Consider the following 144,179-nt stretch of genomic DNA (forward strand, 5'->3'; position numbering starts at 1 on the left):
GCTTCTAGTACTTGCATATATCACTCACAAAACACACACACAGGTACGTCACAACTATACAGAGTTTTTTATGGCTAAATAATTAATAACTCATTATGCTTATATATTATATACAAATATTATAACTTTATAACTTATGTTTATATATTATACTATATCATATACTAAAAATATATACCATATATGTATCCATCCATCCATTATCCGAACCGCTTATCCTACCCTCGGGGTCACGGGGATGTTGGAGCCTATCCCAGCAGTCACGGGTGGCAGGTGGGGAGACACCCTGGAGAGGCCGCCAGGCCATCACAGGGCCCACATACACACACACTCACACCTTGGGACAATTCAGTATGCCCAATTCACCTGACTTACATGTCTTTGGACTGTGGGAGGAAACCGGAGCACCCGGAGGAAACCCACACAGACACGGGAAGAACATGCAAACTCCACACAGAGGACGACCCGGGACGACCCCCCAAGGTTGGACTACCCTGGGGCTCAAACCCAGGGTAGTCTTGCTGTGCGGCGACTGCGCTAACCACTGCGCCACCAAGCCAAGTAGTTCATTCTATTACATAATTATATACATTATATACTTATAATTACAGCAATAATTTGTAAACAGTATACAGCGGTTGTATGTATATTTATTTATAATAACAAAACACTTGATGTTAGGAGGTTGCACGTCATCAATCAATGAAGAGGGTACAGTGATGATGAAGAACATCCACCCCCCTTAACCTGCTCACTCTTCAGATTCCCCACATTCCCTGGGGTGAGGAGCTGTGACCCTGTCAGATTCCTAATCCTCGTCCCACCCTGCCCAACTAACTCAAGCAAACCATACTGCTACTTGTCTGAGCCACAGAGACCTTACCCTACACTACCCTTGGAGCCCTAAGGCATTTAAAAGTAAATAGATACAGCAAACAATATGGTTTCAATTTCACTGAAATAATAAAGTAAATGAGTGAAAAATCAAACAGACTTTTCAGATTAACATTAAATGCCACAAAACAAGGGCTGCTAATTGCACTCTCAAGTAAGATACCAAGTTACACCAAAAACTCCCCAATCACAACTGTGAATCAGTTCAGACACACCAAAGGCCTGCAGGTGAACTTAACTGTTATAGTAGGCAAATCTGTTTCATTTATCTACAGATTGACAGAATTTCTATCTGCAATTTGACTGGAAAGAAAAGACAATAAAAGATTCAAGCTTAAGCAATGCCAGAATTCAGGTAAGAGACAGCTGGAGATGAAGAGAGACCCTATTCACTCACCTTGTGGAGCTCGATGGACTCAATCCACTGGAGTCTGTGCTCAGGGTCTTCAGCTCGGAGGTACCAAACGCTGTCATTCACACTGACGTCAAAACGACACTCGTCAAACTCATGAGGCTGCAAAGGGGGAAGACAGGGCTAATGAATAGTAACTCAATCTCAAGCAGAATGCAGACATGTCAGTGTAGCATATGGATGGTAACAATTTGTCGAGGTAAATATCTGTACTCAGGAAAGCAAAATAAAATGAAGCTCCATGTGTTTTCCTCCATTTCAGAATGAAATCTCTCCAGAATCACAGAGTAACATGCCTGTTACAGCCCCCCTATAATACCCTGTCTATTCATGACACTGGCTGAACTAATAATGACATATTCTTGACACACATGGACATCATCAGTCAGAGAAGAGCCTCTTCCCCACACTAAACAGGAATTTTAATTAGAAGTTGATGTCTATATGTCTCCAGGCACAATCTCTGGCAGCTCTAACAGTGTGCCTTCCTCTTAAACTGGTCACTTCAACCTTTCTTCCAACTATCAGGTCAAACCCTTAACCCCCCCCCCCCCCCACACACACACACACACAAACACACACACGTTCTGTTCTGCACTCATCCCCACCCTACGCCGACCTCTGACCACCTCAGGAATCCAAGCACGTGCACCAAGTATTCTACAGTTTTCTCTCAGATTGGAATTTGACCATGGCAGTGAGCAGAGAAAGAGCCACTATGTGGCGGACTCCAACAGAAAGCAAGAGGAGAGCTAACTTTCCTTATCATGTTCCTCTTGAGTAACGCACTACAGCTGCTCTGTCAGCTGACATAACCTCATGGTGCCCAAGTTTAATTAGATTTGCTTAAGGACACTCACGCGCTGTTGTATTTGTTGCCATTGGCAACAGGGTGACACACAACAGCTCTAAACACTGTCAGCCTCCCAGATTTAACGCAACATTTATTTTGCAGACAAACACAAGTGTTCTGTTGAAGTTGCAAAACATCTAGGATGCTGGTAAGACCAAATTATTTTCTCCGTTATTCTACTGATTTCTCTCAGAGTTCCTGACAGCCTGAAATTTTGTTTCTTTTCCTCATGAACAAGAATAAGATTAGTAATGTTCTCTCTCTCAAATTTCAAATTTTTGCCATAAGGACATGCAAAGCTAATCGCAAACCCAACTGATCATGATAACTTTCAGACGCACTGTTCACACAGGCAAAGCTAGCTGAGCGAACCGTACTGATATCAGGCACGGCCCATAAAATCTGTGCTTTACAGTCTCGTTCATAATTCTCTCTCTCCTCCTGCAGCATACCTCTTCTCCTTGACAGAGCACTACATTGTATACCAATGCAGCAGCTCCTATGTCTGTGCATAAAACTACATCATCTTTAATAGTACACTGAAATAAGAATCATCATGGACTCTTTTAGCCAAACATCCAGATCAAATAACCAAAATCTTGCAGTCTGTCTCAATATTTGGACATGTGTGTGTGTGTGTGTGTGTGTGTGTGTGTGTGTGTGTGTGTGTGTGTGTGTGTGTGTGTGTGTGTGTGTATGTGTCGTTTTTAGCAGAAATATCAAAACAACACATAGTTCTTCTCTACAATAGATCAGTTTTTACTGTTGTAGCAAATAGGCTAATGGAAACAGTTATTTGGCTAATCTTACAGTCAACAGAAAAGAATTCAAATCAATAAACGAACTCTGTACAGAAATATAACTAAACACATTTGTCAGCAGCACTGCAAAGTAGGGCTGTCTAGTACAAAGCCTAGACAGAGGTTTGCACTGACGTGACAGCTTGATACTGGACCATAGCCCAAGGAAGAAATGGTCAGACAGATGCATTTCCTCTTTCTTTAACAAACACGAGAGGATAGTAAGATATGCGTCTGGAACCCAGTGATGAATAACAGATTGGTGTTAAGCAAGAAGCACATTCCTCCGTCACTGTACAGTGGCCGCTACTAATCCTACTCTGATTCTTACTTAGTAAAGGGAATGCAATCAACCTGGATGCACCTTTAGTGTGACTACTGCAAATATCATGATGTTTTTTTGGTGAGGGAGAGCTTTAAAAAAAAAAAACTTTTGTTCGGGTTCTGTAACACAACTGCAAAACACCCTCTTTCCTGAAGTCGTATTTAGGGCTGCACAATCACAGGAACTGGCGTAATGCTCTGTCAAAAGGTCATAAAAAAGGTTTCACTTCAGGAAACTAACTTCGACTAACCTTCCATGTTGTGATTTTAATCCAATTCTGACCCATTTAATCCTGTTGTATGAATCACAGTAAAGGCATTTCATTGCCCTCTGTACTGGGTGGCGGCATGCTCAGAGAGAACAGTGAATATTTAACCAGGGTGTGATTTCAGCTTATCTGCCCAACAGGAGGCCTACTTGGGGAGAATATAGTGTCCAATGGCAAGAAACAGAAGCACAGAACAAAAAGCTAACAGTATGCGGCCTAAGCTTAAATTACAAGGGGAAACAAGGATTTAGAGCAGTCTGGGAAATAATTATCATGGTGCGAGAGTACAGGTGTGTACTCATAAGAACACATGAGATGCAAGAATGCATTTAGGTTTGTCTGCTAAGCTACAGGTCTCTATACTTGCTGTCATCTTAACAGCCTCAATACTGGTTAATGGTTGCCTTTCTAACTGAGAAACATAGATTCAAGGAATGGCAAGTTCTGCTTCAAACCAATAATAGGGAAAGGGATGATCAAAACCTTGTGTTAGCTGCAGGGTAGGCAATTTGACTCCCAAACCAGTGACGCAATAACATTAAAAAGGTTTTAATGGTAGCTTTTTTATTTTCTAATACCCAGTGAAGTGCTGGAAAGTGGTTCAACTCACTACATATTCTCTAAGAGCAGTAGGCAAAAGAAGAGTGATATTTTCTTTACTTACAGTGATGACAGCCTTGCTAAGGCAGAGAGAGCCCCTGCAGCCATACTCCCTTTCATCCTCTGACTTGTAATAGCTCAAAGTGTTGTTCTTCAATACAACCCACCGGTCCTGCCATCCATGTATGTAGTTAGTCCACTGGAAACACAGGTGATAATAAATTACACTCACGCTTAGCTGGCTGGGACAACTTTTGACTGTTTAAATGGATAACAATGAAGAAAAGAGTTGTTCCTCTGCACTGAGCAGGGTGGTGCAAACCTCTATGAATTATTTCTGTTTGCAGCGCGTGAATTCAAGAAACTAATGCAACAAAACGACGACACTGGGCCGGCCAGCACAACATGCAGACAAGCAAAGCAGCCGCCATAAATCAATGGTGGTGGGTTGGCTGTTTTTAGGGTTACAGCATCATACAACCTCTAAAAATATCCAAATTAGTCCACATACCTTACTGAGAACACCCCCGAGCTCGACAGGCTGCCCGGATTCCGGGTCTACATCCTCATCGGACCCCGACGAAGAACTCTTCTCCGACATGTTGCGTTAACTCGGAGGAAAAGGCTGGTAAGCAAACTCCAGTAAGCTCCAATCAATAAAGCGGTCAGCTGTCGGGGCTACGTGACGCGTGCAAAACCGCTGATCGCCTACGTCGCTTTAGCCAAGTGTCTTGTCAAAACATTGGGTGGACAGCACTTATTACTGACTACCTCTGGCCGCTCAATCAAGTCCGCCTTATTATTATTATCCTTTATTATTAGTAGTATTATTATCTGCGACCTCGCGACTTCTTCGGGTGCCCAGATGAGGCCAAACTTCTCGATCTGGGGGGTTTTGTTTTGAAACTGATGGCGAATGCTAATGGCGCTAGTTAGCGTTAGCTGTCAAACGACGCAGCTATCGTTAGCTGATTTAAGAAACGTGCGGCTGTAACATGTTTCCCCTTGCTTAAATCACCTGCAGCCTGCTGAGCAGAAGAGTCGGCAGAACACGAAAGACGGAAAGTGGGCAGAAAACGACGCTTTCCGTAAACACTCAGCCCCCAGCGGCGAGCCGAGAGCGGCGAGAGCAGGACACCAGCGCGGCTGGGCTAGCGTAGCGAATGAGCGGATAGCGCGTCCCGGTCCACGTCGGGGGAGGAGCCACGGCCACGCGCCCAGCGCGTATTCCGCCAGGGAATGCCGCCTGTTAAGGGAACGAACGAAAATAGAATTAAAAGAAACGAAAAAAACGGAAACAAAACAAACCCAAACAATATAAAATGACACTTCACAAAATAAGACATAGGGGAGGGGTTAGGCGAACGCATTCTGGTCATCCTACAATAACCCTGTTATCAGTGAAGTTCGAATCTCTTGCCGTAGAAGAAGAACCTTGCAGAATCTTTACAACCACGTCGAAAACAAGTTGATTCCGAAAAGAACTCGCAAAGCCAACTTTTCACCAGAGGAAGCAGAACTACGTACAGACATTACTATTACTTTGTAAATTCAGATTAAAGCTTTTTAATAGCGAATAGAGTAACAAATCAACACAATATGAATTTCCAGATATGCTTTAAAACATTTAAAATGAGGTGATAGCCACTTTATCTGGCTTTTTAACGTACATTCCAGAAACAAATAACTGAAATATGAATGCTAGTTTTCGAACAAAATATCAAACTGTTCAACCTCAACCACAATTTGCAGTGCAGGATATCTGATAGCTTTGGAAATGCGTAGCCAAAAATGGGTAAAAAGGAAAATAGTTGGTTTTATTAGTGTCTTAAAGGGAACAGTTAAAACGATTTAATCAATTGATATTTTGTAATGGCTTGTCTTCTATGAAAAACACCAGGTCACTTTTGGCCTTGCAGGACGATAGAGGGTTCTGCGTTTGACAGAGGCAATGAAATTCTCTCTACTACTACTTTCGGCTGCTCCCGTTAGGGGGCGCCACAGCGGATCATCCGTTTCCATTTCTTCCTGTCTTCTGCGTCTTCCTCTGTCACACCAGCCACCTGCATGTCCTCCCTCACCACATCCATAAACCTCCTCATTGGCCTTCCTCTTCTCCTCTTCCCTGGCAGCTCCATATTCAGCATCCTTCTCCCAGTATACTCAGCATCTCTCCTCCACACATGTCCAAGCCATCTCAATCTTGCCTCTCTTGCTTTGTCTCCAAACCGTCCAACCTGAGCGGTCCCTCTAATATAATCGTTCCTAATCCTGTCCTTCTTCGTTACTCCCAGTGAAAATCTTAGCATCTTCAACTCTGCCACCTCCAGCTCCGCCTCCTGTCTTTTCGTCAGTGCCACTGTCTCCAAACCATATAACATAGCTGGTCTCACAACCATCTTGTAAACTTTCCCTTTAACTCTTGCTGATACCCTTCTGTCGCAAATCACTCCTGACACACTTCTCCACCCACTCCAACCTGCCTGCACTCTCTTTTTCACCTCTCTACTGCACTCCCCGTTACTTTGGACAGTTGACCCCAAGTATTTAAACTCAAATGCCTTTGTCACCTCCACTCCTTGCATCCTGACCATTCCACTGTCCTCTCTCTCATTCACGCATAGGTATTCCGTCTTGCTCCTACTGACTTTCATTCCTCTTCTCTCCAGTGCATACCTCCACCTCTCCAGGCTCTCCTCCACCTGCACCCTACTCTCGCTACAGATCACAATGTCATCCGCGAACATCATCGTCCATGGAGACTCCTGCCTGATCTTGTCCGTCAACCTGTCCATCACCATTGCAAACAAGAAAGGGCTAAGAGCCGATCCTTGATGTAATCCCACCTCCACCTTGAACCCATCTGTCATTCCAACCGCACACCTCACCATTGTCACACTTCCCTCATACGTATCCTGCACCACTCCTACATACTTCTCTGCAACTCCTGACTTCCTCATACAATACCACACCTCCTCTCTCGGCACTCTGTCATAAGCTTTCTCTAAATCTACAAAGACACAATGCAACTCTTTCTGGCCTTCTCTATACTTCTCAATCAACATTCTCAAAGCAAACATCGCATCTGTGGTGCTCTTTCGTGGCATGAAACCATACTGCTGTTCGCTGATTGTCACCTCTCCTCTTAACCTAGCTTCTATTACTCTTTCCCAAATCTTCATGCTGTGGCTGATCAACTTTATACCTCTGTAGTTGTTACAGTTCTGCACATCGCCCTTGTTCTTGAAAATCGGTACCAGTATGCTTCTTCTCCACTCCTCAGGCATCCTCTCACTTTCCAGGATTGTGTTAAACAATCTAGTTAAAAACCCCACTGCCATCTCTCCTAAACATCTCCATGCCTCCACAGGTATGTCATCAGGACCAACTGCCTTTCCACTCTTCATCCTCTTCATAGCTGCCCTCACTTCCTCCTTGCTAATCCACTGAACTTCCTGATTCACTATCCCTACATCATCCAACCTTCTCTCTCTCTCATTTTCTTCATTCATCAGCCCCTCAAAGTATTCCTTCCACCTTCTCAGCACACTCTCCTCGCTTGTCAGCACATTTCCATCTCTATCCTTGATCGCCCTAACTTGCTGCACATCCTTTGCAGCTTGGTCCCTCTGTCTAGCCAATCAGTACAAGTCCTTTTCTCCTTCCTTAGTGTCTAATCTGTCATACAACTCACCATACGCCTTTGACTTTGCCTTTGCCACCTCTCTCTTTGCTTTACGCTGCATCTCCTTGTACTCCTGTCTACTTTCTTCATCTCTCTTACTATCCCACTTCTTCTTTGCCAACCTTTTCCTCTGTATAATTTGCTGTACTTCCTCATTCCACCACCAAGTCTCCTTGTCTTCCTTCCTCTGTCCTGATGACACACCAAGTACCTAGATGTCTCCCTCACTATTTCTGCAGTGGTTTTCCAGCCATCTGGCAACTCTTCACTACCACCCAGTGCCTGTCTTAACTCCTGCCTGAACTCCACACAACAGTCTTCCTTCTTCAACTTCCACCATTTGATCTTCGGCTGTGTCTTCACTCGCTTCCTCTTCTTGGTCTCCAAAGTCATCCTACAGACCACCATCCGATGCTGCCTAGCTACGTTCTCCCCTGTCACCACCTTGCAGTCTCCAATCCCTTTTAGATGGCGCCTTCTACATAAGATATAGTCCACCTGTGTGCACTTTCCTCCACTCTTGTACGTCACCCTGTGTTCCTCCCTCTTCTTGAAATATGTATTCACCACAGCCATTTCCATCCTTTTCGCAAAATCGACCACCATCTGTCCTTCCACATTTCTCTTCTTGACTCCATACCTTCCCATCACCTCCTCATCACCTCTGTTCCCTTCACCAACATGTCCATTGAAGTCGGCTCCAATCACCACTCTCTCCTCCTTGGGTACCCTCTCCACCATGTCATCCAACTCACTCCAGAATTCTTCTTTCTCTTCCACCTCACACCCAACTTGCGGGGCATATGCGCTGATAACATTCAGCAATAAACCTTCAATTTCCAGCTTCATACTCATCACTCTGTCTGACACTCTCTTCCCCTCCAGCACGCTCTTGACATACTCTTCCTTCAGAATTACCCCTACCCCATTACTCCTCCCATTCACACCATGGTAGAAGAGTTTGAACCCACCTCCGATACTCCTGGCCTTACTCCCCTTCCACCTGGTCTCTTGCACACACAGTATGCCTACCTTTCTTCTTTCCATCATGTCAGCCAGCTCTCTCCCTTTACCAGTCATAGTGCCAACATTCAAAGTTCTGACTCTCACCTCCACATGCTTACCCTTCCTCCTCTCTAGCTGCCTCTGGACATGCTTTCCCCCTCTCCTTCTCCTTCGCCCAACAGTAGCATAGTTTCCACCGACACCCTGCTGGTTAACAGTACCGGTGGCGGTCGTTGGTAACCCGGGCCTCGACCGATCCGGTATGTAAGTCTTATTTATGATCCGCATATTTGATTTGGCAAAGATTTTACGCCGGATGCCCTTCCTGACGCAACCCTCCCCATTTGTCCGGGCTTGGGACCGGCACTAAGGATGCACTGGCTTGTGCATCCTCAGTGGCTGGGTTAGAGGCAATGAAATTCAATGAGGCATATTCATGATACGGGACCACGAAACTGGATGAAATGTATTGATAACCTCTCTTTAGAATGCTCCGAGTCTTTCATTCTTCCATTTCTTTCAGGCTTACAACCATTTGCATTTGGCTTCTTATACGTACATGAAGTTTGGCTACTGCTACTACTACTACTACTACTAATAATAATGTAACCGGTTATTTTCTTGCTCGGTGCGGGATTCGATACTGCATGTACTGCTCCACAAGGCGACATCACTAACCGCTCGACTAAAGGATCAGACCCGTTAGCTAGGGGCTAATGTGTCTTATTAGTAGTTTACAATAATAATAATAATAATAATAACAATAATAACAATACTAATAATTGTACTGTTCTCTTTATGTGTTTAACTTCCAAAGTGTTAACATAAATAAACAGCCAGCCAAACTCCTTTCGAAGAGCCGGGAGAGTGAGCATCCTCGCTCCTTAATTGACTTCGTACATCAGGTAAGTCAAGATGGCACACTGAATTAGAGTAAAACTAGAAAAAGAAAGATTCAAAAATAGACTTAAAGGACTGCTATGTAAACAACAGGTAGGCTAAATATGAACAGCCTAGCAGGAACATTGTAGACAATTTTCCTTTAAGAAGACCAGACTAGACATTTCTAGACAACGTCTATTTTCCATACAGAATGGAAACAGATCCAGCATCAAACAGCACTTTCGGGTAAGTATACAACAGCTTAAGTATGAAGACTGACATTAATAGACGACTAGGACTAGGTAAGTATGGTATTGCATAGGTTACAACGTATTAAACTATTATTTGCGTACAAACTTAAACAATACGCACAATAATAATTAATATCAATTCTCTTACATGTAAGGAATGTTTTAAACTTAGAGCCATTGCTTTCTGAAGGATATTCACTGCAGAGTCCTTTTGATTACACTTGACAAACTTTAGTGTTCTCGTAAGGGCGCAAGAACCGCAGTCTAAACACGAAGCTAAACTCCACTCAAGATGAAGAAGAAAGGAGTCGTCGTAGTAGTTGAAGAAATGTTTACTGGTAACTCCTTCACAATGACGTGGTGTGAAAACTGCAGAATAATAAAAACATAGAAAAGCAAACTAAGCCTTGTGTTGTTTTTTTTACTAACTTAGAACTGTACTGAATTAGCCTAGCAAAGGCATGAGCTAGCTTGTATATTCTTGTAAATACGTTTTATAATCTTAACTTATTGTTACATTTTTCATCAAATAACCCTTAATATATGAGCTTTAACATGTAAATGATTAAATACAACAACTTACAACATTGAATTATCAGTCCTTGAGTGTAGATGCGAATGGATCCACGTGCTGAACAACAAGTGTGGCTTTCCATGCATTTCTGGCTCTGACTAACAGGAAGTAATGCGATGACTAACTCGAAGTTGCCTGTTTGAACTAACTTTATTGAACATTTTAAACAAACAATTCAATTCAATACGAAGGCATAGTAAATCATTACAAAAACATTAAAAAAATACTAATGTCTTGTAGACATCACAAAAACCATAAAGATTCGACTATGCCCTTTCACAGTTTACAGCTAACAGCTACTTCCTACTTCCTGATTTCCTCCATTGTGCGGTTTCAAAAATAAAAGCTTTACTTTCAAAATAAAAGTTCTCCAATCATTTGTGCATAAAACAATACTTGAACTGTCAACTTAATGTCTCTTCAGCACACAAAAATATTCGGGGCAGAACACTCCCCGTCTGGCATTTACCGATGCCACTTAAGACTTAACTGTCATTACTTGACCTCTAACTTTCTTTTGGCAGGAGCAAGACAACCTCAGAGATAGGCCTTAAGAATGTCTTTACTTTGTCTTGTGATGTCATCCAGACCTCGATTTTGCCGACCTTCCCATCCCTGCTTGGAAGGGTAGAAGTGACCAGAGCCATAGGCCACTCGTTGCGAGGTGATTGGTTCTCTTTAAGTAGCACGACATCTCCAACTTGCAGGTTTCGACAAGCTGTGTGCCACTTACGCCTTGGTTGAAGAGTGTGGAGATATTAATTTCTCCATCTGGTCCAGAACTCATCTGCCAGCGCCTGGACTTGCCTCCATTGACACTTGAAAAGATTCTTTTCATTGAAACTTCCAACTGGAGCAGACACACCTGGTTTTTGGGTTAAAAGCATAGCAGGAGTCAGCAGCATTGGTGAAGAGGGATCGGAGGAGACAGGGACTAATGGTCTCACATTGACTATGGCAGACACCTCCGCCGTCAAAGTACAGAAGACTTCGTGAGTCAGGTGAGTATGTTTGGTTTGCAGCAAGATGGAGCCCAGTATCTTCCGGGTTACACCAATCATGCGCTCCCACACGCCCCCCATGTGAGATGCATGTGGCGGGTTGAACTCCCATGTACAACCATTCTCATGAAGATACTTTAGAGTGTTAGCTTGGCTTGGATCCTCCCGTCCCATGCCCAGTTCAGAACTGGCTCCAACAAAGTTTGTACCTCAATCTGATCTCAGCTGTTTCACTGGCCCTCTTAAAGCAAAAAACCTTCGCAGGACATTGATACAGCTTGCTGAGTCCATGGACTCTATAACTTCTACATGCACAGCCCTGGTACTCATGCATGTAAAAAGTATAGCCCACCGCTTGCTGTGAGCCATACCACCTCTGGTGTGTCGGGTGACCACATTCCACGGACCAAAAACATCTAATCCTACATAAGTGAATGGTGGGGATGAGCTCAGACGTTCTGGAGGGAGGTTGACCATCTTTTGGACTTCCAGCTTCCCTCTCAGCTTGCAGCAGGTGACACAGTGATGGAGGACTGAACTTATCTGCCTCTTGCCACCAACAATCCACAGGCCAGCAGCCCTGACTGCTCCCTGTGTGAATTGTCGCCCTTGGTGTTCCACTTTCCTGTGGTACTGACTCACCAGTAATTTTGTGACATGACTTTGTTTGGGAGAATGATTGGATTTTTCACCTCAGAATTAATAGATGCATGTCTCGCCAGTCTGTAAGAGACCATCACACATGAAAGGATCCAGATCCAGAATTGCACTAGATCTTGAGATCTCTCTGTTCTCTTGTAGTGCAGCATACTCCTCTGGATAAGCATCCCTTTGAACAGCCTTGAGTATGACCAGCCTTGCTGTGGCTAGCTCCTCTGGAGTATGTGTTTTGTTGCACTGATGCCATCCTTTACACGTATCCGACAAGTTTGACCTGTATGAACGAATTTGGTGACTCAATAAGAAAGATGCTCTCAGCAAAGACTCCCAAGTGGAGAAGCGCTGGAATCGTTCTGAGTTAAGTTTACCTTCGCTTATGTGAGTAGCAAGGGTGGTGTTGTGGTTACACCGCTCCGCGCTGCCTCCCCGGCACGTTCAAGCCACTCCCCCAGCTCGGACGTGCCGGAAATATCCGAGCGCTTGGTTCGCGCTCGCTGTGAGGAGGCGAGCGCTGCGCTGCACCAGGTGTTTGCCATCATCTATCAGGCACACCTGCGGCAATCAGGCAGCTCTCTACAAGAAGCCTCCCAGAACACCTCTCTGTGCTTCGACATACTGAACCCTTCGGTAAAGCTCTGACAAGTCTATTCTAGTGATTTCCTGCTTACCCCTTTTCTCGTGCCTATTCCAAAGCTGTGGTTTTGTTCTTCAGTATCTAACTTCTGTGTTTCTGTTTTTTTTTCTTTTGTTTTTGTTTTGTCTCCCTGTTTTTGTTTCCCTCAAGAGCCTCCATGTGCGACTTCCACGGCTCCCCGCGTCTCCCTCGCTCCTCGTCCCCAGCGACCATCACGTTTTCCCCAGACCCCTCCAGCGATCTCCTGCCGTGTCTCTCTCCCTGGACCCCTCCCTTCGGACTTGACCTCCTGGATCTCGGACCCGGACTTCCTCGGACAACCCCTCGCTCTACGGATTCAGACTTTGGTGGCCAGGCACACGCACATCGTCACAACAACCCCCACCTGAGATTCCCCTGTTATCATCCCTGTGGCAGTGTTATTTATTTTCCTGCATTAAAATTGCCTTCGGGTTTTCTCGGTGCTCTGTGTCTGTCTGTCTGTCCTTTGGCTTTCGCTACATTGGTCTCTGGTCTTCATTCGTGATACGGAACAGAACGTCGAAGCCAGAATGAGCCAAAGCAAACCCGAGGGCCAGGCGGTCGCTCAGGAAGCTATAGCCCCTAAGCCCCAGAAACCAATAGCTCTCGAGGCAGTGGTAAAGGACCGCAGCACTCAACTCGCCCAACTCCATTCTGAGTTTAGAAGTGCCTTCTCCCAGATCACTGGAGAAATCAGCGGGCTCCAGGCTAACTCGCGTACCTCGGCAAGCACCCTTGCTTCACTCTCTGCGCAGATCGCTGCTCTGACAGTGGCAGTGTCCAAGATCAGCGATCATCCTGCTCTGACCCCAGTCTCTGGCCCCAGCCCAGCTCCAGCTCCCAGTCCCTCCGAGCCTCCCTCTGGTCAACCATATCATGATCCCTGTGTTGAACCTAACCTCCCCTGTCCTAAAGCCTTCAGTGGGGAGTTCGAGCAGTGCAGAGGTTTTCTCGGTGAGTGTGAGCTCCTGTTCAAACACCAGCCAGCCAGGTATAGCACTGGGTAGGCTAAGGTAGCCCTGATGGTATCCCTGTTGATGGGCAGAGCCCTCAGTTGGGCAATGGTGGCGGTTGGCCATCACGAACCATTTTCCACCAACTATGATGCCTTCCGCCGCGAATTTCGTTTAGTGTTCGATCACCCAGCGGACGGGGAAGACACAGCTGACCGCCTCCACTCTATCCAGCAGGGAGCTAGGTCAGTGGCAGACTACACCCTGGAGGTTAGGATACTGGCGGCTAACAGTGGGTGGGACGACACAGCTCTTAAGAGTGTGTACAGGAGGGGGCTCAGCGATTCCATCAAGGGTCTCATTGTTAGAGATCGGCCCTCTTCCTTCAACGAGCTCGTCAATCTCGCTCTCCGGATGGACAAACGGTTGCGGGAGCAGCGTCCAGAGAACGCTCAACGCGCCGGAGTCTCCCATAGACCTACACCTGCCCGAACTACCAGCGGGTCCCCTGTTCCAGCGTCCCACAGCCACTCTCCGCCCTCTCAGTACCCCATGCTACCCCCGGCATCATCTGCACCCAGATCGGAGGAGGAGCCTATGCAGTTGGGTCGGTCACGGCTTCCACTGGAGGAGCGGGAGCAGAGGATGCGTGACCGACTCTGCCTACTGTGGGAAGTCGGGCCTTTACATCCGAGCCTGCCGACTCGCCCAAAAAGACCAGACTCACTAGTGGGGGATATCCTAATGAACTTGACCACCCTGCCCCAGTCCAAAAAAGAGCACAACCGGTTGTTTCCTGTCACTCTCACCTGGGATAAGGAATCACTTTCTATCAGCGCACTGTTAGATTCGGGGGCGGACGGGTCTTTAATTGACATGTCACTGGCCCGGCATGCCAGCATTCCACTCGTCCCCCTTGACACTCCCCTCACAGCCCAAGCCTTAGACGGTTGTTCTCTCGGTAGGATTACACACAGCACAGCTTCTCTCACGCTCACTCTTTCGGGTAATCATGTAAAGTCTACGCGTTTTTTGGTCTTGCACATCCCGGCAGTGCCCCTAGTGTTAGGTAGACCATGGTTGGAGAGGCAGGATCCCCACATCTCATGGTCCACATGGCGGATATTGGGTTGGAGTGTTGCCTGTCATGCCAACTGCCTTCGCTCCGCTCTCTCTCCGACCAGTGGCCTCAACCCCGTGCTCTCTCCCCCTGATCTCACTGGTGTACCCTCTGTCTATCACGATTTAGCTCCCGTGTTAAGCAAAGACAGTGCACTTTCCCTTCTCCCTCACCGTCCCTATGATTGTGCCATAGATCTCCTTCCTGGGGCCGCCCTTCCCACCAGTCGGTTGTATAATCTCTCGGTCCCGGATAAGGAGTCTATGCGCAATTATATCACAGAGTCCCTGTCCTCAGGAATCATAAGGCCCTCGTTGTCCCCGGTTGCAGCGGGCTTCTTTTTTGTGGTGAAGAAGGAAAGCAGCCTGAGGAACTGTATAGATTATTGTCAGTTAAATGACATCACTGTTAAAAATAAGTATCCGCTTCCCCTTATGAGTTCCACTTTCTCGGCCTTGAAGGGACTGTTTATGACAGCTCCAGTGCTCACTCACCCTGACCCGTCCAAGCAGTTCATTGTGGAGTTAGACACATTGGACACAGGCATAGGAGCCATCCTTTCCCAACGGTCGCAGGAGGACCAAAGAGTCCACCCATGTGCCTTCCTCTCCCAGCGTTTCAGCCCAGCAGAGAGGAATTATGACATTGGCGACAGGGAATTGCTGGCGGTGCATGCCGCCCTGGAGGAGTGGAGACACTGGTTGGAGGGAGCGAAGCAGCCGTTCGTTGTGTGGTCAGACAACAAGAATCTGACCTACATGCGAACGGCGAAGAGACTTAACCCCCCGCAGGCGCGCTGGGCTCTCCTCTTTAGCTGGTTCGACTTCACCCTCACCTACCGCCCTGGTTCCAAGAACGTCAGGGCAGACGCCCTCTCCCGCCTGTTTCCAGAGGGGTCCCCTGATGCAGCGGACAGCCCTGACACCATCCTTCCTCCAGCCCAGGTGGTGGGTGCTGTCACCTGGGCTATCGAATCGGTGGTGAGAAGAGCTCAGCGTGCCCGGCCCGACCCAGGCAACAGACCCCGGAATCGCCTATTTGTGCCATCCACCACCAGTCCAAGGTGCTGGAGTGGGGGCACTCTAGCCGGTTCGCCTGTCATCCCGGTATCCACCGGACGGTGGCCCTCATCTGCAGACGCTTCTGGTGGCCCACTATGGAGGCAAACACGAAAGAGTTCGTGGCCGCCTGCCCCACGTGTGCCCGCAGTAAGGCTACCCATCGCCTGCCATCGGGTCTCCTGCGCCCCCTCCCTGTCCCCGGTTGACCTTGGTCACACATTGCCTTGGACTTTGTGACTGGCCTCCCCGTGTCCCAAGGTAATCATACTATCTTGACCATTGTTGACTGGTTCTCTAAGGCTGTCCATTTTGTCGCCCTTCCGAAGTTCCCCTCTGCGGCTGAGACAGCGGACCTCCTTGTCTCCCATGTTTTCCGTCTCCATGGGATCCCTCAGGACATTGTCTCTGACCGTGGTCCCCAGTTCACTTCTAAGGTGTGGCAGGCCTTCTGTAAGGGGATTGGGGCCATGGTCAGTCTCTCCTCCGGATACCACCCTCAGACCAATGGGCAGGCGGCGCGGGCAAACCAAGCCCTGGAGGCGGCCTTGCGTTGCGTCACCACCAGCAACCCTGCCTCCTGGAGCAAGCACCTACCCTGGGGGGAGTATTCCCTGAACACCATGGAGAGTTCTGCTACCTGTTTGTCCCCCTTTGATTCAAGATTCAAGATTCAAGAGTTTTATTTGTCACGTACACACAAGTACAAGTCCTGAGTGCAGTGAAAGGAAAAAAGGTACGAGCTCCGAAATGGGCAAACAACTAAGTACAACAGGTACACACACATTCCAACTTGCAATATACAATTTACAATCAACAGTTAAGAATTCTCTGTAAAAAGAAAACAGACAGCACAATATATACAGTAAAAGCACTTAAAAATAGAAATCTGAAGTATATGTACCTAATATGAGGTATGTATGTACATAATATGAGTTATGTATAGTCGGTTACCTTACTGTGTGTGCGTGTTTGTACGTGTGCGTGTGCGTGTGTGTGTGTGTGCTTGCATGCTTGAGCATGAGGGGGGCAGTATGGGTCAGCGAGAGGGCCCCGGTAAGGTCAGAGTTCCCAGTCCTGATGGCCTGAGGAAAGAAACTGTCTCTGTCTCTCTGTATTTGCAGCATGACTGTGGAGGTGCTATCCTGACCGCAGCAGCTGGAACAGTCCGTTGGGGTGGTGAGGGTCCTTCATAATTCTGTAGGCTCTGGTTCAGCACCTCTTGGCGTATAAGTCCTTCAGGGTGGGGAATGGGTTACCAATAGTGAGCTCAGCGGAACGCACAACCCATTGCAGAGCCTTCCTATCCTGGGCGGGGCTGTTGCCAAACCAGGCAGAGATGCATTCTGTCAGGATGCTCTCCACTGCTCCAGAGTAGAAGGACTGGAGGATCTTCCGGGAGACTTTGAATTTCCTCAGCTGCCTGAGGTGATAGAGGCGCTGCCTTGCTCACCAAAGTGTCTGTTTGTGAGTGCCATGTGAGGTTCTCTGTAATGTGGACTCTCAGGTATTTATACCTGCTCACCCTCTCCACAGTAGTCCCATTAATTCTAAATGGTGAGTACATCTTCTGTTGTTTTTGGGCCCTCCTAAAGTCCATAATCATCTCCTTAGTTTTGGAGACATTCAAGAGGAGGCTGTTGTCCTGGCACCAAAGTGATAGAGCAGCAACTTCTTCCTGGTAGGCTTTCCCATCATCATCGGAGATCTGACTCACCACCACTGTGTCGTCCGCAAACTTGATGATGGAGTTGGAGCTGAGCCTGGCCACATAGTCATGTGTGTACAGGGAGTACAGTAGGGGGCTGAGGACGCAGCCCTGGGGGGATCCTGTATTCAGAGTAAGGGAGCTGGAGGTGTGACTACCCACCCTAACTACCTGGGGCCTAGCGGTTAGGAAGTCCAAGATCCAGGCACACAGGGGGGTCCAGTCCCAGTTCGATCAGCTTGCCAGCCAGTCTGGTGGGGACTATGGTATTGAAAGCTGAACTAAAGTCAATGAACAGCAGTCTCACGTAGCCTCCCTTCCAACTTTGGGTTTCGCTACACTTGGTCTCTGGTCTTCATTCGTGATACGTAACAGGTGGTCAGCTGAGGTCTCACATCTACATCTTTTTCAGGATCCACCAGCTCAAAAGACTTGTGCGTTTCAAATTGAAGTGGCTTGTGAAGGAACTCTGGTCCTGTAAACCACATGGTGTTGGTGAGCTGTGATGCCAGCACAGACCTGGTGGCCAAATCAGCTGGATTTTGATCCATAGGCACGTAGTGTCACTGTTGAGAAGTTGTCTGGCGTATACGGTGAACACGATTATGCACGTATACAAAGAATCGCTTTGAGTCATTGTGTATATAGCTGAGGACGATTTTGCTGTCACAATAAAACTTCACAGTGTCTGGCTTGTGGTCAAGCATGTCGAGAATCAATTCAGCCATTTCAACGGCCAGCACAGCTCTGCACAGTTAGAGGCGAGGGATTGTGGGCTCTGGTTGGGGAGCTAGCTTTGCCTTTCCGAGCACAAAGCCAACTCTACACTGCCCATCTGTCATGATAACCCTCATGTAAGCCACCGCTGCTGTGGCCCAGCTGGAAGCATCGGAGAAGAGGCACAACTCAGTGCAAGTAGCACTGGAGCACTGTTGTATGTATGAGCGGGGGAGATGGAGGCTACTCAAATCCAGTAGAGAATTTTCCCATGTCTCCCACTTCTTTAACTTGTCTGCAGGAAGCTCGGTGTCCAAGTCATGAACATCAGCAGACAGTTCTCTGAGCAGTGCTTGTCCCCAGATGGTCACTGGTGCAACCAAGCCCAACGGATCGAAGAGGCTATTGACTGAGGATAGCACTCCATGGTGGGTGAACGGCTTGTGGCTCGCTGCTACTCTGAATGTAAAGGTGTCAGAGACTATGTTCCATCACAAACACAGGCTTCTTTGGACAGGCAGAGTTTCTTTGTCAAGGCCTAAGTCTTTTAGGCCAGCAGCCAGGTCTCCAGGTGTGAAAGCTTGCATCACTGTGACGCTATTTGAGGCTATTTTATGCTATTTTAAGGTTTGATTCGGCCAGTGATGCTTGAGTGCGCTTAAGCAGATCGATGGCCTCGGCTTCAGTCGAGAGGGAGATGAGTCCGTCATCCACATAAAAGTGTCTCTCGACGAAGCAGCATGAATCGGATCCATACTTCTTTTCACCTTCTTGGGCGGCTCTTCGAAGACAATATATTGCCACTGCAGGTGAAGGGTTATTCCCAAATACATGCACTCGCATGCGGTACTCTGCTACCTCCTTAGTCAGGTCATTAACTTTGTGCCAGAGGAATCTTAAGTAATTTCTGTGGTCCTCTCTCACCAAGAAGCCGTAAAACGTGTTGTATGTCGGCTGTTAGTGCAACAAGTTCTTTTCTGAACCTGAGCAGTACTCCTAGGAGGGAATTATTTAAGTCAGGGCCTGAGAGTAGGACCTTGTTCAGAGAGATGCCACCTTCTTGTGCGCTCGAGTCAAACACAACTCGTATTTGGCCCAGTTTTTGGGGGTGATGTAGAATGACTCACATGGAGGCAGTGTTAGCATCTAGGGTTAACATTTAATAATCATTGCAAGGGAACTCACGTACAGTGTACAGGCATGTAGCTGTGTGTAAAATGCCGCCACTAGGCTGCATGATCACGTGACTATTCTGTACGTATGGAATGCAGGTCAGTACAAATATAACGCTACAAGGTTATCTACATCCTCCTTCTTTAGTTCAGAGCTGTAATTATGTTTTCAAAATGTTCACTGTGTTTCAAAGTAGCTTATATTTAGTAAAGCAGTACTGGCTATCTTGTGCTGGTCTTACACTAACTATGCCTGACAAGTAACTCTGCAAAAGAAGCAAATCTGTGTTAATGTAACATTAAACATTTCAACAACATTTCAACAACAAGAGAAGTATACCTAGAACTGTAGGTAGAATTTACCATTTAACATTTCAACCAACAAGGCAAGTCAGTTCTTGTGTCCATGCACTCTTGATTCAGTGTATTTTGGGTTGGGCTTTGAAATCCTCCCACATCTTGTGATATAGGGGGATTGAGATTGTCCAGGTGGCTCCACGACTGGTGGTGACTCTTCAGTGGTCGCTTGGGTGCCATGGTCTGGCTCTCTAGTGAGTACTGATGGAATGCGCTCCACTTGAGTGCCATCCTTGTCTTGCTCTCTGGTAAGTACTGATGGAACGTGTTCATTTTGGTCGAGGATATGTTGAGTTTCGGATACTGGCAGAATGTGCCTTCGGTTTCTCCTGCATTCCTTTCCTTCCCATTCAACGATGTAAGATCTAGGTTCGTTGCACTTCCTTTTGATCATTCCGAGTTTGTCATGTCCCTTTGTAGTTTGAAGACGGACCATTTGGGACAGTTCCAGTGCAGGCAGTGGTCTGCTTGACTTGTCATAGTGTGCTTTCTGCATTCCCCGTTTCTTTGACAGCTGAGCCCGGACTATTACAGGGTCCTTTTTGTGTGTGGCAACCATTGCAGAAACCCATTCTGTGGGCTCTGTCATTGGTGTGATTACTCCCAATGTCACCATCCGATCCAGCTCTTTTTTGACTTTGTCCTTCATCGCTATGGGGATGCGCCTTGGTGGCCTCACGACAGGTGTGACATTTGGATCGACTTTCATTGGGTATGTTACTGGTAGTAAGCCAGTCTCGTCATTGAACAGGTCAGCATATTCAGAGAATATTTTGTGTGAGAATGTTGAATCCTCGCTGACGTCAACTTGATGTACGTCATTGTTTAGCGTGATTAAGTCCATGTTTAGGTAGTCTGGTAGGCCAAGTAGCGGTTGGACATTGTTTTTCACCACATGGAACTGCAGTGTGTGTGTCTGTGTCCACGTTTGACAGTTTAGCAGCACAGTGCCTTCTGTGTGGATCACGGTTCTACCGTATGCGACTACTTTGGCTGTCTGTGTATTGTCGATTTTCTCTACCTGTTTCACGAAGTTGTAAGTGTCTGCGGAGATGACATTACACTTGGCCCCAGTGTCTACTTTTAGTTCCAATGGTTTGCCATTCACTGTGACGGAGCAATAGATCTCCTTTTTGACTGTGCTGATTTCTCTAGTGTCTAGTGATAGTCCATCTGCTGTCTTAGTCCTCTGCTGTGACCAGATGATTGACAGGTTTGTATGCACGGGCTTGTCTAGCGGATCTGCAGTACCTTTTGAAATGGTTATATTTGCTGCAGTTGTGGTACTGCTGCCCGTATGCCGGACACTCCCTTGGTGGGCGATTTCCATCACAATTTCTGCAGTTGGTGATCCCTGTTGTTGAAATTTGTTCACTCTGTGACATTGATCTGACTCCCTTCTGCTTTTTTCTAAAGGCTTTGGGATATTGGACAGCATCCACGCTGACTGGGGCATGCATTGGAGTGGTCAGATTGTTGCTGTGTTGCTCAGCTAGTTCACTTACTTGACACATACGAATAGCCTTAGCTAGAGTTAGCTCACTTTCCTTGAGTAGCGCTTTTCTGACACTATTACTGGTAATGCCGCACACTAAACCGTCTCTGATCAGCTCCTGCTGGAGAACTCCGGAATTACAGCTTTTAGATTTGATCCTGAGGGTACTCACATGCTGACACTGTTTCCCCAGGTTTCTGGTTTCTGGAGTTGAAGGAACGCCTCTCCATGGGGATGTTTGTCTGAGGGTTGCAAATTTCCCTGAATTTTCTTTTCAAACATTCCGGGTCTCCTCGTGTCTCTGCCCGCCTCATGATGGACCCCGTCTTCTGCGAGCACCGCTGGTGAGTACGTGGATGAGCGTTCACCTTCGCTCGCCTCTGCTCCTGCTAAGGTTGGCAGTATGGACGCTTGCCTTCTGGCCGGTTTGTCCCTGTGCGCTGCGGCGATGAATATGTCATATTCCTGCTCGAATATGCGCCAGTTCTCTGCTACATTACCATGGAAGGGAAGAGGGTCTGGCCGCTGAAATCCGTCTGCCATTGTCGTCCTTCTGGCGAGCTTTTCTTCTTCTGTCGTCTCTGTGGAGTTGCTCCCGTGCAGAGGGACCGGCTACGTTAGTTAGCCAGCGCCGCTAACTAGACTCACTTTGCCGAACAAGGCGTCGGATCTGACTATGGACCTTCCGAGTCGGGAAAGTATCAGGTTTCACTTCTGACACCATGTAGGATGACTCGCATGGAGGCGGTGTTAGCGTCTAGGCTTAACATTTGGTAATCATTGCAGGGGAACTCAGGTACAGTGTACAGCATGTAGCTGTGTGTATAATGCCGCCACTAGGCTGCATGATCACGTGACTACTCTGTAAGTACGGAGTGCAGGCCAGTACAAACATAACGCTACAAGGTTATCTACAGGTGGTGCACCCGAAAAATGGGTAAGTATCAGCACTCTTCATTTTCGTGGAGAGGGGGTGCTTCTTCTGCATGTCCGTTTTCAAAGAGCTTCTCCGTAAAGGCAACACCTGTTCTTTCTTTTCCGGATTTTAGTGTGCGTTGCAACGAGTGGAGGCGGGAGAGGGCTTTATTATGGTTATTTGGAAGGCACGGTCTGGGTGACCTGAATGGTAGCGGAGCAATCCAGCTGTCTTGCTCATCTCGTTGGAACTCTTCCTGCATGGTCCTCAGAAAGGTCTCATCCTCAAAAGACAAAGCGGGTTTGTCATCGTTTTCTGTTTTCATGAACACGCTTATTCCAAGTTTGTCTTCAGCAGGCACACTGACAGCAGAATGACTGGACAGATGGGTGGGGATACTGTGCCTGTGCTCCCCGCCATAGCTGGCCTTTTCTTTAACGCAGATGTGATTCTGACATGGCGTCAGAAAAGACGAGCGTCCATTCTGTAAGACATTGGTCTTAAAGACGGCTATAGTGGGCTTGTGGGCACTGTCGATGCAAACTTCTCCCACTATCACCCACCCTAAATCCAAACGCTGGGTGAAAGATGCATTGTGGGGCCCGTTTATTTGCTGTCTCACTTTGTGAACGCGTATGAGGTCTCTTCCCAGTAAGATTGGGATCTGCACTTCATGATGGATCAGACCTCAGTGCAACTTGAAGTTACCTCTGGAAGTGAGTTGTTTTGCTGCTCCGTGTCTGGCTCCGCCACGGGGAACACCGCTGGTGGGGTGGTAGTGTCTGGATGCATGGCTGTGCAGTGTCGGTCACTCCCGCACTTGTTGCATTTCAGGTCGACCGGACATTCACTGGCCACATGAGTAGCAGAGCAGCACCGGAAACATCGTCTGTGTTCTTTTAGTAATGTTTTGCGTTCTGTCAGTGGCTTCGTTTTAAAGGCTCTACATTTTTCCAGAGGATGTGACTTATTATGAAGTGGACAGTACTTAGCTTGATTGCTACCACTTTTCTTGTCTGTCTCTGTTCTATGTGTCGAGCTTGGATCCGCTGTTGTGGACACGTCCACAGACAGATATCGCATTGTGGACAGATATAGCATTCCTCACACCATCATGCTTTGCTATGGGCCTTTCATTGCGGTAATGAGTGCAGCTGCTGTTTGTCAAGACAAAGCTAGGGTCGTTTCTGGCCTTTGCCTGACTGCTGACAAAGTCAACAAAGAAAGAGAATGGGGGGAAGATAACCTGGCATTGTTCTTTATATCTTAAACCCACAGAAAGCCATATGTCCTGTAAGTTCGGTGGCAGCTTTTCAACAATGGGGTTAATGCCTTGAGGTGTGTCCAGGTAGCTGAGTCCAGATAAGTACCCATCCTTTTTAGCTGAGAGTAGTTCCATGAGCAGGTCACTAAGTTCTCTTAGTTTAATGTTTTCTCTCGGAGCGAGGCGAGGAAAGCTGTTCAGCCGCTTAAATAGAGCACTCTCAATCACTTTGCAGCTCGAGGGTTAGTGACATAGATGGCTCGAATTCTTTTAACGTGTTCAGCTGATTCCTTTCGTAGCCATTTACCAGCAGCTCTAACTCTTCACTGGTTGTTAGCTCTAAGTCTTTAGTGGCATTAAAGAAGGAGGAATGCCATGCTCTGAAGCGAACAGGCTGATCATCAAATTTAGTGAGTCCTGTGGTTACTAACTCCCTGTGGGCCAGATACTTAGCAAAGTCTATCATGTTAGCAGCTGGAGTAGTAGGAAAGTCCTGTGCGTTGTTCCTAGGAACCTGGTCTGGATGGCTCGTATGCCTGAATGAAGTGGAGCCCTGCCCCTGAGAGGCCTTATAGGAGGAGTGAGGATGTGAACTGGGGTGGTGAGGCAGGAGTGCCTGGTGCTTTGATGCTGGTAAGAACTCACTCTGCTGTGTGTGCGTAGACATTTTGGGCAAGACATCATGGTGGTATGTAGGGCTTAACTCCTGTCTCATTAATGGCAGTGACTCTTTGATATGGAGAACTGGTGTGGTAGGATTGAAGCTGGCTTGAGCCTGATGTTCCAGGTACGCCTCTGTTCGCTGTCTATCTGTGGTGAGACGCCACTCCTGGCGCTGCAAATATCCTTTCCTATTCCTGCTGCAGCCCCTAAAACTTCAGCCTCTGTATTAGCAACAGCAGCTGCTTTTTCAAGTTCTAGTGCTTCTAGGTCTGCTTCTAGTGTAGCCTTTTCCGAATCTAATTTGGCTCTTTGTTTTTTCAATTCTAGCTTCTTTGAGCGAATGTGACACTGGTGCGGGCGGCTTCAGCTGCGGCTCTGGCTCTGGTAGCAGCGCTGGCTACTGAACCTTTGGAGGAAGATGTGTGCTTAGAGCTGGGTACTGATAATGCTTTTTCATCTTTCTTTGTTGCCTGGTCTTCCATAACTGCAGTGGATGAATCCTTCTTATGTTACTGGCTTTTTACTGTATGGTTCTCTTTATGTGTTAAACTTCAGAAGTGTTAATGTCACAATTTGGAACACCTTTCTCTCCCCATGCAGGAACCTTAGATCTCCCCGAATCAATGCCTCCACACAGAAAACCACAGACAGGGTTACTTAATAGAAAAAGATACTTTATTGTAATAAATTCATAAAATACAATAAACAAGTCACTCCCCAGTCCTCCACTCCAATACTACCCCAGCCCCACGACCAGTCTTCGCTACGCTCTGTAACCCACTTTTACCCCCCCAACAGTCCTCACTTATGCACTACTGGTAAGCAGCTACCTGGCACTGCAACCCACACTTTCATGGTAACTTCCCACCACTGCACCCTTAATGTCTGCATGCTATCACCAACACACCACTGCATCCGTGACTGACAATAAAAAGAGACACTGCAAAGCATGCGTGACACTGAGTCCTGGGGGGGGGGTTCTGAACGTATGAGGCAGCCTATTTCTTCCAACTGTCAATCTACAAGGGCACACACTATACTGACCATAGGCTAAGGACAGCAAAATAAGGGGGGAATGGAAGCGAGTTTGACTATTTTAGACATAAATAAAGCAATAAGTTTAAGGTGGGGATGTATAGGTCTTGACTCCTCCCCTTACAAGACCTAAATCCCCACAAAAAACCCCCAAAAACGTTAAAATTTAAACCCAATAGCCCAGTCCCGCGGTCTCTGGCAGTAGGCTGTCTCCTCTGCGGTGGCAGGTAGTGGGCTACTCAGCAGTCTCAGTCCTGGTCGGGGCAAGGCCAGGCTCCCTCTCCCTCTTCCTGCTGGGTAGACTACAGGAAACCCTGGGTCTAGCCGGCGGCACACCTTCCCCCTCGGTCCCATCGGTGGTGGGAAAGAACACAGTGGATTTGGTTTAATGAGGGGTTGGACGTCTATTTTCCATACAGAATGGAAACAGATCCAGCATCAAACAGCACTTTCGGGTAAGTATACAACAGCTTAAGTATGAAGACTGACATTAATAGACGACTAGGACTAGGTAAGTATGGTATTGCATAGGTTACAACGTATTAAACTATTATTTACGTACAAACTTAAACAATACGAACAATAATCATTAATATCAATTCTCTTACATGTAAGGAATATTTTAAACTTACAGCCATTGCTTTCTGAAGGATATTCACTGCAGAGTCCTTTTGATTACACTTGACAAACCACGAAGATTTGACTATGCCCTTTCACAGTTTACAGCTGACAGCTACTGCCTACTTCCTGTTTTTCATCTATTGTGCTGTTTAAAAAAATAAAAGCTCTACTTTCAAAATAAAAGTTCCCCAACCATTTGTGTATATAACAATGCAAAACATACTTGAACAGTCAACTTAACGTCTCTTCAGCACACAAAAATATTTGGGGCAGAACAATAATAATAATAATAATAATACTTTCGGCTGCTCCCGTTAGGGGGCGCCACAGCGGATCATCCGTTTCCATCTCTTCCTGTCCTCTGCATCTTCCTCTGTCACACCAGCCACCTGCATGTCCTCCCTCACCACATCCATAAACCTCCTCTTTGGCCTTCCTCTTCTCCTCTTCCCTGGCAGCTCCATATTCAGCATCCTTCTCCCAGTATACCCAGCATCTCTCCTCCACACATGTCCAAGCCATCTCAATCTTTTCTCTCTTGCTTTGTCTCCAAACCGTCCAACCTGAGCGGTCCCTCTAATATACTTGGTCCTAATCCTGTCCTTCTTCATCCCTTCCAATGAAAATCTTATCATCTTCATCTCTGCCACCTCCAGCTCCGCCTCCTGTCTTTTCACCAGTGCCACTGTCTCCAAACCATACAACATAGCTGGTCTCACAACCATCTTGTAAACCTTCCCTTTAACTCTTGCTGGTACCCTTCTGTCACAAATCACTCCTGACACTCTTCTCCACCCACTCCACCCTGCCTGCACTCCCCTCTTCACCTCTCTCCTGCCTCCCCGTTACTTTGGACAGTTGACCCCAAGTATTTAAATTCCACAGTCTACACCATATACAGGTCAGTGCCAATGTTTCAGGGATGAGAATGTGCACATCCTTGATAGAGAGGAACGCTGGTTTGAACGGGGAGTCAAAGAGGCCACCTATGTGAAGGGGGAACGACCATTCCTGAACGGGGGGGGGGGGGGGGGCTAAGAGTACATCTGTCACCATCTTACAATGCTGTGATTGCAATTATTCCCCAATCCTCTGTGAACAGTACACATGGCCATTGAAACTCACGGCAGTTTGCATATGAAACCGGTCGTTGGTTTGGGTTGTTATGCCACTGTATTGTTTATAAGGGTGGGGATACCTTCAGTCGGCTGAGTTTGAAGAGGTCACTTAGATGAGTGATGAAACATTTCTCTCAATAAACGTTGTGTCCAGATGAACTGATTCAATTTTCTGTGATCACTCCAGAATTCTTGTTTCTCTTCCATCTCACACCCAACTTGCTGGGCATATGCGCCGATAACATTCATCATTACACCTTTGATTTCCAGCTTCATACTCATCACTCTGTCCGACACTGTCTTCACCTCCAGCACACTCTTGACATACTCTTCCTTCAGAATGACCCCTACCCCATTTCTCCTCCCATTCGCACCATGGCAGAAGGGTTTGAACCCTCCTCTGATGCTCCTGGCCTTACTCCCCTTCCACCTGGTCTCTTGCACACACAGTATGCCTACCTTTCTTCTCTCCATCATGTCAGCCAGCTCTCTCCCTTTACCAGTCATAGTGCCAACATTCAAAGTTCCGACTCTCACCTCCACATTCCTACCTTTCCCCCTCTCCCACTGCCCCTTGGCATTGCCTCCCCCTTCTCCTTCCTCTTCTCCTTCCCCTTCGCCCAACAGTAGTGTAACGGGGGCAGTCCTATGCTGTTCTTTGCTGGTCAGCCTGCTGCACGCCCGTCACTTCCATCATCAGCTCTGCGTTGTGTTCTATTTTCGGTGGGGTCCCAGATGTTGTGGGGGGCCCTCAGTCTCTCATCATCATCATCATCATCATGATCAAGGAAGGAGGGGGGACACACAGGACTCTATTTGGCTCACCTTGCCATTTATTTTGGTTTCAAACCCTTCGACAAACGTCCAGTCCTCCAGCGGGAGCGGTGTTTCTTACGGACGTGGGGGTCAAAGTTCAACCACTGCCCGGACTTCACTCGTGTGCGTTAGAAGGAGAAACCGTCCACGGGACTCCGATGTAAGAAAGGATAAACAAGTATTTTATCCCACAGCTTGCAGTATCTTCTTACAGGGATACTCAAGGTTACGTTCTCCTCAACCAGCAAAACTGTCCTACGGTAAGAAACACGCGTGGCTCGGCTCGATCGCTGCTTGAGACTCCTCCCACAAAACAAAAATGGCCTCTCCCGCGTTCCCTCTTCCGTGTACCCATAAGACCTCTCTCTTAAAGCGACAGTACACGTATATGACGGTCGTTGTAAAACACATAAAAGTAAATGACATGAAATAAAATGTAGTAAACACAAATAACAGCACACAGACAGGATTTGGTGATATTTCATACTCAAACAAAATAAAATAAAAACAATTTTAACCTGGTTACATTCACCCCTCCTGAAATTCACCAACATCCTGACAGCAGGATAAAAAGAGAAAGAGGAAAGGAAAAGCCCATCACTGACTACTGGCACAAGTGAAAAGAAGGACCTAGTCCTCCAGTCAACTTAGGAGCTACCTCGGTTACGAGGTCCAGAAAATAATGAGGTTGATCAAGTCTCAGAATTCCCTTAGATCAATGTGACGCCTGATACGCCACACCATGCACTTGGCCCAAAACAACCCTGTCTGATAGACACCTAATAACTCACATTAAACTAGTTTGAATGACTCCAACCTCCATCAAAGTTCAAACCCTCACACTCCGTAGAAATGGCATCTGAGCCATAGATTCTATTAGCCTGTTCACTGACCTCACCACCCTCCCTGTGCGTGTCCTAACCCGACCATCGCTCTCTACTTGTGTGCGTGAGACAGTGCGAGCTGCAACATCTGTATCGAGTGAGGGTGGTGCCCCTGTGTGCGAATCAGTGTGAGATATAACACCTACATCGAGTGAGTGTGATGCCTCTATGTGTGGTGCATGTGTGTTGTGTGGTGCATGTGTGTTGGGTGGAGACTGAGCAGTGGCCCCCACAGGACTGACTACTAGACTAGACGGAATGAACTCTTCCGCTTCTGCCCACTCCGATCTAGGTGAGTCTCCAAGTGATGAGACTGCTAGCCCCACTGCATCCCCTGAGACCGTCAGGCCATCTGCACTGTCCTCCTCATCGGACCCTGCGCAGTCAAGCAACTGACTGGTTGTACTGGACTCCTCACCCTGATCTAACTCAGGAAGGGGCAAGAAGTTGACCTCCAACAAACGGTTCCTGTGCACCACCCTGATGTGCCCCTCTGCATCCTGAATCTTGTAGACGTGGATATTGGGGTTGACACCGACAACCGTGTACACTCCGTTCTCCCATTTGTCAGCCAACTTTCTCTTCCCTCGCTCACTCTGGTTCGCAACCAAAACACGATCCCCGACAGACAGGACAGTGCCCTTGGCATGTCTGTTGTACTGTCGCGCCTGATGCTGCTGCTCAGCCGTGGAGTGCTTCTGAGCGATCTCCATTGCACTCCTTAGACAGGAAAGCAGAGACTGAGCATAAGAGTCATAGTCAACAACGTGAGGGTCATGCAAAACCTGCCTGAACATAACATCCACCGGCAGTCTTGGGACACGCCCGTACATCAGGAAGAAAGGCGCGTAACCCGTGGTCTCGTGAACTGTGGCATTGTACGCGAGCGTGAGAGAATGGATCTGCTGAGGCCACTGTTGCTTCTGCTGAAGCGGAAGGGAACGGAGCATATTCCCCATCGTGCGATTAAACCGCTCTGTCCCGCCATTACCCATAGGATGGTAGGCCGTCGTGTGGGACTTCGCTACACCCGCCAACCTGAGAAGCTCTGCAATCAGGTTGCTCTCAAAGTTTGTGCCCTGGTCAGAATGTATTCTCTCCGGAAACCCGTAAACACAGAATACATGATCCCAGAGTTTCTTGGCGACCTGCTTCGCTGTCTGATTGGCGCAGGGGAACGCGTGAGCAAGCTTAGTGAAGTGGTCAGTAACCACTAGGACATCGACCGACCGCTGCTTACTGTCCTCAGCGGACCAGAAATCCATACACACAAGCTGCATCGGTGCGGAGGTTTTAATGCTCTCCAGGGGCGCGCAAGCAGCTGGCTCTGGGGTCTTCCCAAACACACATCTCCGACAGCATCTGACATATGCTCTGATATCCCTCTCCATGTCAGGCCAATAAAAACGCTGCCTTGCAAGAGAGAGAGTACGGTCCTGGCCCTGATGACCAGCGTGATCGTGGATGCCAGACAGTGCCTTGTCTTTCAGACTCAGAGGTAAAACATACTGAGACCTCCTCTGCTTGGACACTGGGTCCTTTGTCACCCTGTACAAGACACCATCATTGACTTCCAACTTCTCCCACTGTTTCAGCAGCCTGAGGACCTTCTGGTCAGCACCATGCCTCTCACGTCTCGATGGCCGCTTCCGAACAGCGACAAAGGGCAACACCTTGGAGATGCAGGGGTCCTGCTCCTGACTCAACCTGAGCTCCTCGGTGGATAACATTGGCAGTGTATCCTGACCACCCGACAGATGCTGAACGTGCTGGACCAAACTGAGTGCTGTGAATACTGATGCATCAGGCCAGTCACATTTGGCTTGACAAAAAGCCCTGACCTCAGCTGCATCACCAGCAAACCCAGATCGCGCACTACTCACTGTTTGGGACTGGCAACTGAGTCTGAAAACATCCTGCACAGAGTCCCCCTCAACCCCGTCGGCTTCCTGAACAAGGGCCGGGTAGGGCTCCCTAAGTAGCCTCTGACTGACGGGCTTGGAAAAAGGGTCGCGACTCAAGGCATCCGCCACCACGTTTTTCTTCCCTGGCAGGTGTTTGAGATCGAAAGTATAAGACGCCAACTTAGACACCCAGCGGATCTCACACGCGTCAAGCTTCGGCTTCGTTAGGAGATAAGTCAGCGGATTATTATCTGTCCAAACGGTGAAGCTTTGACCCTTCAGCCAGTGGCTGAACTTTTCACAAACACTCCACTTCAGCGCCATGAACTCCAGTCTATGAGCTGGATACTTCCGCTGTGAGGCACTGAGGGACTTGCTGACAAAACCAACAGGTCTGGCCTTGGACTCTCCTCGGGGCACTTGAGACAGCACCGCGCCCGTCCAAAGACGCATCGACCGACAAAATGAAAGGCACCTCAAAGTCTGGATGGGCAAGCACCACACACTCCAGTAACATCGTCTTCAACAGATCAAATGCTTCCCCACATTCCACCGTCCAGTCTGCGGAGGTAAGCTTACGGAAGCTGCCATGGGGCTTCTTATCCTTAGCTGACCTCCCCCTCCTCTTTTGTCCAGCTGTAAGGGCGAACAGGGGCTTAGCCACGGAGGAGCAGTTCTGGAGGAAATGCTGGTAGTAAAATACCATACCAAGGAAAGATTTGATCCTACGAACAGAAGGCGTGCACCCATCACCTTCCATGAGATCCTGCACTGTCATGTTGGAGATGACCTCTACTTTGGAGGGATCGACAGACACACCTCCGCCATCAACCACGTGGCCCAAAAACCGCACCCGCTTCTGCAGCAGATGACACTTTTTCGGAGCCAGTTTCAAGTTGTTCTCCCTCAACCTCTGAAACACAGTGCGGAGCCTCGACAGAGCCTCAACCTCTGACGGCGCGAAGACAAGAAGATCATCAAGATAGCACAAAAGCTTCGTGAAGTTCAGATCCCCAAAGATCCCAATCATCATTCTCATGAAGGCTGCAGGGCTATTACAAAGGCCCTGTGGCATGCGATTGTATTCATGCAACCCAAGGGGAGTCGTGAAAGCAGTGTATTTCTTGTCATCTTCATGCATTGGGATGTTGAAGAAGCCAGAGGTGAGGTCCATCGTACTAAAGAGGCAGTTACCACCCAGCGCGGCAAGACAGTCCGACTGGTGTGGCAAGGGATGAGCGTCTTTCAAGGTCCGAGCATTCAGCCATCTGAAATCAGTGCAGATCCGAAGCCCGCCATCCTTCTTCCACACCATAACCAGCGGTGAAGCGTATGCGCTCGAGGACTTCCGGATAATCCCTTTCTCCTCCATATCAGTGAGAACCTGTCTCAACTTCTGATAGTGGGCTGGGGGAACCCTCCTGTAGGGCAAGCGAAAGGGGCGCTCATCCACCAGATGGATGCGATGTGTGTATCCTGTGACCTCGCCACAGTCCAGAGAGTCCCTGGAGAAGATGTCATGGTACTCGGTGAGCAGCTGAGTGAGCTGGGACTTGCATGCCTCACTAACCTGACAGGAGCTGAGGTCAATGTCACTGAGTCCGAGCTCTGACAAACTCCTAGCCGGCTGGACAGGCGGACAGGCACTATCTGTGGCGTTGGACTCATGCCTCCCTGCAACTGATTGCAGTCCCTGGAAAACATTAAAGTCCTCAATCGCCAAGCATGGAAACACATCAGCCAACTTGCAGTTCCTTTTCAGCGTGATGGCTTTGTCAGATGGATTGACAACAGTCATGGGTACCCACCTATCACCCCAGAGCGGTGTGACAAGTCGACCTACGAGTACACTGCGTGGCATGGCCTTGGAGTCTGTCGGCTCCACAACAACAGTGCTTCCAGCTGACATAGGCACCTTAGCAGGAAGTCTGCCCCAGACTAAGTGCTCGTGCCTCGGTAAGAGTGTCACGGCCTGGGTGAGCTTAACAGTACCTATCTTCTCAGGAACTGCACCACCCCTCCAGCGCTCTACATTCGTGAACATGGACAGGAACTGTTCAACGTCAGGACTAGACGGATGTTCCTGTCTGGACGTGATGTCCCAGTACTCAGTACCACTCTTGAGTACATGGGCCACATGTTTAATGACGTTTGTGCCGACTATCAGATCATCATGCTGACCGGGCACGACCAGAGTGGGTATGACAAAGGAAACACCATAAAGCTGCATGTTGAGGTCATAAAAACCATCAGGCCTAGTCTCCAGACCACCGCAGCCAATCAAGACAATGTTCTCTTCAGGCTGCTGCTTCTCAGGTAAAACACCCCCAGAGCGGAGCTTCTCTACTGCATTTTCACTGATACTGCATGACATAGAGCCAGTATCCAACATGCCATTAAGCTGCACACTCTGGTTGACAAGAACAGGAGCATAGAACAAGTCACTGAAAGCCTGAATCCTCTTTGTCGCCTGAATGACCATACGTGAACCCTGAGGTGCTTTGGCAAACTTGTCTTCATACAAGTGAGCCAGGTCGGAGACATCAGTGAGGGATACATCTACTTTACCCACACCATCCCTCTCTAGGTGTGGGTTTAGTAGTTTAACGGACGAGACTGACGACCAGCTCTTCCACCAGGCTGAGAACGGAGCTGGTTGGGCGGCTGAGGGTGAGGACAGTCCCTCTTCCAATGACCAGGAGACAAACAGTTTATACATCGGTTCTCCCGGCTGCAGTGGGAAAATGTGGAGTGATCCGGAGACTTACAAATCCTGCACAACCTCTGTGGTGCGTCTGGCACCCGCCCTACGGCGTTAGCTGGCGGTTGAGTCAGCGTCGGTGTCCGGACTGCAGCGCTAACTGGAACCTGAGTCTGCATTGTGACTAAATGGTCTAGCAAGCTCACCAAACTCCTCATATAGTCATCACCGCCAGAGACAGGTGCGGGAGACGGTGTAGGAGACCTTGCAAAAAATGGTATAGGAGATGACGCATGAGCCGGGACGGGAGATGGTACCACCGGCACGGTCGTGTTCAAGTCGGGAGCCATGTCGACTACAGGGACATGAACCTGTGAATGGAACCTATGCTCTACCGCGCCTGCTTCACGTTGTCCACCTGCAGCAACACGGGACTTCCTCTCCAGCATGTGCTCATCAAGCCTCTCCTGGATCTCGCTAGCAGACCATTTCCCTGCGGACTTGAACTTAAAAACATTGGCAAGAGACTGATCTGGACAGTGTTTGATAAACATCATGCTTACCTCGTGGCTTGGCTCTTCAATACTACGGCCCTGCCACTTCAAGCATTCGTCAGCCACCTCCACTGTCTTATTAAGCCTAATCCAATACTCCATAGCGTCCTCACCTGGCTTGGGCAGCGTACTGTAAAAGTCCGCCAGGGGCAAGCTCGAGTATGTGAAGTCACTAAAGTGTTGCTTCAGTACATCAAAAATAATGTGGGGGTTCGCTATGTGGTCGACAGATGTGTTGCGCAGCTTTGTCCTCACCACGTCCCTTGCTTTCCCCATAAGCTTAGCTAGAATCTCATGTGACTGCTCACTAACTGGAATGGCTCGCTTCCTCAAATACAAAGTCATAAGGCTCTCCCACTCATGAACTGTAAACTTATCAGAGCTATCGCCCCTGAAAATAGGAGGCTCCCTAGCATCTGTCTGCATTACTACTCTAACAGTAGGCACTGTCTCCGAACACTGTTCAGCAGACCTAGCACTGTCTGTGTGTGTGTTTCTAAGCATTTGTGTTTCCTGCAGCTTAGCAGTGATTGACTCTCTTATCTTCTCTGCTAACTGAGTAATGAGCATTGCTAACTCACCCACTGGCTGCTCGCTGTTACCTAGCACAGCCCCTTCGCTGATACCTGGCCTGGCCCGTTCTACGTAGCGTGTGGAGGTGAACTGAGGAGTGCCAAATGTGGTCGGGTCTCTAGGTCCTGGTGCTCTGGTGTCTGGTTCCCCGCCCTCTAAGAGCTGCCCGAAACTCCTACCTACACCTAGCCGTAAACCCCCACCCACATCTAACTGGTACCCCCTCTCCATAGCACACTGGCGATCCAAAAGATCCTGATCAGCAATGTTACCCCCACCTACGTACGAACCACCCTCTGCCATGTTCCTACCTCTAACACTCAGATAAAATAAAAAATAAAATAAAAAAGTGGAAAGCTCAATTCATTTAAATAATTGAATCTAGAAATCACTAAGCGATTGAAACAATCACACACAATCAACAAATTCACCAATAGATTAATCACATATGCACATATCCAGTAGTTTACATCAATAGATTATTCACACGAGTCCTTCAATCACATCAACATTAACCTTTTTTCCTTTTTTTTTCGTGTGTTTTTCTTCCTTCAGTATATACAAATGACCTGTTCACAAGCCCAGTCCATGGTAACCACAGCTATGACTGTCCAGTGTCCACACAGCTCAACTCCAGTCCACTGTAACATGAGCGTACAGTCTATAGAAATACCTGAGGACGTCTGGGGCTCGATGACGACAGCAGCCTCCCGCGGCGAGCAACTGACGTCACTCTCAGGATCCAGGAGGGTCACGGCACCAATGTAACGGGGGCAGTCCTATGCTGTTCTTTGCTGGTCAGCCTGCTGCACGCCCGTCACTTCCATCATCAGCTCTGCGTTGTGTTCTATTTTCGGTGGGGTCCCAGATGTTGTGGGGGGCCCTCAGTCTCTCATCATCATCATCATCATCATGATCAAGGAAGGAGGGGGGACACACAGGACTCTATTTGGCTCACCTTGCCATTTATTTTGGTTTCAAACCCTTCGACAAACGTCCAGTCCTCCAGCGGGAGCGGTGTTTCTTACGGACGTGGGGGTCAAAGTTCAACCACTGCCCGGACTTCACTCGTGTGCGTTAGAAGGAGAAACCGTCCACGGGACTCCGATGTAAGAAAGGATAAACAAGTATTTTATCCCACAACTTGCAGTATCTTCTTACAGGGATACTCAAGGTTACGTTCTCCTCAACCAGCAAAACTGTCCTACGGTAAGAAACACGCGTGGCTCGGCTCGATCGCTGCTTGAGACTCCTCCCACAAAACAAAAATGGCCTCTCCCGCGTTCCCTCTTCCGTGTACCCATAAGACCTCTCTCTTAAAGCGACAGTACACGTATACGGTCGTTGTAAAACACATAAAAGTAAATAATGACATAAAATAAAATGTAGTAAACACAAATAACAGCACACAGACAGGATTTGGTGATATTTCATACTCAAACAAAATAAAATAAAAACATTAATTTTAACCTGGTTACAGTAGCATAGTTTCCGCGGGCACCTTGCTTGCCAACAGTACCGGTGGCGGTCGTTGGTAACCTTGGTCTCAACCGATCCGTATGGAAATCTGATATATGATCCGCATATTTGATTTGGCAAGATTGAGATGGCTTAGCAAGATTGAGATGGCTTGGACATGTGTGGAGGAGAGATGCTGAGTATATTGGGAGAAGGATGCTGAATATGGAGCTGCCAGGGAAGAGGAGAAGAGGAAGGCCAAAGAGGAGGTTTATGGATGTGGTGAGGGAAGACATGCAGGTGGCTGGTGTGACAGAGGAAGACGCAGAAGACAGGAAGAAATGGAAACGGATGATCCGCTGTGGTGACCCCTAACGGGAGCAGCCGAAAGTAGTAGTAGATATTTGATTTGGCAAAGATTTTACGCCGGATGCCCTTCCCGACGCAACCCTCCCCATTTATCCCGGCTTGGGACCGGCACTAAGGATGCACTGGCTTGTGCATCCTCAGTGGCTGGGTTACAAGAGTAACAGGAATAACAGAGAGAAGACTTTGATTTGTTTTCTTCTGCCAATCTACTGCGCCACAATCCGTGCCAGTAGGTGGCGGTAATGCAGCTATAAACTGGTTTGCGCCGCTATTAAATCTCAAAGACGAGGGAGAAAAGCGACCATACGATGGCCGTTGTACTGTTGTTGTGCGGAGTTTAAACGTGGAGAAGGTAGGTTATCTTCTTTCTCTCTCTCTCTCTCTCTCTCTCTCTCTCTCTCTCTCTCTCTCTCTCTCTCTCTGTCTCTGTAAGGGTTACGGTCACTTCTGTTAAAGAAGACCACTAAAAGGGTACACTGATGTTCTGGTTTTGGTATGAAGTTGGACATCTGAATCCGTAGTTAAGCTGCCTCGCAAATTGTTCGCTAACTTCTAAGTGGGTATGTGACAGTACATAATCTACAATAGAGCAGTATAAAGTGGTACACAGTTAGCTTGCTAAACCGAGAAGCCAACCGAGAAGCTAACCGAGACGCTAACCGAGAAGCTAAACCGAGACGCTAACCGAGACGCTAACCGAGAAGCTAACCGAGAAGCTAACCGAGGGTAACTGGTGGAAGCGCCAAGGACTCTGCTGTTAACGTAGCTTACTGTTGTGTGACTCCTCTTTGTTGTTTTACTCGTGTTTCTTATCTTGTACTGCGGTTTTATTTCTTGCCTTGTTTTATGTGGTTTGCCCAGGTCTGTGTTTTATTACTTTTAACTTGTTTTATCTGTATTTTTGTTGTTTTGTTGTTTCCTTTGTTTTTAATGTAAAGCAATTTGAGCTGCATTGTACGTATGAAAGGTGCTATACAAATAAAGTGTATTATTATTATTATTACAGGTTAGAGAGTGTGAACACAGGGCTAACTATAAAAGATGGACAGCGGAATTGCATCTGGCAGTGATGAGGGCTGTCTCTCCAGAATGGCCCTCAATGACAACAAAGCTGGAATGGAGGGACTTGACAGGGACAAGATCAACAAGATCATTATGGAGTCATCGAAGGTAGAGACTAATATACAGTTCTTCACGTTGCGTGGAGCAGTGCAGTAACTTCTTGCACAAATTCACCCTGGTGCAGTGGTGTGTCACACAACCCTGTAGACCGCAGATCTAAAAACGACAGAGACGTGAACCACTGGCTTGACTAACCAGTGAGTCTTTACAAAGTTAAAGGGTGTGTTGGCAAGCATAGATCATATTTACTGGACCATAGAAAATGTGTGGCATTTTTAATAGAAATTACATTTTCTGTGTAGTCTTGTGTGAATGCCTGATGGTCCCCAGGTTAACGCCTACATTTGAACAATCCAGAAAAGACTCATCCTTTCTCATGTGCTGTGTCGTCAGTCTCTGTCTTCTTATTCTTGCTCCTGCAGGGTTCCAGATTCTATGAAAACGAACTGAAGAAAGACCGTCAGGTAAACCAGCGCATTGAGAGGATGATGCAACAGAAGGCACAGATTACTGAGCAGCAGTTGAGGAAAGCACAAACACAGGTAAAAAAAAAGAAGGTTTTAAACAACCATTCAGTTGAGGTTGGCTTTAGGTGTTTTATGAGATCACTTGCAAACACTTAGGGGAACATAAAGTGAGTTTGGTGGCCTTGAATAAATAAGCTACAATCCCTTTCAAACATCATCTAAGTTGATCCTGGACTTTTTGTTGAGGCATTTAACTCATAATCTCTCTGAAGGTGGACAAACTGGCCTTTGAGCTGGAGAGGAGTCGTGATTTAAGCCGTGTGATTGTACATGTGGACATGGATGCTTTCTATGCTGCTGTTGAGATGAGGGACTGCCCTGAACTTAAGGACAAACCAATGGCTGTAGGATCCATGAGTATGCTAGTGAGTCAAAACATTACCTGGCAGATTTATGCAAAATCATTGCAAATCATTAGATGTTCTCTTCAGTGAAACGTTCAAAATTAAAAAGTCAGTTGATATTTATCATATCCCAGAAGTTGCTCATTCTGTTTATTAACACAGGCATAACTTTTCTTAACAACCAATTTCTTTGTGTAATTTCTAACTGAATATATTCATTATTCAATTGTTTACACCCGTGTTTTAACAGTCAACATCTAACTACCATGCAAGGAAGTTTGGGGTTCGAGCTGCCATGCCAGGGTTCATTGCGAAGAAACTCTGTCCTGCTTTGGTCATTGTTCCACCCAACTTTGAAAAGTACAGAGCTATTAGTGATGAGGTGAGAGTATCAAAACAGCAAAGCGGCACAGAAATGCACAAACATAGACACATGGACACTAAAACGAAGCAAACGTAAAACACATGATATATGTAATTGCTGTTGCTTGTAAAATTGAAAGTTCCAGGGCGGCACAGTAGCTTAGTTATTAAAACTGTTGCCTCACAGTAGCAGGTCCCTGATTTTACTCTGGCTCATCTGTTAGGTCTTTGCATGTTCTCTCTGTGTTTGCAATGGGGGGGTTTCTCCCTGCAGTTTGCATGCTCTAAATTATCCGGAGGTGTGAATGGTATTTGAGTGACTCTGAGTGTGGGCAATGGGATGGACTGATGACCTGTCTTGTGTGTCTCCTCGCCATCTGTCCAATGCGTGCCTTGAGAGACGTCAGCCCCCTACAACCTTGAATTGGATTACATGGGTATAAATGATAAAGGAAGGATAGTTTCTCCCAATTACCAGGACTCTACCATGTTGTGATGGCAAACAGAGGTACATGAGAATTCTAGATATTTGTAAACCATTGCCTAGTTCGTGTTTTGACACAATCTATTTTTACATTTTGATACACTTTTTTTTACAAGAATTACATTATTATTATAAAAGTTAACGATTGCTCAAATATTTATACAACATTTAAAAAACATTTTCCATCCATCCATTATCTGAACCGCCTATCCTGCTCTCAGGGTCGCAGGATGCTGGAGCCTATCCCAGCAGTCATTGGGCGGCAGGCGGGGAGACACCCTGGACAGGCTGCCAGGCCATCACAGCCCCCCCCCCCGACACACACACACACACACACACACACACACACACACACACATTCACACCTAGGGACAATTTAGTACGGCCAATTCACCTGACCTACATGTCTTTGGACTGTGGGAGGAAAGTGGAGCCCCTGGAGGAAACCCACGCAGACACGGGGAGAACATGCAAACTCCACACAGAGGACAACCCGGGATGACCCACCAAGGTTGGACTACCCAGGGGCTCGACCCCAGGACCTTCTTGCTGTGAGGCGACCGCGCTAACCATGACGCCACCGTGCTGCCCTAAATAAATAACATGTTATTAGAAATAAACATGCACACCTGCATTTGTATCAGTTAAATCCTAACTCACTCATTACAATGATTTAAGAATTAACACCATGTAATTGGCCACCTTACACGTGGTACTGGTGAACACAGCGACAAGATTTTTTTCTATATTATGTATCTCCAAATGACACACACAGAAAGCCTATGAACACAAGTAAAGCTTGTGTTATTCTGATGAGCTCAGAGTGCAGGGCAGACTGAAATGTTGGCACCCCGGAGCAATTTTAGGTTCAGTGGGTTCAAAAATAGAGAAAAATGCACCACTCACCCAGTAACAGACTTAGCTGAGGTGCTGGAGCTAAAAAAATCAGACTGAATGAAGAAAGCATCTGCATACTCTTGAAAAGATTCTTACACATTTAAGTGTGCAGATGGTCTTTTCATTCAGGTTCAGTGAGTTGCTCAACTGCACTTAATCAGTAATGGCAGGTGGTAGCTTGTAGTCGTATATGCAAGTGCCAGCCTAGCAAAGAATTGTGGAATTGGTAGTTTCTTTCTTTTCGTTGGCATCTCTGAGGCACCGATGGTGAAGTCTGTAGATGTAAATGCCGCTGTACCGACGGCAGACGAAGTAGTAATTTTTTTTCCTCTTGCCTGTCTGTTTGGTGTCAGGACTGCAAACCCACAGTCTTTATACATAGGTCTGGGTTTCTACCTTTAGGTTTTACTGCTGCCCGATTTATGAAAGCAATAAGCCACCCAAGGGTATGTTTTGAAGTGGGTGTAGTACTGCTCAGAGATCTGAAGTGCTTTTAAACAAACATTAGATCATAACATTCTTACCTCCCTATGTTAGATACAGGAGATCTTTGCAGACTATGACCCCAACTTTCAGCCACTGAGCCTGGATGAGGCATATCTGGATTTCACAGACCACTTGGAACAGAGAAGGAGTTGGCCGGAATCGTTGCGCACGCATCACCTATACACCAACAGCTCTGGAGCGGGTAAGATGTAGTTGCACTGCAGAGTGATTTATGTGTTATGTTATGTTTGATATTATCCTTTTCTTCTAGATAACTGAAGGGTTTGTTTCATAAACTATACATTAAAACAGCATTAAGTTATAATTTAGATATTTACAGTGGGGGCGTCCGGGTGGTGTGGTGGTGTATTCCGTTGCCTACCAACATGGGGCTTGCCGGTTCGAATTCCTGTGTTGCCTCCGGCTTGGTCAGACGTCCCTGCAGATACGATTGGCTTTATCTGAGGGTGGGAAGCCGGATGTGGGTATGTGTCCTGGTCACTGCATTAGTGCCTCCTCTGGTAGGTCGGGGCGCCTGTTCGGAGGGGAGGGGGAACTGGGGGGAATAGCATGATCCTCCCCCATGCTACGTCCCCCTGGTGAAACTCCTCACTGTCAGGTGAAAAGAAGTGGCTGGTGACTCCACATGTATCGGGGGAGGCATGTGGTAGTCTGCACCCCTCCCCCGGGTCGGCAGACGGGGTGGAGCAGTGACTGAGACAGCTCGGAGAATGGGGTAATTGGCCAAATGCAACTGGGGAGAAAAAGGGGGGGGCATTAACAGTGAATAAAAGGCCTCCCTATAATTTGAAATGATTGCTCATACTGCTTTTAGTTTTGCTCAACACTGTGGTCTTGTTTTCCCTAACCAGAGGTAGGCTTTACTTTCACTTTCAGCTCATTGTTTGCATTATCCGGCTCAAGCATGGCACCGCTCTGCTCAGTTTTAAAATCATGCTCACAATTCAGAAGTTGTCGAACACTTCATCTCCTCTCTGTGAGCTTCACCCTAGACCATGTTCTCAGCTTAGGAATTGTGCAAGCAGTTTATCCACGGTTTTATAGGAGGGAGAGGGAGGGGCCATATTGGGGCCAGGTCAGTTAATAATGAGCTGAAAGTGAAGGTGAAGCCTGTCTCTGGTTTAGGAAAACTGTTGACTGTGGTCTTGATTCTCAGTGCCGTGGCAGTACAGGGAGTCATTGGATTCACTGTTGATAACAAAAATATCACTTAATTCAGCTTTAAGTAATGCTTCCTACTGTTGGACTTAACATTGTTCACTTGTAACCCACCATCAGGTTAACGGTAAATATTCCTACCTTCCTGTGTCATGCGGTACTAGTTGCATACACTAGAAATTCTGTCTTTTTGCCGTTTGTTTTATGCATTACTTGTGAAGACAAGTATGTGAGAGAGAAAACAAATGGTTTACCGGGTTTAATATCAACGCTATAAAAACAATGAAGAATAAGAAAATTATTGAAGAATTATTACTTTAATCTGTTGCTCTTCTAGAGGTTTCTTCCATTTTTTTTCCTGATGTGGTTTTTCTTGTGGAATTTTTCCTCATTCAGGTCTGGGGTCCAAGGACAGAGGGTGTTATGTATTGTATATTTGTACTGATTGTAAAGCTCTTGGGGACTACTTTGTGATTTTGAGCTATACAAATAAACTTGACTTACTGTCTGTCTCCGTTATCTGTCATGTATTTTCACTTTTCGAATGACATGGCCAGCATAAGGTTAAATACATACGTGTGTTGTCCTCCCCCTTTGTACAAATCCCTTTTACCCTCACCTATCACTCTGTCTTCACTTACTATGGCTCTCCGCCTCTTTGTTCAAAACCTGTCTCACTTTGTATGTGAAGGTGAAGCACAAACTGAGCTCCCCCAGGGGACAACAAGGGAGGCTGAAGACCTTTCTCCAGTTCTGTTTGAGGACAGCCCCAGCAGCTCTCCCTGGCTGTTGGGCTCCAAAGGATCAGATGTGGCTGGGGGGTTGGAAGTGTTTGGAACCTCTGCAGAGGAAGCTGTGAGAGAGATGCGCTTCCGCATCGAGCAGAAGACGATGCTGACTGCCAGTGCAGGCAAGGCGGGATGGGTGAGGGTCGGGTAAGGGGCATTCATGCTTGGATACTTATTTCAGGTGTGCTATGTTCACACCTAGTTTTTGCTGCGGGGGCTTCTGAGCTTTGCTGTAAGAAAATGATAAAATGTGCACAGAGGTAGAGTAGTTGAGTCCCCATGTCCTCTGAAACCATGTGGACTGTCATTGTTTATAAGATCAAAATCCCTCCAGAGACCAGCAGAATTCTGTCTCCTGTGTCTCCTCCCCTCTCTGTCTCCCTTGCTACCCTTGTCTTGTATTGATAAAGAATAAAATACAAAAAAAACTACTGTAGCCAATATAATTTTTTTTCAATTCTCATGAATATTGAATGTCTGCAGAATATTTCCTGAACATTTTGCTTTTATGTATGACTAAGCTTATGAATGTGCTTTAACAGCCGTTAGTTTACAGAAACTGTTCCCTGTTCTAGGCATTGCTCCAAATATGAGGCTTGCCAAAGTGTGCAGTGACAAGAACAAGCCCAACGGCCAGTACAGACTTCCCTCCGACAGAGAGGCAGTCATGGACTTCACCCAGAATCTACCAGTTCGCAAAGTACGAGACACATTGCTCCAACTAAAACATAAAGAGCCTTCAGGTCTTGTCAGTGAATAACTGCAGAAATGTAAATGGGAATGTAGATGTGAGAGGTGAGGGTAGTGCCCTGAGGATGTGAGTAAGCGCTCATGTTCTGGGCTACTCAGTCTCCACAAATAAAAATAGTGAAACTGTCTTCTGTTCTTTTCTCAGGTGTCTGGCATAGGGAAAGTGAGCGAGAAGATGCTCAGTGCGTTGGGTATCTGCAGCTGTGCCCATCTTGGCCAGGAGATGGCGCTGCTGTCCTTGTTGGTCTCTGAGACAGCATGGCATCACTTTATGCACATTTCTCTGGGTTTAGGCGCCACACACATAGAAAGGTGCTCAACTACATGTTGCATCACTCAGTTAGTGAGACTTAGCCATTCAAAATGTTATGAAATTGGTGCGAGGGAGCGTTTATTTTCTCTTATGCAGCAACTGTGACAAACCACAAGAGATCAGTTCCATCCAGAGATCTAGGCAATGCTGTGAAAATGTTCATATGAGACCTTTCTTGATATTTTAAAACAAGTGCATTTATATTCTTTATGTTCTATATGTAGTACGCTCTGTATTTATCGATGTTTTTTATGCAGGGATGGTGAAAGAAAAAGTATGAGCACAGAAAGGTATAGTCTTCATCATAATATAAGAGAAAGGAATGCGTTTTCTTCTTAATTGCTCCAAATTACACAATTGTGCACTAATTTTCTTTTATGCTGTTGCGTTCTCACATGGCTCCCCTACACCCGTGTCCTGTACAGGACATTTAGGGAGTTGAGTGCAGTTGAGGAGCAGTTGTCTTTATGCAGACAGCTGTGTGAAGACCTCGCCAAGGACATGAAGAAAGAAGGACTGAAGGTACAGAACATTACAGTGGCTTATTTTACTGCTCAGCTGTTCCACACAATCATGGCTGGTTACAGTTAAAACACACTCACACCATACCCCCCCCCCCCCCCCCGTGAATGTGTAGTGTGTTGTAAATATGGTACTGGCTAACGTAATTCAACATTATGGGCTTTACTTCTGTGCGGGTGCAGAGCCAGCAGAGGTGCAAATGCAGGCTAATTGGCAGTTCCTTGACCCCAAGGTTTTTTTTCCCCTGCCTGCATCTGTTTAGTAATTTTGTGGCTCGAAAGGAACTCACCTTAGCAGAGATGGGTGTGGTGGCACAGCTGGGGGAATGTTAATGCAGATCTGCTGGTGTAATACAATTTTGGTGTCAATTTCAGCTTGAAATTGCACTTACGCCAGCTCAGACCACTTCTAACCGCAAATGCAGGGGCATTGAGCTATTTTCATTCGGCAGTCTAAGCCTAAGCACACTGGAACATTTTACACCAATGAAATAAATCGTTAAACCAATTGCAGCATAATTGAACAGAACATTTTGAATAGCTAAAACGAAAAAAAAACATGTGGCTTTTGAATTTGATGTGAATCAAAGAATTTGCGCTCATCATGACGCATGGAAAATGCAGCCTAACACGACAAAGTAAATGTCTGTCTGGTCCAGACAGAAGTATCCACCACTATAAACTGTCTATAGCCTGACCTCTGGAATATTTTTCTGTCATAATCTATAGGGAAAGAAAGTACTGCTGCCGGATTTCATTCATCCAAGTTAATCAGTGTAGAGCAGTTCCTACAGACTCCCCTGTTCATCCATCTTGAAAACGACTACGCTGCACCGTGGCACATTTAAAGAGATGGAGAGGAGCTGATTTCATTGACTAAGTCGAAGCCTGCCCCAACTCCACCTGTTTAAAATATATTCATTCTGGGTGTCCGGGTAGCATAGCAGTCTAGTCCGTTGCTTACCAACACGGGGAACGCCAGTTTGAATCCCCGTGTTACCTCTGACTTGGTTGGGCGTCCCAGGGAAGCCGGATGTGGGTATGTGTCCTGGTTGCTACACTAGCACCTCCTCTGGTTGGTCAGGGCGCCGGTTCCGGGGAGAGAGGAAACTGGGGGGAATAGCGTGATCCTCCCACGTGCTACATCCCCCTGGTGAAACTCCTCACTGTCAGGTGAAAAAAAGTGGCTGGTGACTCCACATGTATCGGAGAAGACATGTGGTAGTCTGCAGCCCTCCCCAGATTGGCAGAGGGGAGTGGAGCAGTGACCGGGACGGCTGGGAAGACACAGCTGGGGAGAAAAAAAGGGGGGAAATATAATATTATATACACTACCGTTCAAAAGTTTGGGATCACATTGAAATGTCCATATTTTTGAAGGAAAAGCACTGTACTTTTCAATGAAGATAACTTTAAACTAGTCTTAACTTTAAAGAAATACACTCTATACATTGCTAATGTGGTAAATGACTATTCTAGCTGCAAATGTCTGGTTTTTGGTGCAATATCTACATAGGTGTATAGAGGCCCATTTCAAGCAACTATCACTCCAGTGTTCTAATGGTACAATGTGTTTGCTCATTGGCTCAGAAGGCTAATTGATGATTAGAAAACCCTTGTGCAATCATGTTCACACATCTGAAAACAGTTTAGCTCGTTACAGAAGCTACAAAACTGACCTTCCTTTGAGCAGATTGAGTTTCTGGAGCATCACATTTGTGGGGTCAATTAAACGCTCAAAATGGCCAGAAAAAGAGAACTTTCATCTGAAACTCGACAGTCTATTCTTGTTCTTAGAAATGAAGGCTATTCCATGCGAGAAATTGCTAAGAAATTGAAGATTTCCTACACCGGTGTGTACTACTCCCTTCAGAGGACAGCACAAACAGGCTCTAACCAGAGTAGAAAAAGAAGTGGGAGGCCGCGTTGCACAACTGAGCAAGAAGATAAGTACATTAGAGTCTCTAGTTTGAGAAACAGACGCCTCACAGGTCCCCAACTGGCATCTTCATTAAATAGTACCCGCAAAACACCAGTGTCAACATCTACAGTGAAGAGGTGGCTGCGGGATTCTGGGCTTCAGGGCAGAGTGGCAAAGAAAAAGCCATATCTGAGACTGACCAATAAAAGAAAAAGATTAAGATGGGCAAAAGAACACAGACATTGGACGGAGGAAGACTGGAAAAAAGTGTTGTGGACGGATGAATCCAAGTTTGAGGTGTTTGGATCACAAAGAAGAACGTTTGTGAGACGCAGAACAAATGAAAAGATGCTGGAAGAATGCCTGACGCCATCTGTTAAGCATGGTGGAGGTAATGTGATGGTCTGGGGTTGCTTTGGTGCTGGTAAGGTGGGAGATTTGTACAGGGTAAAAGGGATTCTGAATAAGGAAGGCTATCACTCCATTTTGCAACGCCATGCCATACCCAGTGGACAGCGCTTGATTGGAGCCAATTTCATCCTACAACAGGACAGTGACCCTAAACACACCTCCAAATTGTGCAAGAACTATTTAGAGCAGAAGCAGGCAGCTGGTATTCTATCGGTAATGGAGTGGCCAGCGCAGTCACCAGATCTGAACCCCATTGAGCTGTTGTGGGAGCAGCTTGACCGTATGGTACGCAAGAAGTGCCCATCCAACCAATCCAACTTGTGGGAGCTGCTTCTGGAAGCGTGGGGTGCAATTTCTCCAGATTACCTCAACAAATTAACAGCTAGAATGCCAAAGGTCTGCAATGCTGTAATTGCTGCAAATGGAGGATTCTTTGACGAAAGCAAAGTTTGATGTAAAAAAAATCTTATTTCAAATACAAATCATTATTTCTAACCTTGTCAATGTCTTGACTCTATTTTCTATTCATCTCACAACATATGGTGGTGAATAAGTGTGACTTTTCATGGAAAACACAAAATTGTTTGGGTGATCCCAAACTTTTGAACGGTAGTGTATATATACACTCACCGGCCACTTTATTAGGCACACCTGTCCAACTGCTCGTTAACGCAAATTTCTAATCAGCCAATCACATGGCAGCAACTCAATGCATTTAGGCATGTAGACACAGTCAAGATGACCCGCTGCAGTTCAAACCGAGCATCAGAATGGGGAAGAAAGGTGATTTAAGTGACTTTGAACGTGGCATGGTTGTTGGTGCCAGACGGGCTGGTCTGAGTATTTCAGAAACTGCTGATCTACTGGGATTTTCACGCACAACCATCTCTAGGGTTTACAGAGAATGGTCCAAAAAAGAGAAAATATCCAGTGAGCGGCAGTTCTGTGGGCGAAAATGCCTTGTTGATGCCAGAGGTCAGAGGAGAATGGCCAGACTGGTTCGAGCTGATAGAAAGGCAACAGTAACTCAAATAACCACTAATTACAACCGAGGTATGCAGAAGAGCATCTCTGAACGCACAACACGTCGAACCTTGAGGCAGATGGGCTACAGCAGCAGAAGACCACACCGGGTGCCACTCCTGTCAGCTAAGAACAGGAGACTGAGGCTACAATTCGCACAGGCTCACCAAAATTGGACAATAGAAGATTGGAAAAACGTTGCCTGGTCTGATGAGTCTCGATTTCTGCTGCGACATTCGGATGGTAGGGTCAGAATTTGGCGTCAACAACATGAAAGCATGGATCCATCCTGCCTTGTATCAACCGTTCAGTCTGGTGGTGGTGGTGTAATGGTGTGGGGGATATTTTCTTGGCACACTTTGGGCCCCTTAGTACCAATTGAGCATCGTGTCAACGCCACAGCCTACCTGAGTATTGTTGCTGACCATGTCCATCCCTTTATGACCACAGTGTTCCCATCTTCTGATGGCTACTTCCAGCAGGATAACGCGCCATGTCATAAAGCTCGAATCATCTCAGACTGGTTTCTTGAACATGACAATGAGTTCACTGTACTCAAATGGCCTCCACAGTCACCAGATCTCAATCCAATAGAGCACCTTTGGGATGTGGTGGACCGGGAGATTCGCATCATGGATGTGCAGCCGACAAATCTGCAGCAACTGCGTGATGCTATCATGTCAATATGGACCAAACTCTCTGAGGAATGTTTCCAGTACCTTGTTGAATCTATGCCACGAAGGATTCAGGCAGTTCTGAAGGCAAAAGGGGGTCCAACCCAGTACTAGCAAGGTGTACCTAATAAAGTGGCCAGTGAGTGTATATATTTATATACGTATATATATTCATTCATCCTAATCCAACCTCTCTATCAACTGTGCGATCCTGTGGCAGGGCTGCGCTGGTCAACAAATGACCAAAAATATATTTGCCACAGCTGTTCTTGTCTGTGCTTGTGGCCAGTTTCATGAAAATAGAGCCCTTTGATTTACAAAGACTTTGTGAACTTGTGTAACGTTACCTTTGCTTACATCAGCTTTCGGCGGGTTTATTCCCTAGTCACAGCTGAAGTTTGTACAGTGGCTTTGAGCAGTCATCATGAGACTGGGTTGTGCATCGGAGTGCCAAGAGATTGCTTCACCTTTGCTATTTGTTTTCTTGGGGGTGAGACAAAGAAGTTAGAAAGGGTATTTGAGCAGAAAAGGATGATACTGCAATGATGGATTAAGGAAAGGGGTTGTTATTGGTTTGTTGAATTCACAAATGCTATTTTTGGCCTTCCTAGAATTGCTTTGTCTCCAGGCAGAATCTCATACAATTACCTCAAGCTGTTTGTTCCTCTCGCAGTCAGTGGAGAGAAGACTGCATGGTTTGGCTTGGCCATCACCTCTCTGGCTGGGTCCTGATGTGTCCTTGATAGCTGAAGGAAATGAAGGGCCATTAAGGAGACAGCAGGGGACTACTGTCAGCCTTGGAGATGTCTGCCTAGGAGATGATTACATTACTGGCAGAGCGCTTTGTGACTGGCTCCTCACCAAAATGCACGACAAATCAATCGGAAATATGAGTTGTCACAGTTAAATGTCTATATTCTATTTATGGTCCTCCCATAAGTGTGTGTGTGTGTGTGTGTGTGTGTGATAACCATTGATTATTTCTGCGAATAAGTTTGTCAAGTAGCCACGTTGATTTTAGAGTTTATGTTATGGAAAGAAATGTTCTTTCCCACTTTCTTATAGTTGTATGAATTCTTTCTCCCATTGTTTCTCTTTTACACTCCTCAAGGGTAAAACAATAACACTGAAGCTGAAGAATGTGAATTTTGAGGTGAAGAACAGAGGATCGACGCTGCCATGTGCTGTTGCTACGGTGGAGGAGATCTTTGCTGTCGCTAAGGAACTACTGAAAACTGAAATAGAAAATGTCAGTCCACAGCTGCTCAGACTGAGGCTCATGGGTAATTGGACTGCTGATTATGACTAACATATTTATTGGAGTAATAACTTCCCCTGATGACTTTTATTTTGATAATGGATTTTTTTTTCAAAATAAGGACTCACACTCTGCATGCTCGAATAATTTGTAGTTACTTATGCTATCACTTTTACATTCTGATGTGCCTCTGTTTTCAATTTTGTGTTTGTAGGGGTTCGAATCTCTAATTTTGTCAGCTCAGATGACAAGAAGCCTTTACAGAAGAGCATCGTGAGCTTCCTTCAGCAAGGTAGAACAGAGGGTTCTGGTGGCCTTTCCCATGGCTTCCCCCAAAAGTCTGGGAAAGAGGATCCCATCTATCTGTCCACTCAGAGCCAGTCCTCTTCTTGCTTTCCCCTGGCCCAGCCACAGCACCAGAAGAATAGACAGGATGGAGTGCCCTGGTTTGCTAGGCAGATGGAATTAGAGGTGGATAGGATTGGTGAACAACAGCAACAGTCTTTTTTCCGTAGGGCCCATGCCCAAAGATTGCAACTCCAGACTTTGAACACATACATAAAAGAGGAAAACCACAAGAATTGTTCCTCTGGGATTATGGCCTTTGGCACCCACACTCAAAACAGCAAGGAATCGCCAACACATTGTCAACAGAGTAACGTTTTGGTCTCAAGTAGAACATCAGCTGTCCCTCACACAACAGATGTCACTGTCTTCCCCATAGAATCCAATGCATCCACTTCAGGCTGGGTTACCACAGTCTCAGAAAGCCTCGTGTGTCCCGTGTGTTTTAGAGAAGTGGAGACCACCGACCTGAATATCTTCAACCAACACATAGACCAGTGTCTCAGCTGTGCCTGTATAAAGCCAAACCAAGATACTGACTCCGATTCAGATTTGGAACTAGAGCAAGTCCAAAACAAACGGGACAAGATGGATCCTAAGGGGGAGAGGGAAAACCAAAATAAAGGCTCCCATGTGATTGAAATGTCTGAGCAATTGCATAGAATGCCATACTCAAATCTAAGTACCGAAAAAAATACAAATATAAATCTCTGTGACACCTCAGATCCTTCACCAGACCATCACAACTTGAAAAATTATGAAGTTCACTCTTTTCCAAGGGTATCTTTAACACACAAAGGCAGCACTGGAGGAGTGAGCTTAAAGCAGCCCGAGATGTGTCATGATCACAAAGAGTCAGCCCTCATCTGCCCAGTGTGTCAGGTGACCCAGGATACTAATGACCTCACCATTTTCAACCATCATGTTGACCTCTGTCTGAACCAGCAAGTGCTGCTTGAGCTAGAAGGACAGCCATCCACTACGGGCCAACCTTCAGTTACTGTTAGGAAAAGTAAGGTCAGAGGTGAGTGTGATAAACCTGCAAATAGAAACCCCATGCTTTGCACTGGGATGAATCGTACATCGTTTTGTCTCTGCTCTTTATGGGGATGCCTGTTTAATTTACATTATTCACCACATTTATTTCATGGAAATTTGGTTGTTTGGATCAATACCGGCGCCCCAGTGGCTCACCTGGTAGAGCGCGTACCACATAAGGCTGAGTCCTTACCACAGTGGCCTGGGTTCGAATCCGGCTCAGGCCCTTTAGGAGCAGCATGGTGGCGCAGTGGTTAGCACGGTCACCTCACAGCAAGAAGGTCCTGGGCTCGAACCCCGGGGTAGTCCAACCTTGGGGGGTCATCCCAGGTCGTCCTTTGTGTGGAGTTTGCATGTTCTCCCAGTGTCTGCGTGGGTTTCCTCCGGGGGCTCTGGTTTCCTCCCACAGTCAAGACATGTAGGTCAGGTGAATCAGCTGTACTAAATTGTCCCTTGGTGTGAATGTGTGGGCCCTGTGATGGACCTTTGGCTTGTTCAGGCTGTCTCCCCACCTACCGCCCAATGACTGCTGGGATAGGCACCAGCATCCCATGACCCCAGTTGGGATAAGCAGCTTGGATAATGGAATGGACCACATTTATTTATGATCTGAGAATATTTTCATTACGATTGAATTAATCTGTAATTCAGAAATCCTCCAGTTTGACTTGTAAAGTCTGTGGGGGTAAATAAATTGTGGGTGTAAACGGATGGGTGCATGTGCCCTATGACCTTGTTATTCACCGACAGTGGCATTGTGTGGGATGTGTGTGTTGATTCTCATGGGTAGTAGACATCTCCTTTCACCCAGTGAGGCTTCTGTTGCTCTGCTCTCAGAAATGGCTAAATCAAGCATCGACTTTGTGTCGATGCAGTTGCCCACTGGGAACCGGGGTTTGCGCCTCGGTCTCAACAGATCCGAATATGGCCAGACTCGATGAAGCATCAACATTTGGCAATGCTGTCTTCGGGGGGTCGGCTTGTGTTCGTCACATGAATGCGTCTGTGGGTGTGTCGGAAAAAGCAGTGGTTTGGCCTGGATTCACCTTGTCATGGAAGTGGCGAGGCGTCTCCTTCGAGATTGCCGGCCGGAGAGACGCAGTTGGTGAATGCATGCAGTACGAGGGTGGGTGTTTGAACTAAAATAGGGATCGATTGCCCACTAAATTGGGAGAAAAAGGGAAAAATCAGAAATAAATTTAAAAAAGACATGGCTAATGCACTTTCTTACCTATTCACTGTCCACAATAGAGTGTGTTTCCATCCCAGGCTCTTCTTAGCAGCCTGCCTCACAAATGACTCCTTTCATGTCTGTGACGAAGTGATCCAGTTGTCCCTCCTAGATAGTTGTCATTTTGTGTCAGGGAGGAGATTTAGCAGGGATTTTTTTTCTCAACAAGTGTCCATTTCTGTTCACAGAGGGAGACCAGCTTTTGCTGAGGCCAGTAAACAAAGGCAAAAGTAAAAGGTGAGTTTGTTGAGTTATAATTGATGGTGATACAGAAATACAGGTTGTTGCATCACATGAGGTCAGAGTAGACATTTGCATTTGTGTCTGCATACTCTGTTCAGGGAAAATGGCATACATTTCATTAACAGTTTTTAATAAAAAAAAAAAAGAAGAGGGATAAATGGATATATTCTCTTTTGAAGTGTATTTTTCTTTGTGTTCTAGGCAGAATTCACCTTCCTCTCCACCTTCTAAGAGGGCTAAAGGTCTTGGCCAGCTAGTTACTATCGACAAGTTTTTCCGTTGAGTAGAAAGTCTGATATCTTCTAAAAAGGCTTAGAAAATGCTCTAAATGAGATGGAGATGCACCACCAGAGGTCACAGCCACAAAGGTAAATGGTGAAAAAAGAAAAGTCTCTTTTGCAAAGAGGTCAGAGAAGCAAAAAAAAAGGGGCATTTTATTAAATGGAAAGAAGGTTAACACTGCTTAATGTGCGCTTCAAAAGTAAATACTGACTGTAGGGCCAAGAGTCAAGTCAAGTCCATTTTATTTGTATAGCCCACTAATATCTGCTCATTTATGTTTTGTTATGCTCGTTATCCAGATTTGCTAGCTCTTTGGCTAGCTGGATAGTAGAGACACAACTGAGCCCTGCTAGGCTGAGAGGCGGTAGAGCAGAGGCATTGTGACCACATGGTATTGTACCTGCTAGCATAGCAGTATTGTTTACTGCTACATTTACCTGTGTTGGTCATTGATAAGCCTTTGCAGTCCTGTTTGGGGACAATTATAATCTAAAATGGCCCTACAGTACAAAAAATTGTTAATTGTATTAAAATTACAAAACTGTTGAAACACAAGAAAACAAAAAATATTGGCAAATGTCAAGCAAGGACATGTACCTCAGTTTTGTCATCATGGTTTGTTAGGGTAATGGGGGAAGTTGTTCTTCAATCATTCATTGAAGGACAACTTCAAAGAATGATAATCCTATATTATTTAATGCCAAAAAATACAAAAGATCCATTTCTTTGTATTTTTATATCAAAATCCAATCACGTTTTCTTACTGTAAAACAAAATATAACGTGTGCTTACGTTGGCTTGAACCAACCAATGACATCATGACATCCGCCCGCCAATCAATCTTCAGCTTTTAGCGGCACCGAGCTCAGATTCATTAGTTAGCTAGCTAGCAACATGCCCGCTTTTCAAACGTTCAAATCCAATTCCTCCTGAAATTACGTCACGATATGGACATCAAAATTTCCAAATGCCATTTCAGCTGGGCTTAAACCCTTCATTACAAACCAGTTTAGTCTCTTTTCCATTTCAGCTGGGCTTAAACCCCTCATTATAAACCAGTTTAGTCTCTTTTCCATTTCAGCTGGGCTTAAACCCTTCATTACAAACTAGTTTAGTCTCTTTTCCATTTCAGCTGGGCTTAAACCCTTCATTACAAATCAATTTTGTCTCTTTTCCGTTCAGCTGGGTTTAAACCCTTCATTACAAACCAGTTTAGTCTCTTTTCCGTTTCAGCTGGGTTTAAATCCTTCATTACAAACCAGTTTAGTCTCTTTTCTGCTTCAGCTGGGCTTAAACCCTTCATTACTAACCAGTTTAGTCTCTTTTCTGCTTCAGCCGGGCTTAAACCCTTCATTTCAAACCAATTTAGTCTCTCTTCCGCTTCAGCTCGGTTTAAACCCTTCATTACAAACCAGTTTAGTCTCTTTTCCATTTCAGCTAGGCTTAAACCCTTCATTATAAACCAGTTTAGTCTCTTTTCCATTTCAGCTGGGCTTAAACCCTTCATTACAAACTAGTTTAGTCTCTTTTCCATTTCAGCTGGGCTTAAACCCTTCATTACAAACCAATTTTGTCTCTTTTCCGTTCAGCTGGGTTTAAACCCTTCATTACAAACCAGTTTAGTCTCTTTTCCGTTCAGCTGGGTTTAAACCCTTCATTACAAACCAGTTTAGTCTCTTTTCCGCTTCAGCTGGGTTTAAACCCTTCATCACAAACCAGTTTAGTCTCTTTTCCCGCTTCAGCCGGGCTTAAACCCTTCATCACAAACTAGTTTAGTCTCTTTTCCATTTCAGCTAGGCTTAAACCCTTCATTACAAACCAGTTTAGCTCTTTTCCACTTCAGCTGGGCTTAAAACCTTCATTCCAAATCAGTTTAGCTCTTTTCCACTTCAGCTGGGCTTAAACCCTTCATTACAAACCAGTTTAGTCGCTTTTCCATTTCAGCTGGGTTTAAACCCTTCATTACACACCAGTTTAGTCTCTTTTCCGTACAGCTGGGCTTAAACCCTTCATCACAAACCAGTTTAGTCTCTTTTCCGTTCAGCTGGGCTTAAATCCTTCATCACAAACTAGTTTAGTCTCTTTTCCATTTCAGCTAGGCTTAAACCCTTCATTACAAACCAGTTTAGTCTCTTTTCCGCTTCAGCCGGGCTTAAACCCTTCATTACAAACCAATTTAGTCTCTTTTCCGCTTCAGCTGGGTTTAAACCCTTCATTACAAATCAGTTTAGTCTCTTTTCCATTTCAGCTGGGCTTAAACCCTTCATTACAAACCAGTTTAGTCTCTTTTCCATTTCAGCTGGGCTTAAACCCTTCATTACAAACCAGTTTAGTCTCTTTTCCATTTCAGCCGGGCTTAACCCCTTCATTACAAACCAGTTTAGTCTCTTTTCCATTTCAGCTGGGCTTAAACCCTTCATACAAACCAGTTTAGTCTCTTTTCCGCTTCAGCCGGGCTTAAACCCTTCATTACAAACCAATTTAGTTTCTTTTCCGCTTCAGCTGGGTTTAAACCCTTCATTACAAACCAGTATAGTGTCTTTTCTGCTTCAGCTAGGCTTAAACCCTTCATTACAAACCAGTTTAGCTCTTTTCCGCTTCAGCTGGGCTTAAACCCTTCATTACAAACCAGTTTAGCTCTTTTCCATTTCAGCTAGGCTTAAACCCTTCATTACAAACCAGTTTAGTCTCTTTTCTACTTCAGCCGGGCTTAAACCCTTCATTACAAACCAGTTTAGTCTGTTTTACGCGTCAGCTAGGCTTAAACCCTTCATTACAAACCAGTTTAGTCTCTTTTCCACTTCAGCTGGGTTTAAACCCTTCATTCCAAACCAGTTTAGCTCTTTTCCACTTCAGCTGGGCTTAAACCCTTCATTCCAAATCAGTTTAGCTCTTTTCTGCTTCAGCTGGGCTTAAACCCTTCATTACAAACCCGTTTAGTCTCTTTTCCATTTTAGCTGGGTTTAAACCCTTCATTACAAACCAGTTTAGTCTCTTTTCCGTACAGCTGGGCTTAAACCCTTCATCACAAACCAGTTTAGTCTCTTTTCCGTTCAGCTGGGCTTAAACCCTTCATCACAAACTAGTTTAGTCTATTTTCCCGCTTCAGCCGGGCTTAAACCCTTCATCATAAACTAGTTTAGTCTCTTTTCCATTTCAGCTAGGCTTAAACCCTTCATTACAAACCAGTTTAGTCTCTTTTACGCGTCAGCTGGGCTTAAACCCTTCATTACAAACCAGTTTAGTCTCTTTTCCGCTTCAGCTGGGTTTAAACCCTTCATTACAAACCAGTTTAGCTCTTTTCCACTTCAGCTGGGCTTAAACCCTTCATTACAAACCAGTTTAGTCTCTTTTCCATTTCAGCCGGGCTTAAACCCTTCATTACAAGCCAGTTTAGTCTCTTTTCCGCTCAGCTGGGTTTAAACCCTTCATTACAAACCAGTTTAGTCTCTTTTCCGCTTCAGCTGGGCTTAAACCCTTCATTACAAACCAGTTTAGTTTCTTTTCTGCTTCAGCTGGGTTTAAACCCTTCATCACAAACCAGTTTAGTCTCTTTTCCGCTTCAGCCGGGCTTCAACGCTTCATCACAAACTAGTTTAGTCTCTTTTCCATTTCAGCTAGGCTTAAACCCTTCATTACAAACCAGTTTAGTCTCTTTTCCGTTTCAGCTGGGTTTAAATCCTTCATTACAAACCAGTTTAGTCTCTTTTCTGCTTCAGCTGGGCTTAAACCCTTCATTACTAACCAGTTTAGTCTCTTTTCTGCTTCAGCTGGGTTTAAACCCTTCATTACTAACCAGTTTAGTCTCTTTTCTGCTTCAGCCGGGCTTAAACCCTTCATTTCAAACCAATTTAGTCTCTCTTCCGCTTCAGCTCGGTTTAAACCCTCCATTACAACCAGTTTAGTCTCTTTTCCATTTCAGCTAGGTTTAAACCCTTCATTATAAACCAGTTTAGTCTCTTTTCCATTTCAGCTGGGCTTAAACCCTTCATTACAAACTAGTTTAGTCTCTTTTCCATTTCAGCTGGGCTTAAACCCTTCATTACAAACCCGTTTAGTCTCTTTTCCATTTCAGCTGGGTTTAAACCCTTCATTACAAACCAGTTTAGTCTCTTTTCCGTACAGCTGGGCTTAAACCCTTCATCACAAACCAGTTTAGTCTCTTTTCCGTTCAGCTGGGCTTAAACCCTTCATCACAAACTAGTTTAGTCTATTTTCCCGCTTCAGCCGGGCTTAAACCCTTCATCATAAACTAGTTTAGTCTCTTTTCCATTTCAGCTAGGCTTAAACCCTTCATTACAAACCAGTTTAGTCTCTTTTACGCGTCAGCTGGGCTTAAACCCTTCATTACAAACCAGTTTAGTCTCTTTTCCGCTTCAGCTGGGTTTAAACCCTTCATTACAAACCAGTTTAGCTCTTTTCCACTTCAGCTGGGCTTAAACCCTTCATTACAAACCAGTTTAGTCTCTTTTCCATTTCAGCCGGGCTTAAACCCTTCATTACAAGCCAGTTTAGTCTCTTTTCCGCTCAGCTGGGTTTAAACCCTTCATTACAAACCAGTTTAGTCTCTTTTCCGCTTCAGCTGGGCTTAAACCCTTCATTACAAACCAGTTTAGTTTCTTTTCTGCTTCAGCTGGGTTTAAACCCTTCATCACAAACCAGTTTAGTCTCTTTTCCGCTTCAGCCGGGCTTCAACGCTTCATCACAAACTAGTTTAGTCTCTTTTCCATTTCAGCTAGGCTTAAACCCTTCATTACAAACCAGTTTAGTCTCTTTTCCGTTTCAGCTGGGTTTAAATCCTTCATTACAAACCAGTTTAGTCTTTTTTCTGCTTCAGCTGGGCTTAAACCCTTCATTACTAACCAGTTTAGTCTCTTTTCTGCTTCAGCTGGGTTTAAACCCTTCATTACTAACCAGTTTAGTCTCTTTTCTGCTTCAGCCGGGCTTAAACCCTTCATTTCAAACCAATTTAGTCTCTCTTCCGCTTCAGCTCGGTTTAAACCCTCCATTACAACCAGTTTAGTCTCTTTTCCATTTCAGCTAGGTTTAAACCCTCCATTACAAACCAGTTTATTCTCTTTTCCATTTCAGCTGGGCTTAAACCCTTCATTACAAACCAGTTTAGTCTCTTTTCCATTTCAGCTGGGCTTAAACCCTTCATTACAAACCAGTTTAGTCTCTTTTACACGTCAGCTAGGCTTAAACCCTTCATTACAAACCAGTTTAGTCTCTTTTCCGCTTCAGCTGGGTTTAAACCCTTCATTACAAACAAGTATAGTGTCTTTTCTGCTTCAGCTAGGCTTAAACCCTTCATTACAAACCAGTTTAGCTCTTTTCCGCTTCAGCTGGGCTTAAACCCTTCATTACAAACCAGTTTAGCTCTTTTCCATTTCAGCTAGGCTTAAACCCTTCATTACAAACCAGTTTAGTCTGTTTTCCATTTCAGCTGGGTTTAAACCCTTCATTACAAACCAGTTTAGTCTCTTTTCCGTACAGCTGGGCTTAAACCCTTCATCACAAACCAGTTTATTCTCTTTTCCGTTCAGCTGGGCTTAAACCCTTCATCACAAACTAGTTTAGTCTCTATTCCATTTCAGCTAGGCTTAAACCCTTCATTACAAACCAGTTTAGTCTCTTTTCCGCTTCAGCCGGGCTTAAACCCTTCATTACAAACCAATTTAGTCTCTTTTCCGCTTCAGCTGGGTTTAAACGCTTCATTACAAACCAGTTTAGCTCTTTTCCACTTCAGCTGGGCTTAAACCCTTCATTACAAATCAGTTTAGTCTCTTTTCCATTTCAGCTGGGCTTCAACCCTTCATTACAAACCAGTTTAGTCTCTTTTCCATTTCAGCTAGGTTTAAACCCTCCATTACAAACCAGTTTAGTCTCTTTTCCATTTCAGCCGGGCTTAAACCCTTCATTACAAACCAGTTTAGTCTCTTTTACACGTCAGCTAGGCTTAAACCCTTCATTACAAACCAGTTTAGTCTCTTTTCCGCTTCAGCTGGGTTTAAACCCTTCATTACAAACCAATATAGTGTCTTTTCTGCTTCAGCTAGGCTTAAACCCTTCATTACAAACCAGTTTAGCTCTTTTCCGCTTCAGCTGGGCTTAAACCCTTCATTACAAACCAGTTTAGCTCTTTTCCATTTCAGCTAGGCTTAAACCCCTCATTACAAACCAGTTTAGTCTCTTTTCCATTTCAGCTAGGCTTAAACCCTTCATTATCAACCAGTTTAGTCTCTTTTCCATTTCAGCTAGGCTTAAACCCTTCATTATAAACCAGTTTAGTCTCTTTTCCATTTCAGCTGGGCTTAAACCCTTCATTACAAACTAGTTTAGTCTCTTTTCCATTTCAGCTGGGCTTAAACCCTTCATTACAAACCAATTTTGTCTCTTTTCCGTTCAGCTGGGTTTAAACCCTTCATTACAAACCAGTTTAGTTTTTTTTCCGCTTCAGCTGGGCTTAAACCCTTCATTACAAACCAGTTTAGTCTCTTTTCCGCTTCAGCTGGGCTTAAACCCTTCATTACAAACCAGTTTAGTCTCTTTTCCGCTTCAGCTGGGTTTAAACCCTTCATCACAAACCAGTTTAGTCTCTTTTCCGCTTCAGCCGGACTTCAACCCTTCATCACAAACTAGTTTAGTCTCTTTTCCATTTCAGCTGGGCTTAAACCCTTCATTACAAACCAGTTTAGTCTCTTTTCCGTTTCAGCTGGGTTTAAATCCTTCATTACAAACCAGTTTAGTCTCTTTTCTGCTTCAGCTGGGCTTAAACCATTCATTACTAACCAGTTTAGTCTTTTCTGCTTCAGCCGGGCTTAAACCCTTCATTTCAAACCAATTTAGTCTCTCTTCCGCTTCAGCTCGGTTTAAACCCTCCATTACAAACCGTCTCTTTTCCATTTCAGCTGGGCTTAAACCCTTCATTACAAACCAGTTTAGTCTCTTTTAAGCGTCAGCTGGGCTTAAACCCTTCATTACAAACCAGTTTAGTCTCTTTTCCGCTTCAGCTGGGTTTAAACCCATCATTACAAACCAGTATAGTGTCTTTTCTGCTTCAGCTAGGCTTAAACCCTTCATTACAAACCAGTTTAGCTCTTTTCCGCTTCAGCTGGGCTTAAACCCTTCATTACGAACCAGTTTAGCTCTTTTCCATTTCAGCTAGGCTTAAACCCTTCATTACAAACCAGTTTAGTCTCTTTTCTACTTCAGCCGGGCTTAAACCCTTCATTACAAACCAGTTTAGTCTGTTTTACGCGTCAACTAGGCTTACACCCTTCATTACAAACCAGTTTAGTCTCTTTTCCACTTCAGCTGGGTTTAAACCCTTCATTACAAACCAGTTTAGCTCTTTTCCACTTCAGCTGGGCTTAAACCCTTCATTCCAAATCAGTTTAGCTCTTTTCCACTTCAGCTGGGCTTAAACCGTTCATTACAAACCAGTTTAGTCTCTTTTCCATTTCAGCTGGGTTTAAACCCTTCATTACAAACCAGTTTAGTCTCTTTTCCGTACAGCTGGGCTTAAACCCTTCATCACAAACCAGTTTAGTCTCTTTTCCGTTCAGCTGGGCTTAAACCCTTCATCACAAACTAGTTTAGTCTCTTTTCCATTTCAGCTAGGCTTAAACCCTTCATTACAAACCAGTTTAGTCTCTTTTCCGCTTCAGCCGGGCTTAAACCCTTCATTACAAACCAATTTAGTCTCTTTTCCGCTTCAGCTGGGTTTAAACCCTTCATTACAAACCAGTTTAGCTCTTTTCCACTTCAGCTGGGCTTAAACCCTTCATTACAAATCAGTTTAGTCTCTTTTCCGCTTCAGCCGGGCTTAAACCCTTCATTACAAACCAATTTAGTCTCTTTTCCGCTTCAGCTGGGTTTAAACCCTTCATTACAAACCAGTTTAGTCTCTTTTCTGCTTCAGCTAGGCTTAAACCCTTCCTTACAAACCAGTTTAGTCTCTTTTCCGCTTCAACTGGGCTTAAACCCTTCATTACAAACCAGTTTAGTCTCTTTTCCGCTTCAACTGGGCTTAAACCCTTCATTACAAACCAGTTTAGTCTCTTTTCCATTTCAGCAGGGCTTAAACCCTTCATTACAAATCAGTTTAGTCTCTTTTCCATGGATGTGGCACCCCTGATCTCTGTTCTCCATATACTTGCTCGCCAAAACTTTGCTGTGTGCTCCGTAAGAGAAGTGACCACGGATATGATCTGGATTGTGATATCAAAGCTTTGCTGTGTGCTCCGTAAGAGAAGTGACCACGGATATGATCTGGATTGTGATATTAAAACTTTGCTGTGTGCTCCGTAAGAGAAGTTACCACGGATATGATCTGGATTGTGATATCAAAACTTTGCTGTTCGTTCCATAAGAGAAGTGATCATGGATGTGATCTGGATTGTGATATTAAAACTTTGCAGTGCCCTCTATAAGAGAAGTGACCACGGATATTGGACATTTCCTGTTTGAAGTATGAGGCAAATTCATTACATTTCTCTGACGAGTGGCGCTCAGCAGGGCATTTGTCTGAGAAGATTAACTCATTTATCAAGTGTTCAAAACAGAAACTTGTAGAATCATTCATATTTTCTGTAGTAATTTGAGAAAAGTAGTGCTGTCTCCATTTCTTCATTACTTCATTATACGTATTTACTGAGCAGGTCCTTATGGATATAATCAACCTGCAATCTGGTTACGCCACTGGTGATCAGATTTGCGGCTGGTTCTTTTTAGTGCCCTCACTCTTTCCACATCCCTCCAACGTGCTTTTGCTTTGCCAGAAAAAAACTTACGTTTTATAGGCGCCATGTCATCCATAATTTGTGTCACTGAAATGTTAAAATTATTGACCCTAATTGTCATACAAAGACAAGGAAGGCAAATTAATATCAGAATGTGACCTGGTACCCCTAAGTGAATTAGTAGAGCTAGCAATAAACCCATCAGACGTGTCTGCACAAGTGGAGCTTCTTTTGACAAATTGTAAGCCAGCTTCACGTCGGGGCATTCGAGCAATGTTGAACAAAGAACAAGCGTGATCTGAAATCCCAACAGCTAGACTAGACGTGATCTGAAATCCCAACAGCTAGACTAGACGTGATCTGAAATCCCAACAGCTAGACTAGATGTGATCTGAAATCCCAGCAGCTTTGACTAGACGTGACCTGAAATCCCAACCGCTAGACTAGATGTGATCTGAAATCCCAACAGCTTTGACTAGACGTGATCTGAAATCCCAACAGCTAGACTAGATGTGATCTGAAATCCCAGCAGCTTTGACTAGACGTGATCTGAAATCCCAACCGCTAGACTAGATGTGATCTGAAATCCCAACAGCTTTGACTAGACGTGACCTGAAATCCCAACAGCTAGACTAGATGTGATCTGAAATCCCAACAGCTAGACTAGATGTGATCTGAAATCCCAACAGCTAGACTAGATGTGATCTGAAATCCCAACAGCTAGACTAGATGTGATCTGAAATCCCAACAGCTAGACTAGACGTGACCTGAAATCCCAACAGCTAGACTAGACGTGATCTGAAATCCCAACAGCTAGACTAGACGGGATCTGAAATCCCAACAGCTAGACTAGACGGGATCTGAAATCCCAACAGCTAGACTAGACGTGACCTGAAATCCCAACAGCTAGACTGCGCTGGGGCGTTCTTTCAAGGCCTGTACACATAATCTGGTCAGGAGGGTGGCCTTGAGTAGGCCCGACAGTGTGCTGTATGAACTCAAAAGTTGATACATGGGGCATCCGGGTAGCATAGTGGTCTATTCCGTTGCCTACCAACACAGGGATTAGTCGTTGCAAGACTGAAGGCTTAGCAGTCAACTTTTCACTGCTTGCGCTGCACGTTTTGTGTGACACCTGGAAACATGTTACAGAGATAATAATCAGTTCCCTGCAACATCTGAATAAGATTTGTGCATTACGACTGCTGATGACAACAACAAAAAAAGATTTCGGCACTGACAGAAGTACATGTCTTTTCATTTGGATGAGCCATACAATACAAGTTAAAGATTATGCAAAGCTGGTGTGTTTGGATTGTTTGACATTGCAGGGCTTAGTTTGTGCAGTTTTGGAAAGTTCAAGTATTCTCTATCGATACCAATCTTTTCTGCTTTCTGCATGAAGACTGAGGCTAACGTGTGTGGGTATGTTCATTCAGTTCTACCAAGCTGCTCTGAAGTTTTAATATTTTCATGTTGACATAATCAAGATAAATTCTATATAAAATAATATATGAAGTGATAATATTGTATATTTATGACATTGTGAATTATTTGTTTGGAATACAGAAATGGTTCTGTCATTATTTATACATAAGTATCACGATGTTGGAGAAATAAAAACAAATTATTTTGAAATTCAAATCCATGCCTAGTTTCTTGACTGTCTAAATCTTGTCAATTAATCTTCCTCTTGTCGTTATGAAGGAAACAGGTGGCAGGAGTCCAGACCTTTGTAGGAGCAGGCCTGGGATCAGGAGACCTAGTTTGAATCTTGGACCGACTAGGAATATCTGAGCTGGTGCTCTCTCCGCCCTCAGAAATCATGGTTAAGGTCCATCCATCCATCCATTTTCCAAACCGCTTATCCTGCTCTCAGGGTCACGAGGATGCTGGAGCCTATCCCAGCAGTCATTGAGCGACAGGCAGGGAGACACCCTGGACAGGCTGCCAGACTGTCACACAGGGCCGACACCCACACACACACACACCCACACACTTTCACACCTAGGGACAATTTAGTATGGACGGTTCACCTGACCTACATGTCTTTGGACTGTGGGAGGAAACTGGAAGAAACCCACACAGACACCGGGAGAACATGCAAACTCCACACAGGACGACCCCCAAGGTTGGACTACCCCGGGGCTCGAACCCAGGACCTTCTTACTGTGAGGCGACCGCACCAACCACTGCGCCACCGTGCCGCCATGATTAAGGTCTTACTGAGAAAAGCTCAAAACTGTTAGGCAACCTGCAGTGGGAAACCTGTGGTGACACGGGACAGTTCCCAGTACTGGTTTGGGTTGAATGTACACAACTGTATGTGAAAAAGAGATGGTGGCTGAGAGTGAGCGTTCAGCCAGTCTTAAAAAAAAACTAAGAGTCCCGTGTTACCTCCGGCTTGGTCGAGTGTCCCTACTGACACAAGTGGCCATGTCTGGAGGTGGGAAGCCGGATGTGGGTATGTGTCCTGGTCGCTGCACTAGTGCCTCCTCTGGTTGGTCAGGGCGCCTGTTCAGGGGGGAGGGGGAATGGGGGAGGGGGTAGCGTGATCCTCCCACACGTTACCTCTCCCTGGTGAAACTCTTCACTGTCAGGTGAAAAGAACCGGCTGGTGACTCCACATGTATCGGAGGAGGCATGTGGTAGTCTGCAGCCCTCCCCGGATCAGCAGAGAGGGTGGAGCAGAGACCGGACAGCTCAGAAGAGTGGGACAATTGGCCAAGGACAATTGGGCGGGAGAGTTTTAAAGATGTCGTCTCATGTTAAAGATGGCCCAATAAACAAATTATTCAGTACTCGTACAACTTGCTCTACAGTACAAGTATGACGTGTTAAATGTACTCAAGCAGTCGGTTTCTCAAGGGTGTGGTCTGCCAGAGCAAACAAGCGTCAGTACCTCAGTCATTTGAATGCTAGGGCAGCACAGCGCTTCCCCATGTGAAGGCCTGCTGCTTGTCGACTACTTGGGGATCAGAACTTCGCAGTAGTCGTCTAAGGAAAGTTGAGCAGTCTACACGGTGGAGGGTTTTTCTTCATCTCAGAACACAGGAGTCTGAACTAGTTATTTCTGAGCTATTTGTTCAAGTGCTTAGTATTTGGTTTTAGTCTGCTATTGTGTGTCATAGGTACAGTTTGTTGACATTATTTGCTCGTGAGCAAATTTAAACACTCCAGTAACACAAATTTACAGACTTTTGGATAAAGATATCCACATAGCCCAAGCCCAACACTGATGGTCAGCCCCTGCGGTGCACTCCAATGGACAGAAGAACCACAACTCGGACAGTGAAGAGGAAAAAGCATGTCTTGAAGGAGAAACTTGACCCAAGGACATGGGTGAGACCTGAGATGGTAGAGGGTTTCACTGACTTCATATTCAGCCATCTGGCAGACAAAGAGACAGACAACACCTTCGACAACACAGAGATGTGTGAGTACACAAGCCTGGGAAGACCCCAGCAACAGCAACTGTGTATTTTTGCATGTGTGTGTACATGTAAGTGAGAGGACCCAAGTATGTGTGGCAAGACATCGTGAGAAAAAAAAAGCAATGCTTCACTGAGTGAATAATTTCAAATTTAAAGATCAAGGCTAATAGCCCGAAGCAACAAGTTTCCCTTGTTAAACAAGCTTTTAGAGCTCCTGGGAACCATTACAGCTCTGTAACATGGCTGATGGTGAAGTGAAGTGTGTAAATACTGCAATCAAAACTTGAGCTGTGTAGGCCTTTCTTAGTATGTTATTGGTTACTGGTGGATGCAGATAGAGCTCATGTCTGCAGCAAGAATAAAAGAAAACAGACCCCAAGTCTCTCCTCTGAGGCACACCGACTTTTTGATCCCAACAGTGTTATTAACGCCTCATGGATCAGCTGCAAGAATTGCACACCGTGCGTTCGGTGGTGAGGTTGGAACACAAAGCGCTGAAGTCCCTTCAGCTTAGATGTGATGGTTTGAGCATGCATTTGGATAATAATGAATGATCGGGCCGTGTAAGTAAAGCACTTCTGACTACTGTGTTGTGTAGTGCTGGAGACAGAGAAGCAGTATATTGAAGCAGCTAAGAAGAATGATGTGGAGACCATGAAGATTCTCGCAAAAGGGGTCAACGCCAATGCAAAAAATGTGGTGGGTCTATAAAGTGAAAAAAAAAAAACTCCCTCACACGCATTTTGGAGTATGTGACAAACAGATGGATGGAAAGTCATATCTGTACAAAAGATAGATTTAGACACGTCCTTGTTTTCTGGAATTTTGCTGCAAGCCTGAGTGAATGGCTAAATCTGACATGGTGCCCTTTTTCCCACCAGGACAACAGGACTGCCCTTCACTATGCGGTGGCAGGCCAAAACAAGGAAGCGGTTGAGTTTCTTCTCCTGCGCAGGGTCAAAGTGGATCAAAAGGACAAGGTAGTGAAACAGCTGTTGCCTTACAATACAGACACTGTTTCCATCACTCCCCTGCTCTCTTTTCCTTCTCATTTCCTGTTTTTTCTTTCTTTTCTTTTCTTTTTGCATTGTTGACAGCATGGTGTGGCGCCCGTTCACTTGGCCGCCTGGTTTGGCAATTTGAACATCTTGAAACTTTTAATACAGGCTGGAGCTGAGCAGAAGATAGAAAATGAGGTAAAGTGCTCCCAGAAATGTGTCTCTACTATCTCAGCAACTGAAAAAAGTCTGTTTGCCCAGCATTTCAACCAAACCTGGTGTTATTCAGACATATATTGATATTTTTCCATATTGTAGTGGTTTTAAGCCAGCATCCACATTGTACTTGTACTCCTAATTTGAAAGTGTCGCAGATACACCATTACTGCATGCTGTTCAAGGATATTGACTCTCCTGTCACTTTGAAACCAAAGCTCATTCACAGTGCAAATAATACTAAATATATATATTTCATATAGTACATGTATGTTTCACCTCTCGGTTAGTCAGCAATAACATTTTGAGTTTTCTTCTCCCTGAGGACGGGTTGAACATCATGCACTGTGCTGCTGTCAACAACCATACTGACGTTGTGGAGTACATTGTTGATGACCTACAGATGAAGGAGCTAGACAAGGAGGACAAGGTATCAAGCGCATTCTTCAACCCTTTTCAAATCATGCGATCTACTGCATTCTTCAGTCTATGAGGACTCAACAACACCTTAATTTAGCATGCGTGCTCACGCTGCAGACACAGGGCACATGAACAGCCCAGTGTGGCTGGAGGACTTCACTGCTTTTATTTTTAGTAGTTTCTCTTTCCAGTTAGGAAACAGGATGTTTGCGCTGGCTGCAGAGCATGGCTGTGCCGAGGTGCTTGAAAAGCTAACCTCTTACAACATGGCCACCATGGAGCCCAACAAGGTGTGTGTGTGTGTGTGTATGTGTACTCGTGCATACATTTAAGTGTTTTTGACTGTGTGTTTTTATCCTCTATGCTAATGTCTGGGCTTGCACGTCACTATAGAGGCGTTGCGCCAGCCAGAAAGCCCAAAGTCCAACATTCTTTGCTGCAAGTTTTTCCCCCTCCCTTCCTTTTGTTAGAGTGGGAACACACCCCTGCACTTAGCTGCCAAACACGGCCACTTGGATGCTGTCCAACTGCTGCTGCAGAGCTTTGATACCCGGGATGAAGTCAATATGGTAGACGATCAATGTAAACACGTGTCTCTATAACAGTTTGGTTAATATGCTCTGTGACAGCTCAGTCGCTGATCCATTGCTGGATGCTGGGTCCTCGTTGGCTTAATTAAGGTGCGAAAAAACAAGATACTGGTTACTATTATGTAAAGCTAAATGTGTGCTGATTACACTGTTAATTCTTTAGTAACACCGACATGACATAGTGCTTCAGACAGAGGGGACAGATTTAGGGCTCCTATTATGTGGATTGTAATGCAAGCGTTATCAAGAGGTTTTAGTTAATCCATGTTACTGACCCCTTTCCAGATCCTCTCATGTAAGGCTGGCTGAGTTGTAGCTAAATACAAATAGATCAGAGAACAAAATGCAAGCTACAGTCATCAACACGATAAAGATTGAAAATATGGGCCCCTTTAAAAAAAAAGTTTTTGAAACTAAGCTCTCTGTTGAAAGGTACTAGCCACTGCTTATTTGTAATACAGCTTTTTCTCTGTGTTGTAGGCTGGGGAAACGGCATTGTACCAGGCGGCAGACAATGCACATGAGGACTGTGTTCTTGCACTGCTGGAGGCTGGTTGTGACCCCAATATCCTCACCATGGTACAGTTAAGGCTCTACTTACTCATTTCAATCACAATACCTTTGCCATATCTGCTCTTGTAATGTCTAAAGCAGTGGTGGCTAACCATGTGCCACGGAGAGCCATGTGTATGCAGGTTTTCATTCCAATCCGACTCCACACCAGGTGATTTCACTGATACATTCTTCCTCTTTGGTTGAAGGGTTGCTGCTAATCAGTGAAATCAGCTAGTGTGGAGTCTGGCTGGAATGAAAACCTGCATACACATGGCTCTCCATGGCACATGGTTAGCCATCCCGGGTCTAAAGCATGTATGGAGGCAGTCCTTTAGACAGAATCAAATGTTGATACAATCACAAAATTTCTCTTGATCTGGAGCACATTTGAACAACGTCCTCTCTTTGGTGGCGCGAACTCATGTTTGCAGCAACCTCACCTAGTACCGGTGTGGGACAATGGCGGCACGAACTTACATGTGTGACGGCCTCACCCACTACCGTCCACGCAGTGTCTTTGTCCACGTCTGCGTCTAAGCTTGTGTTTTCGTTTAATGGCTGGGAGAGCTGGCGCTGGATCAGCTGGGAGAGCTTAGTCTGCTGCGTCCTGTGAGCCCAGGGACCACGGCCCTGCCTGGAGCTGCGCCCGAAGAGGAAACACCAAGGGTGGACTGACGGACGCAGAAGCAGGGCAGTCTAAGCTAACTGCTAGCCCATGCAGAGCCGCAGTTCTGATAACACCGAGGGCAGTCTGGCAGCGGCTTTGCCTAGCCTTGACTGTGTTTTTGGTGTCAGAGTGCGGGGAGGTGTGTCGAGGGTGTCTGGCTGGGAGAGCTGGCGCTGGATTGGCTGGGAGAGCTTGGTCTGCTTGCGTCCTGTGGGCCCAGGGACCATGGCCCTGCCTGGATCTGCACCTGAAGAGGATGGTCTGACAGGACGCAGAAGCTGGGCAAGCTAAGCTAACTGCTAGCCCATGCAGACCAGAAGTTCCAACAGTCATTCTGGCTGGCGTTTGTTACATTCCATTCCATTACAATACATGACATTACAGTCATTTAGCCGACGCTTTTATCCAAAGCGACTTACAATAAGTGCATCATTTAACGTAGGAAATCAGGAGAACTACTAGTCATCAGAGGTCATAAGTGCCTCTAAACAAGCATCTAAGCGCAAAACCAGTGCTAAAGTAAAAGCGCAAGAAAGAGGTTTTTTTTGTTTTTAAATGAGTGAATACAATAAGTGCTAAGAACAAGTAACAGGGTAGTAGTTCTTGAAGGGGTGAGTTTTCAACCTGCGCTGAAAGATGGGCAGCGACTCCGCTGTCCTGACATCAGTGGGGAGTTCATTCCACCACTGTGGGGCCAGGACAGAAAAGAGCCGTGACCGGGTCAATCGGCAGCAAGGGCCTCTGAGCGACGGGGCAACCAGGCGTCCCGAGGCAGCAGAGCGAAGTGGTCGGGCGGGGGTGTAGGGCTTGACCATGGCCTGGAGATAGGAAGGAGCTGTTCCTTTCACTGCCCTGTAGGCTAGCACCAGGGTCTTAAACTGGATGCGAGCAGCTACTGGGAGCCAATATAGGGACATGAGAAGGGCAGTTGTATGGGAGAACTTAGGGCAGTTGAACACCAGACGAGCTGCAGCTTTCTGAACAAGCTCCAGAGGTCTGATGGCCGACGCCGGGACGCCAGCAAGGAGGGAGTTGCCGTAGTCCAGCCGGAAGATGACCAGAGCCTGGATGAGCACCTGTGCCATCTCGTCGGTGAGGAATGGATGAATCCTCCTGATGTTATAGAGGAGAAATCTGCAGGAGCAAGCAACCGATGCAACGTTTGCAGCAAATGACAGTTGGTCGTCCAGGATCACACCCAGATTTTTATTTATTCAACCTTTATTTAACCAGGAGGATCCTGTTGAGATTACAAACCTCTTTTTCAAGGGAGACCTGGCCAAGATAGGCAGCAGCAATTAGAAAGCACAGTTACAAAATCACACAGTTGCAAAATTACACATTTGAAAACACAAACAAAACACAAAAAATTTAGAAAAAAGTAAATTACAAGCAGATTAAAAAAACAAGTACATGTTTTGAAATCAGCTTCAAGTACTCTCAATTTGGATTTAAAACAGCTCAGTGAGATTAACTCTGTAAGTTTCCAGTCATTCTGCAACATATTCCAGGTTAAAGGTGCAGAATGAACAAAAGCCTTTTTACCCAATTCAGTGCGGGCATATGGAACAGAAAGCAACACATAGTCAAGAGAACGAAAGAAGTAAGGGCCAGCACTTCTCAGTGCAATTAAGTCACAAATGTAGGAAGGCAGTAGACCGAGGATTGCCTATATAAAAGTATACCAATGACTGAGCCTTCGGGTGGCCAGAGCAGGCCATCTCACCCGAACATACAACTCACAGTGATGTGTCAATGATTTGCAATTAGCAATAAATCTCACAGAAGAATGGTAGGCAGTGACTAACACGCGGAGACATTGAGCAGAAGCATTCATATACAAAAGATCTCCATAATCCAACACAGGTAAAAAGGTGGCAGCAACAAGTCGCTTTTTTACATTTTAAGAAAAACACAAACTTATTTAAAAAATAAAAACCCAGTTTCAGCCTTAGCTTTTTCACAAGATTCTCCACATGTGGCTTGAAAGTGGGGGAGTTATCAATCAGAACACCCAAGTATTTGTACACATTGACCACCTCTATTTCATTTCCCTCTAAAGTGGTTACTGAAGGGATAATTTGTGACATTTTCCTAGAATTGGAAAACAGCATAAGCTTAGTCTTATCAGCGTTTAGAACAAGTTTCATCTGAAATAATGAGTGCTGGACATCTACAAAGGCTTTCTGCAGGGATTCAATGGCCTGAACAAGAGTAGATCCACAGCAATAAATAACTGTATCATCGGCATAAAAATGCAAATTAGCATCTGACACATGTAGACCCAAATCATTGATGTAAATAATGAATAAAAGGGGACCTAATACAGGGCCCTGCGGCACCCCCTTGTGAAAATTAACAAAATCAGAACACAGACCCTCATGTTTAGTGCACTGAGTTCTGTTACTAAGGTAATTTGAGAACCAAGCGACTGCTTGCTCTGAAAATCCTGAAAGACAGAGTCTACATTTTAAAATATTCCTCACAGTCCGAGTTGGCGTCACCATGGTGTTGTCAGTGGTGATGGCCAGGTCTCGGTGCAGGCAACCTTTCCCCGGGAGGAACATCAGCTCTGTCTTGTCCAGATTGAGCTTCAGGTGGTGTGTCGCCATCCACTCCGAGATGTCAGTCAAGCATGCAGCAATGTGTGTCTCTACTTGTGTGTCAGAGGGAGGAAAGGATAAGATCAGCTGGGTGTCCTCGGCATAACAATGGTAAGAGAAGTCATGCGAGCGAATAACGGAACCCAGGGATGTCATGTACAGGGAGAAAAGGAGAGGACCCAGAACTGAACCCTGTGGAACGCCTGTAGTCAGTCTGCAAGGCTCCGACACAGATCCCCTCCATGTCAACTGGTAGTAGCGACCCGTCAGGTAGGATGCAAACATTGAGAGTGCGGAGCCTGGGACACCCAGCCCCTCGAGGGTAGAGAGGAGGATCTGGTGGTCCACTGTGTCGAACGCAGCTGACAGGTCCAGGAGTATCAGGACAGAGGAGAGAGTTTGTTCTCGCAGAGTGCAGCGATTCTCTCACTGCAAGGAGGGTGGTCTCTGTTGAGTGACCCACCTTGAACCCAGACTGGTTGGGTTCCAGGAGGTTATTCTGGTGGAGGTACAAAGAAAGTTGGCTAAAGACAGCACGTTCGAAAGTTTTGGATAGAAAGGGTAGAAGGGAAACTGGTCTGTAGTTTTTGACATCAGAGGGGTTAAGTGATGGTTTCTTGAGAAGGGGGGTGACTCCAGCAGTCTTGAAGGCAGATGGAAAGCATCCTGCCTGGAGGGAGGTGTTGATGAGGTGGGTTAGAAAGGGAAGGAGTTCAGGTGCTACAGACTGAAGAAGAGGGGAGGGGACCGGGTCAAGGGAGCATGTGGTGGGGCGACTGGATGTGATGAGGTTGAGGACCTCGTCGGGAGAGAGGGGAGCGAGGTGGGATAGGGTGGGATGTGGAGAAGTGAAGGAGGGTGCAGAGGGTGGGCTGGTGGAAGGAGCGCTAACTGGGTGGTGAGAAAAGGAGGATCTGATGTCGTTTATCTTCTTGTCAAAGAAGTTAGTGAAGTTATCAGGGAGAAGGGAGGAAGTAGGAGGAGGAGGTGGGGGTTGAAGAAGTGTAGAGAAGATTTCAGAGTTTCTTAGGATTAGAGGCAGAGGATAGGATTTTAGAGCAATAGAAGGCAGCCTTAGCAGCAGAAAGGGAGGAGGAGAAAGTGGAAAGAAGAGATTGGAAGTTGAGAAGGTCCTCTGGGAGTTTGCCTTTTCTCCATTTGCGCTCTGCCACTCTTAAGCTCTGTCTGTCAGTACGTACTGAGTCGGTCAGCCAAGGGGCAGGTGGAGTTGGGCGTGCAGGCCTGGAGGTGAGGGGACAGACATTGTCCAGAGAAGAGGAGAGGGTAGAGAGAAGACGATCAGTAGCAGTGTCAGAGGGGAGGAGAGAGAAAGATTCAGGTGTAGGGAGGATAGAGGTAACAGAGGAAGAAAGATCAGTCGTGGAGAGAGAGCAGAGGTGTCTACGGGTGGAAACCATGTGGATAGGGGGAGGGGCTGAGAGGGGTGAAGAGAGGGAGAGAGAGTAGGGCATGAAATAGTGGTCAGAGAGCTGGAGGGGAGTAACAGAGAGATTGGAAATAGGAGTGTCTAGTAAAGATAAGGTCCAGCTGGTTGCCAGCCTTGTGGGTAGGAGGAGAGGATGAGAGGTGAAGGTCAAAGGAGGAGAGGAAAGAGAAGAGGATCTAGCTTGTCAGTGTGGATGTTGAAGTCCCGAGAAGGATAAGTACAGAGTCATCAACAGGGAAGTGCGAGACAAGTGTGTCAAGCTCCTCCAGAAACTCACCAAGGGGGCCTGGTGGACGCTACACAACCACGATGGTGAGTTTGACTGGATAAGAGACAGTAACAGCATGAAATTCAAAAGAGGGCGGAGAAAATTGTGGAATGGAAACGAGAGTATTTCCATTTTAGGGAGATTAGCAGACCAGTACCACCACCCCGCCTCCCACCTCTGAGAGTGTGAGAAAAAGAGTACACGTCAGACAGAGCTGCAGGTGTGGTAGTGTTTTCTGGCATGATCCAGGTCTCAGTTAGAGCAAGAAAGTTGAGGGAGAGCAAGGATGCGTAGCCTGAGATAAACTCAGCTTTCAGCACCGCAGACTGGCAATTCCAGAGCCCTCCCGTCACCACCTGCTCAACGTGAGTGGAGAGAGTGGGATAGATGAGATTGGTAGGGTCACAGTGCCTAGGAATGACCCAACGTCTATGCCAGCCCCGGGAAGAGGAAAGGACAGAAACGCGAAGGAAACACATGGTCTATACTAGGTCCACAAGATACAGATGACTGACCGGATCTAAAAAGAGCAGTCCTTGCTTGACGAAGTTGTTCTCCTGGACAGTGAAATTTTGTTGCTTAGTTTGGATATATGCATTGTAGTTTGAATATATGTGTTATAGTTCAGTCATGTATGTGTTGTAGTTTGGATATATGTGTTGTAGTTTGGATATATGTGTTGTAGTTTGGACATATACTATGTGTCGTAGTTTGGATATATATGTGTTGTAGTTTGGATATATATGTGTTGTAGTTTGGATATATGTGTTGTAGTTTGGCCATATATGTGTTGTAGTTGGGATATATGTGTTGTAGTTTGGGCACATGTGTGTTGTAGTTTGGATATATGTGTTGTAGTTTGGCCATATATGTGTTGTAGTTTGGACATATATGCATTGTAGTTTGGACATATATGTGTTGTAGTTTGGCCATATATGTGTTGTAGTTTGGATATATGTGTTGTAGTTTGGATGTATGTGTTGTAGTTTGGACATATATGTGTTGTGGTTTGGATATACTCTGTGTTGTAGTTTGGCCATATATGTGTTGTAGTTTGGATATATGTGTTGTAGTTTGGACATATATGTGTTGTGGTTTGGATATACTATGTGTTGTAGTTTGGCCATATATGTGTTATAGTTTGGATATACACTCACCGGCCACTTTATTAGGCACACCTGTCCAACTGCTCGTTAATGCAAATTTCTAATCAGCCAATCACATGGCAGCAACTCAATGCATTTAGGCATGTAGACATGGTCAAGACGATCTGCTGCAGTTCAAACCGAGCATCAGAATGGGGAAGAAAGGTGATTTAAGTGACTTTGAACGTGGCATGGTTGTTGGTGCCAGACGGGCTGGTCTGAGTATTTCAGAAACTGCTGATCTACTGGGATTTTCACGCACAACCATCTCTAGGGTTTACAGAGAATGGCCCGAAAAAGAGAAAATATCCAGTGAGCGGCAGTTCTGTGGGCGAAAATGCCTTGTTGATGCCAGAGGTCAGAGGAGAATGGCCAGACTGGTTCGAGCTGATAGAAAGGCAACAGTAACTCAAACAACCACTCATTACAACCGAGGTATGCAGAAGAGCATCTCTGAACGCACAACACGTCGAACCTTGAGGCAGATGGGCTACAGCAGCAGAAGACCACACCGGGTGCCACTCCTGTCAGCTAAGAACAGGAAAATGAGGCTACAATTCGTACAGGCTCACCAAAATTGGACAATAGAAGATTGGAAAAACATTGCCTGGTCTGATGAGTCTCGATTTCTGCTGTGACATTCGGATGGTAGGGTCAGAATTTGGCGTCAACAACATGAAAGCATGGATCCATCCTGCCTTGTATCAACCGTTCAGTCTGGTGGTGGTGGTGTAATGGTGTGTGGGGGATATTTTCTTGGCACACATTGGGCCCCTTAGTACCAATTGATCATCGTGTCAACGCCACAGCCTACCTGAGTATTGTTGCTGACCATGTCCATCCCTTTATGACCACAGTGTTCCCATCTTCTGATGGCTACTTCCAGCAGGATAACGCGCCATGTCATAAAGCTCGAATCATCTCAGACTGGTTTCTTGAACATGACAATGAGTTCACTGTACTCAAATGGCCTCCACAGTCAGCAGATCTCAATCCAATAGAGCACCTTTGGGATGTGGTGGACCGGGAGATTCGCATCATGGATGTGCAGCCGACAAATCTGCAGCAACTGCGTGATGCTATCATGTCAATATGGACCAAACTCTCTGAGGAATGTTTCCAGTACCTTGTTGAATCTATGCCACGAAGGATTAAGGCAGTTCTGAAGGCAAAAGGGGGTCCAACCCGGTACTAGCAAGGTGTACCTAATAAAGTGGCCAGTGAGTGTATGTGTTGTAGTTTGGCCATATATGTGTTGTAGTTTGGATGTATGTGTTGGAGTTTGGATATGTGTGTTGTAGTTTGGACATATATGTGTTGTAGTTTGGATATACACTCACCGGCCACTTTATTAGGCACACCTGTCCAACTGCTCGTTAATGCAAATTTCTAATCAGCCAATCACATGGCAGCAACTCAATGCATTTAGGCATGTAGACACAGTCAAGACGATCTGCTGCAGTTCAAACCGAGCATCAGAATGGGGAAGAAAGGTGATTGAAGTGACTTTGAACGTGGCATGGTTGTTGGTGCCAGACGGGCTGGTCTGAGTATTTCAGAAACTGCTGATCTACTGGGATTTTCACGCACAACCATCTCTGGGGTTTACAGAGAATGGTCCGAAAAAGAGAAAATATCCAGTGAGCGGCAGTTCTGTGGGCGAAAATGCCTTGTTGATGCCAGAGGTCAGAGGAGAATGGCCAGACTGGTTCGAGCTGATAGAAAGGCAACAGTAACTCAAATAACCACTCATTACAACCGAGGTATGCAGAAGAGCATCTCTGAACGCACAACACGTCGAACCTTGAGGCAGATGGGCTACAGCAGCAGAAGACCACACCGGGTGCCACTCCTGTCAGCTAAGAACAGGAAACTGAGGCTACAATTCGCACAGGTTCACCAAAATTGGACAATAGAAGATTGGAAAAACGTTGCCTGGTCTGATGAGTCTCGATTTCTGCTGCGACATTCGGATGGTAGGGTCAGAATTTGGCGTCAACAACATGAAAGCATGGATCCATCCTGCCTTGTATCAACGCTTCAGGCTGGTGGTGGTGGTGTAATGGTGTGGGGGATATTTTCTTGGCACACTTTGGGCCCCTTAGTACCAATTGAGCATCGTGTCAACGCCACAGCCTACCTGAGTATTGTTGCTGACCATGTCCATCCCTTTATGACCACAGTGTTCCCATCTTCTGATGGCTACTTCCAGCAGGATAACGCGCCATGTCATAAAGCTCGAATCATCTCAGACTGGTTTCTTGAACATGACAATGAGTTCACTGTACTCGAATGGCCTCCACAGTCACCAGATCTCAATCCAATAGAGCACCTTTGGGATGTGGTGGACCGGGAGATTCGCATCATGGATGTGCAGCCGACAAATCTGCAGCAACTGCGTGATGCTATCATGTCAATATGAACCAAACTCTCTGAGGAATGTTTCCAGTACCTTGTTGAATCTATGCCACGAAGGATTCAGGCAGTTCTGAAGGCAAAAGGGGGTCCAACCCAGTACTAGCAAGGTGTACCTAATAAAGTGGCCAGTGAGTGTATGTGTTGTAGTTTGGACATATATGTGTTGGAATTTGGCCATTATGTGTTGTAGTTTGGATATATGTGTTGTAGTTTGGATACATGTGTTGTAGTTTGGACATATATGTGTTGTAGTTTGGACATATATGTGTTGTAGTTTGGATATATGTGTTGTAGTTTGGACATATATGTGTTGTAGTTTGGACATATATGTGTTGTAGTTTGGATATATGTGTTGTAGTTTTGATATATGTGTTGTAGTTTCGATATATGCGTTGTAGTTTGGACATATATGTGTTGTAGTTTGGCCATGTATGTGTTGTATTTTCGATATATGTGTTGTAGTTTGGACATATATGTGTTGTAGTTTGGCCATGTATGTGTTGTAGTTTGGATATGCATGTTGTAGTTTGGATATATGTGTTGTAGTTTGGCCATATATGTGTTGTAGTTTGGATATATGTGTTGTAGTTTGGCCATGTATGTGTTGTGGTTTGGATATGCATGTTGTAGTTTGGATATATATGTGTTGTAGTTTGGACATATGTGTTGTAGTTTGGACATATATGTGTTGTAGTTTGGCTATATGTGTTGTAGTTTTGATATATGTGTTGTAGTTTTGATATGTGTTGTAGTTTCGATATATGCGTTGTAGTTTGGACATACTATATGTGTTGTAGTTTGGCCATGTATGTGTTGAATTTTCGATATATGTGTTGTAGTTTGGACATATATGTGTTGTAGTTTGGCCATGTATGTGTTGTAGTTTGGATATGTATGTTGTAGTTTGGCTTTATGTGTTGTAGTTTGGCCATATATGTGTTGTAGTTTGGCCATATATGTGTTGTAGTTTGGACATATGTGTTGTAGTTTAGCCATGTATGTGTTGTAGTTTGGATATATGCGTTGTAGTTTGGACATATATGTGTTGTAGTTTGGACATATGTGTTGTAGTTTAGCCATGTATGTGTTGTAGTCTGGCCATGTATGTGTTGTAGTTTGGATATATGAGTTGTACTTTGGATATATGTGTTGTAGTTTGGCCATGTATGTGTTGGAGTTTGGATATATGTGTTGTAGTTTGGACATATATGTGTGTTCTTGTAGTCTTTGGATATGTGTTTTTGTCTTTGTGTTGCACTGCTGTGGGCTGGGGAAATTATACTTGGTTTCATTTCATGTGCACAAGTACATGAAATCAAGTGTTCCTGATTGCTGATTAGTATCTTTTCTATGTAATCTCTCACAGACCAAATGCAGTGTTCTCCATCCGGCCTCAGATAGAGGTGACACATCACTGGTTAAGCTGCTCCTAGACCACCAAGCCCACACTGACTTTCAGAATCAGGTGAGCTGACAAAAGTCAGTCACAGAAACATATCCTTTGAATTGTCACATACACACACACACACACACACACACACAGCACGTTAGTAGTAGTTCATATTTAGATTCATGTTGTGTGACAGGATGTTTTTGCTCTAAGCATCAAGAGGCTCCTCTTCACCTGGCAGTGAAGAAGGGTCACATCCCTGTCATCTACACTCTCCTGGCGGCTGGCTGCAACATCAATGTCGTGGACGAGGTTTGCTCTGCGTAATAACAAACTGACAGCTCCCTCTCTTTCTCCCTGAGGCGAGCTTTTAATCGGATCACTTTGCTCGAGTTGCCACTGTAAATACGTGTTAGTTGTGTGTTGGCTGTGTTGTACTATGTGGTTATATGCTGCCCTTTGCTGTGTGCTACTGTTAGAGATCTCAGACCGCTATGCACCTTGCAGCAGAGCTGGCGAGAGTGGACATTGTGGAAATGCTTCTCAAAGCCGAGCTGGACCTGACGCTCCAGGATAGGGTAAAAGGAAACCTCTTGGAATAAACATTTATGTCAGTTTGTGTGTAATTGTTTTGTCTGGGACTGTTCTGGCCAAGAGCTCAGTTTCCATGCAGCCACACTTGTCTTTGCCATGTGATTTTTGAGCTCCGACAATAAAATGAGATTTCTCAGAGACTACATCTGTTTGCCCACAGTTATCCCTGAAAATGGCTGCACTGTAGCTCCCTTTGCCGAATCTATTCAAGCGTTGTCTGTCTTTGTCTGTAATGCGTCCTCCGTCTTCCCCTCTCCAATTCATCATGGATGAATTCATATGCAAATTGTTGCTGTATACAAATATATCCAGACCAGGAAGAATCCTACTAATAAAGGGAAATCTGGTTTTAAAAACAAGGTATATTTTATATCTGTAAATAAAAGATAGTCTTGTTGGCAACATTTATTTTTCCACCTCTAGATCTTTCACTTTATCCATCTTTGTGTAACCGGATCACAAGTCAAAAAAAGAAAGAAAGTGAAACCATAGCATATCATTGAAAGAAGAAAGTGTAAGGTGACATATGAGGACACTGTTGGACCTCTCTCCTCTGAGCAGCAGGGTAAGACAGCTCTGGCTGTGGCAGCAAGAGCAGATGAGGTGGTCATTGTGGACATGATCATAAAAGCAGAAAGATACTACGCATGGAAGAAGGTGAGACTGAATATTGATACCACCTACGTCTGCTGTGCTCCTGCCCCCCCCCCCATCTATACCCGTGTCCAGAAATCAATGATTACATTAATTAGAGAGGACTCAACTCATAATATCACCACTGCTCTAGATTAGTTAAACGCATTCTGATGGTACTGAAACTGGCTTGAGGGAAAAAAAGTGCCAGAAATGCTTAACAGCCAATTTAACTGTCAATTTGATTAAATGGGCGTTCAGCCCCCCCCCCATTAAAGAATGTGCTGCGATGGCACCAAGATTGATAATGCTGTGTATATATATGTGTGTGTGTGTGTGTAGTCCTCTCACTCAGCTGTCACCATACCCCTGCAGACTCTTGAAAGGCTCATGGCCTTTCCCAAGATGCTGACATGATTTGATTGCCCTTTCAGGCCAACACCGAGCTTAATGAGACTCTTCACTGCCAATATCCAATGACATTTAAATTGGACCATCGCTTGGAAACCAAACGGGTCCGTTCTGATGCCTGGCGCCTGGCGTACCAACTCCTGAAACCAGGGGCCTGGAAAAAACTGGCGGAGTACTGGAACTTCACTAAAGAACAAGTGGCAGCCATTGAGGAGCAGTGGACAGGTGCCACCAGTCACAGGGGAGAAGGTCTTTAGGGTTGTGGTGCATCAGTTCTTCATGAGACAATACTCAAAAAAAATTCAAGGTTGCTGGTTAAAATGATAGGTTGATAGAAATAAAGCACGGTTCCCACTCTTTCTAGGAAATTATTTTCCAGGACTTTTTAGGGACATTTTCCATGACTTGTTTCAGTACATGACAGCCATTGCTAACGGAAAGTCATATTCAATCAATCAATATATATATATATATACACACACACACACTATATATTGCTTTTTTTCCCCAAAACCATCAATGGTGTTATAAGTGCTCAACTAATGAGGAGTGGAATATCAACATGTTGATATATATATATATATATACACACCTAACAGCAACTTCCCACCAGGATATTTGGTCAGTCTAATAATTTGTTTTGTATGCTTTCCATAACTGGAAAACTAGTTTATGAATTTCCAGGTTTTCCAGGATGGATGCCTGTGAAGCATGTTGCTGAATAAGAAGCGTGTCTGGGTAGACTCTAACATCTACCTAGTAGTTTTCAGGGTATTTCTGCTAGTTTGATTATATTCTGATCTGACTGGACTGTGCTGTGTGTTTTCTTTCCAAAGGCCAGCAGAGCTACCTGGAGCATGGGAACAGGATGCTGCTGATCTGGCTCCATGGGGTAGAGCTGGCTCAGAGGAACCTGGCTAAAGAGCTCTACCAGAGCCTCATCACCACAGGAAACAGGAAGGCTGCAGGTACATGTGTTTATCAAAAGTGTTAGACAACAAACCGAGAAATCGATCTGCTGCAGTTTCAGTAGGCTTCGTACACGTCTTTGATTGTGCTGTTTTGTTTTCCTTCAGATAAGCTTTGGATGGAGGCAGAAAGCAGCAGTAAGAAGAGCTGCAGGATTTCATGAAAACTGACAACGCATGGATGCAAACACAAAAGTTTTTTCAAGGTTATATCACTATCGGCTACTGAACAGTAAACTGATCACCTTCACAGACTTTTCACTAGTTTATCAAAGGTATGCATCTCTTAACCAAGCCAATGAAATACAGCTTTGGTTAGCACTATAAACCTAATTGGTGGTGTTGGACAGTTACGTCTCAATAAAAAGCAACAACAGAATAACTTAAAACATGAGATTTTACAAAAAAATAGTCTGGCATTTACATCATTTTAAAACAAACATTTAAAAACTAGTTCAGTTTTGCAAATGTGGAAAAAAATCATTATCAAATGTTCTCCTACAAAGCACACAGTGAATTTCTACTGCAGAATGTCAGTATCAAGTAAAGGTGTAAGAAAGACCAGAAGATGTGTTCTGTTTCTTCTTGGACTCACGCTGATGAGCGACTCAGAGGTGTGCAGCGGTCTTTCTGTGTAGGACTTGGAAGACCAGAAGACTTGTTCTGTTTCTTCTTGGACTCACGCTGATGAGCGACTCCGGGGTGTGCAGCGGTCTTTCTGTGTAGGACTTGCTGCACCGTAACGTAAACATTAAGGTGTGCGACGCCTGTGTGTGTGCTCAGTCTACCACCTTGATGGAGTGCACGTGGCATGTGTTGGCATGTGTTCTGGAGGAGCGCTTCCTTCCAGCCGGGCCGTGACTTTGTGTGTAGCGCAACTTGGCAGCAGTGGCCTGACCAGTGGTGAGCTAAAGGAATTTAAGAGAAGAGTAAGCAGGGTTCTTCTAGCACTGGGCGATATGGAACACATCAGTATAGTCACAGGGAATGTTACACACGATATACCAGGATATATCTGCTTACATGTGCAAATATACCATGTTTCAGGACCCAGCTGAGCTAATTTATCACAAACAGTTAGGTAATAAACATAATATCAAACAAAAACTAGTTTTCAAATAGTACCCCCTCAAATATTTCAGACCTAATTTTGTGACAGATTTTCAGTAATGGATTCTCGTTATCACTAGTTTAAACAACAAAATTGTGTCACGATATGATGATATACAAATTTCATCCTGGTACAATACCATCGAAAAAAAGATCCAACAATAATATTGAATTATTGCACAGCCCTAAATTCTCCAATTTACTGCATAATGAGTCATGATTAAATATTTGCTGTCTGTACACATAAATAAAAAATATGAATACTTATAGCTGAACTATAGGTCAACTATAAGTCATATATATATATATATATATATATATATATATATATATATACACTACCGTTCAAAAGTTTGGGATCACCCAAACAATTTTGTGTTTTCCATGAAAAGTCACACTTATTCACCACCATATGTTGTGAAATGAATAGAAAATAGAGTCAAGATATTGACAAGGTTAGAAATAATGATTTGTATTTGAAATAAGATTTTTTTTACATCAAACTTTGCTTTCGTCAAAGAATCCTCCATTTGCAGCAATTACAGCATTGCAGACCTTTGGCATTCTAGCTGTTAATTTGTTGAGGTAATCTGGAGAAATTGCACCCCACGCTTCCAGAAGCAGCTCCCACAAGTTGGATTGGTTGGATGGGCACTTCTTTGAGCAGATTGAGTTTCTGGAGCATCACATTTGTGGGGTCAATTAAACGCTCAAAATGGCCAGAAAAAGAGAACTTTCATCTGAAACTCGACAGTCTATTCTTGTTCTTAGAAATGAAGGCTATTCCATGCGAGAAATTGCTAAGAAATTGAAGATTTCCTACACCGGTGTGTACTACTCCCTTCAGAGGACAGCACAAACAGGCTCTAACCAGAGTAGAAAAAGAAGTGGGAGGCCGCGTTGCACAACTGAGCAAGAAGATAAGTACATTAGAGTCTCTAGTTTGAGAAACAGACGCCTCACAGGTCCCCAACTGGCATCTTCATTAAATAGTACCTGTTAGAGCCTGTTTGTGCTGTCCTCTGAAGGGAGTAGTACACACCGGTGTAGGAAATCTTCAATTTCTTAGCAATTTCTCGCATGGAATAGCCTTCATTTCTAAGAACAAGAATAGACCGTCGAGTTTCAGATGAAAGTTCTCTTTTTCTGGCCATTTTGAGCGTTTAATTGACCCCACAAATGTGATGCTCCAGAAACTCAATCTGCTCAAAGAAGTGCCCATCCAACCAATCCAACTTGTGGGAGCTGCTTCTGGAAGCGTGGGGTGCAATTTCTCCAGATTACCTCAACAAATTAACAGCTAGAATGCCAAAGGTCTGCAATGCTGTAATTGCTGCAAATGGAGGATCCTTTGACGAAAGCAAAGTTTGATGTAAAAAAAATCTTATTTCAAATACAAATCATTATTTCTAACCTTGTCAATGTCTTGACTCTATTTTCTATTCATTTCACAACATATGGTGGTGAATAAGTGTGACTTTTCATGGAAAACACAAAATTGTTTGGGTGATCCCAAACTTTTGAACGGTAGTGTATATATATTGGTCACATTCCAGAACCATACAACCAAAAAGCATATTTTTCATTTGATTCTCGAGTCTCCACTGATACTTCAGCTAAGGTGACGCACCTTGTTCCACACCTGTGTCGCTGGATGATGACGTTCAACAATGACAGCGCTCATGGGTGGAGCCACACCCATAACCTTTAGATTGCTGTGTGTGGTCTTACTGAGGTTGGGACGGGCAGTGATTCGGGCCGTTACCGTTTTTGAGGATTTCTGTTGACTGGATGTGACTACACGCCCACTGACCTGGAAAACACATTGTTTTAACACCAAGTCATTTGGGCGTTAAGCAATGTGATGATTGTGAGAAAAACCCAACAAAAGCCTTTTCAGAGTGTGTTCAGTGCTACAGTCACGGATTTCAAGTCATATATGAAAATAATAATGGATTAAATCTATATAGTGCTTTATCTTGATACCCAAAACACTTCACAGTGAAGGGGGAAACTCACCTCAACCACCACTAATGTGTAGCACCACCTGGGTGGTGCATCGCAGCCATTTCATGTCAGAACGCTCACCACACATCAGCTTGAGCTGGAGAGGGAGGAATGACTGAGCCAATTACATAGGGGGATGATGAGGTGGCCAAATGGAGAGAGCCAGGTTGGGAATTTTACCAGGACACCGGGGGACCCCCTACTCTTTGTGATAAGTGACCTCGGTTTAACGTCGAAGGATGGCATATCCTACAGCACAGTGTCCCCATCACTGCACTGGGGCATTGGAACTACTATTAGGACCAAAGGGAAGACTGCCCCCCAATGGCCTACCAACAGCACTTCCAGCAGCAACTTAGGTTTCCCAGGAGGTTTCCCATCCAAGTACTAGCCAAGGCCATACCTGCTTAGCGTCCGTCATTCAGCAGAGCCAGGGTACAGATTCCTTACAAGACTAAGGTCCACAAGCTAGTCATATGAACCAGAAGGAAACTTCAACTCAAAGCAAAAAGCACTACGACGAGCTGTACCTGTCTGTGGGTGGTTGCAGTGCCCCCTAGTGGGAGGGAGCTGTGAACCACAGTAGTAGAAGGGAGCGCCTCTGCTCTGGACAAAGGAGCACTAAAGCCAACCTGGGAGAGATGGAGGGAAAGAAAGAGGGATATAAGATACAAAAGATGATAAGCTCATCTTAGATGATACAGCAAAAAAAAAAAATCCGAAGAAATTAAGGTAGTCGACTTCTTAAGCTTTTGTTGCATTCTTTTGTTTTTGTGTCAGTTACATGTTGAAATTGTTGATGTATGTGAGAGCCAGAGTTTATAGCTATATACACTTAAGTGTCAGCACGGCAAAATTTGAAGAGTTTAAATGAGATTTTTTTTTCTTCCACTTTTGGCTCTTCCGTAGCTGGGCAAAGAAGCATGGCATAGCAGAAACTGTGTTTTACATAGAATTAAGTCTAACCATCTCCTCTGCCTCACTCTGTGATGGAGGACCGGGTGGGTCAAAGTTGAATGGGCTGAACCGTGAGGAGGAGATAGGACAATGGAACTGAGCCAAAGTGCTGGAACCCAGCTCATCCCTGGGAGGCAGAAATTCTAAAGGGGAAAGATCAATTGAAAAATAAAAGACTGTCACAATCATTCCTAATTCTGCTCTGTTACTCCCAGTGTCACACTGGGTTTACAGTTATTCTGAGAAATGAGGCCACCTGTGTTACATTAGTGGATGGCAACTGATCACTTCGTCTTATGGAATAGCCCACTCCCAACGAGAATCCTGCCCTTACAATATTTCCTTCTGATGGAACATTTTCACCCTGAAGCATGCAGTACCTCCACTATCAATGGTTAGAAAAAGACAATAGTTCCTTTTGGTAAGTGCAATTCACATGAAAGAAGGCTCTACTAGTTGTCTTGATCTACTACTCCCTGTTTGAAGATATGTCAGAAGTACAATTTTTAGAGTGAACGCAAGAGAGAAGGGAGTGATCACTACAGGAAAATTAATCAGTGAGTTACCCCCAATCTATACAGGTACCTATATAAAAAAATCTCACTAGTAAATTGGGTGTAAGACAGTATGTATACAAGAATATGAATGAACAAGCAACCTTTAAGACAAATATAAACAATCATTAGTCATGAAACCAATAAGCAATCTACTTATAAGATGGTACCTGCTTCATATTTCCTGAGGTTCTCTGAAGTCTTGTCAGGACAGGTATAGAGAGATAATTCTATGATCAAATTAAGCTCTAGTTAATCAGATTCAACCCTCATTATATTCTCCCATGATTTGTTCTTGGCGAAAGCCTGATGGACAGGAATCTATAATGTTTCCATAAAATTCAAATGGGAATATTAAAATATGATTGGTGCAGAAAACAAATCTCTATCTAAAAATCTAAATGCCGACATAACTCTTTCAGTGTGCACTCACACAAAACAGCATCTTGTATCTGAAAAGGTACTTGCTAATCAGTCAGTGTCACCTCAAGGTTACAACCTCTGCAGAGTACCACTCAGCCATCACATTCACTGACTCATCGCGCCAACAAATGAACCAGTGAATGACTGTGAGAAAAACCCCAGCAAAGACCCCCTCTCTCCCACACACACACTCATGTTGCTCACAAGTCTACAGTGCTGTCAATAGCACGAGGCTGCGCTCTATCGGACAAACAGTGTCTTACTGTCCATCCTGTTGTCAGTGTTGAATCAATAGAACACAGACACAAGAGTAATAATGCCTTAAAGGTGGGTTTTCATTTAAAGAGTAGCACTCTAGTTTTTTAGTTATATGCCCAGTGATTGGGTAATAGTGTAAATCGGCCTTGTGGGGTGTACAAAGTTGTCACTGGTTACCAGTTATTCAGAAAGTAAGATTCTATTAATAAACACGGGCTTGTGTTGCCATTACATAACCCACCCTGCTGATGGTGAACTGCCGACTGCTCTGGCCGTCCCTCTGTGGTATGGAACATGCTGAGAGCCTCCATGTTGAGGGCACAAACCCCCCTCATGAAGGCTTTCTTCATAGATTCCTCATACTGCTCTCGTTCTAGCCGCATCTTCTGGATCTCTGCCTGGGCTTTCTCCACAGCCTCACAGTGCTGTGGAGACGGAGGAGAAAGATAGGGTCATTAAAAAGGACTTGGTCATTAATATTACCAATATATCAGAATCAGAAACAATTTATTGTCATCTCATTCATGAAATTTCATACACAAAAGAGACGAAATTTCGTTTCTCCCAGCCCACAGCAGTGCAACACAAGACAAAAAACATACCCAAAAGAAAACGACACCACCAAAAACATGCAAAAATGGAGAGAACAAAGACAAAAAAACCCACACACAAAAAGTCAACAACACAGTCCATTCAGTACATTTCAGTAAATATATAGCTTTAAATGTCCTCTTTTTTTGCCCCTCTATAGCAATTTGCTTCTTTGCTGTGCAACTGCTCTCGTCTATCTCAAGCCTCTACACTGCACCCTTGCTGCACTTGTTGCATGTAAAGCTTTGTCAATAACTTCTCCTTTATCTCTTTCACTCTGATGGCTATGTTCCATTTCTTTGTCCCTGCATGCTATTACCAGTCCTTGCTCCAAGGTGCTTTTACTGCAGTTTCCATCAATCAAGCTTTGACTGCTTTAAAGCAGCAATAATTAACAAAGATAATCAAAATTTCCATATGGAACTGATTGGTAGGGGGGGAAAAAACACCACCACAACCCTAAAAATTCCACACCCCAGGCAGAAGAATAGCATAACTTTAGCTCTATTGTCTTACTAAGCTCAAGTATAATGTAACTTAAAATCTATAAAGCGTGGGGATTCTTTTGATATAACCCACCTCAATAAATCAAGACAAGCAACTGCTAATAAATAAGAGTTAATGCCCCTGCCTCCTCTGCGTCCAGGGGGAGAATGTTGATGTCACTGTTATGCAAAACAGCGTAGGCTGACACTGCCATGAAACCATGCCATTAATGTGACCCAGCTGTGTCTCATTCTGTCTATGAATACCCCTTTCAGGTAAAATGCTCGGTAATGCTTGGCTTACTTCTGCCATTTTGGCCTCATACTCCGTAGACAGGCGAACGCAAACCTCCTCAGCCCTGGCACGGCAGGCCTGCTCCACCTTGTCCTTCCAATGTCTCTGAACGAGGGAGTGCCAGCCTCTCCACACCTTCTTCTTCAGCTGCAAATGGTAATGTTGCTGTGCCTTTTGGACAGCATAGGCCTGGCAGGGAGACAAAAGACCATCAAAATATTCAGGGGAGTTGCATCTTTAATCCATTATCGTGTAGTGCATTTTCTGTTGTGGTAAATTATCCGGAGCAGGGGTCATCAACCTGCCCGTACACAGACAAATGTGTCTGTGGCAAGACTTGTCTGTTTGTGACAGAAAAATATTGAGAAAAAGTTTTTTTTTTCCATGATAATATAAATTGTCAATATTTAGACAAGAAAATTATTGCAATCTAATGTTTTGTGAGACTAATTTGGCCACAGTACAACAGCAACCTAGGTTACATCATCTTAGCAGTCGGGAGGACACACGCAAAACTCATGCAATTGCGCGCATTCTGTGAGTCAGGTTGCTAACTAGATAGCTAGCTAGCCTAACCTTACAGCCCCTGAAAACAACCAAACGTGCTTCGTGGGAGAAAGACTTTTTTGATTTTTTGAGAGATGATGGGTTGATGGAGTGTATGAGGTGTGGTCAGACAGCGAAACGCCTAAAGTCAACGGCAGTGAGGGACCAGTGAGAAATGGTGCAAAAACCGAACAACAACAGAAGGTATGTCTTCCTTCTGTTGAAAAGGAGCGGTTTGCTAGCAAGGCAAAAGAGGGCAGGCGGGGCAAGTTAAGCTGATGACTAGCTTCGTTAGTCGAGCGAAAGCTGAACTGGAAAATGACCTCACTTTACCTTTCGGACTTGCCAGAGCAAAACTGCCATTTACAGCAGGCAACACTTTCAAAGAAATTGCAACAAAAGTTGACCCGAAATTGTCTGCGTTCAGCAGGCTCCACAGCAGTGTTAGCACTGTAGCCAGAAACAGAAGAAATAGGGGAGAAGTTAGCAGCTGCCAGCCTAACTAGCGTAGGGGAAGCCCCTTTCGTACATGTCATGTGCGATGAAAGCACCGACTGTACTGATAATTCCCAGTTATTGATTTTCCAGCGATTTGTGGATATCAAGGCCACTTGAAATCACAGATAAATGTAGTGCTAACAACATTTCTAAGGCCATCATTGACCATTTTGATCGTGACAACTATCCAACCAAAAAGCTAGTTGGTTTTACATCGGATGGTGCCGCTGTGATGCTCGGATGCAGCCAACGGGGACAGAGCAATGTCGCAGTTAAGTTAAAGCAGCAATTTGGAGAGTTGTCTGTGCAGCACTGCATGACACACAGACAGGCGCTAATGTCTAGAGATGCAGAAGAAATACCAGTCTTTGTAGAGGACACTATAAAAGCTACATTTTCACATTTTAGTGGCCCAGCAAGAAAGGAGTAGTTCTCCCACGGCTGTGCTATAAACGAAGAATTCAGCCACCTGGTCACAAATAAATTGGGTGGCTGAGCCTTGCAGCCTGCGCAGAGCACTTCGTGGAACGTCAAGCCAGCCTCGTACAATATTTTGAGAGCACTGCAAATGGAAGCAAGGGTTCTGTTCGCTATCGAGAAAGTTGCGGTACACCGGGTGGCATGCTGCAGAATCCCAAATTCATTCTGTACTTAGTGTTTCTTAACTGGATTTTGCCACTGTTGGCTAGAATGAATGAGGCACTACAGAAGGAGAACACGAGTTTGTACTCTGCCTATTACATCCAGAACTACATGCGTGTAATTCTGAACCCATTCCTGTTTAACAGAAATGATGACCCCTCGTTAATTGATCCGAGAGACTTGAAAATTCCAAACGCAAGTGTGAACGAATTCATTGATGAATGCAAATGTGAAAAACCATCACTCAGACTCAGAGATACTGAACTTCAACATCACATTAGTCGACTACGCAGAGGCTACAAAGTGCTTTCCGGACGAGATTCCCAGAAAGAGAATTGGTCAAACAAATGCTCTTTCCTGATCCCCTGAACCCCAAACCAACAGAGAACGATATGGCAAACATCACACAGAGATTCGCAAAACATGTGTCTGTTCCCGAACTGCAGTCACAGTACCTCGTCTTTTGCAAAGATGATGGCATAAAGACATTATTCATGTCTGACCGATGCAACAGTGACATTGTCAAATTCTGGTGCCATCTGTTTGAGAACAGCGAGGAGTACAATGAACTGAGCCAACTTGCAACACTCCTGCTCACATTAAGCCCAGACACCTGCAGCTGTGAGCGAGGTTTCAGTCATATGAACACTATTAAAGCCATCCATCCATCCATTATCCAAGCCACTTAGCCTACATAGGGTCACGGGATGCTGTAGCCTATCCCAGCAGTCATTGGGCGGCAGGAGGGGAAACACCCTGGACAGGCCGCCAGGCCATAAATCTCAAACATGAAATAGACTTGGAGCATGCCGCATTGATGCCTGTCTTAGGATTGCCACCTGCCTATATACAACAGCTGACTTTCCAGTCTCCAAGTTTTCTTTTGTATGTCTGTGGTAAAAATCGCATTTTGACCAAAAAGTCTGTCACAAGCTGACACGGTGATGACCCTGATCCAGAGCGTAGGATAGTGTCAACCACTTGCTTTTCTATTTGAAAAATGTAAGAAAAAAATAAAATAAAATAAAAAAGATTTTTCTTTTATGAAATATTTTTCCACAATCCATTTCTTCTTAGCACTTACATGGAATGAAAGGAGTAGGCCTTGATCGCTTATCAGTACACCAACGATACTTCAATTATGTTAATTTCTGACAAGGGTATACTTGTTAAAAAATGTGGCACATGCATGCACAGAGAAATACCAATTTGCAAGTCACGCACAAATTCAGAATTTACATAAACCGTTAAACTGTATTGACGGTAATCTAGCAATGTGAAGACAGTTAGCTACAAACCTAATTTAACACGTGTTTCAAGGAATGGAGTCTGACGAACACATTTCAAACTACCAGACCCTTTAGATTACAGTGAAAGTGAACTGATCATTTAAAGAGGATGACAAGATGTTGAGATGTCACACACTGTGGATGCCTCTGTTGTCTCACACACACACACACACACACACACACACACACACACACACACACACACACACACACCATCACTTTGACAATGTTTGTACACAAAATATTTTTGTTGATAAGTTAAAGTACCTGAGTCACTCCCACTATTTCCCGTGCCATCTAAACCTTTATTTTGTCTCCCTGTCTTCGTACCTCCTCTTTGGCCTCGCTGTGCTCTAGTCTCCAGTGGGTGAAGGCCCTCATCATCTCAAACTTCTCTCTTTGCCTGTCCAGTGCCTTGCTCAGTTTTGCAATCACCTGAGGGAGGACAGAGGAGATAACGCACATCATAAAATGAGCTCATTGCTGCAAAAGCAGGTCAAAGACGTACATGTTGGGGGTCCACGGTGGTGTAGCGGTCTAAGCATCGGTTTTGTGTCAATGCAGTTGCCCATTGGGGACCGGGGTTCGTGCCTCGGTCTCGTCAGATCCGACTATGGCCGGACTCGATGAAGCAGCAATAATTGGCAACGCTGTCTTCGGGAGGGGGGCGGAGTCGGCTTGTGTTCGTCACATGAATGCGTCTGTGTGTTCGCAGAAAAAGCAGTGGTTCGGCCTGGATTCACCTCGTCACAAAAGTGGGGAGGCGTCTCCTTCGAGACTGCCGGCCGAAGAGATGCAGTTGGTGAACGCATACGGTACGAGGGTGGGTGTTTGAACTAGAATAGGGAGCGATTGGCCACTAAATTGGGAGAAAAAGGGAAAAAATCAGAAATAAATTTAAAAAAAACCCCACGTTTTGTTTTTGGGCATTTTCTGCTTTATTTTAACTGACAGTAGAGAGAGACAGGAAAGGCAGGGGAGAGAGAGAGAGAGAGAGAGAGAGGGGGGATGACATGCAGCAAAGGGCCTGGGCCGGATTCGAGCCCAGGCCGCTGCGGTAAGGACTCAGCCTTATGTGGCACATGCTCTCCCAGTTGAGCCACCGGGGCGCCCCCAAAGACCTACATGTTTTTGTGTGGTTTGTTTTCAACTCAGCTCTACTTAGCCCAGTTCCAGTAATGTTGATAAGGTGTTGAATGGTTCACAACTATTCCTTCAGGTGCAAAATAAGTACGAGAAACAGTAGTTGCACAGTTGTGTACCATATGTATTAAGAGAACACGTATGCATACACACACCTCATCTTTCCTTTGGTTAGAAGTTTCATAAGTGTGCAGCAGCTCCTTCAGGCTGTCCAGCTCTGCGTTGAGGCCAGCTGTTTGGGCGGCATACCTCTCCCTTTCTTTTCTCCTTTCCAGCTTGTGTTGCTCTATGAAGGCCAGCTTCCATTTCCTCAACTCCATCAGCACATTGGACTGAAAGGGAAGCAGAGAGGGATGGACTTAACCACATGATGGCTACTTGTTAATGACCAAATATGAAAATATGTTAATGACCAAAATGTGATAACCAAATTTAAAAATTATATATATATATATATACTATATATGTATATATATATATATGTGTGTGTGTGTGTGTATATATATATATATATATATCTATATCCCACTGCAAATTAGGTTTATTGGCAAAATGTACAAACTGTCAGCTGTTTGCAATAAACAAATCAAACAAGAACAATTTAAATAGCTCAACACAACTAATATTACAAGTGGTTTCTCCAAATTCAACACAAAATGCCACTTTAATGACTACTGCAGTCTCAAAATTCAATTCAATTCAGTTTATTGTCATTAAAAACAATGTGCAGGCACATGTTAAAAATGAAATGAGGGCTGTGGCTTCACCAAAAAGTGCAAGACAGACACAGACAAACACAGCAAACACAGTATAAGATATACACACGAAGACCAAAAGCTAAAAATAAGTTAAAAAAGAGCAGAGTACAAAATATCTACAGACATTCAGTGGGTAGCCAGGTAAAGGTGGGCAACAGCTTGTGGAAAGAAGCTGTTTTTGAGCCTGGTAGTGTGGGCTGTGAGGCTCCTGTAGCGCCTCCCAGAGCTCAGGGGGGAGAACGGTCCATGGTTGGGGTGGGTGGGATCTCTGCTGATGCTGAGGCAGCGTTTGTGATAAATGTCTTTTATGGCTGGGAGCTGGGTACCGGTGATATGCTGGGCCGCCTTGACGATCCGCTGCAGAGCTTTCTGGTCTACTGATGTGCAGTTGCCGTACCACACTGAGATGCAGCTGGTCAGGATGCTCTCTATGGTGCCGTGGTAGAAGTTGGTGAGAATTTTGGGGGGTAGACGGGCGCTCCTCAGCTTCCTCAGGAAGTGCAGGCATTGGGCCTTTCTCACAAGGGCCTGGGTGTTTAATGTCCAGGAAAGTTCCTCGCCGATGTGGACTCCAAGGAATTTAAAGCAGGAAACACGCTCCATTTCCACCCCATTGATGTGTATGGGGGAGTGGCTATTATTCAACCCCTTCATGACAAGCATCTTTAGTACTTAGTAGAGCACCCTTTTGCTGTTATGACCTGCTGCAAACGTGATGCATAGCCAGACACCAGCTTCTGGCAGCGTTCCTGAGGAATCTTTGCCCATGCCTCATGGGCAATGGCATACAGTTCACTAATATTCGTGGGTTTGCGTGCTGCAACCGTCTTCTTCAAATACCACCAGAGATTTTCCATGGGATTCAAGTCAGGCGACTTTGACGGCCACTCTAGAATCTTCCAGGACTTCTTTTGAAACCAAGCCTTGGTGGAGTTTGAGGTATGCTTGGGATCATTGTCCTGTTGGAAGGTCCAATGACGCCCAAGCTTCAGCTTCCTCACAGACGGCATGATGTTTTCTCCTGGGATTTCCTGATACTTGATTGAATCCATCTTGCCCTCCACATGCTGCAGGTTTCCAGTGCCAGAGGAAGCAAAACAGCACCAGAGCATCACCGAGCCACCGCCATGCTTCACTGTAGGCAGGGTGTTCTTTTCAGTGTATGCTTCATTCTTCCTCCTCCAGACATACCGCTGCTCCATAGGCCCGAAAAGTTCCAGTTTTGTTTCATCGCTCCACAGAACAGAGTCCCAAAACCTCTTCGGCTTATTTATATGGTTTTGAGCATATTGGAGCTGACTTTTCTCGTGCTTTTGGGTCAGTAGTGGTGTACGTCTTGGAGTTCAGGCATGGAGCCCTTCAGCGTTTAGTATGCGCCTTACTGTGCAAACTGCAACTTCAGTGCCTGCTGCCACCAAGTCTTGCTGTAGGTCTTTTGCAGTTCCTCGAGGGTTTTTGACCACCTGCCTCCTCAGGAATCTGGTGGCAGCTGTTGATAGCGTCCTCTTTCTGCCACATCCAGGTAGTGTAGCCACTGTTCCTTTAACTTTGAACTTGCAAACTATGCTTCCAACTGTACCTCCAGGAACATTCAGTGCTTTTGCTACCTTTTTGTACCCTTTTCCTTGTTTGTGCAAGGCAATGATCTCTTAACTTTTTGGACAATTCTCTTGACTTAGCCATAATTCTAACATGCAATCAAACATCACCGTCAATAAACCCCTAGCCAGTCCAGGTATTTGATGTGTTCTATCTCAAGCAAACAGTATACTCATTCTGATGTTGTTTAAGGGCGATCTTTAAAAGGTTCCTAGGCTGAAACTTGCTGTTGTTAGTGCATTTATGAAATGCTTGCTGTTAAATTTCGATAACCATGTACAATTACAAACAGACAATGCTACTGAATTAATTGATGGAAGATCTAAATCAATTTAAGAGAATTCTAAATTTAAAATAATTACCATTACATAGCGATTGCTTAAGTAAATGTACTCGATTGTTGAGGTGAGCTAATCTATTGTATCTTGGTAACGGGTCAACATATTAGCACAGCTGCCAGTGGAAAAGATAGTGAGAGATTTTCTAGTGGCTTCCAGGAGGACTCATGTGCCTCCTGATTACTGGTTACAGAACTTATATGTTCTGTTCTCCAGTCAAGTAAATTTAGCCTCCCACGAGTTTGCTAGGCTAATTCTGGCACCTTACTGTTTGCCTAACATGATGTGAGCATATCTAAAGTTACGTTTTACATATTTTTATTGTTTCGGTTGTCATCAGATGAAATCATTTTCCAATGATTTTAATTTCTAACTATGAAATTACAATAGGTTTGTGACTAAATGGTGTCGAGTTTATGCCAGTTGTGCGTTCTCAGTGTCCATTAAGCCCACATGAACAGCGCCGTACGCCAAGTGTATGCTAGGTTGTCTAATCTGAAAAGTAATGTTAAATTACTATTAATACTAAATTTTTAGCCCTGTGATGGCCTGGCGGCCTGTCCAGGGTGTCTCCCCGCCTTCCGCCCAATGACTGCTGGAATAGCCTCCAGCATCCCCGCGACCCTGAGAGCAGGATAAGCGGCACAGATAATGGATGGATGGATATCTCAAGCACACCTGATGCAACTAATGAAGCCCTTGATAAGTTGCGTCAGCTGTGCTTGAGACAACACCTGATTTGCAAATGTGTGCTCTTATGAGGGATTCTATTCAGGGGTTTGAATAATTTTGAGACTGCAGTAGTCATTAAAAGTAACATTTTGTGTTGAATTTGGATAAAACCCTTGTAATATTATCCAAAGGAGTTGAATCAAGTGCAACTGGACTTGGTATATATCCGTGAAGACGTTTCGCCTCTCATCCAAGAGGCTTCATCAGTTCGTGCCTTTCTGACTAGACCAAGCTAGTCTGACTGGCTGGTGATGAAACTCAGATATTTATCCTCTTTGGGGTCATTATCAGAGCTAATGATGTCCATGGCTCTTTGTGTTCCGATGTTTAGTAACGCCAGTCGTTATCAGAGGTATTGATATGAGTGGCTCTTTTGTGTTCCGATGTTTAGCAACGCCCCCGTCGTTATCAGAGCTATTGATATGCATGGCTCTTTCTGATCCGATGTTAAGCAGCGACGGTCGTTGGGGGTGTTGGTTTCGACTTCATTAGTACTCCATTCAGTGGTCATGAGTCGCTGCTAAACATCGGATCACAAAGAGCCATGCACATCAATAGCTCTGATAATGACGGGCGTGGCTAAACATCGGAACACAAAAGAGCCACACATATCAATAGCTCTGATAACGACGGGTGGTGCTAAACATCAGAACACAAAGAGCCATGGACATCAATAGCTCTGATAACGACTCCAAAGAGGCTAAATATCACCAGCCAGTCAGACTAGCTTCGTCTAGTCAGAAAGGCACGAACTGATGAAGCCTATACCAAGTCCAGTTGCACTTGATTCAACTCCTTTGGATAACCATGACCTGGATGAATGAGAACATTCACAGACACCTTGTAATATTAGTTTTATTGAACTATTTAAAATGTTATTGTGTAATTTTTTTGAGGTTTCTTTCTTCGTTAAAGGGGTTTTGTTTTTATTTTAGGGAGTTGTTCCTTATCCGATGAGAGGGTCTAAGGACAGGATGTTGTGTTGCTGTTAAGCCCACTGAGACAAATTTGTGATTTGTGATATTGGGCTATACAAATAAAATTGATTTGATTTTGATTTAATTTGCTTATTGCAAACAGCTGAAAAATTGTACATTTTGCCAGTAAACCTAATATGCAATGGGGGTTGAATAATTCTGATTGCAACTGTGCATATATATATATATGCATACATACTAGCAGAGGCTCCTGGCATTGCCCGGGGAAAATGTTCTCACCAAAACAACCAACACGATCTGAACTTTATGATATAATCGATGATGAAATATAGGATAATTTATGATATGATACATGTGATAAACGAATGTCAAATAAATGAATCTTATTAATGAAAACTATCAAATGTCACAATTTTCAATCCATTCATCAAGCTTCCTTGCCAATGTGTGTATTAATCACCGCAAATCCGCTGCCGCCACAAATTACCACAAAATACACTCAATTACGCAAATAAATCATATTTTTTATTTGGTTTTTGAAATATTTTTCGAACTGTGCAATCCTTGGAAAGTGCTGATTCTTAAGATACCTTTCTTTTTGTTCTACAATGAGTATTTCTGAAGTTTTAAGCGAACATACACTCTTGCTTTATTGCTTATATATACTGCTCAAAAAAATAAAGGGAACACATAAGCAATGCAATGTAGCTCCAAGTCAATCACACTTTTGAGATATCAACCTGTCCAGTTAGGAAGCAACACTGATTTGTGAATCAATTTCACCTGTTGGTAAATTGTCTAATTTCCACCAGGTGGAAATTAGACAATTTGCAAGACAACCCCTATAACAGGAATGGATTTGCAGGTGGTGGCCACAGACCATTTGCCTGTCCTCATCTTTTCTGGCCGATCTTTGGTTAGTTTTTCATTTTGCTAGTGCCCTCACCACTAGAGGTGGCATGAGGCGGTATCTGCAACCTACAGAAGTTGCTCAGGTAGTGCAGCTCATCCAGGATGGCACATCAATGCGTGCTGTGGCAAGAAGATTTGATGTGTCTCCCAGCACAGTGTCCAGAGCATGGAGGAGGTACCAGGAGACAGGCCAGTACACCAGGAGACGTGGAGGGGGCCGCAGGAGGACAACAACCCCGCAGCAGGACCGCTATCTGGTCCTTTGTGCAAGGAGGAACAGGAGGAGCACTGCTGGAGCCCTACAAAACGACCTTCAACAGGCCACTAATGTGCAGGTTTCTGCTCAAACAGTGAGAAACAGAATGCATGAGGATGGTATGAGGGCCCGACGTCCACAATTGGGGCCTGTGCTCACAGCCCAACACCGTGCAGCCCGATTGACCTTTGCCAGAGAACATCTTGGTTGGCAGATTCGCCATTGGCGCCCTGTGCTCTTCACAGATGAGAGCAGGTTCACACTGAACACATGTGACAGACGTGAGAGAGTCTGGAGACGCTGTGGAGAACGTTCTGCTGCCTGCAACATCCTCCAGCATGACCGGTTTGGCGGTGGGTCAGTGATGGTCTGGGAGGCATATCCTTGGAGGGCCACACAGACCTCTACGTGCTAGCCAGAGGTACCATGACTGCCATTAGGTACCGGGATGAGATCCTCAGACCCATTGTCAGACCATATGCTGGTGCAGTGGGCCCTGGGTTCCTGCTCATGCATGACAATGCTCGTCCTCATGTGGCCAGAGTGTGTCAGCAGTTCCTGTATGTCGAGGGCATTGATGCTATGGACCGGCCTGCACGTTCCCCAGACCTGAATCCAATCGAGCACCTCTGGGACATCATGTCTCGTACCATCCGCCAACGCGATGTCGCACCACAGACTGTCCAGGAGTTGACCGATGCCCTGATCCAGGTCTGGGAGGAGATCCCTCAGGAGACCATCCCTTTGTCTCATCAGGAGCATGCCCAGACGTTGTAGGGAGTGCATACAGGCACGTGGAGGCCACACACACTACTGAGCCTCATTTTGAATCGTCTTGAAGAATTTCCACAGAAGTTGGATCAGCCTATGTTCTCATTTTCCACTTTGATTTTGAGTATGATTCTGAAACCAGACCTTAATGGGCTAATGATTTTGATTTCCATTGATCATTCTTAGGTTATTTTGCTCTAAACACATTCCTCTGTCTAATAAATAAAGATTTTCAGCTGAAATATTTCATTCATCGAGGTCTATATTGTGTTTTTAGGTGTTCCCTTTATTTTTTTGAGCAGTGTATATATATATATATATATATATATATATATATATATATATAAATAATCCACTTAGTCAAATACATTTTCTATGAGACAGTACAAGCCTGTTTCATGCTATAAGCAATAATCAGCTGGACATACAGAATTTACTTGACTCACTGGATTATTTTGCTCCTTATTTGTTGAGCACTTTCCCTACCATTGAGTGTTTCTTTTAACAAAGTTATATATATATACACTACCGTTCAAAAGTTTGGGATCACATTGAAATGTCCATATTTTTGAAGGAAAAGCACTGTACTGTTCAATGAAGATAACTTTAAACTAGTCTTAACTTTAAAGAAATACACTCTATACATTGCTAATGTGGTAAATGACTATTCTAGCTGCAAATGTCTGGTTTTTGGTGCAATATCTACATAGGTGTATAGAGGCCCATTTCAAGCAACTATCACTCCAGTGTTCTAATGGTACAATGTGTTTGCTCATTGGCTCAGAAGGCTAATTGATGATTAGAAAACCCTTGTGCAATCATGTTCACACATCTGAAAACAGTTTAGCTCGTTACAGAAGCTACAAAACTGACCTTCCTTTGAGCAGATTGAGTTTCTGGAGCATCACATTTGTGGGGTCAATTAAACGCTCAAAATGGCCAGAAAAAGAGAACTTTCATCTGAAACTCGACAGTCTATTCTTGTTCTTAGAAATGAAGGCTATTCCATGCGAGAAATTGCTAAGAAATTGAAGATTTCCTACACCGGTGTGTACTACTCCCTTCAGAGGACAGCACAAACAGGCTCTAACCAGAGTAGAAAAAGAAGTGGGAGGCCGCGTTGCACAACTGAGCAAGAAGATAAGTACATTAGAGTCTCTAGTTTGAGAAACAGACGCCTCACAGGTCCCCAACTGGCATCTTCATTAAATAGTACCCGCAAAACACCAGTGTCAACATCTACAGTGAAGAGGCGGCTGCGGGATTCTGGGCTTCAGGGCAGAGTGGCAAAGAAAAAGCCATATCTGAGACTGACCAATAAAAGAAAAAGATTAAGATGGGCAAAAGAACACAGACATTGGACGGAGGAAGACTGGAAAAAAGTGTTGTGGACGGATGAATCCAAGTTTGAGGTGTTTGGATCACAAAGAAGAACGTTTGTGAGACGCAGAACAAATGAAAAGATGCTGGAAGAATGCCTGACGCCATCTGTTAAGCATGGTGGAGGTAATGTGATGGTCTGGGGTTGCTTTGGTGCTGGTAAGGTGGGAGATTTGTACAGGGTAAAAGGGATTCTGAATAAGGAAGGCTATCACTCCATTTTGCAACGCCATGTCATACCCAGTGGACAGCGCTTGATTGGAGCCAATTTCATCCTACAACAGGACAATGACCCTAAACACACCTCCAAATTGTGCAAGAACTATTTAGAGCAGAAGCAGGCAGCTGGTATTCTATCGGTAATGGAGTGGCCAGCGCAGTCACCAGATCTGAACCCCATTGAGCTGTTGTGGGAGCAGCTTGACCGTATGGTACGCAAGAAGTGCCCATCCAACCAATCCAACTTGTGGGAGCTGCTTCTGGAAGCGTGGGGTGCAATTTCTCCAGATTACCTCAACAAATTAACAGCTAGAATGCCAAAGGTCTGCAATGCTGTAATTGCTGCAAATGGAGGATTCTTTGACGAAAGCAAAGTTTGATGTAAAAAAAATCTTATTTCAAATACAAATCATTATTTCTAACCTTGTCAATGTCTTGACTCTATTTTCTATTCATTTCACAACATATGGTGGTGAATAAGTGTGACTTTTCATGGAAAACACAAAATTGTTTGGGTGATCCCAAACTTTTGAACGGTAGTGTATATATATATATATATATATATATACAGACATACAGACACACATATAAAATATATGTGTGCGCATCTGCGTTTTTTGTGTCAACATGTCACTTAGTCTCATAACACAATGCAAGGATTTACATTGCATGTTTCTATATTCCGCCCCCCCTCCCAGAAAAAAAAAAAGATTACAGGAGATGATTAACTAGGGTGTCAGAGAACCAAGATGACATTCAAAGAAATTGTACAAACCCCAATTCCAATGAAGTTGGGACGTTGTGTAAAACGTGAATAAAAACAGAATACAATGATTTGCAAATCCTTTTCGACCTATATTCAATTAAATACACTACAAAAACAAGATATTTAATATTCAAACTGTTTAAACTTTATTGTTTTTTTGCAAATATTCACTCATTTTGAATTTGATGCCTGCAACATGTTCCAAAGAAGCTGGGACAGGGGCAACAACAGACTGGGAAAGTTGAGGAATGCTCAAAAAACACCTGTCGGGAACATTCCACAGGGGAACAGGTTAACTGGAAACAGGGGAGTGTCATGATTGGGTATAAAAGGAGCATCCCCGAAAGGCTCAGTCGTTCACAAGCAAGGATGGGGTGAGGTTCACCACTTTGTGAACAACTGCGTGAGCAAATAGTCCAACAGTTTAAGAACAACGTTTCTCAACATACAGCTGCAAGGAATTTAGGGGTTTCATCATCTCCAGTCCATAATATCATCACAAGATTCAGAGAATCCGGAGAAATCCCTGCACGTAAGCGGCAAGGCCGAAAACCAATATTGAATGCCCGTGACCTTCGACCCCTCAGGCGGCACTGCATTAAAAACCGACATCATTGTGTAAAGGATATGACCACGTGGGCTCAGGAACACTTGGGAAAACCATCGTCAGTTAACACAGTTGGTCGCTACATCTACAAGTGCAAGTTAAAACTCTACCATGCAAAGCCAAAGCCAGATATCAACACCACCCAGAAACACCACCGGCTTCTCTGGGCCGAGCTCATCTGAGATGGACTGACACCAAGTGGACAAGTGTGCTGTGGTCTGACGAGTCCACATTTCACATTGCTTTTGGAAATCATGGACGTCGTGTCCTCCGGGCTAAAGAGGAAAAGGACCATCCAGATTGTTATCAGCACAAAGTCCAAAAGCCAGCATCTGTGATGGTATGGGGGGGTGTTAGTGCCCATGGCATCATGGGTAACTTGCACATCTGTGAAGGCACCATTAATGCTGAAAGGTACATACAGGTTTTGGAGCAACATATGCTGCCATCCAAGCGACGTCTTTTTCAGGGACGTCCCTGCTTATTTCAGCAAGACAATGCCAAGCCACATTCTGCACATGTTCCAACAGCGGGGCTTCGTAGTAAAAGAGTGTGGGTACTAGACTGGCCTGCCTACAGTCCAGACCTGTCTCCCATTGAACATGTGTGGCGCATTATGAAGCGCAAAATACGACAACGGACACCCCGGACTGTTGAGCAACTGAAGTCGTACATCAAACAAGAATGGGAAAGAATTCCACCTACAAAGCTTCAACAATTAGTGTCCTCAGTTCCCAAACGCTTATTGAGTGTTGTTAAAAGGAAAGGTGGTGTATCACAGTGGTGAACATGCCCCTGTCCCAGCTTCTTTGGAATGTGTTGCAGGCATCAAATTCAAAATGAGTGAATATTTGCAAAAAACAATAAAGTTTATCAGTTTGAACAATAAATATCTTGTCTTTGTAGTGTATTCAACTGAATATAGGTGGAAAAGGATTTGCAAATCATTGTATTCTGTTTTTATTTACCTTTTACACAACATCCCAACTTCATTGGAATTGGGGTTTGTACATGAGATAACCCTGAGCGGCTGCACACAATATCTATCAATTCCAGTGATGCTATTCTGTGGTATTTACCTTGCACTTACACCAAAAGCATTATGAGCACCAGCGGTCACAATGATTGCAAGCCGCTCACTACCAGTCCTCTAGCAGTTGTTGCCAGGGGGGCAGGTTGTTCAACCTGTGCTGCAGACATCAGGTTTAGTTGTACTCAATCATCTTTCAAATTTGTAGTAAAGATGTTACAGCGTTTGTCTGCAATTGGTTGCTGCTTCAGCACATTATTACTAATTTATGCAAAATTAATCTCAGCTCAACTTCAAGTTGCTTCTTTCTGCACTGATATCCTGCTGTTGCCACAACATCAGCTGCACCTCATCACTGGCTCATTGAAAATGAATGGCTGCCGGCTGCTTGTGCCGCTCTTGACACTTTTGGTATAAGTGCAGGGTTACTCTGTCGGTTAATGTAATGGCATCGAGATACATTTTCAGTCATCAAGGTTTCCCTGTGTCTGTCTTATTTGATATCTTTTGATGTCAATCCATATGATTTGTGCTAACCTTGAGGTTGTTGCTCCATGTATCCAGAATATTCTCCATCTTGCTTATGTTCTCCTCTGAGATAAACATCTCTGTCACCATGGACACCAGTGGGTCTGGACTGCTCTGTCTGGACCTTTCTGATGCTGTGAGCCACCTATCAGATGGATCGGTGGAGACCACTGAGACCCTCCCACATGACTGATCCGTTGTTTCTTCAACTAGGGGTCAGGGAAATATGGACGTTTATCACACCGTGATGTTTTAACACTGTGATCAACTCTTGCATTTTCAGTACTTATTAGGTAAAGTAATAATAATAGCCTACTTAAGCATATCTCCTATGGTACTATTTTGGGTAATTTATATGCATAATTCACTTTACCATGAGAGGCTCTATAGTGTGTATGGGGCTCAACTATCAAGGGGGAGGCCTGTGATGATCTTGCACTCCTGCTGGAATGCCTCCCATCTTCAGCCTCAGGGGCAGAGCCTGACAACAGAGAAGAGCGACAGATGGGAAACAGAAAAGGTGGAACAGAGACCAAAATTGAAGAAACAAGAGAGGAGTAATAGGAAAATAAATTGGAGTAGAGAATGAGGTGAGAGGATGAAATAAAAAGTATAAGTGAAATGTGAAAGGAAAAATAGGGGAGCAAAAACTGTGTGAGTGAGAGCAGATAAGGTGCTGGTAGGGAATGCTGAAAAAGAAGACCAAGGCTCCTCATCCAAGAATGCATTTATGTCAATATCTTAATTAAATCCTGCAGGGGGATGAGAAATCCTGCACTCTAAAGAGCAGTACGGGCAGAGTGCCAGAGATCATTACCAATCAGCCTGCCTGCTTTCTACATTCCTATGTACGACTTCATGACATGCTTAAGTGTTAAAACTTCTACCATGAGAGCTGCAGTTGCAGGAAAAGACCAATGGACTGTTTAAGATGTGCTTACCGTCAGGGATGGGGAGGAGAGTAAGATGCGATAGACATAAATCACATGTTTCCTGACTAGAGTGGTTCACAAAATAGAAAAAAATAAAACAGACATGAAGACTGCATTTTTTGTTGAGCATCCCGAAGCCAAATCCCTTATGACAGCTGATCATTTGACAGAAGCGGTGTCTGGAAGGCCTAAAGCTGCTTTTCTGTCAGAGAGACTTAGTGAAACAGGCGTATGCGAATAACCTGAATGTCAGAGGCAGAAGATACCTGCTGGTCGGCGGGATTTTGCATCATCATTTCCATGGGAACTGCGGTCCTCTGTAGACAGATGTGCAGTGCTGAGCAGCTGCAGGTGGGCGCCAGCGTGTGTCTCAAATTTAGGACTGACCACTGCATAGCGGAGGAGCTCCTCATATTCATCCTAGTGGTCAGCAAACAGTAATAAGACAAATAAGTCGAGTAGTGACTGTCTCTTAAAAGCCACTGTACCACCATTATCTTCTGATTGTACCTGTAGCTGAGAGGACACAGAGCTGCCCCGATCAGAGTCCCTTGGCAGAACTGGACTAGGTGCATCTCCATCATCCGTTGACATCTAAACGAGGGGACGGCACACAGCAGGAGTGTGGGTTCTGACATTTATCAGTTTACAAGCCCAACATGGGGCTTGGTTAAAAAAGCGAACTTTACGGTTGGAATACACAAGTTTCCTCCTAGATTTACAAGAAGATATGGCCGCAGCAAAAGCTGGAAACAACTTTCGGAGTGATTTAAAAAGACAGCACATCAACAAGCAACGCGTTAGCAACGTTCTGTTGGTTAGCCCAGAGGATTGCTGATGACTCGACAACGGAGGCTAACCTAGGCAGAAAGACGTGTCCATTAGTGGCGCTGCTTTTTGGCAGAGTTTTACCTTTTAAGTGGATATTGTGGACTATCTGCGGTTTCCCCACACTTGAGCTCTCGACTCTTGGTCAGTTAGAAAATCGCTTCATCCGCGTTTCAAACGGACGGACTCCCGAACAACAGACGATCTGATTGGCGACAACCTAGGAAGGGTCCTATTGAAGCGTCTCTGATTGGACAGCACGTTGCTATAACAACAGTAAACGGAAAACGACGAGCTCACCAGCAATTTGCCTCTTATTCCGCTGGTGTCTAATTCAAGCGATTATGAAGCGGAGCCTACAGGAAGAGTTAGCTGTTATAATAAATACGGTAATCCTCCATGCTCACTGGCAACGCTGCGGCTGAGTTATGAAGTGGAGCCTACAGGAAGAGTTAGCTGTTATAATAAATACGGTAATCCTCCATGCTCACTGGCAACGCTGCGGCTGAGTTATGAAGTGGAGCCTACAGGAAGAGTTAGCTGTTATAATAAATACGGTAATCCTCCATGCTCACTGGCAACGCTGCTGCTGAGTTATGAAGCGGAGCCTACAGGAAGAGTTAGCTGTTATAATAAATACGGTAATCCTCCATGCTCACTGGCAACGCTGCTGCTGAGTTATGAAGCGGAGCCTACAGGAAGAGTTAGCTGTTATAATAAATACGGTAATCCTCCATGCTCACTGGCAACGCTGCGGCTGAGTTATGAAGTGGAGCCTACAGGAAGAGTTAGCTGTTATAATAAATACGGTAATCCTCCATGCTCACTGGCAACGCTGCGGCTGAGTTATGAAGTGGAGCCTACAGGAAGAGTTAGCTGTTATAATAAATACGGTAATCCTCCATGCTCACTGGCAACGCTGCGGCTGAGTTATGAAGTGGAGCCTACAGGAAGAGTTAGCTGTTATAATAAATACGGTAATCCTCCATGCTCACTGGCAACGCTGCTGCTGAGTTATGAAGTGGAGCCTACAGGAAGAGTTAGCTGTTATAATAAATACGGTAATCCTCCATGCTCACTGGCAACGCTGCGGCTGAGTTATGAAGTAGGGGAGAAGGGGAGTAGGGGAGAAGGGGAGTAGGGGAGAAGGGGAGAAGGGGAGTAGGGGAGTAGGGGAGAAGGGGAGTAGGGGAGTAGGGGAGAAGGGGAGAAGGGGAGTAGGGGAGAAGGGGAGTAGGGGAGAAGGGGAGAAGGGGAGTAGGGGAGAAGGGGAGTAAGGGAGAAGGGGAGTAGGGGAGTAGGGGAGAAGGGGAGTAGGGGAGAAGGGGAGTAGGGGAGAAGGGGAGAAGGGGAGTAGGGGAGTAGGGGAGTAGGGGAGAAGGGGAGTAGGGGAGAAGGGGAGTAGGGGAGAAGGGGAGTAAGGGAGTAGGGGAGAAGGGGAGAAGGGGAGAAGGGGTAGGAGAAAATAAGTGTGTACTTCCTGCTCCTTTTCCAACACATAATCTGATGCATACGGGATTTGTTCGCTGAGTTTGATGTGTGGATATCATTTAAGATTATTGGCAATGGCTTATCTGTAAGTTATATCCTGCTTATTTGCATGTTCGAAATAAACCATTCATTCATTCATTCATTCATTCATTCATTCATAATAACTCAGTTGTTAACGTTACCCATAAAGCCTTGGATTAAAAATAAAGTAAGCCTGCATGTGGATTAAATAAATCGTCTAGCTTGCATGACGCTTGAAAAAGGGCTTCTGGATTGCAATTTGCTTTCATCATTCATTAATAAACATATGTTGACTAAGAAAAAAGCTTACCTTCCTTAGGAAGGTATAAGTCTTTGGGGAATACCACCACCCGGAGAACCTCCCTGTTGCCATTACTAAGTTGTTCAGTTAGACAAACACAGAACAGCCAAAGGTTCACTCATTGAATAACAGCAAGGTCTTAACCCTCTACGGACCTGATGCCTAATAGTATTAAGTCCCACATATGTGGCGTGGCAGCTTGGCAGTCTTTGATTGGGACCTACTCCAGACAGAGGAGACACATGGTCGCCCTCAGCTGTGGCAGAGCTGCCAGCAATGCCATTGGACTGGAGCCTTCCTGCCACCTGGCTGCATGCTGAGGACAATCTCGTGACAGGACAAGTCCCTCCAGCGCTGTGATAGGAGCCAGAAGCTGACTTTGAATTAGAGAGATGAGTGGGGACACTGGGCTGTGTCATTTGTGTCTGTACAATGAACTCCACTAAGATCTGCCTCTCAAAGTGTAAGAGCTTTTGATTTCTCCCTAAATGGTGCCCAGCAAGGCAGCTTGGTAGCTGGTCACGGAACAAGGCCTAAGGTATTGTACATCTTCGGGATGGCTGAATGAGGAGAACATGGGGCCTCCAACTAGGTTGCTAGAATAATAGGGTTTTGAAATATTACCTCCCCAACACAAATGCTCATGCACATACACACACACTCACTCATGCATATTCAAACATATCACCATCATGTCGTGTCAGCTGGCACAGCTCCTCCTGCACTCTAAGCAGAATTGTGAGACACAGAAAGGATAATCTCAGGGAAGCTCTGAGGGAAGTTGAGGGTTCATGCTGAATGACAGAAAGCTGTAGCTCCCCGTGGATTATTTTTCCATGTTCATTTTAGAGCAGGTGATGCACATATTTTAGAAAGCTCACGACAATGTGTTCATCCCGATTTCTCTTTGAAGGCCATTTTTGTCATCCACCATTTGCTGGGTAGGTTCCCTGCCTTATTTTCCCCTGGCGTTGATGTGAAATTGCAAATTTGATATGCTTGTCTGCTGTTGTGTGAGATATTATAACCACGATAGATAATGCCCTAGACAACTACTGTGTTTGTGTTTACTGTACTTTGTGGAAAGCCAGACATTCTTTGTTACATAGCACATTTGACATCATCCATAGGATTACTTAAAATAGGACTTATCTTTCACATTCTTCATATACTATACTGCAACTTTAGACTGGCTATTGTACAGCACTGTAGCACCAATTCTTGAGCAGTGTAGATCATTTTTTTGGAATTGAGAATTTGTAACATTTTAGCTGTTTTTTGATTTACACATATTTGTATCCATGGTTAAAATAAAGGAAAATAGGCTAAACTGAATATGGTACAAATAAATGATACAGCCAGAAAAAAATATTTCCATAACAGTACCCACTTTGCAAATTGCCTCCCTTTTTGTCTCCCCCCCTCCCCCAAAATGAATCCAACCCCTACTAAAAGGGGGTTAGATTAAAGCCTGTGTTACTGCTGCATACCCTTCTTTAGATCTCCTTTGTAAATTTCACCTTTCTTTCAGAGAGAGTAATGCACCTGGGCCTTGGTTTTGAAATGGGATTCAGCTCACATCCTTCTCTCATAGCCTGTTCAATCTGTTCCAGGACAATAATCACAATCCATTTGACTTTCTTCCCCCTGGTACTTTAGCTCAGGTACGTTTGACTATTCAGGACATTGCAATGGTAGACAGAACAGAAATTAGGAAATAATGTTTTGCAGGTTAGACAGGTGGACTTAGAAAATAAACTTTATACTACAGTACTTTTTGTAATTTACATTTGTTTTACATATTCTGTTTCAACTATGATTAGAAAAATCTATTAAATGTTGTAACATTGCATTTTGTGTAATTAGGTCTTTTCCATTTCAATGATGAAACTTAAAACACCACTTAGTTTGAGTGTTTCTGACCTCAATCAGTTTTTGATCAGACATATTCATATTTCTATCTATATATGATATCTATATCAGCCATCAGTCAGCCAAGACAAAATGGGCAGCACGGTGGTGCAGTGGTTAGTGCTGTTGCCTCACAGCAAGAAGGTCCTGGGTTCAAACCCTGGGGTAGTCCAACCTTGGGGTCGTCCCAGGTTGTCCTCTGTGTGGAGTTTGCATGTTCTCCCCGTGTCTGTGGTGGGTTTTCTCCAGGTGCTCCGGCCCCCACCCTGCATATTAGGGTTAGTACTCCTGTCTGTGCCCCTGACCGAGGCATGGCGAGGCCAACTGCCGTTGGTCTCCGGCTGCTGCACGGCGCTGCCCACTGCTCCTAGCTGCACAGCTAGGACGGGTTAGATGCAGGCTTAGATCAATTGAGTTTATCGAAATCAAAATTAAAAAAAATATGCAACAATCATCAATTGTAATGATATCAAACCATTAACCCCCAAAACGAGATCATTTTTGACCTCTTATTGAACGAATCATAGTTAGTATGTAGCCAAGTGTTATGCCTGCTGTTTTTGAATTAGTTTTCATTACATGTTGATGTTCCTGCACCTCCCCCTTAGGTCATCATATCGCTACATCAGTGTTGCCTGTGTCCTTTTTTGTGCTTTCAGATACTGAGCTAACAAAAAAATACAAAAAAAACAAGAAAACAGCATGTGGATAGTTGGGTTGCATGGCACATGTAAATTCAACAACTAACTACTGAGTGAGAGACAGTAGTGCAGCATCCTTTCTGTTATTACTGTCCAAAAAACCCGTGCATTACAGAAAAGATGTGCTGACTTGGAGAGATGGAGGCCTGGCAGACAGCTGAGTGCGCATGAGGAAAGGAGACGAGGAAAAGGGGAGGCTAAATCAGTTAGCCTGCGCCTCTATCTCACAAGGCAAAAACAATTACCATCACTGTCCACATCCTTTTGTTATCATCCGGATGAAGATGTGCAGTAGGCAGCTGCTCCAGCCAGTCTCTACCTCTCTGTTTATGTCTAAGGAAAGGTAGCACCTCTAGACAGTGTGGCTATATGTCACTCCTGGGGACAGGAGGGGGACTGAGCAGGATCCATGGCTGCAGGAGGGCAGGGACAGAAAGCCCTACGTAGTCTGTTTATGTTTATGTTTATGTTTATCTATCGGGATCCCCGTCAGCTGTGCCCTAAAGCACCGCTAGTCTCACTGGGGTCCACATAAAAACAATACATTTAATACATACATTTCAAAACAAGACAGAGAAAAACAAAAACAAAAATAGCACAAACCTACATTAAACTTTACAGTACACATGAGTCATCATCCAACAGCAAAGAGACATACACACATCATTCCAATGTGCAAACTGCTGACACCACCCAGGCTATAGAGCTCACTTCCAATCACACCTCACCCTGTCCTGCATATGTGTGTGTGTGTGTGTGTGTGTGATATGTGTGTGTGTGTGTGTGTGTGTGTGATATGTGTACGTATGAGTGACCATGTATTTTGCATCCTACAAATATAACATTCCAAGGTGTTTCTTTGTTTGCTTGTTAAGTATTGATCGCTGTGTCAGTCATTGGCAGTGGTAAGGAATCCCATGGGTTCACTGATCTGTATTCTACCGTACGCTTCAGAAAAGTCGTGTTTCGTTGGGAATTATGTTTGTTAGGGGTACATGTCAATCTAGGGGTGCCACCTTTCTGTTACCCAAAGGGTCTTTAACGCACTAACACAACGAGAGAGGACATCCATCATGTGTGAATGTGAATACAGTTGCTCCAGTAGCATTATTAAGTTTAGCACTAGCACTAGTAGGAATGATGGTAGCAGTGGTAAAAGTAGTCGTATTAATACTATTTTTTCTTTTCTTTCTTTTCTTTTCTTTTCTTCTTTTTTCTCCCCAGTTGTACCTGGCCAATTGCCCCACCCTTCCGAGCCGTCCCGGTCACTGCTCCACCCCCTCTGTTGATCCGGGGAGGGCTGCAGACTACCACATGCCTCCTCCCATACATGTGGAGTCACCAGCTGCTTCTTTTCACCTGACGGTGAGGAGTTTCACCAGGGGGCCGTAGCGCGTGGGAGGGTCACGCTATTCCCCCCAGTTTCCCCTCCCCCTGGAACCGGCGCCCTGACTGACCAGAGGAGGCGCTAGTGTAGCAACCAGGACACATACCCACATCCGGCTTCCCACCCGCAGACAATTGCTGTGTCCAAATTCAGGGTCTGCATCCTTCGGAGGGTGCGTTCTTCGGCTGATTACGTCATAGCGCTGCGCGAAGGCTGTCCCAATTCGCAGGCTCCATCAGATGCAGCCCACAAATGCGGCCTTCTTTTCTCTCTTTTCGAAGGATGCACTGCTACTATCCTTCGCGGACTTCCATATCCCAAGATTCTTTGCACGTCGCTGCTCCGCCTGTTCTCCCGAAACACACACACACACACAAAATAAATAAATAAATAATGGACGATGGATGAATGTTTATTTAAAGCACCGGGCAAGATTTCACTTATAAATGCAAGTATTGGGTTTCTACTCATTTGAACATCTAACGCCAGATATGTTAAACTTCAGGGGGCCTTAAAACCTCAAAATGTCTGTTAAAATACGGGACGTTAGATGGAGAGGCTCTTCTCCCCGCTGTTGGATGGAGAGGCTGTTAGATGGATAGGCTCTTCTCCCCACTGTTGGATGGAGAGGCTCTTCTCCCCGCTGCTGGATGGAGAGGCTGTTAGATGGATAGGCTCTTCTCCCCGCTGTTGGATGGAGAGGCTCTTCTCCCTGCTGTTGGATGGAGAGGCTCTTCTCCCTGCTGTTGGATGGAGAGGCTCTTCTCCTGCTGTTGGATGGAGAGGCTCTTCTCCTGCTGTTGGATGGAGAGCCTCTTCTCCTGCTGTTGGATGGAGAGGCTCTTCTCCCCGCTGTTGGATGGAGAGGCTCTTCTCCCCGCTGTTGGATGGAGAGGCTCTTCTCCCTGCTGTTGGATGGAGAGCCTCTTCTCCTGCTGTTGGATGGACAGGCTCTTCTCCCTGCTGCTGGATGGAGAGCCTCTTCTCCTGCTGTTGGATGGACAGGCTCTTCTCCCTGCTGTTAGATGGAGAGGCTCTTCTCCTTGCTGCTGGATGGAGAGCCTCTTCTCCTGCTGTTGGATGGAGAGGCTCTTCTCCCCGCTGTTGGATGGAGAGGCTCTTCTCCCTGCTGTTGGATGGAGAGGCTCTTCTCCCTGCTGTTGGATGGAGAGGCTCTTCTCCTGCTGTTGGATGGAGAGGCTGTTAGATGGATAGGCTCTTCTCCCCGCTGTTGGATGGAGAGGCTCTTCTCCCCGCTGCTGGATGGAGAGGCTGTTAGATGGATAGGCTCTTCTCCCCGCTGTTGGATGGAGAGGCTCTTCTCCCCGCTGCTGGATGGAGAGGCTGTTAGATGGATAGGCTCTTCTCCCCGCTGTTGGATGGAGAGGCTCTTCTCCCTGCTGTTGGATGGAGAGGCTCTTCTCCCTGCTGTTGGATGGAGAGGCTCTTCTCCTGCTGTTAGATGGAGAGGCTCTTCTCCCTGCTGTTGGATGGAGAGGCTCTTCTCCCTGCTGTTGGATGGAGAGGCTCTTCTCCTGCTGTTGGATGGAGAGGCTCTTCTCCCCGCTGTTGGATGGAGAGGCTCTTCTCCCTGCTGTTGGATGGAGAGGCTCTTCTCCCTGCTGTTGGATGGAGAGGCTCTTCTCCCTGCTGCTGGATGGAGAGCCTCTTCTCCTGCTGTTGGATGGACAGGCTCTTCTCCCTGCTGTTAGATGGAGAGGCTCTTCTCCTTGCTGCTGGATGGAGAGCCTCTTCTCCTGCTGTTGGATGGAGAGGCTCTTCTCCCCGCTGTTGGATGGAGAGGCTCTTCTCCCTGCTGTTGGATGGAGGGGCTCTTCTCCCTGCTGTTGGATGGAGAGGCTCTTCTCCTGCTGTTAGATGGAGAGGCTCTTCTCCCTGCTGTTGGATGGAGAGGCTCTTCTCCCTGCTGCTGGATGGAGAGGCTCTTCTCCCCGCTGTTGGATGGAGAGGCTCTTCTCCCTGCTGTTGGATGGAGAGGCTCTTCTCCCTGCTGTTGGATGGAGAGGCTCTTCTCCTGCTGTTGGATGGAGAGGCTCTTCTCCTGCTGTTGGATGGAGAGGCTCTTCTCCTGCTGTTGGATGGAGAGGCTCTTCTCCCCGCTGTTGGATGGAGAGGCTCTTCTCCTTGCTGTTGGATGGAGAGGCTCTTCTCCCTGCTGTTGGATGGAGAGGCTCTTCTCCTGCTGTTGGATGGAGAGGCTCTTCTCCTGCTCTTGGATGGAGAGGCTCTTCTCCTGCTGTTGGATGGAGAGGCTCTTCTCCCCGCTGTTGGATGGAGAGGCTCTTCTCCCCGCTGTTGGATGGAGAGGCTCTTCTCCCTGCTGTTGGATGGAGAGGCTCTTCTCCCTACTGTTGGATGGAGAGGCTCTTCTCCCTGCTGCTGGATGGAGAGCCTCTTCTCCTGCTGTTGGATGGACAGGCTCTTCTCCCTGCTGTTAGATGGAGAGGCTCTTCTCTTTGCTGCTGGATGGAGAGCCTCTTCTCCTGCTGTTGGATGGAGAGGCTCTTCTCCTGCTGTTGGATGGAGAGGCTCTTCTCCCTGCTGTTGGATGGAGAGGCTCTTCTCCCTGCTGTTAGATGGAGAGGCTCTTCTCCTGCTGTTGGATGGAGAGGCTCTTCTCCCTGCTGTTAGATGGAGAGGCTCTTCTCCCTGCTGTTGGATGGAGAGGCTCTTCTTCCTTCTGTTAGATGGAGAGGCTGTTAGATGGAGAGGCTCTTCTCCCTGCTGTTGGATGGAGAGGCTCTTCTCCCCGCTGTTGGATGGAGATGCTCTTCTCCCCGCTGTTGGATGGAGAGGCTCTTCTCCCTGCTGTTAGATGGAGAGGCTCTTCTCCTGCTGTTGGGTGGAGATGCTCTTCTCCCTGCTGTTAGATGGAGAGGCTCTTCTCCTGCTGTTGGATGGAGATGCTCTTCTCCCTGCTGTTAGATGGAGAGGCTCTTCTCCCTGCTCAAGAGGATGATAGAGAGGCGTTGATTTATTTTTGTTTTTTGTGTGTGTATTAATTGTTATTAATAAGTTTATTGTGCAAAATTTTACATGTTTTATAAATTAAAATATTGTTACTTTGTTAAATGTGTTATCTATTCTTTGTACTATTTACAACTAAAGTACAACCATTTATAAAAGGGTTAACAAACATTTCACGGACAACAAAGGACTAATTTTTTTCTTTTATTACAATTAACAATTAAGCGACAGTCTTAAAATTTCCAACTATTTACAAATTAGAGAAGAAATTGCTCTTTACAAATTACATATTTAAAATGACATACACTACCGTTCAAAAGTTTGGGATCACCCAAACAATTTCGTGTTTTCCATGAAAAGTCACACTTATTCACCACCATATGTTGTGAAATGAATAGAAAATAGAGTCAAGACATTGACAAGGTTAGAAATAATGATTTGTATTTGAAATAAGATTTTTTTTACATCAAACTTTGCTTTCGTCAAAGAATCCTCCATTTGCAGCAATTACAGCATTGCAGACCTTTGGCATTCTAGCTGTTAATTTGTTGAGGTAATCTGGAGAAATTGCACCCCACGCTTCCAGAAGCAGCTCCCACAAGTTGGATTGGTTGGATGGGCACTTCTTTGAGCAGATTGAGTTTCTGGAGCATCACATTTGTGGGGTCAATTAAACGCTCAAAATGGCCAGAAAAAGAGAACTTTCATCTGAAACTCGACAGTCTATTCTTGTTCTTAGAAATGAAGGCTATTCCATGCGAGAAATTGCTAAGAAATTGAAGATTTCCTACACCGGTGTGTACTACTCCCTTCAGAGGACAGCACAAACAGGCTCTAACCAGAGTAGAAAAAGAAGTGGGAGGCCGCGTTGCACAACTGAGCAAGAAGATAAGTACATTAGAGTCTCTAGTTTGAGAAACAGACGCCTCACAGGTCCCCAACTGGCATCTTCATTAAATAGTACCTGTTAGAGCCTGTTTGTGCTGTCCTCTGAAGGGAGTAGTACACACCGGTGTAGGAAATCTTCAATTTCTTAGCAATTTCTCGCATGGAATAGCCTTCATTTCTAAGAACAAGAATAGACTGTCGAGTTTCAGATGAAAGTTCTCTTTTTCTGGCCATTTTGAGCGTTTAATTGACCCCACAAATGTGATGCTCCAGAAACTCAATCTGCTCAAAGAAGTGCCCATCCAACCAATCCAACTTGTGGGAGCTGCTTCTGGAAGCGTGGGGTGCAATTTCTCCAGATTACCTCAACAAATTAACAGCTAGAATGCCAAAGGTCTGCAATGCTGTAATTGCTGCAAATGGAGGATTCTTTGACGAAAGCAAAGTTTGATGTAAAAAAAATCTTATTTCAAATACAAATCATTATTTCTAACCTTGTCAATGTCTTGACTCTATTTTCTATTCATTTCACAACATATGGTGGTGAATAAGTGTGACTTTTCATGGAAAACACGAAATTGTTTGGGTGATCCCAAACTTTTGAACGGTAGTGTATAATGAACATGATTAGCTGAGCAGGAGTCCCTGGCGGTGGTGCTGGGCTGGATGGGATGCCACCAGAAAGACCCTGGTGTCTTCTGGCTGCCAGTGGGACTCATCAGTGGGTCCGCAGAGTTTGTGTGGGGGTCCATGTCTCCACTGTCCACCACATCATCCATCTATGTAGCTATCTAATAATAACATTACCGTAGGTTCAAATAGTAGGTCTACCTCTCCACGGCCCTCTCTCAGCCGGATACAAATCAGCCGCCGGCCGCGACGGCGGCGCGTCTCCTCTTCCTCCAGCATGATGAGGCTAATTAAAAACGCAAACGCGGCAGCTCGGGCTCCAGCTCGGGCTCCAGCTCGGGCTCCAGCTCGGGCTCCAGCTCGGGCTCCAGCTCGGGCTCCAGCTCGGGCTCCAGCTCGGGCTCCAGCTCGGGCTCCATCGTTTTTCAGTAGTAACTTCCGAGAGTAATCGTGACGTAAGGGTAAGGTGACGCAACCAGGACATCCACCGAGGGCTAGACCGTCCCATTTAACAACCGTTGACGCGGTATACGGAGGAGCCTCCGGAGGATTCGGCTTCGTAGACCGCGAAGGCTGCACCCTCCGAAAGATGCAGACCCTGAATTGGGACACAGCTAATTAATAGCCTGGGTGCGTAAGATGGCGTCGTTCGACTTCCGACGTACGAGTGCTTGCACAAGAACTTCCGGTCTGTTTTTTTGGGAGAAGAGATGGCTTTGTTTTACGCTTGCTGTTTGCAGGACCTCCCTAAAATCACAGTCAATGATGTACATCGCATCGCGAGTGCTCCCTCAATAGCTCAGACGAGCAAAAAAGAAAAGGGATTTAAGATGTTTATTTCGAGCTACCTCGACAACTACGAGGGTGAGTAACGGCATCATTAGAACGATGCTAGCACTAGCTAACTAACGTTAGCTGGCTACCTTGCTGCTAGCGTTACTTTGCTACTTTGTTTTTTGTGTTAGTCAGCTAATGTTCACATTGTGTGTTCTGTACAGTTGTTCAAGTATAGCCCAGTACTTATTGCAGTCTACTACGTGTGTGTGTGTGTGTGAGAGAGAGAGAGAGAGGGAGGGGCATGGTGGGGGGGGGGTGCAGAGACTGAACAGGTGAGTTAATTTGGCAGGGGCGATTAAATGAAATGATACAAATCAGACACACCTGGTGTAAAACCGAATGTCCTCATCAGAACTTGTAAATCGCCTCAGTGTAGCGGGACGGTCTCTAGCTGTTTCTGGAGCCCTTCTATTTGTATCCTCATGGGCCCGTTTTGGGCCAGGGCGTCATCCAAGCGGCAGGATTAGGAGCCGCGCACTAGTCATGCTCTTGCAGAGTGCATATTTTGTCAGAAAAACAGCAAATATTCCAAGAGACAGAATACGAGAGAAGTACTGGTGCAGTGTCGAGAACTGCGAGCTGATGCAAAGATCAGGAGTGCAGCCACAAAGAAAAGGGACAGCAGAATCCTTGCCATTGTGAGTAGAGACCTTGTTGCAGCTGAAGGGCACTACCACAGGTCATGCTATAGACTTTACACCAACGAAGAGGTTTCCAAAGGAGAGGTTGCCAGCAATGAAGATGATGATGCTGCAGCCCAGTATGAAGCTGCTGTGAATAAGGCATACAATGAGCTGTTCCTCTTCATCAGGATGGAGCTTTTTGGCAATCCTCAAGTGATGACAATGACTGATCTCTCTTCTAGACTGGTAGCTTCAATGAACTCCCAAGGCATTGCCCAAGTCAAGGAATCAACCAAGAAGCACATAAGGCGAAACCTGGAGAGTGAGTTTGCTGGAGCCTTGCAGATATTCCCTGATGAGAAAGGAAAATACCTCCTCTATCCCGATAACTTGTCCATGAGGGAACTTGCCAAAGAAAATCAGTCTCTCAAAAGGGAGCTGCAGACCCTGAAAAGTGTCAGTGCACAAGATGTTATAGCCAAAGCAGCCATGAAATTGAGAGCAGACATTAAAAGTCAAGATGTTCCTCAAACCTGGCCGCCTGAAGTCAAACCAGAAGCAGAATGTCCTACCATTCCAGAGTCGCTCATTATCTTCCTGTACTCTCTACTCACAGGCTCAAATGATCCTGATCATGCATCCCAGAGAGTGCAGTGCCTTCTGCAGTCATTTGGCCATGACATAGTATATGCAGTGACATGTGGAAATACCAAGCCTTCCAAGCACATTGTTCTGCCATTCAGTGTCAAATCGTTGACAGGAAATGTAGAGTTGATAAACATCCTCAACCGACTTGGTCACAGTGTGTCCTATTCACAGATGGAAGAGATCAACACTGCCCTGTGTCTCCAGAAACTCTCATCATCAGGGAGTGGCATTGCCCTTCCAGCTAACATCCATCCTGGCATATTCACAACTTTAGCCTGGGACAATATCGACCGTCTTGAAGAAACTGTCAGTGGTGAGGGAACATCTCACAGAGTCAATGGGATTGCTGTGCAAGCAAAGCCAGTCAACCCACTTCCTGTCCAACCCATGCCCACTGTTCCCAAAACAAAGAAGAGAAGCATTGATGGACCCCCACCAATGTTACCAACTTACAATGCTGGACAACGGGTAGGGCCACCACAAAGCAAAAAGTCAGATGCCGATACTGCAGCCAATACTAAGCTTGCCAGAGAGAAAAACCTTCTTTGGGTCCTAGCACGCATGTCACAACAAGAAGAACAGTCAGTCAGCAGCTGGACAGGCTTCAACATCCTGACTCGAGGAGAGATGACGGTCATCCCCGACAATATAGGCTATCTGCCTACCATCAATGCTCCAGCGACACAAATGTCTACTGTCAACGAGGTGCCTAACCAGTCACTGAGCATCATGCAGTGCTTAGGCCTGAGGAAGATTGTCTGTGTCTTTGACCAAGCCCTGTAAGCGAAGGCTGTCGAGATCACATGGAAACACCATGAAAATTTCTGTGCAGTTCCTCCGACAAGACCAGTCTCATCAAGTTTCTGGTGGAAGAGTGGAAACTCCCACGATACAGAGCTATGCTGCATGGCAAGGTGTTGTACATGACCTGTGAGGAAACCTGCTACAAGTTGACAGAAGATGGGTGTGAGGAAGCAGCAGAACTGCACTCCACACATGAAGAAGCTGACACCCGTCTGCTCCTGCATGCATTGCATGCAGCAAATGCGGGCTCAAAGTCAGTTATCATCACAGCTGAGGACACTGATGTCATGGTGCTTTGTCTTGGCTTCCAGAAGGACATCACCTGTCCCATCTACCAGAAGTGTGGGACTCAGAACCGCACACGGTTTGTCGACATCACCAAACTGGCAAGTTCACTTGGAGACAGCATCTGTGACAGCCTAATTGGCTTACATGCCTTCACAGGCTGCGATACTGTCAGTGCATTCGCTGGTCGAGGGAAGCTGAATGCCCTGAAGATAGTGAGAAAGCACACTTCCTGCCAAGAGACTTTTAGTCAACTGGGACAGACATGGAATGTGAGTGATGAGCTGTTCCAGAAAATTGAGCAGTTCACCTGTCGGATGTATGTTGCTAATAGCAGCACTGCTGAGGTGAACAAACTGCGTTACCAGCTCTTCTGCACCGAAAGGGGAGAGGTTGAGTCCAGCCAGCTGCCACCATGTAGAGACTGTCTCTTTATGCATGTTCAACGAGCCAACTATCAGGCAGCAATATGGAAGTGCTGTCTGCAGGCTAACCCTGTGGTGCCAAGCCCTACTGAGTATGGATGGACAGACGATGAAGGCAAGCTGGCCATTTACTGGATGCGCTCCCCACCTGCACCAGATGTGGTCTTGGAAATGCTAACATGCAAGTGTGTGCATTCATGCAAAATGCCAAGCTGCATGTGCCTGTCAAATGGATTTCCATGCACAGACATGTGCAGGTTACAGACCTGCAGTAACCAAAAACAGCAGGATGGTCCAGAACTGGACTTTGAACTTGGGGAGTCAGATGATGAGAGAAACGTGCAGTTTGATGAATGACAGTGTGATGATTCTGATGGTATTACTGTGGTAGTAGTCTATTGATGCACAGGATGTTGATTCTGGACTTGGTTACCCAGAGCTTGATAACAATAATGTAACCATATTCACATATTCCCATTACCCTACCCATTACCATTACATATACCCACTAATGATATGGGATTACATGTATCATTGACTAAGTATATGTAAATGTCAATGTTGTTTAAAATATTAAAATAGTTCATTACCTCACTATGGTATTCCTTTTTATCATGTGTTTTGATTGTGTATTTAAACAAATGTATAGAGACCAGTTTGTGACCTAACTGGCTTTGGTCTAGTTCTCATTTAAGGCTCACAATCACCTCACACAATGAAATAGTATGGGTATATTATACATTTCCTGAATCTTTACAGTCCTGTGAGTATTCCAGTTTTTGTGTTTTGTGTCCCTGATATTCCTAGATGCCACAGGGCTAAAAGAAAGTATATAGTTTAGGCGAACATTGCAGAAAGATGTGTGTTATTGACGGGTTGAAGAGCTCAATTGACCTCTATATTTGTGAGAAATATCCACAACAGGGCTTGAATGAAAGCTAAGAAGGTCCCCTTTAAAATGATACCAAAGACAATATTATAGAACATTGAAAAATGTCCTGACCATGAGGCTAAACCAGGATATGCACCAGCGTCTAAAATGCAATTTAGTTTAGCGGGTGGTTAACTTCATGAGCTGATAACTGTGATACAGCTGCCACTCAGGAATGGTTATCATACCAAAATATCATCTACAGACATGGATCCTTTCAAAAATTATAAGTAAGTTTTGCCACCTTGAGTGTACCGAAATATCGTCTGGCCCATGGACTAATTCGCCACAATACGTTTCGGTTTGTTAAAAGAAACAGAAGGGAAAGTGCTCAACAAATAAGGAGCAAAATAATCCCGTGAGTCAGGTAAATTCTTTCTGAGACAGCACAAGCCTGTTTCGTGTCATAAGCATCATCAGCTGTCAGTGTTATTTACCCACATATCACACAGCAGAAACGACACGACTGCTCAGTAACCGTCCAATCAGCTGTCTTTATTTTTCTCTTTTTTTACATGTAATTTTCTTACTTCTCCCTTCTACTGCCCCCCCACACCGCCACCACCACCACCACCACCTTAGTGGGCGGCGTGTAAATGACCCATATAATTTTGTCATTGTGGTGGACACGTATTGGGGACAGAATTCAACCCAGGAACTAAGGGTTAAGTCATGGTTGCCCTGGCAGGTTAACGCAGGGTTAAGTTATGGTTGTCCAGCCAGTTTTCTGGGAATTCTTGCCACCTCCGCTCAGTCGAGCTGTGGTTTGGTTGTCTCTCTGATTTACCGTGGATTAAAGAAAGTTGCCTACACGGCTAAAGTGTGAACCTACGGTCTTCTCCGTTCCTTCGGCTCTACACTGGTGACCCCGACGTCGGTTTTCGGATAGGTTTTCTGAAACCACACACACATTATGGCTACGAACGCCGTTGCAATTAAACTGCCGGAGTTTTGGGAGTCTTCCGCGGCTACATGGTTCGCGCAGGCTGAGGCACAGTTCGCGCTCAGAGACATAACAGCAGACGAGACCAGGTACTACTACGTAGTGGCAGCGCTGGGGTGCGCTACGGCTTCCAGGATAAGCGGTTTCATAACCGACCCACCGGCCGATGGTAAATACGCCGCACTTAAACATATCCTCCTTGAAACTTTTGAACTGTCAACAACGGAGAGAGCACGTCGCCTCTTCGCAATTCAGGGCTTGGGAGATGGCAAACCATCGGAGCTAATGAGCAGGATGTTAAACCTACTGGGTCAAGAAAAGCCATGTTTCCTGTTTATGGAGCTGTTTCTGCGCAACATGCCGCCCCACGTCCAGACTGCGCTCGCTAACTCCACCATCACTGATCCCCGTGAGCTGGCAAAGGAGGCTGACCGATTCTTCGTCGCTACACAACGTTCCTCCCATGCCGGGGTGCTGGCTCCTACCTTCACTGGCCCCCCGCCGACATCGCGGGCGTGGCCCGACGGTGGCGCCACAGCGTCAGACCGCTACAAGCCCTCTGGACTCTGTATGTACCACGCTCGATTTGGTGCGAAAGCTAAACGGTGCCGTTTCCCCTGCAACTACAGGCCGACGGGAAACGAGAGGGCCAACACTCAGTAGTGGCCATGAGTGTTGGCGATACGAGCAGGCTACTCTTCATCCTCGACACCATCTCCGGTCGGCGATTTCTTTGTGACACGGGCGCACAGAGAAGCGTGCTCCCTGCTACTGACGTCGACATCATGGGCGGGGAGCGGGGCCCCCAGTTGGCGACGGCTGACGGCAGCCCTATCCACACCTACGGCGTGCGGTCTGTAGAACTGTGTTTTGGTGGACAACGTTCCACGTGGGAGTTCGTCATGGCCAATGTAACGCTTCCCCTCCTCGGAGCTGATTTTTTGTGCGCTTACGGTTTGCTAGTGGACATTCAGAACAGCCGTCTGGTCGATGCCTTAACCTTCTCCTCCTTCGCATGTACGCGGAGGGAAGCGGCCTATGCAGGTCTAGCCAACTCTCTCTCAGAGGCAGACAAGTTCAACCGCCTCCTCGCTGAGTTCCCTGACCTCACCCAGCCTACCTTCTCTGCACCTACCGCTAAGCATGGGGTGGAGCATCACATTGCTACGAAGGGGCCCCCGGTCTACGCCAGAGCCAGGCGTCTCGACCCCGCCAAACTCGCCATTGCCAAGTCTGAGTTCGAGCACCTGGAACGCATGGGGATCATCCGCCGCTCTGACAGCCCGTGGGCGTCCCCACTCCACATCGTCGCTAAGCCTGATGGAGGTTGGCGCCCATGCGGGGACTACCGCCGACTAAATGACGCCACCACGCCCGACCGCTATCCTGTCCCGCATATCCAGGACTTTTCTGCAAACCTGTCTGGCAAATGCGTCTTCTCAAAAGTCGACCTGGTCCGTGGTTATCATCAAGTTCCCGTGCACCCCTCAGACATCCCCAAGACAGCGGTGACTACCCCATTTGGCCTATTTGAATTCCTACGAATGCCATTTGGACTCAAAAACGCGGCCCAGTCCTTTCAGCGGCTGATGGATTCAGTGCTCCGTGGCCTTCCTTTCATCTTTGTCTATTTGGACGACATACTCATCGCCAGCGCCTCCGAGGAAGAACACCTGTCCCATCTTCATGCCCTCTTCACACGCCTCAGCCAGCATGGGCTGATCGTCAACCCGGCGAAGTGCCGGTTCGGGCTGACAGCCATTGATTTCCTCGGGCACCGCATCACTGGGGACGGGGCAGTCCCCCTGCCCTCAAAGGTGGAAGCGGTGGCGGCCTTTCCGCGCCCCCAAACAGCTCGTGCGCTCAGGGAGTTCATCGGGATGGTGACATTCTACCACCGCTTCATTCCCCGAGCCGCCTTTATCATCCGGCCACTGTACGAGGCGCTGAAAGGCATGTCCCCCAACCAGGCGGTCGACTGGACAGCAGAGCAGGACCGTGCGTTCACCGAGACTAAAGCTGCGCTCTCCCAGGCTACCCTGCTAGCGCATCCTTCACCTACAGCGCCTATTTCCATAACCACGGATGCATCGGACTATGCTGTTGGTGCGGTTCACGAACAGTGGGTGGGGGGGGCTTGGCAGCCTTTGGCCTTTTTCAGTCGCCAGCTTACACCCCGAGAGCGCAAGTATAGTACTTTTGACAGGGAACTCCTCGGTCTCTGGCTCGCCGTCCGGCATTTCCGTTTCCTGCTAGAGGGCCGCGAGTTTACTGCGTACGTGGACCACAAGCCCCTCACGTTTGCCATGTCCAAGACGGCCGAGCCATGGTCCGCTCGCCAGCAGCGACAACTCTCCTACATTTCGGAATTCACTACCGACATCCAGCACGTCGCTGGTAAGTCTAACCAGGTAGCTGACTGCCTCTCTAGGGCAGTGATTGGAGCGGTCCACCTAGGCCTTGACTATGCACAGATGGCCGCTGACCAGGCCACGGACCCGAGCATCCTCCGTCTCCGGGCCTCCGACACGGGGCTCCGCCTGCAGGACGTTCCTTTCAGCGACACAGGTGTCACCCTCCTGTGGGACGTCTCCACAGGACAGCCCAGGCCCATCGTCCCGCACAGCTGGAGACGCCCCGTATTTGAAGCTGTGCACGGCCTCTCTCATCCAGGCGGTAAGCCATCCGTGCGCCTGACCTCTGCTAAGTTTGTATGGGAGGGACTTAAGAGAGACGTGAAAGCGTGGGCCGACTCGTGTGTTGCCTGTCAGCGGGCTAAGATACACCGCCACATTAAGGCGCCCCTGGAACGCTTCGCAGTGCCGGAGAGACGATTTGACCATGTCCACGTCGACCTGGTTGGTCCCCTACCCCCCTCCCAGGGGTTCACCTACCTCTTCACTGTGGTGGACAGGACTACGCGCTGGCCTGAAGCTTTTCCCCTGGCATCCACGACGTCTGCTGATGTGGCCCGGGCTTTTATTGGGTCGTGGGTCTCACGTTTCGGTACGCCTTCCGACCTTTCATCTGACCGCGGGCCACAGTTTACCTCAGAGCTATGGAATGCTGTGGGTGAGGCTCTGGGCGTCAAGCTTCATCGCACTACCGCCTACCACCCTCAGGCGAACGGCCTATGTGAGCGCTTCCACCGGTCCATGAAGGCTGCGCTTCGGGCTACTCTCAAGGACTGCAACTGGGTCGACAAGCTCCCATGGGTCATGCTGGGCCTGCGGACCGCCCCGAAGGAAGACCTACAAGCCTCCTCTGCGGAGCTGGTGTACGGCACGCCGCTGCGAGTCCCAGGCGATTTCATGCCCAATGCAACGCGTCCCTGGTCAGCTGTGGACCAACGAGCCTCCTTGCTGGACGGGGTCAGAGCTTTCACACCCGTCCCTACCGCCCAACACGGCGCTCCGGTGTCCCAGGTGCCCCCAGGTCTGCAGTCAGCGGACTACGTGTTCATCCGTCACGACGCACACCGCCCCCCTCTGCAACCCCCTTATGACGGCCCCTTCCGCGTCCTGGAACGGGGAACTAAGCACCTGGTGGTGGATTTTGGGGGCACGGCCGAGCATGTTTCAGTGGACCGAGTTAAACCCGCACACCTGGACTTGACGCAGCCGTTGGAGTTAGCCCAACCTCCTCGTCGCGGTCGTCCCCCGGCTCCGCCTCCTCCCCCCGTGGAGGCCCGAGCTGCCTCTTCTGCTCCTCAGGCCGACCTCCACAGGCCCGCGTCAATGCCTCCCGGAGACACTCCGGCCCCTGTTATCCGGAGCCGCCGCGGACGGCCTGTCGTCCCCCCGCGCCTGCCTGACTTCGATTACTAGGGCGAATTCTGGGGGGGCTCATGTGGTGGACACGTATTGGGGACAGAATTCAACCCAGGAACTAAGGGTTAAGTCATGGTTGCCCTGGCAGGTTAACGCAGGGTTAAGTTATGGTTGTCCAGCCAGTTTTCTGGGAATTCTTGCCACCTCCGCTCAGTCGAGCTGTGGTTTGGTTGTCTCTCTGATTTACCGTGGATTAAAGAAAGTTGCCTACACGGCTAAAGTGTGAACCTACGGTCTTCTCCGTTCCTTCGGCTCTACATCATAATATTTTTTATTATTATTGTTTTGTATGGCGCTCATTATTGATTTGTATTTGGTGCCTAAAGTACAGTCCTGATTGATATTAACAGCGAATTACACTTCCTTTTGTTATGTGACCTTTATTTGAAAAACTCTGGTCTCCCATGATGCTGTGCGCTGCTGCGAGAAAACGGCAGAACAAAACTGAAAGTTGGACACGATGGTCATGTTCGCTATGCACAGAACGAATTCACAACTTATAATTCATTGATCGTCATCATTTATTTAGCACCTAGCTGGAAGGCGAACAGCTCTTACGGTGGTTCTATGGTGTGTCTACGGTGTGACTAGTAAAATGCTGCAATAAATGGTCTGATACCGCACCATGGACCCATCAGTTGTTATTGGAGTGCATCGTCTGAATAAAGTCCGCCTGGAATGCTACAGTAAGAGCTAGCCTCTTCATCAACCCCGCCACCACGCTGCCAGAGGAGGTCTATGAGGACGAGCCACGGAGCTAAGTTGCTACTAGTCTACAAGGGACAATTCATCGGGCGTCTTGGCGCCATTTCATCGGGCAACTCGGCGCCATTTTACGGGTCTTCTAGACAAAGGAACTCTACTCTCATCAGGCAGCTGGCTTGAAGGTTTGGTGTGACGGTCAGACTCTAAAGGTATGGAACATTTCATTGATTGATAAGGAACAATTCATCTTCACTGAGAACATTGATAAACATATGGTTTGAGAAGAAAAGGTTTAAGAAGAAAAAAGACATTAACAACAATGGACATTTTTTGAATTTGATGTTTCTCAATGTGAAGCTGATGGGACTTTATAGAACAAATAAGTTCACACAAAGTAACAAGTGAATCAAGTGACTTTGTTTATTGACTGTTATTATTATTACTATCCATTTACTGATCATCCTTCCTGTTGACTGTAAAAAAAGGGGAAAATGTTTATACAGTCTGAATGGTAACTGAATGTTGTTTTCAGTGGAGAAATTGATATTATAACCTTGCAGTCAGTAATATAACAGTCAGCCTACAGTAATAGGCTCTAGTCCTCTAAGCCAGTGGTTCTCAACCTTTTTGGGGTCCTGGACCCCCTGCGTATTTTTGATCTACCCTGAGGACCCCTCCACCTGATCTTGGGGGAGGGGGTTGCAATTTGATAGAAACAGTAGAAACTGCATTTTAAATTGCATTATAGCATTTATTCACTCTTTGGGGCAAAAATAAGAGCTTTCAGTTGTAACTTAGATATAGTTAACAAAACAGAATTCTTATGCAGTAACTTTCAGATATATGTAACAAAAGAGAATATGTATTCAGTAACTTTCAGATATATGTAACAACAGAATTTTTATGCAGTAACTTTTAACAATGCAAACGGGAGCGAGATCTCTTATTAAAATGCAATAAATTACACTTGTGAAACAGATGTAATTAGAGATAAAAGTCCTGTTACCCTTTATAGTTTAGGTAGATAAAGGTCTCAGTCACATTTGAGTAAAATAATCCTATTTCTATAAATGTCATAGGATCTTTTTTTTAAAGATATTTTATTTTCACGGACCCCTTGCAATTACACCACGGACCACTAGGGGTCCTCGGACCCCCGGTTGAGAAACACTGCTCTAAGCAGTCTGTAGCTATACCAGGTTCTCTGCTCCTCTCTTCGGGTAGTCTATGGGCTATAGTAAAGGCAAACAATTCATTATATCACATTTATCATGGCAGAATTGAATATGACCGAAACAGAGAATCCTGCCCCACAGTCAGAGCTAGAGAATCAGATAAATAGACTACAGCTTAAAATTAGTAAGCTACAAGAGGCTCTCAACTAAGCGCTAGAGACTACCGAGATAGAACACTTAGAGAAGGAAATTCAAACTAAGGAAGAAACACTAAGTAGCCTCCAAAGTCAACTTGAAGAACAAAATGGGGATAGCCTCCGACGCTCGACTCGAGTGAAGATCTCGACTCCTAAAGTGCTTGAACTGCAACAAGAGGAGGTGAGGAAGAAGGAGAGAAAGCTCCTCTCAGCGTACGAAAAATGGAAGAGTCGAGCTCGTGAGTCAAGAGAGCGGCTAAAGAAAGACCTCAAGGAAACTGAGCCGGCATCTCTGCTTGATACTTTGGAGAAGGATAAAGAGGCTGTGTTGAACACCTATAATGACATACGAGGTCACTTCACACCCTCAGCCGAAATGAGAAGCCGTGTTGATGCATGTGAGGCAGCTACAACAGAGATTAAGAAAATCGCCTACGAGAGGATTGTAGATATCGATTTAGATTTTGATGCAGAACAAGCACAACGACGTCTCAAGGAGCTACTCAAGGGCGGCTATGCGCGCTCAATCTATGGATCCACTGTCTCAAGAGTGTCAAAGTCAGTTCACAGCCACGAAGGCAGCACTTTAACAGTCAAACTTGTGGACGCGGCAGCAGAGCTTGCAGCAAAGGAAGCGGAGTTCGAAGGGTTGCTTGAAGAAGATAAGCAAAGGGGGAAGATACAACGTTTGGAGGAGCAACAGAGGACACTAGAGGAGCAACGAAGGACGCTAGAGGAGCAACAAAGGTGGCAGCTTGAAGTTGAAAAACGCGCTCTTGAACGTCTACAGGCAGAAAAGGACTTAAGGGCTGCACGGGCCAACTTCAAGTCTATAACCAGGGAACATCACAGGGCGGCAGTGTCCGCTCTAATGATCCTGAAAGAAATCTTCACGGCTCCCCAGCTACCGGCAACCAAACCCTCAATATAACGGCATCGTCACCTGACGTAAATGTGTCGTCCCTCGCCCGGGCCCTCCAAGATAGTATAGCCCTGAATAGACTTCCAGTGCCAGAGCCATCGGTATTTAATGGCGACCCCATTCAGTTCATTGAGTGGAGAACTTCATTCATGTCACTCATTGACTCAAAGGCCATCTCCTCAGCAGACAAGCTTTACTACTTGAGGAAATATGTAGGCGGCCCAGCTCGTAAGACACTGGAAGGGACCTTCTACAGAAACGACGGCGAGTCTTACAAGGACGCATGGAGCAAACTGAATCACCGATACGGACAGGCCTTCGTCATACAGAGAGCCTTCAGAGACAGGCTCACAAAGTGGCCAAAAATCCAACCAAGGGATGCAGAGGGACTTAGAGACTTTTCCGACTTCTTGAACGCCTGCCAAGACGCAATGTCTCATGTGAAGAGCCTCGACATATTGAACGACTGTGAAGAGAACATGAAGCTGGTCCACAAACTGCCAGACTGGGCAGCATCTCGATGGAACAGGAAGGCTACGGAAGCCGTGGACAGGAATCAAGAATTCCCCAGCTTCAAGGACTTCACCACCTTCATGGCAAAGGAGGCAACGATCGCATGCAATCCGATCACCTCACCTTATGCCTTACGCAACTCCGAGTCTAGCACAGCAAAACCGAATAACAGGGACCCTAAGAGGAACAAGGCGAGTGTTCTGAGTACACAAACTGAAACGGACAGTGACAAGCAAAAGCCAGCCAGCAGAAAGAAAAAAAAACCCCTGTGCGTTCTGCCAAGACAGTCAACACGGGCTACATGCATGTCCCAAGTTCATCGCCAAGACTCTGGAGGAGAGAAGAGAATTCGTGAAAGAGAACAAGCTCTGCTATGGCTGCACCAAACCCGGCCATAGCGCGAAGGACTGTCGACATAGACATGCCTGCAACACCTGCAAAGGCAAACACCCCACCTGTCTTTACAATGACAACCACGTGAAAAGGGAACCGTCTGCAGCTCGGGAAAACACTCCCCCAAGCAACGCTAATGAATCAGAAGCTGCCGCGACTGCAATGTCACATGCTGTCACGACTGGACAGTCTACCAACACATCGATGATTGTGCCCATGTGGGTGTCGTCCAAGAACAACTCAGGAACAGAAAAACTTGTCTACGCCCTGCTGGATACACAGAGTGACACCACATTCGTCGACCAAGAAGTGAGCAGCGCTCTAAAGGCAGAGTCCTGTCCAGTGAAACTGAAGTTAACGACAATGATAGGACGTGACACTATCGTGAAAAGCCAACGAGTCTCGGGGCTTCGTGTGCACGGTTACAGATCTTCCCTCCACATCGACCTTCCTCCTGCCTACGCTAAGGACGGTATACCGGTGAACCGCGCCCACATTCCTACAAGTGAAACAGCCAGACAATGGAATCATCTCTCCGCAGTCATAGACGAGATTCTACCGCTGCAAGATTGTGATATTGGTCTTTTAATAGGCTACAACTGTGCGAGGGCAATGGCACCAAGAGACGTAATAGCAGGAGGAAATGAAGAGCCTTACGCAATCCGAACCGACCTTGGATGGAGCATCGTGGGTTGCTCTTCACCGTGCCTTTACACTCCAAGCGTGGCGAGATAGTGTTTCCGGGTAGCTGTGAAGGAGCTCCCGCCAGTCACCCCTGCAGATGCTATTCGCATTCTGGAGTCCGACTTCAAAGACGCCAAGGAGGATGAAAAGACGGTGCCCCAGGAAGATATCTTGTTCCTGGACAAACTCAAAAACGGCATCCAGAAGAACAGTCAAGGTCACTACGAAATGCCCTTACCTTTTAAGGAGAGACCCAACATACCTGACAAACAGCCTGCCATCGTTCGTCTCAGCCATCTGAAGAGGAAGCTGTCAAAGGATGAAAGATACAAAGAACAGTACATCAAGTTCATGGAGGATGTCATAGAAAAGGGTGACGCAGAGGAAGTACATGATGATGGGAAGGAAGGAGAAAAATGGTACATACCTCATCATGGTGTCTACCACGCCAAGAAGCCAGACAAACTGCGCGTGGTATTCGACTGCTCTGCCAAGTACAAGGGAACCAGTCTAAACGATCATCTGCTCACCGGACCCGACTTGATGAACAATCTCAATGGTGTTCTCCTTCGCTTCCGACTGCATTCTACTGCGTTGATGTGCAACATAGAAAATATGTTTCACCAATTCCACGTGAGCGAGACGGATCAGGATTACCTGCGCTTCCTGTGGTGGAAGAAAGGAGATCTCAGCACGCAACCTCAAGAGTACCGAATGAGGGTGCATATCTTCGGTGCTGCCTCATTGCCTGGTTGCGCAAACTACGGCTTGAAGTACGTGGCTACTGAGAACAGAGACCTATACCCCCTAGGTTCACAGTTCATTCTGAGAGACTTTTATGTCGATGACCTTGTTGCAAGTATGGACAGTACAGAGAAGGCTATTCAGCCAGAGAACTTTGTGCCCTGGGTGGTCTTAGACTCCACAAATTTGTGTCCAACGACAGAGCTGTAATAGAAAGCATACCGTCATCTGAACGTGCACCAGAAATGAAAGATCTTAACCTTACCTTGGATGACCTACCTTCAGAAAGAGCGTTGGGGATCCAATGGCACATCGAGTCAGACTGCTTGAAGTTCAACGTCAATCTCAAGGATCAACCTGCAACACGCCGAGGTATACTGTCTACGGTTGCCTCCTTGTATGACCCCCTAGGGTTTGTCGCCCCATTCTTGCTCATCGGAAAGGGAGTACTGCAGGAAATGTGCAGACATGGAACAGGTTGGGATGATCCTCTGACTGATGAACTTCGCCCACGGTGGGAGAGATGGAAAAATGACCTTACCAAGATGGAGAAGATAGACATTCCCCGGAGCTATGCACCTGCAAACTTTGGGAGGGTCACCAGACAGGAGTTACACCACTTCTCCGATGCAAGCACGACTGGCTACGGACAGTGTTCATATCTGAGACTCAGAAATGAAGAAGGAGACGTTCACTGCGACCTAGTCATGGCAAAATCACGAGTTGCTCCCACGAAGGTCACCACAATCCCAAGACTAGAGCTAACAGCTGCAGTCGTCTCAGTGAAAACCAGCAATGTGCTGAAAGAAGAACTTGGATACACTGATGCCGAGGAGTACTTCTGGACCGATTCTAAAGTCGTTCTAGGATAAATTAACAACGAGGCTCGACGATTCCACACGTTTGTGGCCAACCACATCCAGAAGATACACCTCAGCACAACTCCCCAGCAATGGAGATACGTCCCCACTCACCAGAATCCGGCGGATCACGCCTCCAGAGGCCTAACTATCGGTGAACTGATATCATCGGACTGGTTCACAGGACCTGTGTTTTTATGGGAAAAGGAAATTGGCCTCTCGGAAGAGGTGATCCCAGAACTGCCATTAGGAGACCCGGAAGTGAAAGGAGCTCAGACACTGAGCACAGAAACTACAGAACAAGACTCCCTGGCAGATCGGCTGTCAGGGCTCTCATCCTGGTCTTGAGCTGTTCGAGCAGTGGCGCGTATCCTTCAACGAATCAGCAATGAAAAATCCAATGGACTCTCCACAGTGATGATGAAAGAAGATGATCTGCCTAGAAATGAATGGAGGTTGGGTAGAGTTTTAGAGACTGTAGTAGATAGAGATGGACTGGTTAGGAGGGTGAAGATCTTTCTAGGGGATAGAAACCTAGGCAAAAAAAGGTGAACAGCTCACCAAGCAGACAGTGCTTGAACGGCCAGTTCAAAAACTGGTCTTGTTACTAGATAGTGACTAGTTAGTTACATGCCTTGCATCTCTTGAGATGCGTTTTTTATTTTGTTTTAAAATACTTGACACTCCTTTCCCACGATACTTATGGTTTATGGTCATTTTGAGTTGAGAAATCATTTGTTTTTGCTTATGCTTGATTTTCTATAGTCGAAACATTAATGATTTGGTGGGAGTGTAAATGACCCATATAATTTTGTCATAATATTTGTAATTATTATTGATTTGTATTTGGTGCCTAAAGTACAGTCCTGATTGATATTAACAGCGAATTACACTTCCTTTTGTTTTGTGACCTTTATTTGAAAAACTCTGGTCTCCCATCATGCTGTGCGCCGCTGCGAGAAAACGGCAGAACAAAACTGAAAGTTGAACACGATGGCCATGTTCGCTATGCACAGAACGAATTCACAACTTATAATTCATTGATCATCATCATTTATTTAGCACCTAGCTGGAAGGCGAACAGCTCTTAAGGTGGTTCTATGGTGTGTCTACGGTGTGACTAGTAAAATGCTGCAATAAATGGTCTGATACCGCACCATGGACCCATCAGTCGTTATTGGAGTGCATCGTCTGAATAAAGTCCGGCTGGAATGCTACACGGCGGACTAACTACAAGATATAACATCCCTCTACCCCTCGCTGAGCATAACCATTACTTTGAAATAAACTCCCACGAACACTCACAGATGAGTAAATATGGGTCTAACCAAATAACATCATAGTCACTGAAAGAGCAATATAAACGCAGCTAACTCAGAGTGCGGGTAGACTGCCCCAGCTCTGGTGGACTCAGAACAGGGATTATTGTGCCTCAGCAACTTCTGGCCTCTCTAAGTACAAATGAAGTTTTTACGTCTACTTTACGTCTACTTATCCATGCACGTTACAATACAGCGCCTCAGCCAACCGAGAAAAGATGAGTCCAAGCCTCGAGGCATTATTCTCCAATTCACCTCACGTGTTTACCGGCATGCAGTTTGGAAAGCAGCAAAAAAAAAAACAATAATCCACTTTTCTCCAAAACAAAAACCTGCGCTGTGCCGAAGATTTCTATCAGTCGGGCGGAGAGGGAAGGATGCAGGCAGCTCTGGCCACTGCTTCTATCAGTCGGTCGGAGAGGGAAGGATGCAGGCAGCTCTGGCCACTGCTTCTATCAGTCGGTCGGAGAGGGAAGGATGCAGGCAGCTCTGGCCACTGCTTCTATCAGTCGGTCGGAGAGGGAAGGATGCAGGCAGCTCTGGCCATTGCTTCTATCAGTCGGGCGGAGAGGGAAGGATGCAGGCAGCTCTGGCCATTGCTTCTATCAGTCGGGCGGAGAGGGAAGGATGCAGGCAGCTCTGGCCACTGCTTCTATCAGTCGGTCGGAGAGGGAAGGATGCAGGCAGCTCTGGCCACTGCTTCTATCAGTCGGGCGGAGAGGGAAGGATGCAGGCAGCTCTGGCCACTGCTTCTATCAGTCGGTCGGCGAGGGAAGGATGCAGGCAGCTCTGGCCACTGCTTCTATCAGTCGGGCGGAGAGGGAAGGATGCAGGCAGCTCTGGCCACTGCTGGCGAAGGAAGGCACGCGAACAAGGGAAGGCGGCATATGTCGTCGGTGGACGAGCCTTTGCTAACGGTACTGAACTGAGTCCGGCTACCTGAGGTTTGATGCGCATCCTACATGAAGGACCATGTTTAAAACTGGGAAATACTGATTTGCAATTACCAGAGTCTTTTATTTGGGCCCACTTTGTTTTTTCCAGTTCTTTTTTTCCTGAAACGGGGCATTATCCTGAAAGCTTGATCAGCACAAGTCATGCTACTCAGGTAAATAATGTTGTTGACAATGAGCAACACTGTTCCTTTGACTCAACCCATTCAGTTCTGTGTTACTGGGTCTGATATTTGTACTTTTTCTTCTGAATGTCTAATAACTTGTAGTACTTGTTATCAGCAGAAAACTAAGATGCCTTGTTATTTTCATAGCTATAGTTCCACGAAGTCATTTTATACAAAAACTTAAAATGGTGCAGCTCCTGACAGTAGAGTTACCTTTCCTGTTTTCATCTTAACTTTACTTCCTATTCTGTCCTTTTATTGCTGTTAATACGTCCTTATCGATTGTTACTCTCAATGCCAGGAGGTTAGGAAATATTGTAAAGCACAAAGGTATATTTTTGTTTGCTAAGCAGCACAAAACTGATTTTTGTTTTATTCAAGAGTCACACTCGATTACCAATGATGCAAGGTTCTGGAGGTCTCAGTGGGGTAAGGTTCTGGAGGTCTCAGTGGATCTATGGCTGGCGCATGGATCTGAACACTCTGCTGGTCTTGCCACTCCAAAACATACATTCTCTGGAACTATTGTATCGTCTGTCTGCGACACGGCAGGTAATTTTCTTTCTCAGGTTATCATCGTTGACAACTACACTTTTATAATGGTTATGGCTATAACTCTAAATCTGAGAATGATAATCTTCTTGAAACATTAGCTAATCAGATTCAGCACACTCTTAAGAACTTTCAAAATTCTGGTATGGCAATAGGAGGGGATTTCAACATGATTTTAGATCATAATACGGATTGCTGGCCTCCACTAGACACTATTTCAGTAAATGAAAATTTAAAGGTTTTTATGCAAAGATTTAATTTAACTGACATATGGAGGAGTAACAATCCCAACATAAATGTTTTCACTTGGCGTAATAGAAGTGCCACCAGACAGTCACGATTGGACTTTTGGCTAGCATCTAAAAATATGAACATTGACAATATATCAGTTAATATCATTACAACACCGTTAACAGATGAAAGTGCAGTCTCCATTTCTATTCCCTTACACTCTGCCAGTACTGAGGTAGGCGGAGGCGCTTACTGGAAGCTCAATTGTGCTGTCAGCAGTCGAGAAGAAGACATTTGAACATGTTCTATGAGCCTCATGCGCCCTGCATGAGCCGACCGACAGATAACTCCTCCCCCCAACCACCACGATGACGACGACATTCAGTTCAACTTCTTCTAAGGGTGAATTAGAGGTAGGGTAAAGCTGAAAAGACGAAATACCTTGAATGTATGTGTAACCCCCATGATTTTAGCTGCCCTAGAAAGCGTTAATGCATGTCCCTGCATGTTCCAGCAGTTCCATGTAGAGGGCGCTAGCAGACTGTCCAAATGGAAAATTACCAGGCCTTGTCAGATCAGAACGAGAGTGACAGATTGACTGCAGACCTTTCTTGAGCTGCAGACGAATGAACAAAAGCCCAACTCGTAGAAGCTGGAACAGAGATACAACATTTATGCTTTTGTTACCCTTACTCATTTAAGTTTACCAGTTTAAGTTAATAGATGCCGTTTGGATTGGAGAGAATTGCTTGCTTGGAGACCTGTTTTCTTTCTTTGCTAGCTTAGCCATGTTGTTTGTCTTTTTCTATCCATGCACTGTAGTAGCATAGTAGTTGTCTTATAATGTGTAGGCCTGTTAGGCCTACAACTGAAGACAACCTAGAATATTTCATTGCAAGAACCAATCGGAGGATTTTCAGATAGCCTATATCCTATAGTTTAATATGAATGTGAAATGTGATACGATTCTGCTGTGATTTGTACTTGTTAGCTGCAAGGACCTTCACTAGCTTCGTTTTGTTTCCTAATTCTATTATTTGGGAATGTGAAAGATTGATTAAAATATTCCAGATCTGGTGCTTTAGAGAGTAGAGACTTATTATTTTCTACCCTGCGGTATGCAGGTTGGTTTTTTGTGTACTGGATTCCTTCCCCAAGAGAAGGGAGCAGCAAGCCCTGTGACCCACGAGGCGTAGACAGCACATGGAAGAGTGGCGTCTTGCTTCTCCATTGAGGACGACAAGGAGAGACAGATAAGACCGTTTTGGAGATCTCTTTATTTTTTGAATGAACACTACACACACACACACTACCCGGGTAGTTTCAGACTTTTATCTTTTCACATTTTCCCATTTTGACCAGAGCTCTGAGTCCACACACTGAAAAGACATTACAGACAGACCAAAGGGGTTTGACCCTTATTCTTTATTATTTTTCTTATTGACCATTCAAATTGCACTTGTGTTGATATTACTATGTTTAATAAATGCCGGCCATGTTTCTCTTTTATAATACTGTTTTCTGAATAATATTCTTTTCCAATTCCTCCTTAGCCCAACCTATTTTAGATTATTTAGCCCAGTTTGCTTTATAACCCATTTCCAGAGTATTACATAAGTAAACTGTACATAAATAAAATATGTATCAGGTATGCTGGAGTCTAATACAAAACGGATAATATGTAAACCTAAGTATATGTGTATAACATACATAATAATCAAATCCAATATTTTGTCCACAAAATGGAAACAATAAATGAAATAGACTCACCAAGGTATAAACTACAAACATATGTATAAAAAACTAAGGTAGGTATTAAGGTAAGTATTTTAAACACATTCAAAGGTTGTTTTATAACTAACAATTAAAGTTTAGCCGACTCTCATGTCCGCACAATATCAGCAAACACACACAATACCCTATTCACCCTTTGCACGTGACGTCACGTCCCACTCGCGGGGAATATGAACGCCATGACGGACGGCAGAAGACTTGGACGTCAAATTTAAGACAAGCAGGCACGTTAGCTGTAATGAATGAATGTGTACTGTGGGAGATTTTTTATTTTTTTGTGAAAAGGGGGGTGATATACAGGTTAAAATTGTTGGCAGTAAATGTTCAGAGAAATGTTTAGAAAATAATCTTAGAGGGGGAGATGTAATGAATGAAAGGTCACGTGTTTAACTTGACCTACTCACGGGTGTACGTGCAGTTCGTGTGACGTATACAGGAAGGAGACGCGCATGTTATGAAGGTTGTATGTCGGATGAACGCTAGTAAAAGCTACACAGTTAAGAACCTACGAAGTCGGCTCGTTCTTGAATTATTCTTATGTCAGTAAGACAAGGCGTCTACGGACATTACATGGTGTCAGAATAGTCTGTGTATCTGAACACGAGCGGTCATGCCGAAGTTTAATCCGCCGAGTGAATTCAAGTTTGACTGCCCCGTTGAATGGCCGGAGTGGAAACAACGGTTTTCGCGCTTCAGGCTCGCGACAAAGCTGGATAAAGACGACGGGGAGATTCAAGTGAGTTCGCTGATTTATGCAATGGGCAGCGAGGCTGAAAAGATATTCAGCTCGTTTGACTTCGCGGCGGAGGGTGATAAAGTGGACTATGATATCGTACTGAAAAAGTTCGACGGCTACTTTATTCCCCGCCGTAACATCATACATGAGAGGGCGTGCTTCTATCAACGTAGCCAGCAGCCAGGAGAGACAGCGGAGATGTACATCCGGACATTGTATGAGTTGTCTGAACACTGCGAGTTTGGGGACAAGAGGGATGAACATATCAGAGATCGTCTGGTAGTGGGCATAAAAGATAAGGTGCTCTCCCGTCAGTTCCAGCTCACAGCGGACCTTACTCTGGTGAAAGTCATTGAACAAGTGCGCCAGGCGGAGGCAATAACAAAGCAGCTCAGCCTCCAAGCTAACCAACCAGAGGCCCAGCTGGCTAACGTCAATGTTGTCCGATGGCGGGACGAACGCCAAAACAAAAAGGGCGGACAGCGTCATGGTGGCGGCAGTCCGGCAACCAACAAAGTAGATGAATGCGGGAGGTGCGGCAAGACGCAGCACACCGATGAGCGGAAGTGTCCTGCAACGAACAGTAAGTGCAACAAGTGTCATAAAAAGGGACATTGGGAGCGTGTATGTCACTCTAAAGCGGTGAGAGAAGTCACTGAAGAGGTTAAACAGCTGTACTTTCTGGGAGAAGTTGGCAAAGAGAGCAGTCAGGAAGATTGGACTGTTAGTTTAACAATAAGTGATGTACCAATAACCTTTAAAATTGACACGGGGGCTGACGCTACTGTTATCAACCAAGGGACATTTAAAAAGCTGAAGCCAAACATAAAACTGGGACCTCCTGACACATGCTTCATAAGCCCAGGTGGAAACATCAGCTGCATAGGACAGTTTCAAGCCACAACCAACTACAAGGAGAAACAATACTCCTTTCCAGTGTATGTGATCAAGGGGAGAGGCAGCTGTCTGCTGAGTCGCCCAGAGGCAGTGGAGATGGGTCTAGTGAAGCGGATGAATGAGGTCAGTGGAGTTTTCGGTTCAAGTGGACTGCTGAAAACAGACCCAGTGAAAATAGCTCTGGTGGAGGGTGCCCAGCCATACGCGGTGCATACAGCCAGACGGATACCACTGCCACTTGTACCTTTGGTTAAGAAAGAACTGCAGCGCATGGAAAATGAGGGCATTATTGAAAAAGTGACTCAGCCCACAGAATGGTGCGCCGCTATGGTGCCGGTGCTGAAACCGAACAAGAAAGAGGTTCGCTGCTGCGCTGACCTCAGGAGGCTGAATCGAGCGGTGAAACGTGAGAAATACGTGCTGCCCACTATGGAGGAAATAATGCCAAGGCTCGCAGGGTCAAAGTTCTTCACAACGTTGGATGCAGCAAGTGGGTTTTACCAGATCCCCTTGCATGAAGACAGCAGGGGGCTCACCACTTTCATCACCCCATTTGGGAGGTATGCTTTCTGCCGCCTTCCATTTGGTATAACGAGTGCTCCAGAGATTTTCCAGAGAAATATGGCGGAAACTCTGACCGGGCTAGAGGGCACAGAGGTGTACATGGATGACATCCTTATACATGGAGAGACTGAGGAAATCCATGACCGGCGCCTAGCAGAGGCGCTGGGGGTCATTGAAACAGCAGGTCTCAAACTGAACCAAGCGAAATGCAAGTTCAAACAGAAACAAGTCCACTTCCTTGGTCACATCATCGACGAGGCAGGCATCAGACCTGACCCGGACAAAGTGGCCGGAATAGAGAACTTTCCTCAGCCCCAGAACGTGATGGAACTCAAGAGGTTCCTCGGGATGGTGAACTATTTGGCAAAATACGTCCCAGAGCTGTCCACTGTAGGTCAGCCGCTTTATGGACTGCTTAAAGCAACGACAGAGTGGCTGTGGGGACCTGCACAGAACACAGCATTCCAAGACCTTAAAGCAGCACTCGCCACCGCCCCGGTACTCACCTTTTATGACGTCACTAAGGCTACGGTGGTGTCAGCAGATGCCAGCAGCTACGGGCTGGGAGGCGTTCTGCTCCAGCAGCACGGGGAACACTGGAAGCCCGTGGCCTACTGCTCCCGACGGCTGAGTGACGCAGAGACAAGGTACGCACAGATCGAGAAAGAGTGCTTAGCCAGCGTCTGGGCATGTGAAAGGTTCGAGAAGTACTTGTTTGGGCTTGACAATTTCAGACTTGTCACCGATCATAAACCACTAGTGCCTCTCATGAACAGCAAAGACTTGGATAATGTGCCCATTAGGTGCCAGAGACTGTTAGTGAGGCTGATGCGTTTCAATGCAGTGGCTGAATACGCACCAGGCAAAACTTTAGCTGTGGCTGATGCACTCTCCAGAGGCCCAGAGCAGCGCTACGGAGATGGTGCTTCTCATGATGATGTTGCAGCGCACATTGATGCCATCGTGTGCCAGGTGCCTGCCACACCTCAAAGGATGCAGGAGATAAAACAGAGCACGGATGGGGATCTGCAGCTCCAGACAGTGTTGGGCTTCATCAGACACGGCTGGCCTGAGTATGTCGATAAAGTGCCGGAGACAGTCAGAGACTTTTATCAGGTGAGAGGGGAGTCATCTGAGGTAGATGGTTTAGTCATCAGAGGCAGTCGTATCGTCATTCCCACAGAGATGAGGGAGGTGATCTTAGACAGAATACACGACGGGCACCAGGGGATAGTTAAGTGCAGAGAGAGAGCTAGCCAGTCAGTGTGGTGGCCCAAAATGACAGAGCATATTACAACAAAGATACAGCAATGTCAATTCTGCAGAGAACACAAGAACACACAGAGAAAAGAGCCTTTAATGTCAAGTGAGCTCCCATCCAGACCATGTCAGAAAGTTGGCATAGACCTGTGTGAGTACAAAAAGCAAAACTACTTGATAGTGTCTGACTATTATTCCAGGTTTTTGGAGATCCTAAATCTACCAACAACTACTAGCAGTCAGGTTGTAGCTAGGCTGAAGGCTACATTTGCACGTTTTGGTATCCCTGAAATTGTAGTTAGTGATAATGGGCCACAGCTAGTTTCAGAAGAGATGAGGAGGTTCAGTGAGGATTATGATTTCATCCATGTGACTTCAAGCCCACACTACCCCCAGAGTAATGGACAGGCAGAGAGGGCTGTTCAGATAGCCAAAAGCATATTAAGGCAGGAAGACCCTCTCCTCACCCTGTTGACATACAGAGCTACACCCTCTTCTTCCACTGGAGCCAGTCCAGCGGAATTGCTCATGGGTAGGAGACTCAGAACCACCTTACCCACATTGCAGCATAACCTGAAACCGGCCTGGCCCTAAACAGGAACTGATCAAAACCGCTGACGCCGCAGCCAAATCGAGGCAGGCTTTCTACTACAACCGCAGGAACGGCGTGCGGACATTGCGCCCACTGAACTCGGGTGACGCAGTACTCACCAAACTTGATGGACAGAAAACATGGACAATGCCAGCAGTAGTTCACAGTCAGAGCTCCACTCCCAGATCCTACATAGTGGAGACAGCTCAAGGTGAACATTACAGAAGGAACAGGCGCCACCTGTTGGCCACACCCAAAACACTCACCTTTGTCAGCAGGGATCCTGACCATGTCACTCCAGGGGAGAATGGAAACATGGATGAGTCCCGAGCAGCAGAAATGCCAACTTCCACACCATATGTTACTCGCTCTGGCAGGGTGAGCAAGCCTGCAATCCGGCTGGATTTGTGAGGCGTATGGACTTGTGTACTGTGGGAGATTTTTTATTTTTTTTGTGAAAAGGGGGGTGATATACAGGTTAAAATTGTTGGCAGTAAATGTTCAGAGAAATGTTTAGAAAATAATCTAGAGGGGGAGATGTAATGAATGAAAGGTCACGTGTTTAACTTGACCTACTCACGGGTGTACGTGCAGTGCGTGTGACGTATACAGGAAGGAGACGCGCATGTTATGAAGGTTGTATGTCGGATGAACGCTAGTAAAAGCTACACAGTTAAGAACCTACGAAGTCGGCTCGTTCTTGAATTATTCTTATGTCAGTAAGACAAGGCGTCTACGGACATTACATTAGCTATAGTTAGACATTTCGTTGTTTGAAGCTAATTTTTATTTTACTTTTATGTACGATGGTGATTTCCTGCTGTGCCGTGCAGTGTGCCAACAGGCAAGGCTGTAAGCCCAGTCGAGCCTTTTACAGGGCACCTTTTGATGCCGACAGACGACGGCGCTGGATAGCTGCTATCAGTCGTAAGGACTGGCAGCCGTCCAAATACTCCCGGATCTGCAGTGGGCATTTTTACGAGGTAAGTTTCATATATAACGTTTTCTAAGTTACGTAACCTAAGCTACGTTAGTTAGAGTCACGTCAAAACAAACTCTAAACACTAATGCACAATCAGTCATGAGAAGGGCTAGCTACTAGCTAGCATGGTTACTGGTAAACAAACCCTACTTGAGTTTGTTTAGCTAACGCACAACCAGTCGTGAGAAGGGCTAGCTACTAGCTAGCATGGTTACTGGTAAACAAACCCTACTTGAGTTTGTTTAGCTAACGCACAACCAGTCTTGAGAAGGGCTAGCTACTAGCTAGCCCTTCTCAAGACTGGTTAACGTTGAGTTATGACTTGAGTTATGGGTGACCAAACGTCCACTTTTCCCCGGACATGTCCTCTTTTCATGTCCTGTCCGGGGCGTCCGGGGGGGGTGGGGTTAACTTTAATGTTATTGAAAATTCCTCCCAAAAGCAAATGAAGACATCTGATCCTTTTTAAAGAAGAACCAAAGTGTCAGTAAGTTTACATATGATTAACTGAGAATGTTCTGTAATTAATACAAACATTAATCTTTGAAATTAGTGTGAGAATTATTTACTATTTAATGCCAACCTTTCCTTTTCCATTAGTGGCTCAAGAGCAGAGTTATTATAGTATAAGTGATATTAATGTGCTGCTACTTGTATTGTCGTAAGACATGAATATTATTTATAAGCTAAACTAGTCACAGCTTGTCCAACTGATTTGTTTGACTGTCAGGCATCATTTTATTCTGAAAATCCTGTCAGCAGCACAGAGACACAGACAGATGAGCTGCAGCCTCTCAGGTGAGCTCTGATGTCATAGTGAAATATCTAGACATGAGTTCAGGAGTTGAATGAAACATAATACAAAGTTTTTGAGATAGTTTCAGCATCACTGTGGCTCTGTGTCATGAAATACACAAACTGAAAGACAGAATCTCAGGTGAGGATAGAAAAGCTCACAGCAGCTGTTACAGAGCACCACATTACCTACAGGTTTCTATACATTTATGTAGTTATAACATTTCATGTGACAGAGTTGTTATTTTTAAATATTAAGTGTGGTCTCAGATTTAAGTATTCTATCAAAATAAAATGTAAAAATCAGAGAAAAAATCATGATAGAATTTTAATTTGCAGGTCAGCAAATGCATATTCAGTAGAGTGAGCATGATGCAGTGAGGCTCTTTATGTGCCTGGAAGAGAAAAGAGAGACAGAGAGCAGTTAAGTTAAAACCAAACCTACACCCACAGGACCATTAAGCATGTACTTAAATAATATAAATATGAATTTTCTATCCATACAGAGGAGGCCTACTTTAAATATATTCAAATTATAAGGTATCTTTGAGTAAACTCATTGAAGTATCTCGAGGCTGGAGGCAGAATGTCCTCTTTTTTGGAACGCAAAATATGGTCACTCTAAGTTATGGAGTAGCGACAGCTAATGCAAAATCAGTCCTGAGAGGGGCTAAACTGTTAACTGTTACCTCACTTCGAGATTGGGGGAGAGGGAGGGAGGGAGAGAGAGAGACAGACAGACAGACAGATAATGGGAGGGAGTCAGGAGGTTGAGAGGGAGAGGGGGAGAAGGAGGGAGAAGGCGGGAGAAAGGGAGGAGAGGGAGAACATGGAGTTAAAACATTAGGCGAACTTGACTCTGTCAATGCATTGATCGTTATAGGCTAGAGATAGTAGTGAACATGGTAATGTCAGGCTTTCATTTCAACACAATTGGATGTCTGATTTCTTTTTTCTTTTTATCAGGAACGAAGAGTGATGACCCTTTGTCACCTGATTATGTGCCATCTGTTTCTGCGCACATGAAGACCCCTGAGAAGAGGCGAGCCCAGAAAATATCAGTGTCTGCAACTCCGGGTCGAGACCTTTACACTGAAAGAGAAGCTGAAGTCCTCGGATCTTCTTGAACAGGGTAGTTTCAAGAACAACGACAAACTGAAAACTCTTACCGGACTGCACCTCTTCTCAGTGTGAAGAGGGAAGTATTTTTGCTCATAAGAACAATAAAAGTCTGAGATTTATGTGCTATTTTTTAAGTGTTACCTTACATTAATGTGAGAAATGGTCAGAGTGGACATGAGAAAATGATTGTAATTTAACAAAAACAGCTAAAAATATACAAATTGTATATTTATTATTTAATTGTATTTTGCTTCATGCTAACCAGTACACTTGAATCAGTGGCTTCAGACACTGAAAACATTACTGACAGTTTTATTATGCCTCCTTGTCCCCTTTGAATGTTGTGGATTCAAACTTAACACTTTCTATGGAATGACCCAAATGCTAGCTCGATGGCAAGACTGTGTAACCTACTATGAAATGGCAAGGAAAGTATGAGCTGCTTTTGGTTACAGTCGATTTGAGTTTTGATGGCATCCTAGGAGAAACAGGTTAAAAACATAGACAGCTGGCTAGCTAGCTATGTCTTACCTTTGCCATTATGAGGTACATCCCCCTGCTGTGAGCGTAGCACCGCCATTCTGTAACCCAACCAGCTACAAAGAACTGGTAGGCATCCAGACTTTTGTATGCTTTTAGGTCAGCACCTGTGTACGGGGACACTCCGTTGGTAACATAGTGGTACAGATCGTGTGGATTGAACTCGGGCAGACTGGACGGTTTTGCTAGATCCGTGAACACATCGGTAGGAAGAAGGTACGGGTCGGTAGCTAACCCTGCTATCGCTAGCTTCTCCACATATCGCTCTTTGTGCCGTCCTACAAGGTGACTCACTTCACAGGACAACTCCACAACATTACTCTGATTATTGGTAGCCATCACTTCAATTTAAACTATAATAGCTACTCATCCGTCGCAATATTTTGTTTGTTTTTGTTGTTCGCTTTTGAATTTCCCGGTCTATCACTTCCTGCCGTCCATCATGGTGCAGTCTCCCTCGTCACGTGATAATTGTGACGCGTCTGCAAAGGGTGAATACACTGCTACTACTACTACTACTTTCGGCCGCTCCCATCAGGGGTCGCCACAGCGGATCATCCGCTTCTATACACTATACACTAATACAATATAAAATGTCATCCAAACTCAAAATGATAAAAGATAATAATAGATAGGGATCTAGATGTTAACCTACCGACAATACTGAAGCCATGAGGAGATGATCTGCCATGCTCTCACATATTCTCTACTGCGAACTACTGCGAGATTATCCTGTTCCCGCGAGACTTCACGAGATGACATCATCAGCACTGAGGCCTGTTAAAGAGACGGTACGCGCTGAACTCAGCTACACAAATGTCTTCTTCTCGACTGCTGACAGCACACTCCGTGTCTGTTATCATAGGATACTTCTCTTATCTGTATGTAAAAGGGTAGACTCATCTGATTTATCAGAGGGCAAAGTAAGACTATTTCGGTGATAGGTCTAAGGAACTACTTTCTCCCATCCTTGTCTCTTGTCTTAATTTCAACCTTACAAACTTTGCCATCACTACTAAGGAATATCTTAATCAACAGGTCCTAAGGGCCATTCATTACGTTTAGTCTGACAATCTTTCACGAGGACTATGCTACCTTCTGTAACATTCTGCTTGGTAGACTGCCACTTTGATCTTGATTGGCGTGTACATACTGTTTACTGACACATACTGTTTACGCCACCTGTCCCAAAATGTGCTGGCCAGACTTTGCACTTGTTTCCACTGACGTTTAAGACCCTCATGACAGGCAACAGCAGCTATGGCCTTTATAGAAGCGTCAGAGAAGTGTTGTGCAGTCAGTAGAGACGCTTGAGCATAGGGCCAAGAGATTTGGAGGTGTTGGAGTTCTTTGAGAAAATCTTTCCATTGTTCCCACTGTTTCACTTTGTCTGGGGGCAATGGTGTGCCCCAGTCACAAGCGTCAGCTGTGAAGTCTCGAAGCAGGGCCTGCCCTTGTATGATGACCGGTGCTGCAAAGCCAAGGGGGGGGGGTCATACAAACTGTTCACCGTTGATAGGATCCCATGACGTGTGAATGGTTTTTCCTCACTGTATACTTGAAATATGTCATTCTTGAGGTCCTAGCTAATCCGAAGACTGTGCTGCATAGGTAAAGGGTCGACGCCAAGATCCAGGTCCCTGAAATCACCGGCATGATCCTCAAGAAGAAATGTTCTCATTACTTCTTCACTGTTTGAGGCAATTTTATACAGCCTCAGGTTAGACCAAGCTAACATCCTTCGTGTCCTTTGTAGGAGATCAGTGGAGTTGCAGTGGAGTTGCAGTCCGTTGCAGTCAGTTGTGACTTTAACCCATCATCGATGTAGAAAACTCTTTCTGCATATTCCCGAGCATCCGTTCCAAACTGTGATTCTCCTTCCCATGCTGCCCGTTTGAGACCATAAATTGTCACAGCCGGTGAGGGGCCATTGCTGAAGATGTGGATATTCATTCTGTACTCTAACTTCCTTATTAGGGTCGTTATCTTTGTACCAGAAGAAGCGAAGGAAGTTTCTGTCTTCAAGTCGAACAAGAAAGCAGTGGAACATCTGTTGTACATCTGCAGTAATAGCAACAGCTTCTTTCCTGAAACGGAGGAGTACTCCGAGGATGCTGTTGTTTAAGTCGGGGCCGGTTAAGAGGACGTCATTAAGAGGGAATCCAACGTACTGACAGCTTGATTCGAAGACGATCCTGATTTGGCCCGGTTTTCTGGGATGGTAAACCCCAAAAGGGGGTAAATACCAACATTCTTCATCTTTCTCAAGGACTGGGGCTTTCTCTGCATGGCTGTTCTCTAGAATCTTCTCCATCAACCCCAAGAAATTAGCTTTCATTTCAGGCTTTCTACTGAAAGAGCACTATAATGACCCAAAGCACTGCAGTGTCTGCGCTTTGTTGTTAGTCAAACAGTGTCTTTGTG

At 45.6% G+C, this 144,179-nt stretch overlaps 4 protein-coding genes across 9 annotated transcripts in view; 2 read left to right on the forward strand and 2 right to left on the reverse strand.

Moving 5' to 3' along the window:
* The window catches only part of LOC130106800 (ceramide transfer protein), a 44,167-nt gene extending 38,852 nt beyond the window's left edge, over positions 1 to 5,315 (reverse strand). For all 6 annotated transcript variants that reach the window (XM_056273347.1, XM_056273499.1, XM_056273177.1 and 3 more), the window contains exons 1-3: positions 4,664 to 5,315; positions 4,217 to 4,351; positions 1,292 to 1,408 (exon numbers count right to left, since the gene is read on the reverse strand). In XM_056273347.1, coding sequence (XP_056129322.1) covers positions 1,292 to 1,408; positions 4,217 to 4,351; positions 4,664 to 4,753 — 342 coding nt within the window. In that variant the 5' untranslated portion in view covers positions 4,754 to 5,315. The remainder of the gene's footprint in view (positions 1 to 1,291; positions 1,409 to 4,216; positions 4,352 to 4,663) is intronic.
* A 31,439-nt stretch (positions 5,316 to 36,754) lies between these two features.
* polk (polymerase (DNA directed) kappa) lies at positions 36,755 to 52,522 on the forward strand. Its single transcript, XM_056280480.1, has 15 exons — positions 36,755 to 36,881; positions 37,328 to 37,491; positions 37,866 to 37,985; positions 38,183 to 38,335; positions 38,565 to 38,696; positions 40,596 to 40,746; positions 42,415 to 42,633; positions 43,087 to 43,211; positions 43,407 to 43,573; positions 43,832 to 43,864; positions 44,000 to 44,096; positions 49,236 to 49,407; positions 49,597 to 50,751; positions 52,185 to 52,233; positions 52,441 to 52,522. Exons 2-15 carry the CDS (start codon positions 37,363 to 37,365, stop codon positions 52,520 to 52,522), a joined length of 2,784 nt encoding a protein of 927 aa, XP_056136455.1. The 5' UTR covers positions 36,755 to 36,881; positions 37,328 to 37,362.
* An 11,198-nt stretch (positions 52,523 to 63,720) lies between these two features.
* On the forward strand, positions 63,721 to 80,749 carry ankdd1b (ankyrin repeat and death domain containing 1B). The gene is made up of 15 exons (XM_056285658.1): positions 63,721 to 64,701; positions 65,298 to 65,398; positions 65,581 to 65,679; positions 65,797 to 65,895; positions 66,239 to 66,343; positions 66,525 to 66,623; positions 66,804 to 66,902; positions 67,404 to 67,502; positions 77,393 to 77,491; positions 77,630 to 77,728; positions 77,896 to 77,994; positions 78,572 to 78,667; positions 79,078 to 79,279; positions 79,891 to 80,022; positions 80,131 to 80,749. The coding sequence occupies exons 1-15, from the start codon at positions 64,530 to 64,532 to the stop codon at positions 80,184 to 80,186; spliced, it is 1,656 nt and encodes a 551-aa protein (XP_056141633.1). The 5' UTR covers positions 63,721 to 64,529; the 3' UTR covers positions 80,187 to 80,749.
* Positions 80,750 to 80,771: 22 nt separating this feature from the next.
* On the reverse strand, positions 80,772 to 105,299 carry poc5 (POC5 centriolar protein homolog (Chlamydomonas)). Its single transcript, XM_056285644.1, has 13 exons — positions 105,237 to 105,299; positions 103,097 to 103,180; positions 102,853 to 103,006; positions 102,028 to 102,135; positions 101,664 to 101,863; positions 90,976 to 91,152; positions 90,008 to 90,112; positions 86,712 to 86,891; positions 85,573 to 85,756; positions 84,106 to 84,239; positions 83,670 to 83,771; positions 82,775 to 82,945; positions 80,772 to 80,930 (listed from the first exon to the last, which is right to left on the reverse strand). Exons 1-13 carry the CDS (start codon positions 105,297 to 105,299, stop codon positions 80,802 to 80,804), a joined length of 1,791 nt encoding a protein of 596 aa, XP_056141619.1. The 3' UTR covers positions 80,772 to 80,801.
* Positions 105,300 to 144,179: the final 38,880 nt, after the last annotated feature.

Source organism: Lampris incognitus, chromosome 1, assembly GCF_029633865.1.
Source record: "Lampris incognitus isolate fLamInc1 chromosome 1, fLamInc1.hap2, whole genome shotgun sequence".
NCBI lineage: Eukaryota > Metazoa > Chordata > Actinopteri > Lampriformes > Lampridae > Lampris > Lampris incognitus.

What these genes read in the sequence shown, in the direction of transcription:
- polk (XM_056280480.1), top strand. Translation starts at nt 37,363, where the DNA reads ATGGACAGCGGAATTGCATCTGGCAGTGATGAGGGCTGTCTCTCCAGA. An exon ending in AAAAGTATGAGCACAGAAAG is followed by an intron (nt 43,865 to 43,999) that starts GTATAGTCTTCA and finishes TGTCCTGTACAG; the next exon opens with GACATTTAGGGAGTTGAGTG. An exon ending in TAGGAAAAGTAAGGTCAGAG is followed by an intron (nt 50,752 to 52,184) that starts GTGAGTGTGATA and finishes TTCTGTTCACAG; the next exon opens with AGGGAGACCAGCTTTTGCTG.
- ankdd1b (XM_056285658.1), top strand. Translation starts at nt 64,530, where the DNA reads ATGGACAGAAGAACCACAACTCGGACAGTGAAGAGGAAAAAGCATGTC. An exon ending in ACGCCAATGCAAAAAATGTG is followed by an intron (nt 65,399 to 65,580) that starts GTGGGTCTATAA and finishes TTTTCCCACCAG; the next exon opens with GACAACAGGACTGCCCTTCA. An exon ending in CATTGAGGAGCAGTGGACAG is followed by an intron (nt 79,280 to 79,890) that starts GTGCCACCAGTC and finishes TTCTTTCCAAAG; the next exon opens with GCCAGCAGAGCTACCTGGAG.
- poc5 (XM_056285644.1), bottom strand. Translation starts at nt 105,299, where the DNA reads ATGGCAACAGGGAGGTTCTCCGGGTGGTGGTATTCCCCAAAGACTTAT. An exon ending in ACAGCGAGGCCAAAGAGGAG is followed by an intron (nt 86,892 to 90,007) that starts GTACGAAGACAG and finishes TCTCCCTGCCAG; the next exon opens with GCCTATGCTGTCCAAAAGGC. An exon ending in CTGCAACCACCCACAGACAG is followed by an intron (nt 82,946 to 83,669) that starts GTACAGCTCGTC and finishes TGTGTTTTCCAG; the next exon opens with GTCAGTGGGCGTGTAGTCAC.